This window comes from Aquila chrysaetos, chromosome 13 (genome assembly GCF_900496995.4).
Source record: "Aquila chrysaetos chrysaetos chromosome 13, bAquChr1.4, whole genome shotgun sequence".
In the NCBI taxonomy this organism is placed as follows: domain Eukaryota; kingdom Metazoa; phylum Chordata; class Aves; order Accipitriformes; family Accipitridae; genus Aquila; species Aquila chrysaetos.
Window position 1 is genome coordinate 7,078,380 of NC_044016.1, and position 121,896 is coordinate 7,200,275.

The following is a 121,896-nucleotide window of genomic DNA, read 5'->3' on the forward strand; positions in this document are numbered from 1 at the left end:
CTCGGCAGTCGGGCTTGCCTCAGGCTCCATCCTCCTCCACCTCTTGCTGCTCCTCACTCAGTTTGGGCTTTCCTGGGCTGCAGGAGCCCTTCCCTGCTCTCGGCTGACAGAGATGCCCACCAAACCCCTCCACCCACTGGGGGCGAGCCCCCCCCCAGCGCTTCGACTGCCGTCACCATCTTGCATCCTACATCCACACGCTGCTTGGCAGGAGGTGAATTTTTACAATTCATTAAGATTTTGAAGAGGAGCCGCTGCACAAGCAAACGTTGATTTCCTGGTGCTGTTCGGAGCGGTGGTACTCCCACTCACCTGGGGGTGCTGGCGGACAGCCAGAGTGCTTGGTTGTCCTCCTCAAGCTGAATGGCACCAGGAGCACAGCTGCACACATGTGGGGATAGGAGCAAATGGCAGAACCAAGGGTTAAGTAGTACCCGTCAACACTGACAGACACTATTTCATTTGCCTCTTCCTCCTTGGAAGGCCGGTATGTAACTATGTGTATTGCCCCCATCCCTGTTGAAGGCAGACTTCGCATCCAGCACTTTGCGTTTGAGTCGGTACAAAACAGGAACAGCGCTAGCTCGCTAGGGACATTATCTTTTGCTATTTTGATTTCAAAAATTAAAGCTATCCAACCAGTGACATAAAAAAAGATCCTCCTATTACGGATAATAGGAATTGCTGCATTATTGCTTTGTCCTGCCACTTGTAGTAGCCAACAGCTTATTGCCTCAGAAGAACCATCTCTATCACATAATTGTGCCTGTGTTGTATTTGCTTGGCTTAAGAGAGCTATTACTAACCTGAACTCCCTCTTTGGGCTGGCTGGGGAGGTGAAAACTCACCTGGTCAGGAAACGACGCTTGGGTGAAAAGGCTCTGTAGTTTCCCAATTTTCCTGTTTAAAAGGAGCAGCAAAGGTATCTCAGAGATAAAACACTCTCTTAGCTGAAAATTGGCCATATACTTTTCCTTTCTTAATGGAAGAGCTGTATTTCACTATGTGATGCCCATTTTCTCCAGGGGAGAGTAAAAATACAAAGAACTACACTTCCTACACCGCTCTTTGAACTGATACACGATGCACTGATTTGAGCTAAAATCCCTCTTGAACAGCCTGAAGTTTTAACTCGGAGGAGACAGCATCAGGTAGCTGAGACACTTGAAAGCAACTCCAGCTGTGTGTATACCTTTACCAATATTGACTATTAACTTTGAAGTATCGGGATGCACTATTTCCACACGCTGTTAGTAGGAGCCCACGTATCTTTGGGTATAGGTTTGCATTGAGCCCAGGTACGTTTTGTCACAACCGTGTCTTCTCTCGTCCCTGGTTTTCTTCACCTCACTGCGTCCCAGGAGCGTGCCGCACACCTTAATCTGCTTCACAAACACCACCTCTGCAACCTCCTCGGCTAGCGGACATCCTCCCCTACCTCTGAGGAAGGGGAGGCCTGCAATGCCCAGCTGAGGGTAAATGGGCAATAGCCCTAACTCAGTGCACTGTGAATGGAGCCAGGAAACAGGGAGCTATACCACAGCTGTTTCAGCCACGAGACAGCGTCTCCGATTCAGTGATTTGTGGCAGTGAATTTCACAGATTGACTAAATCCAGCTGGGTGCTGCTTCCTAACAGGCAAATTGCTTCAGCCGGCAGGCCTGGGCGTACTGCCTTTCCCCAACAGCAGCTGATGGGCGAGAGCGCCCTGTAATATACCTTCTCACTCCCACAAACTGTGAATGATGCGGCACTGGCATCGGCATCGATAAACCGTATCTCAGATCCGGCACTGGCATCAGCATCGATAAATCGATACGGTTATATCTCATATCCAACGTTATGCCTACCTGATGAAGCACAGGGCACCTTCAAGATGCTCCCTCAGATCTGCCCACCATGAACCCCCTTTTTGAAGTGAAAACGACCAGAAACTACCAGGAGCGCAAGCCTTAACTTCGCGTTTCCCTGCCCTTGGAAGTGGTTGGGCACCCCCGGAGCGGGGCAGCGAGACACACACACACCCCCCCACGCACGCCGCCCCCCCCCCCCCCCCCGGCTGCCACCCGGCGGGACACCCGCGCCGTGCCGCGCCGAGCCGAGCGCGGAGCGGCGCCGCAGCCCTGCCCGCGGCTGCCATGCGTGTGCGCCGCGGCGGGGCTGCCCGGGCTGCCGCTGGGCGCCGGCGGTCCCGCAGCGCAGGGCTCCCCGCGGCGGCGCTCCGCTCCGCGGCCGCGGACGGGCGGGCCGGGCAGGTGCGCGCCGCGGCTCCCCGCTGCCCCCCTCCCAGGTAGGGCCAGCGTGTGCCGGGGGAGAGTGTGTGTGTGTGTGTGTGCGTGTGTGTGCGCGCCTGTGTGTGCGCGCCCGCCCGGCCCCGGCAGGCTGCCGAGCCGCAGCGGCGGAGGCGGCGGCAGCGGCCGCGGAGGTGCCCGCCGGCGCTGGCGGGGGGGACCCCCGCAGGTAGCAGCGGCGGCGCTGCGGGGGGGGTGCGGCGGGGCAACGCGGGGCCGGGGGAGCTGCGGCGGGGCGGGCGGGCGGGGTGGGTGCGTGCCCCGGGGGGGGGGGGGCGGTGCGGGGGCAGCCGCGCCGCGGGTTTGCGGGGGCGGCGGGGGGTGTGTGTGTGTGGGGGGGGGCGACCCGCGGAGCCGGCGCTGAGCCCCGGGCACCGGCGAGGCGGAGCGGCTCTCTCGTTGCAGGCGGCGGCGAACCGGATGCCTTTGGCGGGCAGAAGATGTGTCATGGGAAGCAGGCGAGCGGCGGCGGTGCCCTCCCGGCGGCGCGGCGGCGGGCGCTGGCCGCGGCGCTGTGGCTGCAGCTGGCGCTGAGCCTCGGCCCGGGGCCGGCGGCGGGCGGTGAGTGAGGGGCCCCGGGCCCCGGCCCCCTCCTCCGCCCGAGCCACCCCCTCCCCTGCCGCCCCCTCAGCCCCGGCCCCGGGGGGGGGGGGGGGGGGGAGCGGGGAAAATTCCTCCCCCTGCGCCCGGCGCCCTCCGAGGGGAGCGAAGCGCCGCTCCGTCCTGCCACCCCCCCCCTTCCCCCCCAAACCCGCCCGCGCAGCCTCCGGCACCCCGCGGGGGGACCCCCGGGAGGAGGGAGCCTCACCCCGGCCCCTGCTAGGGAGCGGTAGCTCTACGTAAGTACAGCATGATTTTCAAAACAGCGTAATGTGCTTTAATTAAGGGGGGGAAAGAAAAAAAAAAAGCCTTCCCCCACCGCGGTCCACTCAGACAGACGTCTCTCGGGTGACTCTTAGCGCTAAATCCCCGCGCAGCTGGGGAAAGCAGAAATTTGGGGAGGAAGCAGGCGATTTGGGGCTGAAAATGCAACGTCCTTCAGCGCTCTCCTCGTGGAGGAGCGACCCAGCCTTATTTGGCCTTTTTCATTTTAATTACATTTTTACACTATCTTTTTAAATTATTGAGCCTGTGAGATATTTTCAGCAGGTACATTTAATTACAAAATTGCTTTCAATTGATTCCATAATTAGACTTGGATTGCTGGAAAAGTCTTAAAGTAAACTGCTTTGCTGCGAAATTAACTTAGCTGTGATAATGAGAGCAGCTTCGCATTTCTACTCCGGCGTGGTATGATACATTTGTGTTGGGGGAATAAGCCATTTTATGATTGAATCGCATCACTAATGGCAGACAGGGTCCAATATAAAAATTGCCTGGGCTTCTTCTCGTGCCAAAGACTTTTGCCAAAATTTTCCAACTCGAATGCCTAAGCCCAAGCAGCTCCGATCCAGATGTGTTTTCTGTCACTGAACATAGACTTACAGAAATACAGCTGAAGAGGGCCTCAAAAGGTCATCTTGTCCATCCTCCTCCTGATGTGATTCAGGCCTGATTTTCTGTCTGGAGACGATAATGCCATTTTCCTATACAAATCCCATGACTGCAAATGTGATTCCAGCTAAACAAGCTTTTAAACTGTTGCAGTCTCTACGAATCCCTGTTTAGAAATCAATGGCTTTTTTTCTGCAACTGCGTTACCCTTGGTTTCCTGGCCAGCTCACGTTTCAGCGTGGTGATGCCGTTCTGCCTGTCCTGTGCCTTCCTCGCAATTGGAGTTGTGTGAGCTCCTGTCCTTCTCTAACCTCCTCCTTATGGCTCCATTCATAAAAATGAGGCTGTTCCAATGCCCCCTCCTCCCTGAGGCTGTGTATATCCCGCAGTTTGATTGTCGGCATTTATTTAGCTGATTAGTGCAAGAGGTTCTTCAAAATATGGTTTATGTCTCCCTTGAATGTAGTAGTTTTTGTCATAGCCTGCAATAAATTCTTGTGTGATGTTGATCATTATTAACACCGCTGCCTTTCACCTTGGTAGTGTAACTAATTCTATACCAAATTCCATTTGTAAGGCATTTTTGGATCTTTCAAGAATTTTTTTTCTTTTGGTCCAGAGTCTAGGAAAAGGCTATTCACTGAAAAAGTGTATTCACTGAATGATTGTGCATGGGTAAAATAACCAGTGAAAAATATTTGTTGCTGTTCTTAAATTATTATTGCTATTATTTTCCAGCGTGGTTGTGCTTGGAAGTTAGGCACTATATAAATACCAGTGAATGTACAGATCTTTCATGTAGTAGAATATATGGTTGTTGGGTTTTTTTCCACCCTGAGTCATTCAAGCGGTAAAAATAATGAGCTTTGTAATTAGAACAGAGGACTGTAAATTAGGATCCCTCCTATTTTACGTTCTGTTGTATCTGCGAGTGAGCTTACTGTGCTTACACAGCTTGCTGCGAAGGCTCAGCTTTTGACTCCCCAGCCTGTGACGCAGAGTTTGAGAACTTGTAAGCAGCTGTTGACATCGACCAAAGTTGTGGTTTCCTGGGACCTTTGAAAATTTTATTTCTGTAGGACTCTCGTTTTATGGATTTGCGTATCCAGACAGAAGGCGCCCGGCATTACTGACTGCTTTGGAAAATGTAGCCCCAATCTCTTTCTATCTTCTCATTATCTGTTAAATAAGGATAATCATACTTCACTCAGAGATTTGAAAAGAGCTTTGATGACATTTAATGAAAATACTATGGAGGTGGAAAGAATTTGTTTCAAAAGCATTAGAAAAACAGCAGTGACAATATGCTGAAATAAAAACTCTCTCACATATTAAAAAATGAAAATGAATAGTTTAGGGTTATTTTTTTCTATAGAGCAATCCACAGCTTACATTTTGGATCCCATTTATGGCCTCCTCCCTTCCTTAGCTGATACCAGGATTTGGCTCCTGTAATAATCCTGTCATGACTTGTGTGACTCCTTCTATTTTATACCTGACTAAGCTCTATTGATTGTCACGTTCTACCATTTCACCCCAAATCAATACTACTTATAACTCTTTTTTCTTGTCAATAACCCTACAGAGAATAACTCTGTTTATTACATTCTGACTTTCTCAAAAGTGGATCTAGCAGAAAATTTGCTGTAGAAGTGAACTCAAATGAACAAACCTTTCAACTATCAGTATACCTCATTCCTCCCTGATGTATTTAACTCTGCTGATACCAAATCTCTCATACTTCAGCTTGTGGCTTTCATCTAATCATCTTTGTTTATCTTTCTTTTCACTATGATTCCATAGTGTAGGAAAAAAAATAAAATAAAGAAAATAAGAAAGTAGGAGCAGGGTGGGAAGGCTAGTAAGAGGAAGAATGAAATGCACAAGTGGATGGAGCCGATGACAGGTTATTTCGAGGTTTTAAGGCATTGTACAGAGTTCACTGTTAAACCTGTAGTATGGAGATAATAGCTGTAAGAATATATTTTTACATATATTTCAAATTCCTGGAATTATATTGAAATTGTGGGGGAGGTGGGGAAATCTAAGCAGGGAGAGGGAGGAAAAAAACTTCAGTAAGCTTCTGGTTTTGAAGTTTGCTATGTGGCCTTAGAATTTTGTCATTGTACCCAGACGTCTCCTGGGTGCGTGTCTGCTTTATTGTCCTAGGTCAGCTGGGCAAGCTCTGTTCTTCCGCAGTGTCTTCTGCATGGCCCCACGGAGAAGCTCAGGGCTGCAACACACATCTCCGAAGGCTTGGATGGGGCTGTGGGCTGTCACCTTGTCTTACCTCCTGGCTTCAAGCGGGGTCAGGTGTACTCGTGTTCTTCTTGCAAGGTGTTCGTTTAATCTTCTTAAAAAGACTCCACCTCTCCTTGAAGCATCCTCTGCCAGTGCCTCATCAGCCTTTACACTAGAAAGTTTTTCCTAAGGTCTAACGTGAAGCGTCCTTGCTGCTGTTTAAGCCTGCTATTTCCCTCCTCAGCTTTCCGGCTGTCTTTCATGTTCTGTTCCACCTCTTTGGTCTTCTGCTGCAGAAATGCAGAGTCCAGTTCCCCCAAAGACTGGATGGCTCCGGTTTCTCCAAACTTTTCCTAAGTCTACATCATACTTTCTAGATTGCTGGTCATTCAGACCATGAGCTTTCTCCCATGGAGCCATGTCCCTGTGGAATACGCTGCCCAGCAGCCTTGCCAGCGCTGAACAGAGCTGAGGGATAGCTGCCCGTGCCTTAGAGGCTCCGCTCCTGTTCAGACATCGCAGGTACCTTTGCTGTCATTGTATGATGCCGCTGGTTTATATTCAGCTTCTGATCCCCTGTAGCTCCCAGGCTTGTTCCTGCAGGGCTGCTGCCTGGACAGTTGTTCCCATCCCGTATTGCTGCTTTTTTTGGCTTTGCAATCAGTCTCCTGGCTTTCCCTGGTCGCATGTCCTGCAGGCAACATCCCTTCACATCGGTGGGTGCTTTTAAGATGGGAAGTACTATACATGATGCACGATGGTAAAGAAATCTGGCATATTGTGAAGGCTTCAGACATTTTATTGAATGTTAGTGATACCATGCAGACTAACGGTGGGGTTTTTTCAAGACCAAAGCTGAATTTTTACTGCTCTGTGATTTTATTGCATTTGATTGAAGTCTTGGTTATGCCTTGATTATAGTATCTAACCACTGCCTTTGGATGTAGTGGCTACCAAAACTACATCCCTCAGGTTTCTGAGGATAGTGGGCTTGTTTCCTTGGGGTCATACAAGTATTTGTGTGTGCTGATGATGGAAGCCCACCATCAGGCTTACTTTGTCAACCTGCCGTTGGTTTTGGCAAGAGAAGCCAGCCAAAGGTTTCCTCTAACTGCCTTGCATACCCTTTTGAGATTACAAAGAAGGTTTTCTGAAAACTCAGAATGTTTTCTGATACCCTCTCGTTAAGTCTGTAGTTAATGTATTTTACTCACTCCCTCTCAGTGCATCTGCTTTGCTTGTCAAGCAAAATAGACATTTCAGCCTTGAGTTCTCTGTACATCTGATAAAATCATCGGTTATTTTGCAGGATTGTTTTTAACCTCCAGCTTATTGGAGAAGCTCAGTATTTTGGAAGGAACAGATTTTTCCCACCGTGACACGGTCTTACTCTCAATCCCAGATCTGCTTCATACAACCTCCGTTCCCCTCTCTGCAGACTTAAGTTAGCAGTTAAGTACCATTTTGTAGCTGTTCTGATTGCAAGCGGCAAGGCCAGCGACATCGTAGGATGGCAGCTCATCGTTTGTCTTCGTGGCAACTTCTTCTGCCTCCAGCCCTGCGAGAGGCAGGCATATTTGATAGATTAATCTTAAATTGGTTTCTTAGCACCCTGCAAGAAGGAGGTTCATCCCTGATTTACCGTGGGATTTGGAGACTGAGGTTTACTTCGCTTCTCTGTTTTTCTCCCTTACTCCCAGAATTACAGTAGGGTATCTTTGATCTCTGTATTAGGGATGATTACAACTTTAGAAGAATGAATTAATTATGCTTTGCTTGATTTTCTCATCTGTAAAGTAGATAAGCAATGTATGTCATGGGCATGTTATGAGGTAGTTTGAGAACCTCCCAAAGAAAATGTTACAGGAGTGAGAAATAAGGATTTTAACAGAGTATAAACTAGAGTTTACCAAAGTAGGAGGTTCTTTAACATTCATGATTTTTGTTGGTGGTGGTGTGTGGATTAATAAATAGTTAAATATTCTTACCAGAATTAGGAAGATGTTATCTTTTTTTACTTTTACAGCTTCTTACGGATTTTTTCTACAGCGCTGGCTGATCACATACTCCCTTTTTTTCCAAATATTGTCTACCTCTGATTGCTATTCTTTTTTATTACGAGAAAATACACGTTATTAAAAGTAGAAAACCTTGCATGCATGCTCTGCATTTCAGTGGGGTTTTAGGCATGAAAAGGACAACAAAATGTGGCCCGAATTAATTTGCTATATGCCAGTGCAAATGTGAATGAAAAACTGGGCTGCACTTAGTGGTGAACATAACTTAGTCAGAAAATGAGCTCGAGGAATAAAGCGGTGTAGTGTGTACAATTTGATTCAGTAAGTGTAAAAATTTGCTTTGCTAACATATTAAGGGGACCGAAGGTACATGTATCTTACCAAATTCAGCAATTTAACTGTGAAACCAACATCTCCTCACTTGGCTTTACATTTTCTCAGCTACTTTCTTTGACGTGGCACAAGCACAGCATTATGAAACCAATTACAGGCTGTACATCTACTAGATTTCACAGTGGAGCGGTTCGTAGCAGCCGTTTTTAACGTCCATGCTTACCTTCTGACTATCTTACCCCATTGCTTCTTCAACACCGAGTTTGGCTGCCTGTTCTTCAGAGGGGGCTCCCGATGGCTTTTCCTGAACAGCTGGGCTGCGAATGGGATTTATCCGAACTGGGTGTTTCTTTCTCCACTTACTGAAAACCGTGGAAGAGGTTGTTGGTGCCATCTGTGCTCACTGAGCTCCTGCGGGGAAAATGTGTCGGATGTGCTTTCATGCTCGTGATGGGTGACCCCTGAATCATATCAACTTTTAAATTGGGTAGTGTCCATCCTGGCTTGCTCTTCTGCTTGTTATTAAGAGATCATACAAAGCTTTTGCTCTGTAGGGGAGTTCCAGAACTTATCATTTCTGTATTAAACAAGCCTTGTTTTGGTCAGTATGACCAACTTTAGAAAGTAATATATGGGGCTTTTCTGCCAGTGCCACTACTTACTTTAGCTAAGGATATCATATTAAAAGAAGAAAAACTCCCATAATTTGACAAACATTCTTGCTTTGTGTTAGGTTAATAGTAACAATAGTGGTAAAAATGTGACTTTATTAATATAGGCCTTCTCATCCATAGAGTTCAAAGCACTTTATAAAGGAAAATAAGTTTTATTATGTCCCTTTGTAATGGGGAAATGACTATAGAAAGATTAAATGGCTTAAAGACTTGTTTCACATAAGAAACAGATCTTGCCATAGGCTGAGAAGAGATCCTCTGGATCTTTGTCCAGCACTTTCTTCTGTAAATAGCATTTAGGGAAATTCCTAATCCACATTTGTATGATATGGCTTTTAGAATAGGATTTTTTTGGCTGTAACTCTTCTAACTGAAATGAGCAGCAGATTTCCTATTCACATAAATTGCTACTTAAGCAAATCACAGAGGGAGTTTTTCTAGTGTGGTTTATTTGCCTTACTCCTTTATGTCTGAGATAGCACACAGCATTTTTCCAGACACTGAAAACATCTTCTTCTGAATAATCAAAAATAAGAAAATGTTATAAGTTAGGGTTGAGCACTGAAAAACGGTATTGTGCTGCTTCTCATAGTGCAAAGCACATATTAGTAGGAATTATATTTATGCCTTGCTTGATCATGTGGTTGGTGATCATAGTTTACATGAAAGGGCAACATTAGAAAAGCACTGCATGTGATTTTTAAATAGTTCTAACATACTTGAGCCATTAGAGAGGAGAAGAGCATTGCATGACCAGGTAGCTCCATGCAGACAGTGGAATGACTGCCATTGCCTTATACTGCCCATTGCAGTTTAGAAGTCAGTGGATGTATAATGCGCTTCTGTAAAAAATGAGTTCAGCTTACAACAGGTTGATCGTGAAAGCATAAGGTACAATGTAAAGGACATAGAAGGATGAAATAGATATAGTGGCTGGTACCTCTCTATTTCATTTGCTTACTGCAAGTGGTGAAGTGGGGCAAAATGCAGAGCTAGGAAGCACGACGGGGCTAAGGGTGCAGCAGAGTCTCTGTGTAAAGCCAAATTCTGCACTTGGTAAAAATTTATAAAATCTAAAAAAAAAAAAAAAGTTTGCTTGGAAACTGAAAAGAGGAGACAGGGCTTACAATAGACTGGAGAAGAAAATAGGTTGGGTTACTAAGGGTTAGATTATGTAGAAGTTGGGTTATCAAGGGTGTCGTGAGATACTGTCCTAAAAATAAACTCTCTTGTACACTGCTAAAGAAAAAGCGGGGTACAACATGCACATGAATCAGGGGAATCATTATATCATTGGACTCCCATTCCGGAGACCTAGAGAATACGCTAAAAAGAAGAGGTTGTCTTTGAAAATGCAAAGCCTTCAGATCCTCTTTTCTGGTACTGCAGAAAGGCAGCAGCACGCATAGTTGTTGATCTGTCAGGAGACTGGAGAGCACCATACAGATTCAAGAGACAGGCTCCCATACGTGCTGGGAGGGAGGAGAACATCCTCAGAAGTGGAAGCCTGTAAACGTGGCATCCTGTTCTCACTTCTGTCATTAGCACCAGTGAATGCATACGCTAAAAAAACTGTGGAACAAAAAATTCATTTCCCTCTTTCTGGAGGTGGGACAATAGACTTGAGAGCAGAGGCACAGAAATAGGACTGCAAAAGACCTCAGAAGCATCTGTAGTTCATCCTCCTGCCCAGAACAGGACCCACACAGATACCTCAGAGAAGTTATCGTTCAAGACTTTATGTTGGAAACTCTACAATCTCCCTGAGTATCGTATCTATCCCAGTGTTTCACTCTCTTAACCGCTAAAAAGGTTTTGCTGAAGTCCAATTTGAATCTTTTTTGCTGTAACATAGGACTTTCCGAGGATTTAAGTCTCTAGTGTGGGATTCCCAAGTGTTCATTCCTCCACTGTGCTGCCTGTTCGTGCAAATCCACCAGTGCTCTGCCTTTGGCCATCCCGACTGCTGCTACCACTTCCCTGCGTCAGGGTGGGCAGAATCCTGACCGCTCCAGCCCAGCAAACTGTCTGTGAAAAGTTAGATATTAGTTAACAGTCTGCAAGCTAAGGTTTAGCTGTAACTGCCCTATGTTCGTATGCTGCTACCAACATAGAAGGAGTCGTTGTGATTCTTCACGGTGGCAATTACATTTTTTCTAGTTTAGTTAAGGTCACAGCTAAGTTTGTATTTAACACGAGATCAGATATCTTGCCAGCAGCTATCAAAAAGGTCAGCTTTGCCTTGCTAGTTTGGAAGGGCTTGCAAGGATTTTCCAAAGTCACAATTGGAAAGAATCAAGAATAAATCTCAGAGCCCTCCTATAAAAGATGCTTATTTACACAGTCTGATCTCCTTGGGGATATTAGACCAACTCTTTGTACTTGATCGTGATGTAAACAATATGGTTATTGCCACGCTAAATTGCACCCAAGTGAATTTTGTGTTTTACTTCTGTAGACTGAGTGAAGTTGTATATACTGAATAGCCCTGTGGTAATAGATTAGATCCACACAAAAGCCAGTCAGTAGCTTAAGACTTCCATGTGTGTTTGCAAATAAACAATTTTAACTGGAATTTTTAGAAGCAGCTACTTACAGCTGTTGCCTCCAGTGCCTGAGTTCCCAGTAAAATTGGTGCTGATGGTGGGTATCCAGAAAGATTGTGTCATTCAGGAATCTGGAGTGGCACAGGGAGAGGGGGGCGTATTAGAGAGTGTGTGGGGAGGAGTTGCTTTTTTAGGCTAAAACGGAAGTTTGAGATTTAGAGCAACACTAAGAGCTGAATTAGCAGGAGGAGCACTGTAGTGGTGTGGGGATTGAAGTCAACAGGACTACTTGCTTGAGTAAATCTTTTGCTGTAAGAACTTCATGGCGTAGAGTATATCTTCTATCTATTTCTAATACTCTGTGTAAGCCTACCACGCTATTCCTGTGTTTGTGTAATAATGATTTGTATTCTGAAAGCCATGGGTACTTATGAGAGAGACAGTCATTTTTCTGTATCTCTCCACTTAGCTGACATTTTTAGGGATATTTTGTACACATCATATTACTCAGAGAAAACACAAATGATCCACTTAGAACTGAAAATAAATAATAAATAATTTGGTATCCTGTAAATTGGACTTATAAAATAGCTTGATTGCAATTACCAGCTTTGCAGTAATCTTGAAGGAATTAAGATAAAATGGCGTTATCATGAGCAGTAGTAAAAATGAGAATACACAGACATTTGTCTTGGTCTTGTAAAATGCAGAACATCCTTCTCTCCTCTGAAGGGGGACCACGACCCCTAAAAAGTACAGTCACAGCCATTCTGGGGGAGCACCACACTGCTATGACTGCACCACTAACTCCCGCTCTATCCCTCCTTTGCTTCAGAGATAATCATCCTGGGCAGTTCTTCCCATCGCTGACTCATACAAGCACATGCTCTCTTTCTTGCACTCCTTTTTCGCTCTCTTCTCTGAGACCTGAGGTTCTTCTGTGAGGCCAGGGAAGAAGTACGGAGGATACAGCCTCTCTTTTCGTTAAATGTGACTCCAGGTTAATACCACCTGCAGTTCCCCGGGTGAGCTGGAGTGTGTGACGTGGTTGTGACAGCACAGCCCTCTCAGCCCCCGTGGCTGTAGCTAGCCCAGCTGCAGTCATCTGGTGTCCCACCTCCCTCTGAGCTCCTCAGCAAGCCCTTCGGTCACAGCAGCAGGCAAGAGACAAAACAAGTAAGCACTACTGCTCTCTAGAAGCATCAATGGTGTAGATTTATCAGAAGCCACAAAACCCTTGTTTACGCACCTTATCGTGGTTACACCTCTCTTTCATATCTTGTGTGCCCCTATGCAGATTATACTGCTGCAGTCTGGTCTTTGGACAGCATTCCGATACCTCTCCCGGCGCAGTACCCACATTTTAAAACTCTCCCTCTCTCTCTGCTATATGATTCATGTCCCAAAGAGCGGGGTTGTTGTTTCAGGATTTAGCCCCTTCTGTTTTTGAAGAATGACACTCAGAAATGGTTGCCCAGATGGAAGAATCCGTCTTTCAAATCTAGCAGAGCCATTCACTGCTGATAGCCTGTGCGTCATCTGTCACTGTTGCCCTTATCCAGTGCATCTGTCTTAGAGAGCAGCACAAGAAAGGTACAGGCTAGGACTGATTTTGTCAAGACTAGGCTGGTTTGCAGAGGCTAGGATATTTTAGTCCAAAGGGAACATTCCAGTGAAAACATTCACCAAACAAAACATACAAATTATTGCAAAATGTGCATAGATGAAGCCCAACTCTATTATACCTATGGTCTCTTTGAAACTGGGTCATGATGGGACACACCACTGCACACCAGCTGTAAGAGGTGCAGTGGAAGAAGTTGCAGGAAAGGGCACATGGACTAGCAGGGGCATCCAGTTATAGAGGAGGGATGAAGGAGGGGTACGTAACTGTCTTTGTATGCATTCATGCACTAATGCACTTAAGCGTGCCCTTATTAATCTTACGAGGGGGGGAGAGAGAGAGGCAGATAGATAGATAGATAGATGTGTGCATATATGCTGGATAAGAAGTAAGAAACTAAAAAAACCCCCCAGCAATGAAATTGTAAGAAATATTGACAGTCATTTCAAGGTTCTTATGCTTGTTCTTAACATTTGCAAGGTTGCTTTTTACAGTGCAAAATGGATGAGCATTGCTTCTAATGCTTCTGTTTGGGTGCAAGAATGATACTGGATTCGTGTGAGGGGTGGAGAGCAGAAGAGTATTGGGTATATTTAGATTCTATTTCATTTTTATTTCATATACAGTAACATTACAGAGAAGGACTTCATTCCTCATTTCAAAGAGAAATCCATCAGATAAATTGCATTCATTGTGGGGAGAGGAATTTTGTCAAAACCAGGGTGAAACATGCCTTTTTGCAGTATCCTTGATATGATAGGAGGTGCGTTTCCTGGATGCTACTGATGGGTGCATTTTTTGACTCTGGGTTCTGCATGTGGTAGAGTTTTCTTGGTTCTTCCAACAGGCTGTCTGAGAAACCTTGTACTTAGAGCAAGTGGATCTATGCAGTTCAGAAAGTTAGCATGTTGGCCAGGCCAAGTTTATGGGGATCTAACTTGATAAAGCAGACTGAAAAAAATTGTATTTAAAATATTTTTTTAGAATGCTAACATTATTAGAATATAAAAAAATATAAGGGGGCACTCATTTAAAGTAGCTCAGGATTATGTCAGCTAAAGAGATTTTGCCGCAGTGCATTAGTATCGCAGGTAAGTGATTCATTACATTTGCTGTTCTGGCTTGTTTAAAGCTGTGATTTAAAAATGCAGACTTTCAGAGGAAGTAGTTATAAATCTGATCTGAACTCTGATAATTATTTTTTCCAAGGAAACAATATAACAGCTCCCAGTTGCAGCTGTGTGGTTATCTTAGCATTTGCTGTTTTATGGTCACTTTTTGCCATACTTAACACTCTGTTTAATTCTTCGGTTGTTTTGATGGAGAGGAAAAAGTCCTTTGAGAGTGTATCTATACATATATTGTTAGAAAAAAATATTTTCCATATGCCATTTTTTTCTGTCTTTGCAGTCAAGTGATTCTATTATCATAAAATCTGCTCTGAAGTACAAAACCAAAGCAGTACAGGATGCTGCAGCAGCGTTTCAGGAGCCAATGAGACTGGCAGCTTACTGTGAATGTTAACATGACACTGCTATTTGTTAGCTTGGAAGTACCATTTGCTGTTTTTTCCCTGATCCAAACGTCTTTGGAAATAGGATGTTGTAGGGATTTTCCTATTCATCAGCTTTCCATTTCTCCTGTGAATTTCCTTTCTCACTCCGAGGCAATCGTTCAGGCCATGGGGGCTCTGATCGCCAGCAACTCTGCCAAATTTCCTGCATGAGCAAATTTGGATCCTCTGTTTTACCTCCTACACTTGACCTTGGGAATGAAGGAGGTAGGGGTGAGTGGAAGTTGTATGAGATGAAGAGATTTGGCCTTATGAAACAGTTCTAAAACAATGTCTCACCTCAGTTTACATGCAGGGATGAAGAAAATCTCATATTTCTAGAACACAAGATGATGCTGATCCTTCTGGTTGGATATACAGCCTCTCCTTTCAGCGTCTGAAGACCACTTGTTCTTGCTCCCTTACAGCCTTGTCAGTCCATACTTATCTCCTCCTCTGACCTACTTTCAAAAGTACTTGCTGAAAATAAAATGAACAGGTGAATTGGTACCTTTTCTGGGAGATTCTCTGGGAACGACAAGGCACTTGAAAAATGTTTAATATGTTTCTTTTGTAATTTGGCTCCTGTGCAGCCTTCTACAGATCATCTGGTCTACCTGTCTAGATCAGCTAGCTTTTAAAGAAATTCTTCACAAACACTTTATAACCATTTGCCTTGATCTGAAATACCAAAAAAAGTCAGAAAAAAGAAGACAAGGATGTACTAGATGGGGAAAAAAGGGATCAAGGGATGTACCTGAATACAGAGGTTAGCTTCCCTTTTTTTCCTAGTTGTAATGGTAATTTCAGTCTTGATTCTCTTATTGAACTTGACTGTATTAATTTTGTTTATTCCTGAACTGTCCTGCTGAGTTTTGAAACCCAGGGCTGGTTGGTGCCCAATTCCTGAGTGCTCATGTCCTTACTATCATTTCATGATCTACGGTAGGAAGGGAATGATTCTGTACATATAAGCCTAATGACCTGAATTTGTAAAGCTAAATAGCAACACTGCTACTGGCATGACTCACTATTATTTTTAGCTCTGAAGGGGAGACAGTGGAGCAAAGGTTCATCTTTCCATACCAGCTGCGTCTTTTGTTGAACAATCTGATATTGCTGAGAGGTTTAACCTTCATGTTTCTGTTTTTAATCAGACTTCTTCAAGATATTGTGCATCTGTTCAGTTTCTTTTCATAATAGGCTCGTTCCCTGAGAGAATGGCTCTCTGCTCTTCTTGTACAGTATGGGTCCTTGCTTAGTATTTCTAAGGACAGAGACTTTGCGACTTGAACTGTTGCTAGAAAGAGCTGAAGTAGAAAAGGTAACTGATTTAACTGAAACAGCAACACAGAAGTCTTTGGATTGGGTTTGTGCTAGTCAAAGAATAAATATTTTCCCCATTTCCCTTCAGAATGCTAATTATTTTATGTTTATTGTCAGAGGTGAAACGCTTGGTAGTACTGATACAATAAAGGAAGAATCAGGTTTTCCTGCGGGATAACTGATCCAGATTCAGTCTGGAAAATCACACTGATTTCTGAAAGCTTTTGCTCCTAGTCTTGTAGAGTGCTGCAAAGCCTAGCAGGTTGCATGGTCTCTGTGTTCCTGCCAGGGTTACCTGTGAAATTAACTGGTCATTAAAATCCCCTGTGGCTCCCAAGCAGTTCCAGTTTCTAATATTGAATTTCTAAGTAAAGGTGAGTGGTGGTACTGTCAGGTTTGGAAGAAAAAACATGCTTACATCTTAAAAAAGCAGTTGAGTGACTTCGGAGGTTAAGAACTGCTTTAGAATTGGCTTAGGCACTGAACTAAGCTTAAAGTCCATAAACTTCAGTGAAACGAAGGCCCTGAGCTACTGTGAAGAAGGTACAGGACAGACCAGAGAGGTGCTGCTGCCTTTAGGATACTTGCTAAGAGTATGACCAAAGTGAAAACCTGCATTCAGATTACATGGGCTTTAGGTCTTAGACTGTAGCTCATAATGGTGATGCAGCATATTTTATAAGGAGATGACTGCTTGTACGTTAAGTTGAAAAAAAGATGGTTTTTTTTAATCACAGTGGGAAAGTGCACATACAGAAACCTTTTCTGGAAAAAAACTTACCAGTATTTAAATCTAATTTGAATTATTTCTTAAGAAGGACATATGATGGGAAATGTCAACTGAGTGATACTATGTTCTCTGTAATCAAGCCTCGTTCTACTACATATGGAAGATTTATCTGAGCCAAAAAGGGAAGTAAGGACAAAGAATAAGGAACATGGGAGAAGAATGTGCCTTGCATTATCAGGGGATTGCAAACTCAGATAAATTAAGACACAGACATTTTGTCAAAGAAGTCGGGTATGTAAGTTTAAAGCTTGCTCTAGGCAGTTTTAACTTAGCCAGCACTTACAGCAGCTGATAACCTAAAGTGACACTGACCTTGGCAGACTTACAAGGGTAAGCTTTGCACAGGGATGAATGATTCTTGATCAGTTGCTCAAGTATATGAGGCAGAGGCCAGCATTCCTTCAGTATTGATTATGGATGTTTGTTTTATCCCAGAACAAACATACTGATTGCAGATAGTGGAAGTAGAATCAGTCTCTCTGTATACTTGAGCTCTTCTGTATCCATTATATGATATCCTGGGGCGCAGTGATGCTGCTGAGCTTATGCCATGCCTCTCTCTCCTTGCTTTTTTGACTCATTCCTTTTTAAGGCTGTAATGCATGGAATAGGAAATACTGGTTTTGTTCAGTAACTACCTGCACAATCAGGCTTTTTTGCTGGGTTGTCTTTTTCCTGGCCTTGTTGCGTTCATGTCCAGGGGATGCTTCATGACCTTTGCTTGGCTTCATGACCTTTGCTTGTGGACTTGCAATTGCACAGGTAGTTTTCAAGTATCATTAGTGGCTGCTTTGAGGTTGTCGGTGTTTAGAGACACAGTGGAGGCAATTTAGCCACAACGTCACTATTTTTAATCCATCCTCTTGTACTGAATCACTGTACCTCTTGCTAAATCTGTCAGGGTCTGTGGGTGTTAAATGCTGCTAGGATGTAAATCCTTTTTCTTGTGAGGAGCTACCCAGACTCAGGAAATAAAGTGCCATGGTGGGAACAGAGGTTGGTTGTACCCTCCCCGTGCTAACTGTAATGGTTTCCGTTAGCAGAATTGGGCAGCTCTGGAGTCACGCCATAATCAAAGCCCTTTTCTGGAAGGTCATAAATTGTGACCCAGTGGACAGAGCTTTTTGGTTTCTTGGAGTAACAGAACGCTGTCAATGCCAAAAGTCCCACAGATATTCTCATTTTAGGCTTAATATATTAAAATGTCTGTGATAAAAAAAAAAAAAAACACAACAAAAAAACCGCCACCAAAAATTTTATCTGATACCTTAGGGAATGTGACAGCTGAAGTGTCCCTTCTAGGTCTTCTCTTGAGTGACTTGCTGGGTTCAGAGATACTTTTGCACATGCTACTTTGCCCATCTGTTCTCCCTGCTTTCTCAGATCCCCGGAGCAGGCAGAGAAGCAAAACTCAGAAGACTTCTGTTCTCTCTGCTCTTCAGAGAAAAGAAATTGTGTCAACTGCAATACACTGCTTGGACGGAAAAAACCCGAGCTGTCAGGAAAAAACCCCCAGATAGTATCCCTGACATGTAAGGCTGGTTGCAGAAAGGCTCCCAGCCACCTTGGTTTTAGCAGTGGTCATTGAGTTACAGACCTGGATGCTAACATTTTTGGACAGCTCTGTTTTTTGTTTGTTTGTTCCTCTGTTAGACATTTAAATAAAGGATGTAATACTGTGGTGAGAAATGGCTTAATTTATATCATTTTCTTTAACAGCATGGCCTTTAAGGCAATAACATGTTGTAAGACTCAAGCTCTTTGTGAGCTAAATCTCTGTTGACAGCACATGATTGATTCAATTTTGCAGATGGGACAGATTTCCTTGTTGTGTCTCAACCTGTCTTTTTATTACTTGCACACAGACCTAGCCACTGACAAACCAAAAATGTTAATATGGATGAATGCTCACACATATGCCTTACACATATGTGAACGCCCACTCCTTTATGTATTGCTTGAGGAAAAAACATACTTGTACACAATAATCCTGTTCTTTATAGGTGTGTAATATGGAATGCAAAGTTATGCAGCCAGAAATAGGAGCAGGGGTTTGAAAAGCTGACTTGTAAAAAAATCGAAAATGAATATTGAATGGTTGTATATTCAAGAGGGCTGAGTACAACAGGGATTTGTACTTGATCATCGATCCCTATTCCTTCAATAGGTCATCACTTGTTAGCTTCAAATCTGAAGTTGCTTTCACCTGAAGGCCTTCTCTTACTGTACTCTTATGGGATATCTATCTGTCTCATAGCCCCAGGTCACTTGACACTAATTCCTAATAATTGCTGTCAGTTCTGAAGGAAAAGCCAGTAGTGAACAGGCAAAGAGAGTGAGTTGTTCTCCGGTCCCTGAAAGTTTTACATTTAGCAGCCAGTTGTCACACAAGGCTGCTGCTGTGGCCGCTCCTATGTATTTTCTGATTGTTACCTGGTTCAGTGAAGACCACAGAAGTTATGCTTTGGATTGCATCAGAAGTGAAATGTCACAACTAAGTAGAGGAATTCAGTTTACAAATTGTCCTTGTAGGATCATACTTCTAGAGGTACTGTATAGACATTGAAAGCATTTTAAAATATAAAATTTAGCTCACATTTCAATTTTCTTTACCTTAATCTTAATGCCAATTTAGAAATCCATATTTCTGTTCAATGGACTTCAGTGGTAGTAGGCTAACGTTTACACAGCAAAATTTTTCTGCCTTACGTGATCCTGTAACTTATAAAACTGAGCAGGGGAGACCCTTGGTCTCTCTGGAGGCTATGTTGTGACTGCAGATTATCTGGACAACTGATAGTATGTTTCTTTTCAGTTCCAGAGTTTGTCCTCTTAAGCATTTATTTTCCCATTTAATGTAAAATCCTTGCCTGGGGCAGAGCCCTGACACATGAGGTGGCATCCCAAGATTAAATGTTATTAACATAAAAAGAACCACTGGAGACCATCAGTTTAGTCAAAGGACTTCATTGTCAGAGGCGGTCTACCCCAGATTTCTAGTAAAAGTCCATGAAAGTTGTGATTTTGTACCATCTTTTGAAACTGGATCCTGACCTAAGACACCTTATTCATATGGCACCGTTAGTGGGGAATGACTTCTGGCCACTGTACTGAAATCTCTTTAAAATGTGACCATCTGCCCAGTGTTCTGCAAAGGCAGGAAATATTAATTACAGAATATTCTGGCAGCTCTGGATTTATAACAGAGCTGAATTTGGCCCATTAAATTTACAAAATTGATGTTGATCAGAATTTATGTAGATTAAAAACTACGCAGCTAAATAGCACTTTGTTTTCTGAACTGTTTTATCTCTGTATAGGAATATTAGACAAAAGGAGTATATTTTAAAAACACATTCAGTACAAATTTGCATGAAAATGGTACTGTTGCTACAGGGTTTATTATGAACTGTTATATAAATAATCTGCTTTTAAACAGACTCTAAATATCTATTTATGCAATGTAGCAGTTAGAAAAGTTAGTATGTGTTTTAAGACTGACAGTAGCTTGCTGTGTTCAACATCTTAGGTTTGTACAGCAGAACATTTTTCACTTAACAACTTATTTAAAAAAACAAAGCAAATACCAAGAGGCGTACTGTGTGCACGCGCTGTATTTAAATACAAAGTTCAAGTTGCATAATGAGTCAGCTACAACCAGGAAAATACTAAATCTGACAGTTTGTTAGTAAATGTTCTCCTATGCCTATATGTTATGAAGGTTATTTGTCAATAGATAATGCTGTATATGCTACAAGTTGAATGAACTAAGACAAAAAGTTTCTAAATGGATGAATTTTAAGAACTGGAACTATACATCAGAGCTACAGTCTTACCCCCTTAGCCAAGCCCATGAGAGGACTCGTCTTCTCTTCAGTCACGCTCTTCAGTTCTGCTTACTCTGTCTGCAGAACTACTCACAGACTTGGGTGCCTGCTAAACAAGGGCAGTGCCTATATTGTCTTGCTCTTTTAACAGTAGTGGCTCTTAATGTCCTCTTGCTTTTGAGTCCAGCTCCTGACTCTTGGGTTTGTCCTCTGGATGCTGACTCTGAACTGAGAACCTCTACCACAGCCTCTGGGTGAGGTCATGTATCCCTTGCTGCCGAAAACAAATGCACCATACGAGTGGATTCACCTCTTGTTAGACCATTAATGAATCTTGCTCCAGACGTCAAGTTTAGCAGCAAAATTGCAGTTTTTCAGAAGGCAGTGAAATAATCTTAACGTTGCTCCAGGCTTGGGGTTTGTGGGGCTTTCATGCAATGTACTTCTGGAACGGAGTGGAATATTGTATTCTACCTACTCATTCTTCAGTTCTTCATGTAAATACACACTCCAGCGTTTGCTGGAGGCAGCAATTTCTTAAATCAAACAAGTTATATTTATTTAAGCATGGATCTTCTATCCACTCCACCAGAGCAGGTGACAGTTCCTAAGACTGATTATTCAGGATGAACACCTCTCCCTTATTCAAAGCCTACATGAGTGTGTCTTCTGTACGCGCAGGATCATTCTGAAGTGGTCACCACTCTTGCTCACAGATACGGTCCCTGCCGTGGCCTCGCCACGTGCCTTCTTCAGGCGGTGCTTGTGCCTACAGGTACCCTTGAAATCAGTAGCCATAGTGTTGGCTTTGTCTTCTTCTACAGCTTGTATGGCCACATCAGAAAGCTGCTGTGTGAAATAAAGGCAATGCCTCTCCGTAGTCTGCCTCAAATGAGCTGAGCCATTGCGAGTCCCCTGCATGTTGGACTTGTCATACAGAAGCAGCTGAGGTGTCTCTGTGCACCTCGGTTCACTGGGACACAGTGGTGAGAGACCCACCCGTATCCCACCTGCAGGGTGAGTTTATTGCAATGGTGGAAAGCTGTGGCTTCATATTTGAAAACTGGAGGAATAGCTAGCTGAAGTATTTGTTACCAAATTGTGTTTCTATTCAGTTTTGAAATGGATATATGATTTTTCAGTGATGTGTTAGCATTGCCAGCTGGGAAGACTCCTTAGGCAAAAGATCTGACTGTTTCGAAATTATAATGGTACAGAATAGTTATAACATGTAGAAGATGATAGTTTCATCCTTTGGGCGTGTGTCTGTGTAGGCTGAAGAAATTAGTGGAGCTGGTCTCCTGCCTCAGTTTCCTTAATGCCCTGTATGCATTTTATACAACATTTTGGTTTTATAAATTATCATTCACACATCTGGTTTCTTTCTGTTCTATTTCTGACTCAGGAAAGTACTGCCTTGTATAAAGGGTCTGGAGTTGATGAGATATTAAAGATTTAAATTGTGAAGTATCTGAAGTAAAGCACATTTTTCTTTAGAAACGTCCTCAAAACTTAAGGCTCAAGCTATTCTTTTTTTTTTTTAGTGCCTCTTGGAGACTAAGCCTCTCTATATCACTGTCTCCTAATTCTCCTGGAAGGAGGATCTGATCACTTGTAGCTTCCAGTCTGTCCTTGTAGTAGGTACAGTCCTTTAAGATGCATTGAGGTCAGTGATAATCAATCCTGCATTCATTTTCCAACAAAAGAATTAATCTGACTGATTTTCATTAGAATTTTGTGTTGAGAGGGAACTGCAGAAGTAATGTGAACCATGCACTTTGGCGTTCACATTTTTAACCTCAGTTTGCCCTTGTGCATCTGTCTAATCTGTAAACATGTCCAGTACTAGAGCTTTCTGTTCAAAAAAAGTCAAAAAAGCAATCACTGACCTTATATATTCCCCCTTTCATCTGCAGTGCATTAAGCAAGAGTGCAACATAGCTAAATTTCTGCTTGCTGCTTTTTCCACTTGTTCTCATTGAGAAAATTCCTATAGAAAAACCTAGATTGTGACATGAGTCTTTTGTTTCATTCTCCTAAGTTTTGAGGTTGCAATCATATTCGATACCGGAGATCTCTGCAGAAGAGGTGAAATTCTGACGCCCTTTGTCACCCGCATCCGTTGTAGTTGCAGGTCTTGTCTTCGGCATGTCGGTCCTAGGAACACTGAGAGATTGCAGCTGCTGTGGCCATAAAGGGGCAGTTGCAGGAGAGAGGGGGGAACTTTCTCACTTCGAGATTTGGAAGATAATTTGATTTTGGGTCCTGAAACAAATGTGGCATGCCGGGTCATTGGGAATGTGTTCTTTCCCTTAGGTATAAGCTCTGTAGCTTCTTTGTGTCCATGTATAGTGTGATATGGTAGTTGAGCCAGAAGATGAGAAAGATGTAGTGTGCTTTGCCCGTGACTTCAAGTCATAAGTGACTTAACAGTGGAAGAAGTATTTATAATTACAGAAGCCATGTGGATATCAAGTAAAGAATCCAGAAGACACTCCAGACTGCAACAGACTACCTACCGCTTGCCTTTGATTGAAAGCAATATTCACAATGTAGCAAATTCTTTAAAATATTTTCCTTTTCAAGGATTCACTTCTTCCTTGGCCAGACCTGGGAATCAAGATAACTCAGTGAAAGTTTCATCTGTGTGTTTGAAATGATGGATGTACAAAGTAGAGGATCGGTTGTGTTTCATAGGAGACATAAAACCTCACGGCGTTCACTGGAAATTTATCTTCTCTTGTACAGGAGAGAATTGAATCTTATCAAACTACACCAGGGAGATGTTTTCAAAGCAGAAGACTAGCTGTCTGTTCTGATCCTATGTGAATGTCTGAGAGGAATGTTTTAAGTCACAGTAGCGCAAGCTGAGCTCTCCACTTTAAGTCTCATGTTTGACTCATCAACGCTTCATAGTCAGCTGTAACAAATTCCACCGCCTGGCCTAGTCTAAAGTACCTTTTTTTGCTATTTGTGCATCTATATCCAAGTCTGGTGTTACGCAGGCACGCATTTTAAAGGGGAGTTCGTTCATTTTCAGATACTTACAAATCCCGTTAGTCAGCCTGGGGCCGACGGGATGGAAGGCAGCAATGCAGAGAAGGAGCTTGGGGTGCTGGTGGAGAGCCAGCTGACCGTGAGCCAGCAATGTGCCCTCACAGCAAAGGCGGCCAACGGCACCCCGGGCTGCGTTGGGGGGAGAGAGGGGCTGGGGCATGTTTCGTGGGAGGAGAGGCTGAGAGAGCTGAGACGATTCGGCCCGGAGCAGGGAAGGCTCAGGGGAGGTCTTGCTGATGTATAAAGATAACCTGAAGGGAGAGGGCAAAGAGGACAGAGCCAGGCTCTTTTCAGTGGTGCCCAGTGGCAGCACAAGAGGCAACGGGCACAAATGGAAACGTGGGAGGTTCTCTCTGAACATCAGGAAAACGCTGTTTCACTGGGAGGGTGACCGAGCACTGGTTGCCCAGAGAGGTGGTGGAATCTCCATCTGTAGAGATACTCAAAACCTGACTGAATATAGTCCTGGGCAGCCGGCTCTAGCTGGCCCTGCTTGAGCTGAGGCATTGCACTAGATGATCAGAAGGTCCCTTCCAATCTCAGCGGTTCTGTTATTCTGTGATATACCACATATCAACACACATCAGAGGAAGCCTCTTTATCCCACTTGCCTGTCAGTCCTGTTAAGGCTACGGGAAGTCTGTGAGACACGCTCCGTTACACAGACTTTATATAGTTGTGGAATGACTGAATATGGTGCGCAGGTCATGTCCAAAGCACACGGACTTGTGGCAAGTTGGGTGCAAGGCTGAGGTGTGTTCCTGACGTAAAGAAGCAGCTGAAGATCTGAGACCTGCTATTTGATTTTTTTAAGTGTATCCGACAAGATTTGTATGTGGACATTTTTGCTTATGTTCAAGAGCCTGAATGATTCCAGCCCGAAAATATGGCCTAAGAAATACTTAATTCTGGCAGCATGTAATCTACCTTTCCTCCCCTTTCTTTCATATCTCTTATAACTTTAGTCCAGAATGAATGTAGTACTTGATCAAGGTGAAATACTTTAGCAACCCTTTCAATACAGAGTTAAAGGTCTGTAGTGCAATGTAAGTAAAGGGAATGACCGTTAGAAAACGAAAAAAAAAAAATAGAGACATTCTGTATGGCAGTGCAATTGTGGTCCGTTATTACTATTGTCATCACTGTTACTGCTATTACGACTGACATAGTTGTTTTTAACATAGTCTGGCTACTATCCTCAGCTGAAATTAGGAAGAGTTTGTTGCATTGGTGTCTTTATGAACACACAACATGACCGTATGCTGCCTTGGCGCAAGTAGGACCAAACTGCTAAGGCACAGCTCACATTCTTCAGCGTCCTTGTGTTGCTGCTTTCATTATAGGAACAGATGGCTTAGCAGTAGAGTTCCCAGCTTGGTTAAAACAAAGATGCAGAAGGTCATATGAACTGGCTTTTATTGGAATATGCTGGCTGTTACAGTTAGGTGTTGTTTAACAATCAGTCCTAGATGTACTTCTCCTCCATTGCACAGACAGCATCGAAGGTCTCTCAAGTATGGGAAGCATATATGACACAGAAATGAATTGAATGGTTTTAAGAAGATGCAAAATGACTGATTTCATAGACATATATGCATTTTGAGACATTTCTTCCTGTATCTGATTCCGAACATGTAGAGACAACATTTTCATTGTATAGCAGTAAAATGACTGCTCTGTTGGCAGCATCTCATAGTTGCTTACATAAAAGCCACAATGGCCTTGAAACCTTGAATCTGGACAGAGGGATAAAGAAACAGTTATATTTTAAGCACCTGATTCAGTGACCTTAGTTCAACAGTAACAAAAGATTGCTGCCATCTAAATAGATATTAAATGACCTCACAAATGTAAAATGGATTTTTCGGTTGCTCAGGTGTCTGCATCACACATGATTTCCTCATGACCTTTCACAGTCTCCACAGAGATGCCAGTTTTGGATGAGATCTTGGAAGTTGAACTGTTCTTGGTTGTAGAAGTTAGCTGCTTGGGGCTGCAGAGGTGCTGCTGGGGCCATGAAAGAAATTTGCAGTCCTCCTCTACTAAGCATACTGTTATTTTACTTTCTAGCACTTTACATCCATGTCAAAGGAAAATCCTTTTTATGCTTTTTATTCATTTTTTATATTCACTGATGTTTGCTCACTGTGTTTTGGCCTTGTATATATGCTACTAGATGTAGGCTGATTTATGTCAGCTTGCTGTACTTGTTCTTGAAACTGTGAGGGGGGGGATGCTAGGAACAGATCTGCAAAGTGATTTTATCTCATTTTCTCCTTTATTGTTTTTGCATTAGATTGATCTGCATTCTTTTCTTTGTTCTGACATGTATTTCTTGGTCTCTTAATTTTCTGCATAAAACTTAAATAGTTACTCACTGATCCATATATATATCAAAAGCTGAAAGAGGTCAGTGAAGACTGATGATGAGAGGGAGAGGAAAGGTGCTTTTGAAAATATGTTTCTAGTTTGATTAGATTTTACTCCTGGTTCTAAATATAAAATCTTTGCTAACTTTTAGCTCCTGCAACCTTGTTAGGTTGTATTCCCAATCAATTGAATCTTCTGGCCAGCATGCCATTAAATGGACATTTTCTTGTTCATAGTTGTAGTAGAGACAATACAGTAGACTTTGTGAGGAAGGCCTTGTGTGACTGCAAGATGGTCCATTTTTTATAATTATCTTAATTGGTCTAGCAAAATATATTTCCTTTCCCTACAAATGTTGCCTTGGTGTATCCTGAAGGCAATTGCAGCTACAACAGTATTACTGCTGCTCTGAAAGTCGCAGCCGAATATGTCAGTGGGAGTCAAAATAAAAGGTGCAATAGAAATGTTATGAATTATTATTAAGATACATGAGAAAGCTCTGCAGGGAGGAACTGGAACATCTTGGGAAATGGTCTGCAGTCAGCCAGCTGGGAAAGCTGGAGCCAGAATGTTAATAGAAATGTTGTTTTTAAAAATCACCATGACATCAACATTTATATCAAGTGCCTTGTGCTGGAGCTGGTTATATAACTGTGATTATATTAGGTGTGATGAGCAGCTGTGTAGTTGAGAGGGGATGTGCTGTGTCGGGGAAGGTGGAGTTGGTAGTGATGCCTGTAGCTAAAGCTGCTTCACTAGGAATTAGGAATCCTTGTTTTCAGTGTCCTATAACTTTGTAACCGTTTAGCTGAAATTTTCCGTTCTTGTTTTATCTCTGGCTTCACAGCTTTGGATTTCAGGAAATATTAGAACAAGATTTTTAAAATACCTAATTGTGTCCAATGTGTTACTTTTTGCATTAATTAATTATCAGAGTTTGCAAATGCTCAAAAGGCATTTAGGTGCTTGTGGAAGTATCTCAGTATTGCTATGCTGCATGTTATCCTGCCCCATGCATTTGGAGCTTCAGGTTGCAGAAGAGAGGTGTAGCCTCCCCTTTGTAACCTACGGGAAGGAGTAACTGGGCTTGAGTCTGAGGCAGGAGCTACCGTTTTGCCCAGAAGAGTGTTGGTCAGAATGGAGCCACGTGAAGGAAAGCACCAGTTTGCCTTCTTAAAGTCATACTCAGTTAAAGTTAAAGACATGCTAGAAGAGGTTGAAAGGACATTGGACTGCAAAAACCCTCAGGTTACAAAATGCTGAAGTTAGGCTTGCTCATATGGCTGTTCTTCCAGTCCTTTTATATCTGAGCCCATTACAGACATTTGTGATCTTTCTCAAGACTATCACTTATTTTAACCCAGGTTGCCTGAGTAGAGTTATTTCAGATATGTGAAAGAAAGATACCTTCAAATGATCAGTGTTACTAGTATGGGTTCCAGTAGGATATTTACTTCAGTTATGGTAAAGAAAAATCCAGAACTGAAGTCCCCTAGCATAAAAGAGAAGCGTCTTAGGAGAGTATGGTAAGTACCATACATCATCTAGTAATCGGTCTGGTATTTGCTTGGCAACATTTTCCTTTATTAGTAGGAAGAGAAAAGGAAACATCCCAGTTCCAGCCTAAGTAAACTAAAACAGAAGGTCTTGTCATTGTGAAGTAAAGCCCTCTGGCAAAATTTCTTGGTTAGAAGGATGATAGTTAAGAATAACAACATATAAAGTCTTTATATGGTGAGCATCTTCTCAAAAACGGCATAAGCAATTCAGAAGTAGTTCAGGGACCAGAACAAGTGATGAATATTTCAATAAATGTACTGTTGGAGATAACCAGATACAAACATACTATATCCTTTTTCATCCTGTAAGCAATATATGCTTTAAGGCAGATTTCTTCTGAAGAACCACGGAAGGAATAGCATATAAAACACAGATGCTACTCTGTAGTAGCGTATTTTTAATATTCCATATTTTTACTGACATTTTGAAGGTCAGCTGTCTAGGAGACATGACAGGGATTGTGCAAGATGGTGAGAGGTCTGAGAAAGCTCTGCTGTCTTTTCTGAAGAACTCTGCTTTCATCCATCCACCCAGCAAGGCAGCTGTGATGCATATAAAACCTGTGTATGCACAGGCTTCATACATAGGACACAAGCTATATGTTTTCTTTTGCAAAATCTGGTAAAAAGTTTATGTCTAGATAGTGAAAATTTGATACTATTCTACTATCTTAGTGTATTTATATATTAATATCTGGTTGCAAAAGGCTAGCTCTCTTGAGTAATCTGAATTGCTTCTAGCTACTCACCGAGACCGAAGAGTTACTGCAGTTTTAGATGAGGCAACTGTTAATCAAAGTTTTTCTCATCCCAGTCTGATTCTTGTCCTTCCTCTGTATGCTTTCTATATTGAAAGGAGCTAGTTATGCCATAAATTACATCTTTTTACAAAACCTTACACTGAAACAGAATTTGGTCTTAAGGCAAAGCTGCTGCTTCTTGGAACTCAATTTCTCAACTATAATTATTTTCATTAATTTTTCTGTCACTTTCAATAGCTTTTTCTTCTCTAGAAAGATGTCATAGGCTCCCTCTGGTGGCTATGTTAACTTAATTTGGCTTTGGTTTTTTAAAAAGGAAAGATGAAAAAAACAGAGTACCCCTCAAGATTGAAAGCCCAAACCGAAAGAAACAATAATAATAATAATAACGCAGCTGTTGTACAGGAGCAGCAATGTAGATTCATACTGAAGAGGGCAAAGGTAATTTCTTGCAGGCATAGCTGAAGGATTTGCAGCACAATAAGAGCTTTAATTTAACACATTCTATGTTGCTATTGAGCAGTATGCTCAGATAGGAACAGGCCATGAGATCTGCTGAGTGAAAACACAGCCTCTCTTTTTGATTATCTAAAAAATTAGACCTGATATTTCACTTAGCATGGGAAACTGCTTTGACTTTTGACTTCTTTTTTTTTAAATAGAATTGTAATGTACAGAGATATTTTGAAATAAAGATGGAGTCTGTTGTGCTCAAAAACGCATCTCAGTTCCCATTAGTTACTTCTTTTGTGTTTATTTTTTCCCAGGCTTTCCAAGCATATGTAAAGTAATTCAGCAGTTCAGTTCTGCTGTTTGTTAGGAATCCATCTGGCAAGTAGTCTGGATGCAAGAAGTTAAAGCTAATGCATTTCATCTCGTGGGCAAAGAGCGTGCACAGTCTGTTGCTGCAGCTCAGCTGCCACGCACTACCTAGGTAAACCACAATAGCTTGATTGTACAGACACCAGCTTAAACAAGGCTCCAGGCAGCCTCTGCCAGCTTAAGAGCCAGGATTGACATCTCCCCCAGTTGCCAAAGCAAGGACTGGTTTTAAGTAGTGCCGTTCCATCTGTGCACAGAGAGCTTATGGTGTCCAGCTCATCCATTTTCTGTAGATCATGAACAAATACGTGGAAGGTCTCAGGGTGAAAGCTGCGCTCCCTGCTCTTCACACTCTGCCTCTCCCTTTCCAGTCTCTGGTACTGAAAGCTGCCCACAAACGTAGCAGTCATAATTTACAGCAAAATCCCTTTAAATGGCCCACTGGGTTATATATTTGGCAAATTTCCACTGGTTGGTGGAAGTTTGAAGAAGCCTAGTATCTACAGCATAAATACAACCGAAATGAAGAGATGATTGTGGGTTATTACTGGATTTATATACAGTCCTAATTCTTGTGAGGATTTTGCAGTTTTGCTGAAGTCTGTAACGGTAGATGAGGCAGATTAAAATACTTCAGAAGCTTACTCCCCAAACAGAAAATGTGTTGCACAATGTCATTACCAAAAAGAATATAACTCTTCATTACTGTTATAAATCACACTAAAACAATTTCCTCCCTCGTTTGGATATGCTGTATTGCAAAAGTAAGTGTGACAAGATGTGTTTTTTGGTGTCAGATTACGTTTACCTGATTACTGATTAAATAAAATTTTAAAAATGCTGAATTCATCCATATTTGGAGTATCTGTTCTTGTACTTCCTCCATACCATGTAGAACACCTGATAAAGTTGAGACAGCATCCCTTGCCACCTAGGAGAAAGCTGAGGTGTTTCAAGCCACAAATGCATACAAAGGCTTTGAGAAGTATCAGTTTCCTCAATTTTTCCATGGGATCCAGTCATTTTACCTCAATCTTCACTCCATTTCCAATTAGGCTTATGTGGTGTGCTGTATGCATACTTGTATCTGTGACATAGGAAACATGCTGAGTTTTAAGATGTACAAGGACGTATGTATATATAGTTATTTTCATTAAGGTAGCTGAGTTATAAGGCATTATGTCTAGTAAGGCATCAAGTAAGCTATAGAGTGGATTGTTTTATGAAGTGCTGGACATGCGAGAGGAACTCGGCTTTTGTATTTCCCTTAGAGAATAAGGCACAATTGATAACATACTGCCTAGTTGGCATTTTTTCTGAGAAAGTCCCTTTTCAACTGAGTTTAAGAAATCAAGCTCAAACTTGCAATATAAATGAATTAGCTAGGCAGGAAGAAGAGTGAAGTCCCTAGAAGAATCCTTCAACCCTCTGTTTCGATTTAATCTAAAGCCCAGGGTATGTTTATATATGTGAATGTGTTCATGGGGTGTGTAGGCTCTGTCCTTCATCACAGCTCCTTGCTGAGTGGCACGTGGAGTACGTGGAGTTGTGCTTAGGCAAGCCTAATCCTAGCATAGCAAAACATTCAGGTTGCTCCTCCAGGAGACTGCTTCGACAAGGGATAATAAGTGACATTGGTCCTTTTCTTAATGGCTGAGTAATATCTGGGCTAAGGGGGAAGTTGCCTGTCCCTTCTTAAGACAGCTACTAAACATGAGGTTGGCATTTATCCCTTTAAACTATTGTATATAAGTCCTTTAGCCTTTCATTTAATCTTAACTTTAACAAAACAATATAAAGTTATCGTTTCTATAACCGTGCCTAGTTTCAACATGATGCTGATAGGGCACAAGGTGCTGCATTTTATGAGAGCGGTAGGTCTAAATGCATGGAGGACAGCCATACTTTGTGAGTGGGAGAGATCTTCAGGTCAAGCCGTACGCTTCACACCATGTAGCGATATCTCAGTGTGGGAATTCGTAACTACCTGTGGAGGTCACTCCTGCCTGATGTGTGATGATTGATGCGCCTTTGGTGAGCAGCATGTGGGCTACGAAATGTCTTGAGTCAGAAATCAGGAGCAGAGATACTTCTTTTCATACCGGGAACAAGTATTTCTTAACAGTAAGACAGATCAGATCAATGCCAGCCTCTCTGTTTTTAGGTACAGTGACACATTCACAGAAAATTAATTGCAGGTGAAGAAATTCCAGAAGGTACCAGTGGGTTTTTTTCCAGGAACATAAACAATTAATTAAAAGATGTAAATTTTCAGGCCATGGTTAGGGCGGACTATGTAAGAGATGACCAAGTGTGGCAAGATGCTTTCTTGCCTTTGGATTTTATAGCCTAAACTCAAAAGGCCTCATGGAGAACAACCCTCAGAATGGAAAGCAGGTGGGCCTCGCAAAGGACAAATTAAATGTGGGGCTTTGAGAAGGGGTTTAAAGGCAACTGGACATGAATGGGGAAAAATGGGAGGATAAGGAGGTGTCATAAAAAGATAATTCAATCCTGAAAAAAAACAAAGCAGCTGGAAGTATATCCTGGGGAGGATATAGAAGAAAGGTAGGGCACAGGAAGAACCGAGCATAGGGGCGTATGGTGAGGAAGAACAAGATGAGGGGTTTGAACTTCACAAAGAACGGGGAGGAAGCCAGTGAGGGGAGCTGGGGCTGTGCCCTCCCCCACCAGGGCACAGTCCCACGGGGTCTCAGCAGAGCTGGTGATGGTAATGGGGCCCATCGACAGCCCCCGGCACAGCCAGGGGATGGACCGGGTCCAGGGCCCACCCAGTCAGAGCAGCAGGAGACGGGGCTACAGCATGGGTCCAAGGTCCACCCAGAAGACGGGGCCAGAGACGGGGCTGGAGACAGGCACAACTACAGCATAGCCCAGGCGAGCTCTGGGAGCCCAGGACTGAGCGACCTGGAGCTCCTGGGCCATGGGCAGGGGGTGTGCGTGGGGGTGCCGGGGGAGGCCAGTCCGTGCCATTAAGGCCTATCGTCGCCCTCAGGGTCCTGGCGGAGGTTGAGGCGAGAGCAGAGACATCACTGGGGATAGCGAGGAGACGTGGGATTTGAGGCAGTCCTAGAAAGGCGGTTTTGATACCAAACACTAGATGCCACGTCGTGGTGGGTGTCTCCCGTCGGGTAGAATGGGGAGGAAGAAAGGGAAAGATTTTAAGAGACGTTTTTGGAAAGGGGCACCCAACAGAGCCACCGAAGAAAGCTGGGTGAGGATAGAGGAGATATGGAAAGAAAGGGTCGTTATTGTTCTCGGGAGGAGAGTAAAAGTGGTAATGATGAAGAGCAAAGGGGCAAGATAGGGTAATGGTCAGGAAAATGGTGCAGGGACCATATCAATGTTCTTCTTCCGCCAGCATTATCAACAGCCAAGTTCAGAGTTCTATCGTGAAACTGTTTGAGTTATTGGAGGCAAAAAATACCCATGGATTTCATGCATAACAAAACAAGGCAATTAGTCTTGCCTAATCCAGCAAGGCCTGCAAGCATCGTCTGACCTTCCTAAAGCAGTTCATCTCTAGTCTGAAATGAGGCTCAAGACAGTGTCAGATTATGAAAAAAACTCTTTCTAAAGTGGTCAGAAACTGAAAGTGGCAGTATATTTAGGCACGTTCAGCTCACTTTTAACCTTAATGTAGTAAGGCATATTGGACAAGGTACTGGCTGACTGGGGTTTGGCTTTCTACTCACCGCTATGCCATTAGCCTGTGCTGTTTATGACCTACTGCTGTTTGGCTCGGTGCCCCTCATGTAAACTGATAATACATATGCTTGTCTTCATTGTAGGGTAATCTCTAGTCTGGTTATAGGAGTAAAAAATCATTTATAATCATAAGATTAGTGCTGGCATGCTGTAGTCACAATAGCAACTTAAAGGCCATGCCTACTTAATAAGCTGCTTAACTAACTCAGTATTTTGGGCTACGTTTATAGAAAGAGCCTGTAGATGTAAAGTGTAGATACAATAATTAGGAAGAACATAATTGTCTAAATAACCCAACTGCTCTTGCAAGTCAGGAAGCTTGATGTGTTGCTTGTATCGGTGGAGACTGCAATTCACTGAACACTGGAAGGCAGGCTCGAAAATCTGTGCAGTTATAAAAAGAAATGGCTGAGCCAAATATTTTGTAAAAACAAAGTAAGATTTGAAAAGAGAGACCCTGAATTAAATCAGGCAACCCATTATGTGCGTGGCTGAGTCTATGGTGTAAGGAGGGAGCCAGACTCCTGCATTTATTTAAGTCTGCTTACTATATAATTCAGGGTAGTGAGGTGAACTAAGGATGAAGCATTAGCTTCAGCATAGAATTTTTATTCTGATCACTGGAGCCTAAAGTTATTAAAAGAACAAACACAATTATGACATCCTAGGGGACTGGCACACATATAAATCTGGATAGGCTGCCTGTTTCTCGCAAAGCATGTGTATGGATCTGTGTACAGCCTGCTTTTTATTTTAACTCGGTTTGCTGCAGCTGTTGCTCTGAAAAGAACCATTTAACACTCTGGGGAAAGAGAAGCTGCAGAAATCCTCAAATTATTATCTATTAAGAAAAATAAGTTTTAAATAAATTGCTTGTTTATGTGGTTAAAACTCTTGTCCCTTGAATAAGAACAAAGAACCATCACTTTGCTAGTTCTAGACCTTTCCTAGCTCCCAGCTAATCAACTTACAGTGCCATAAAAATTTAATAACAGCTTATTCTTCCTCTTTCTCTAGTCCTTCAAAATGATGAGAATCTATTTTCATGATAGGTAGGGATGTGAATACTTTCTGAAGAACAAAAGCCCATAGTCTTTAAATTTAACCAATATATGTGATTTTCAGATTGGCTTTTATGAAAATATTTTGAGCATCAGGTAGCTAGCTCAGCATTACCTATTATCTCGGCACAAGAATGCCATAACTCTCAATCTTTCAACTGACTAATAGCGATGTGTATATATTATATAAAGTGTATTAGATTTCATCTGACAGTCTCAACTTCAGTGTTGTCAGTGCAGAGTACATTATGGAGTCTCTAGTTTTTAGAGGTGTCAGCAGAAAAAAAACCAGTCTGGTTCTTCTGGTCCAAAAGGATAGGCCATTAACTCTTGGGAAGACTCTCATAGGGTGTTGCCAGCTTCTGAAACTGTCCTGCCAGGCATCTTCCTGGCCCTGATGCCACGTTCTTGTTTCAGGCACTGCCCATCCTCTTAGCTCTGTTGTCTGTGAATGAGGGTTTCCCCCTCTCTTCCCTCTTGTCCCTCTCCCGCTCCCCGTGTTAGCCTACTGGGAACCCTCTTGGGCCTCTTGTTTTGTTCCCATCTCCTTCTCTCTTATCTTCTAGTGGTATCACCATCCAAACAGCTGTCAGTCAGCTTCCAGACTAACATATTTTTCTATGTCACTACATCCCATCTCTGTACCTTTGCCAAGTTGCTCCTGCTGTTCCTGCTCTGGTTTCTTCAGTTTCTCTTCTGTCCTTAGCTTCCTCCTCTTCTGCATAAATTCACTGCCATATCCATAATTGAAAGGGAGCGACTTCCAGTAGTGCCCTAAGACACTATCTGTAATACCCACAGATAAAAGAAAGAAAAAAAAGGAAAGAAAACCCCATGATCTAAGCAATCAGGGACTTGGTTCTCTCACTTCAATAATTCACAAGATTTTAGAATTTTTTTAAGGTAGAGAGATTAAAAGTCTTGGAGGTATGATATAAAATAAAGCATAGATGTATTAAAGAAAGATTGTGTCAGACTAATCTGTTAATCTCCTGAGACGACAGCTGGTTTCCCAGGGAAAGGAAATGCAGCAGATATCGTCTGTCTTGACTTTCGTAAACTGCCACCAGGGAAAGTATATATGAAGATTTGGATTAATAGAAGAATAGCAGAATTGATAGGAAACTGGCTAGAGAGGAAACAGATTGCGTTGAAAGGGGAAATATTGGGCCAGAGGGGACTTCAAACACTGATGATTTTTTTGATGATGCCACAAAAATTGAGAGTGTGCCAGTGAAATTTGTCATTGACATTTTTCTGGAAATTTTTTTTAGAGGGTTAAATATGATAGTTCTGTAGTGGCACAACGTTTTAATTATAAATGTTTTCCTCTCACTCACTAGCTCTTCTGTGTCTTTGCTCCTTGAGGTGCTTGTTCTGTTGCTGCAAGCAGCCTGCCATCGCTTTCCAGCCATTGGGAGGTCCTTGGGTAGGACTGCACCAGGGAATGGGCACTCGAGGATTTTTAGTGGAGACAGCCCTGCGACTGGGTTATCTCCTGTTACAGCCCCACTCCTGACCAGCTGTTTAAACAGAACAAATTTTAGGGGAGTTTTTACCCTGCATTGAGGAATTAAATTGAACACAATTATGAATCAAGAAGATAGGAAGAAAATATGCTTCTGCATCATCTTAACCTACTACTGATTTTTCCAGTCTTTTCAGTATGGACAGAATAACTCACAGGACAGAGCATTTTAAATGAGTAATTTAAGTAAAAAGCATTTTGGTATGATGACAATGCTTCATTATCAGTGCTCAGCTGGATTCCTGCTTCCTTTCTATCCAATTTTGTGCGTTTGTCTCATTCTTGGAAAATAACAAGCCAACTTTGTTTCACTTTTCTTCAGTGAATGCATTCTCATGAAGTGAAGCAACAGACTAAAACCTGTGCTTAATGCTAACAGTACTAGCAGAACATAGGAATGTAAAGTCACTTTTCAATACAGAAGGAAATCAGAAGTTCTCCTTGGGTACAGATTAGGACCAAAATCAGTCAGGGTAGTTTTTTCCAGTGGATATTATCTGCTTGCTTTCTAAAAGCTTTACTTGAGTAGAAGTGCTTTGCAGTGTGATCTGAAGCAAATGTGAAAGGCGCAATGGCAATCCTCATGTGGAAAATACCTGGTGAACCAGCAAAACCACCTTGTCTTCCTTTACATCTTCTAGAGCTGTAGGTAAATAATGTCCCAACTTTGCAAGGCTAACCAAATAAGTACCAGCAAGCAAAACATTCACAGAGGAAAAGGTGAATAAAAAATGTTTGGCTGTGATGAGGTCCCCATCTAAGAAGAAAGGTCATGGTTTCACGGATAGGTGCGTATAGAGAAAAATCACTGTAGGGCATAAGAACTGTCAGGGTATCCAGAAGCATCAGAGGATTTGTGATAAGGAATCAAGTGGAAAAGCTGGAAACAGTGTCTCTCTGCTCTCCTGCTTTAAGTATGTACTAGCTTTTTAAATCCCTTGTCTCTCAGTCTTCTCTAGTGTGCACTTTATTTAAAAGTTTAATATTATAATATTCACACATTAATCCTGATTGTCCCTATATCCAATTCTGCCTGTTCTTGGGAAGGTATAAAATCAAATTCTATAGCACAGCTGAAAAGCAAAAATTGTTGGATTATCATACTGTTGTGTGCAATAAAAATATAGCATTATCTAGGGAAGTCTGTAGTTGATTAGAGCATAAATATCAAACCCCCAACTCATACCTCTGAGTATTTGATTCCTGCATCTTATAGAAACAAGGATCTCTGCTGAACAGTGTGACATTTCATTACTTTGGATTTGCTATGATGAATAATATTATATGCTATTGGCCTAGAAGAAATATTACTATAGTAACTAGCTCATGATTCATTTTTTATGGGTTTTTGCTGTATTTCCTAAGGGATGCCTGTCTAGACTAAAAATTTTTAAACTAATTCTTGGTAACGGTAATTAATTTTTTCCAGAGTGCTAAAAATATGGGACAGATAAACAACAATACTTAGATACTGCTTTTTAAAAACACAGCAGGCCCATAACATTCTTGAAATTATGGGAGTATAGTTTTATTTTATTTGGTACTTTTTTATTAGTAGATTTCTGTGTTGTTATTAATCCTGTTTAGTGACCTAAGGCTGGATTCCCACATCGACAGTATTGCAACTCTAATGAAATCCTTAGACATATAATATATAAAATGTTGCATATGAGGATGAAAATAGAAGTGGGGTTGGTTGATTTAAATAAAAGTAATGAGCTCACTTATTCATTTAAATCAGTAAAAAGGAAATCTTTCCATAAGTGATATATTAATATTTCATATTTTGGATTTGCACATATTTAATTCCTTATGATGATTCTTATGGGTCACCAGTCAACAAGCACATGTTGGCAAATACCATCTTTATTACAGTGCCTTATCAGCATAGAGAATAGGAGGATATGTTAGGTATGTGTCCGTTTATTGAAGCATATATAGAGCTTAATGTGCATTTACTGCATCCTTGTCTTTATTATGGTAAAAGATGTCGTTTGATTTTTTTTTTAATTAGATTATTTCAAAAACTCATCATCTGTGTCAAATTGTGTTTGTCTGCAGTTAGAATTCATAGATAGTCAGGGTTCAGATAAGAAGTGTGGAACTACCTTAAGTGTAAAAAATATGCATAAAAACTAAGTTTATTTAAGCACATTTTGTATTTTAAGTTCACTTAGAAATGTGAATATTATCTGTAACAAGGAAATTGTAACTTTCTGTAATAAAAACGTAGAAGAACGGAGCTCTGTCAGCAGAACCACCGGCAGATTTACTTTCTGCCTTGTGTTTTTCATTAAGTGATGGGAGGTTCAGAGGATCACCCAGTAGCATAAGACATTTCATAAGGTTTCATAAATTGTGCAGTCAGACTTGTTGGATTACAAAAGGCTGGAAGCAACAAGTGCTTCTTGCATTATAAATGAAATGGCTTATTTACAAAGATGACATAGCGATAGTAATTGTAAGAAGTTATTATTGAAGGGAGAGGGCTGTGCTGTTTAAGATGTTAGTTAGAAGAAACTCATTTTCAAGAAGAAACAAATGCATCCTTTTAGTTTGCTGTGGGTTTACTGAAGTGCTCCGCTGATTGTATTTTAAACCGTCTTCCTTTTCCAGCAATTTTAAGTGGTTTTTCCTCATGCATTAGCCTAATGTCAAGGCAATAAAAGAATCCTGTATCGAGGTTCACATTCAAAATTAAAAATGGTGATCACCTCCATGGCTAGAAAATTCAGCTTGTTCCCTGGTGTATGACACTGGTCAAGCACCAGCTGGGGTGTGCTATATCATCCCTGAGTGTTGAACGGTAATTGGAGTAACTAATTGGAGGCATGACCCCTGAAATAAAGATGCTGTTATTACATCTGCAATCATCTATGCAGGGCCTTGATGTTGCAGCTTTTCCCCCTTTCTCCCTGGTGAGGTTCCCAGGCAGAAGCAGCTCCAGCGTGGCTCCTGGAAGACCCCTTTTGCCCACCATGGGCACTTTGTCCTGCTTACGCTCCTCACGTTCCCTCCCCTGTGCCTGCTCTGGAGGGAGCAGCAATCCTGAGGCTCTCCAGGGAGATGTCACTTTGATTTAGCACGGAAATGCCCAGGGACTTGTCACGCCTGAGTAGGGATTTTAAGGTTGAGCTGGCCATCGCTCTTAGGAGCATCTCTGAGTGACTGCTCCTTTGCGAGCGCACACTGAGAAGAGGAGAAAGAGAGGTGGTGAGCGTGGTGGGCAAGATTTGGGAGCATGGAGGTCTCAATAGGAGGATGTAAGGGCAGGTGGTGAGTTGGCTTGGGGTGGGTTGGGGTGAAGGAGGATGGAGAACAGAGGTGGGAGGCCAGGGTTGAGGGAGAAGAGGGCACGAAATGGGAAGATAAGAAAAATGGGGAATTGGAAATGAGGCAACCTTTCAGCCTTTTGAATGATCAGTTGCCTCTCTTGGAGCCTGTTGCCCTTTGTGCAGGGCTTGCATGTTCTTTTTTTATTGCAGATGGGTGATTTTGGTGCTCGTTAACCACATTACACACTGATTTTCTTATTTTTCTGCTATGACACTCTTGGGTTATATGAAGGAGAATGATGCTTAATGGTGTTCTTGATTTTATAGATCAGCTTGTGGCTTAAGCAAAGTACCCACCCCCTGGAGGTCTTATTTGCTGTTCTGTTTCTCCTACAAAGTAATTTGAACTTCTCCCTTTCTTCCAGTGGCTTGTTAGGCTGCCCTGGATAAGGCTCAGCCAAGTGAGGAGGGATATCCAGCAGTGCTGGGAGTTGGGAGTATGTTCTGCAAGGATAGTGAGGGAGGTTGTGATTCACATCTTAAACAGGGCAGGGCTTTACAAAGCTGCTGAAGTCTCAGGGAAGCTTAAGCATTAGTGACCCTTAAGGGATTAAAGAGAGTTTAGATTTTAGCAGGCATTTCACTAATGAAATCACAGGTTTTTGATTTCATTTCATTTCCAAGGCTAGATGCTAATCGAAGCACATCCTTCCTTTTCTTGTTAGAAGGGTATGTGGATAGTTCAATTAATGTCATCAACAGTGAGGAAGCATAAACAGCCAAAGGAACAAAATGCTGTGCCTGCGTGGCTTTCACAGAAACGGGGCAGAAACTCTTACAGGGATGAAAATGACTTTTCCTTTGTACAAGACAAGCAAGCCCTTGGCATGTTTGCACTTGTGGCCCTTCTGCTTTAGTCCTAATATGGCTTTTTACTGAGAGCTGGCCTGAGATAACCTGCTCCTGCAGTGTTTACATACTCCTTATAAAATGTGCATGCAGGCAGTCTGCTCCTGCCACAGGCTGCAAAGCCTCTGCCTCCCTCTACCACCAAGCGAGATAGAAAGGACTTGCTGATTTAGTGAACCCAAATGCAGGTGTTGCTGTATGAGAAGCCAATTCTCCATCATATTGAAGACAAATACTGAAAATACTCTATATCTTTAATATTATTACACATTATATGTCACTTTTTCTTCACTGTGTGTATGTAACAAACTGAAATGAGAGTGATGTCTCTGTTCAAGAATGAGTGCAGCCATTTCTGAGCTAACATGCATCAGCAGCGTGTCAGTGAAATGCTATATAGCAGTTTTAGAGGCAAAGAAGTCCATCAAAACTAGATTAGAAATCACCTTGCCAGCACCATGAATTACAAGGAGCTGTAAGATATGGAGGTGAGGGAAGAGCGAAACAAAAGAGGAAACTGAGAAAAAGGTTTGGAGAAATAGAGAATGACGGGAACAGATGAGGGATTCTTCTTCCTGCCTTTTTTCAGGCATGTCTGAAGTTCAGTTGTGGCTGTCATGGTTTCTTGTCATCACAAATATGTAATTTTCCCCTGGCTTCTGACATTTCAAGCTTTTCATCAGGGACGAGATGTATCATTATATGTTTGAGAACATATAATGCAGAATTCTAGAAATACAGTCTGTTCAAATGAACTATAATAGTTCATTTTACACCCCAAGGAGGTCATTGCTTATTTTTCAGTCTTCTGATTAATTTGACATCATTTTTATCTGACTGACAATACCAAGTAATTTAGGTAAAATAGGAACCCATATAAACTGCTTGTGTTTTATCCAGGTTAAGAGCATTGCCATTTTCTGATGACCTTCTGTTGGTCCAACAGCAGGAATATGGTAAATACCACAACCAAACTATATTTTGTATCAACTGCATGTTTTACTGGTGATTATGACCTTATGTTACTCATTAACCTTATCAGAAGGTATTATTGTTCATTATATTTTACACAATGTCCCTTAAAGGTGCCATGATACAAAAAGTCTGCAACTTAGACTAAATATTAAGGTATTTTGATTACTGAAATAGTCAGTTCCAGCAGTAATTGTGTGGTCTTTACTGTAGGGATTTAAAGTGATACAATAGCATCCCATAAAGTTGTTGCTAGTGATGCAGTGCTGATTATGATGATGGCTGCTGACCTTACTAAATTTTTACTACATAGGTAACATGAAAATTTACCGCTTTATTTGAAAAGTGTGTTGTATAGTTTTTACTAGTAGGTGCTGAAGATTCCCCCTTCCCTCTTTGTAACCATGAGAAAAAGTCCAGTAGTCAGAGTAAAATTTCATTCTTTTCCCCAAAGACTCATTGAAAGATTTATAAAGAAAATGAATCCATTCTAGTTCTAAGTTATTTTTTATCTTATTTGATATATGCTTTCCTGCAGGATAAAGCCTATCTATTATAACCAAAAGATTGGTTTTCCTATTTATGTAACTTTTATGGTTCTTTCCAAAGACTTATCTTGTGACCCTGGCTGAAAACTGTTTTGGCTGGTTTCATCAGGTTCTGAAGAGACCAAAGCAAAAGATGTCCCGTCTATAATGTGAGATTACTCCTGCCATTACAAAAATACTGTATCACAACTTTGAGTAGCTGCTCTTAAATGCATAGCTTCAAAAAAGGAAAGAAACTAAAGATCCTGAGAAAAAAAGGCTTAATTTACCAAGCTGCTATGAATACATGCATTTACTCATTTTTGATGGGCTGGAGCTTAACTAGATGAGATTATATGAAAAAGTTTATTATGTAAAGGGTCCAAGTCTGATATCATTCAGGACAACTGGAAGATGGCAGTTCTCAGGGATGTTTCAGCATTGTTGTTCTTGAATATTGTACCAGAAGTTTCATACTTAAATTGGAAAAGATTGATGGGCTTGGCTCTCAGCTATATAGGATGTTGAAATACTCAGCACACCTCTTGTGCAAGAGGGGAGCAACCCTGGTGAAAATCAGAGCAGTTCCTGGCTTCTTTAGATTGTAATGGCCCCTTCAAAACACCTGAGGTGCCCTCTGTGCACTGGGAGATCCTCAGCACAGCGGCCAGCCTCGCTATACCTCCCTCACACACGTCCTTGCCTCCTTCTCAGCCAAAGCTCAGGAGGAGGTGGCACAGCACTGCCTTCACTGCTTTGTGCCTGGATCATATACATCTTCAAAAAGAAGCTTGCCATACAAGTGACTTCCACTGATTTTAGTAGGCCAAGTCTACTGTTGATATCTATGGAGAAAAGATGGGGCTGGGGTTTTGTTTGCTTTGCCTTTTTGATCTTACCATGAGAAGTTACCATATTGCATGTGTAATCCACCTAACTGGCTGCTCCCTGAGGCTTTTTCCTTCTTCCTTGCCTCAGGAACAAGCAGTGGAAGTGCTGCATGGAAGCAGTGATCCTGTGCTGATTCCATATGTCATCTCTTACTCAGTAGCTGAATAACAGCTGGCTGCTGGCTTTGTAGAAACTAGAGGGTACAGAATTCAATTTTTCCATTCATGTTCCAGCTCTGTCTTGGGAATTCCTCTTGGGGATAGATTTCTCTGCTCACAAACTGCGCTCAAGAAAAAGAACCTCAGAGACCAACTTACTGCAAAATGATCCCTAGGAGGAATGAAAATCTTTGCTTGTGAAAGGTCACCAGAAAAGTGGCAGTAGGGTCACAGAATTAGGCTGCACCAGGGGAAAAAACATGCTTGCCCTCTGTGTTGGGTTTTGTGCTGACGGTCCCAAAATCTCTAACTTTGCATACTTGACTTAATGGAAACTGAGAAATGAGCCTGGCTCATTTTTTTACCAGGCAAATTGTATGTGACCTCAGCACCTTTCTTTTTTCTGTTGTTGCAGAGGCATAGTGCTAGGCAGTTGTGTACTTGTCCCTGACGCAGCTAGTAAGAAAGGACACATATTTCAAGGTGCGTTATAATATTCCTTGCCTGACTGACTGCAAATGCTGAGATTACTGAAGTAACAAAATTGAGCTAAATGTCATGTTATCCCTTTGTTTAATGGAAAATAATTAAGATCATCACTGACTTTTTATTGAAGGATGTGGGTTTGCTGCCTGAAGCATAAGAAGCTTCTTTTTAATCTCCAGTGGAAATGGACAGCCCTTCTTTATTATTAAGTATTGCCTACAGTGTGTAATCCCATGAACATAATGACTGTATTCCTCCTTGTTCGTCATGTTGACGAATGATAGAGAGTCTTGGGCAATTTGCACTGAAGTTCTTGAGCCATGCAGCAGATGAGCGGGTGTGAAGTTCAGAGATTTGTTTGACTTGGCTACTGCACTGACCCTTCGGTTCCCATGATAAACTTCACTGGATGGAGAAGTAAAACCGCGTAAGAGCAGATGCTCTGCTGCTCTTTTGCTGCTTCAGCAAAGAGAGGGGACGCTAGTAAAATCTCTTCAGGTGAAGAGCCCCGGCTATCAGAGCACTGCAGAGGGGCAGAGGCTGGGTTTAGGTGATGGCTCTCTCCAGCATGCGTGGCACGTAGGCGTAGGTATTCGGGCTGGGTTTTGGCCATCAGGTCACCTCCTGGAAATTGTAGCCTGGTTGGGGAGTTCAGCACAGTGACCCAGACTCATAAAATCAGCCATGTATGGAGTCAGGAAAATGCAATCCTTTCTGGTGACCCCACAGTTCGCCCTTCCTCTGCTAGCGGGGGCAGGTAATTGGATATACAACACACTGGCTCGGCATGTGCTTCTTCTGTTCTCCACTGGCAGCCTTCAGCCAGGGGACTGAAGGGAGAAATGCAGTGTTCAAATGCAAGAGCCCTTTATCACCTTCAGTGCTCTCCATTTGGCTGCCACAGCATCACACCGAGTCCTTTGGTGGAGGGAATGATTTGGCTTCAGGAAACAGATTTATTTTTAAAAGTCTTCTACAGTAATATCTTCCTTCTTTCTGACTGTACCACGGAGGCACTTCATCCTTATCATGCAGGAAGTAGCTGAGGCTCTCTGATACTGTTCTCTTAAAATCAAAACATTAAAGCTACAATGCGATGATTTTCGAATTTTCCAGGCATCCCTCCCACCGGCATCAATTGCCCCCCTGCTGTTCCTGTTGCAAAGCTATTTGCTCTTTCGGTATGCAGTACTTGTTCAGTGCTGCACTAAACCTTTGTTGCTTTGCAGTGAAAAATGCTTCAGTTTATGCAAATGACATTGAAATGAGTTTGATAAAGTGATAAACGGTCACATTTTATGATTGCAACTGTTGGGGTTTTGTTATTTTACAGTTAATTTTGTGGAAGTAAAGGGCTTTACAAACTCCCTTCTGGCGTCAATGCAGTAATACAGTGCTCCCATAACAGCGTTTTAAGAATTTGGTAGGGCCACCAAGACAACATGATGGGGGGATCACATACACCCAACATCACGGTGTCCCTTTTCCCTGTGGTAGTGCTCACTCCCCACTCAAAATCTCCCTGTACCTAACAGCTCATCTTCTGTGTTAGTTACTATGTCTTAAGTTAGGTTTCAAGCCCTCTCCTTTATTTCCTCTTCCTCTCTGCTTCTGACACATTATTCTTTCCAGTGACTGTACCAGACCTCCAAAATCCCATTGCCCGCAAGAGTAATTACAGATACATTACTGTGCAATCCCCACTGGTAGGTTGGTTCAAGTGCTTTATTTTTATCCAGGTCAGCTACTGAGCAGTGTGGTTGACTTTGCTTCCTTAGTACCTGCATGACAAGATGGGAGTATTTCTGTCACCTGAGTATTTCTGCTGTAGCAGAGGTTGGTCCTCTCCCTAGTCTGGGGTACATGGTACCCAAGTTGGGTTGCTAGTGGTCATTAAAGGATGATGTGAGGCCCCCCAGAAAATTAAATGTCAAATGGAAAAACCTAGACAAAGCACAGTTATGGCTGCACGAGGAGTAAATGAACAAAGTTTGATTGTATCTTTGTCTGACATAGGGTTTGATGACCTACATGCTTGTGCTGATCCTGGAGCTCCTGAACATGGATACAAGACACCCAGTGCAGGTGTTTTCTTTGAAAGTGTGGTAGTCCGGTTTCATTGCCAAGAAGGATACAGGCTTAATGGTACTTCAAAAAAACTTTGTGTGAGACACTTTAATGGCTCCCTGAGCTGGAAACCAAGTGATAAACCTGTGTGCCTACAAGAAGGTAAGTCAGTTTTCTTAACACAGTTCACCAGTGTCAGTTCTTCTCACTTGTCCATGTACCATGTCTGTGTGTCTCAGCACAAAACACAAAAGACTGGAGTCCATTTCACTGTGTCTTATTTGATACATCCTTTAGTTTCCCATCCATCCCATCCATAATCCCCATTTGTCAGTTAAATTTATACCATGAGAGGTTGTGTGTGTGTGCACGTGCGCATGTGTTGAAAGGAATGTAAAGAAATCTGAAGAAAAAAAGAGAATACATTTCTCCTTTTAACTAGTTACAAATTGATGCAGAGAGAAAAAACAACCTCCAGTATAAGTAAACTTTTTATAACTATTTATTAAAGCTGCCCACTTAATACTCCTTTCTGCAATATTTTACTAGGAATATATAATGGATTTCCAATGCTACTCCTCCTGCTAATCAGGAGTTTTAAACAATTATATTTTATGATGTGTGCATGACTGAAGTAGGAAAATCAAATACACATGTATTGCAGAAGTTTAAAGTCACAGTAGAAGTTTACTGTGAGATAATTCAGACTATTATGGCATAAACCAATTTATTGTATTGCATTTTTGAAATTGTATTTGATTTTAAATAATTAAGACATTACATTACTTTCTTCTTCTAGGAGTTAGATAGAGGCAGGATTAATTTGAATACCATAAGTGTAAATTTTGGCCAAAATACATCCAAGCAACACAAATGATTTATTTCACCAAATATATTAAAGATATAACTTGTTCTTTTTGATGAATTATTTTTGGTCAACAGAGCTATTAAAACCAGCAGACATGAAAAGTGTTAGTTAAATCAACTGTGTACATGTTAGTGTTGTGACTTCTCCACTGAAGTCATTAGCCTCGTTGTCTTCAAGGTGGAGCAAGATAACTTCTATTTCAGGATGCCTTCCATCATTTAAAATCAGATAAATATATGGACTTCATCAAAAGTAGTCGAAGACTTACATGGCTCATAAACGCACTTACTACATAGGATCATGCATCCCTCAGCGTGTGTAAGACCTGCAAGTCCTTGTTCAGGCTGATGGGTGGGTGGGTATGAGAATCCTATGCCGGGACAGGGGTGCGTGAAGGCATATGCCACAAGAGGAGCAAGCAGGGCCTGGGAGGACCACGCTCGGGAGATACACGTGAAGGGAACAACCCTAAACAGTGGTCTATGTGGAAGTCGTGCATTAGATACTGCAGAGTAGCCAGAGGCAGTTGGTAAGTAGTCCACGGTCTTTCAGGTAGCTGCCCTGTTGGCAGGAGAGGTCTTGGTAAAATACGGACTCCTGGACATGTGTGAGGCCACAGGCTATAGAGCCGTGAGGGGCACAGTCATGAGCTGTCTCATGGTATGCACTGTGACGACAGCTGATGTGTAGAATGTAAAGGCAGTGGGGGCCAATACCACCTGGTCAGAAGGGTGCCCTGGGTCAGCTTCAAAGAAACAACTTGATGCCTTTAAAAATAACGTATGTGTGAAAATCATGCCCTCTCCTGTTACAGCCAGCTTTTGGAAATGTCTTTGTCTCTTATCTCGTGGTTATTTAAGAAAAAATACATGTAGAGTGACAGCAGCATATGTCTAAACTGGATATTTGAACTACCAGAAAAAGCTATAATGCTTGGAAAATCTGTTTTCTTAACCACTACAGGTAGCTTCTAGGAATTTTGATGTTCATCTTTGAAATAGTACCTGTATCATCCCCTGCAGTTGTTAAAATAAGTATTAACGTGTTTTGTTGAATATTCAAACCTCTTCCCAGGCCCCCCCAGTCCAGTGGAAATCTGTGGAGGAAGTTTCTGATCACAATGTCATCAACAGCAAAACTGCCACTGATGTCAGTGTGATCAACACGCGAGCCAGGTGTTTTCAAAAAGGAAAGAAATTGGAAGATGAGAACGTGATGGATGATGTGACAACAGTTGCTTAACAGATAATCATTACTTTACAGCACAGAACACTTAAAAAGGATTGCTAGCCAGTGCTCTGATCAGGCAAAGCACTTAATCTTGAGCATAACTGTAATTATGTGATTACTCTTGTTAAAGTTTGGACTGAAGAGTAGGACCCCAATTTAGGATTTAGTAAAGCAAGTGCTTAAGTACTTACCTGATTAACGGTATAATAATACCCCAGGTATTATTAAAACAATCCTAGGGTTTAGCAATAGGAAAACAAAAATTAGATGACAGAATTAATTCTCCTTTCCAATGCACAGTAGAACCATTGATGCAGAAGAAATTCTAAGCAAAGGTTCAGCAGCAATCCATAAGACCTAAGCATTTGCTTAAGTGCTTTTTAGAGTGATCCTTTTGTGTACTGGGAGCAGAATCATGAGAGGGGCGTGATAGGGAGATGGGCATTGTAGGAATGTGGCACACCTGGACAACAGTTAAGGAGGAATTATAACCGGGTTTGTAATTCTCAGCTGTCTAATGACATACATAAAAGTCCTCATTGCAGAAATTCTGTAATGATATATAAAAAGAAATTTGAAATTTGTAGCAACTACTGGAAGAGTAAGAAGTTAATGTTTTACCATTCATCATTAGCTATCACAAGGCAAAATAAACTTTATATTGCATTTACCCATTTAAGGCAGGGGCTGACTGCCGTGTGCGCTATGGTATGCTATACACGCCTCTCATCCCAGTATATCTAAATGTCAAATATTGCCAGCTGAGCTTGAACAGTAAAAACACTCAATACTTTGGAGTTCATTTTAAGTTAATCTCAGGAGTTGGGCTTCAATTAAGGATGGTCACATATAATTTTATGTCTATATGTTATGTACGTTTAATTGTCATTATGTGTTTACTAGAACAATCTCTAATCACAAATGAATGCTATTTACCAAAGGAAGTAAAGCGACCTGTTTCAGAATGTAATTGATTTTAAAACTAATACATTTGCCTCGAGCTCTTCATCCAATCCATTTGATTTTATAGGTCTGTCATTTCTTGTTAAGAGGCAGGAGATTTTAAGTGTCAGTATGAGAATGAAGTTGCATGACTAGGTGCTCAATAAATGCCCTGTCAAAAACCTGTGTGCTTAGAGTTACGTTCTCGTGTTGATCTGCAGCATGTTGTGACTGTAACTTCCATCAATTCTCATGCGGTTATGCACATAAATACCAAAGCTCTAAGGTAGGAATTTTGTATTTACTGTTTAAGAGCAATATGTCATGTTGTTCACACTTTAATCTAATCTTCTCCCACTGTGATAATGTGGTTGCTGAGACTGTTGCTCTGCTTGGAACAAATGCTACCTCTTTCCTATGAGATTGAATCTAAATTTACAGTCTACATGGAGATGGCAACCAAGTGAAGAGCTGTGCCCTTCTCTCCCACTGCTTCTGCAGGCACATGCCTTCGAGATGTCCTCAGTGCCTCATCCTCCCACTGACAGGGATGATAGACCTGCAGTGAAAGTAGTGGACTGGTACATAGTTTGGCAGCAGTTTTCCTGAATGACATTTAGCACTCGTTTCTCTTTGCCTTTTTCCCCTGGCTCTGTGAGATGACTGAAATATTTTTATTTCTCCATCTCTTACCTGTCTTGCCCAGTGTTTCCTGATTCTTAAGCCTGGGTGCCAGCAGTATGTGATGTTTGTAACCGGTGCTTAGCACAATGGCCACAGATCTTAGGTGAAGTCTCTGTGCACTGTTGTAATACAAGCAAAGACAATAAAGAGAAAGTGTTTATTTAATATGCACTGAAATAGTGTTTGCCATCCACAGAACTATCCTACTAACACAGTACTATGGATTTAACACTAGTGAAAAAAACGAGACCAATATTGACCTTAAATGTTTGCTTTTAAGAGGACAGGGTCCAGATGAGCTGTCCCTGCATTCAACCCATTCTTCATGATGTTCCTTTCATCCTTCCTCCCTGTTCCTCTCCGTTCCAGCCTGTCAATGTTGTGGCTAGATGTGGTCAAGGCTAATTCAGAGACCGCTCCACAGTGAGGTACATAGGAGCACTGGACCTCTGCATTTGAGTTTACTTATAGACTAGTAAACAAAACAGTGCCAGAGCATGGGCCAGGGCACTGCTCTGCAACTGCACATGTTGTTGCAGTGTTAGATAGGTCCCTGACATGGTCAAGTAGTACTCCTCAAGCAATTCCTACAAGCAGTTCTGGATTAGCATGGACCAGGGACAATTTTTAGAGGGTAAGAGTTCACCTGCATAGACACAAGCCATGCCAAGCCAGCTGGTACCCATGGATGGTGTGGCTATCTCCATAGTGTCCAGGTCATCCCTTCCTTCAGAGTTGCCTTTATGGTCCAGGTGTTCTCGCGAGGAGGGAAGGTGGTCCTCCTTCCCCATGGGCTGGAAGAAACAGTTCTGATATAGATGATGCATGGTTTGCACATAAACTAAGGCACTATAACTATAGCGTTTAACAAATTTTACTCTTCAGACCAATCTTGGGATCGGGGACACAGTTGGTTTGCTAAAGCCAAGAACTCCTAATGTACAAAGCTGCATCTTCATGAAAGTTAGGTCAAGATGAGCCCTTGCACCTGGCAGGCTGTCGGACCTGCCAGCTGCACCCCACCTCTTTGTGCCTCTGCAAGATAAGAAATGTGTTCCTAACTAGGACGTTCTTTTGGCTGACCCATTTTAATATTCACACAGTAGATATGAGCAGATCATGTAAAACTGCCAGAAAGGAGTGTAAGTCATAGCCATTGCTGTTCGATGCTGGTTAAAGACCGTGTATTCCCTTAAATGGTTTAGCAGCTTCCATGGATATGCTGAAAAGTACTTAGAATAAAGCAGTTTATTTTCTAGGACAGGACATTTTAAAATCCAGTCACTTATTCTCAGCTTTTCCAAGCAGAATTTGTGCCAGCTAATCCAGTTGTTTGCGGAGAGGTGGCTACTGCAATTTATGCCTAAGTGCTAAAAAATACAAATTCAGCCAGTGGGAAAGCATTTGCTCGCAAGGCATCAGGAAAAAGAGCTGTAATACTGTGGTCCGTTGGTCTCGAGTTTAGCCAGGACTTGTAATAGGCCTGTTATCAAAGTCAGCCAGGATATCGCAGGCGAAGGATGGTACGGCGAGCAACTTATCACTGTTCTCTGCCAACATCTAGCCGATTCAAATGATTCGATCTATAGCTGTTACTTGGAATAATGAGGATGAAGTTGCTGTAATAGGCCATTGTTACAGAATCGATTTCCCCCGGTTTGAAAGTGAAATCTCATATTTTACTGTCCTGTATGTATACACACCTTTTTTATTTGTATAGCAACAGAAAGCTGTTATGCCAAGAGAGTGAGCTGTTCATTGATGTTATCTTCTGGCATCCATCTCCAACCTCCTCCTGCGTGGCCACGGGGCAGGATCCTCATCTATCTCATCCCATCCTCGGGGGTGCCCAGGGCAGCCTCTTCGTGACAGCGTTCAAGGCTTAGTGTCAGGCATTTCTTACGGGGCATGTCTCCTCTGCTGATTAACTTGCTAGAGAGAGAGAGAGAAAATTGTTCAGTCTTTGAAGGTGATGTCTGCACCTTCATCACAGTGCATTTTATAACCTTCTGTTAGGGTATGCATCCTCCCAGACTTGGGCATTTATTAATGGATAAATTCTAATAAAACATCTTGCTGCAGGTTCTCAGACCGCCTGGCAGACTGCCAGCCCTTCCTGTTACAGGCAGCAGGAGGTACCTGCAGCAGCAGCCAAGGAGCTAAAAGTAACAAGAGAAATGGGAGAATTTTTAACTAATAGTATGTCCAGGCCCCATACTAAAAGTTAGCTAAGTACAATGTATTTTAAAAAGCATCCCCATAATGGGAAGATACAAAGGGAAATGTATTTTAACTGGGGAAGCAACTCTATTCCACTTCATACTAGTAAAATTTAGTGATGGAGTCTCAGAACAATAGATCCCCTAGTTTGCTTAAGTAAATAAATACATTATGAAGTACGTTTGCTTATAGTAGTTTGCGTGTGCTATGCTAAATGACAGTTTATCTTGCTTCTAGTTGCACTTCTAAGCAAACAAGCAAGCTGTTGCTATCGCTTTACTTTGTACACGCTCACAATTAATTGCTAAATACAAATTTAGAGTTGCCTCTTCTCTTTAGCAAGAATTACCCGTGAAAACGGCAGAAGTTTTCTCTTTCATGCAAGTATCAAGGGACTTCTGAAACTTCAATTTTTTTTTTATAAATACTGCATTCCTAAATGAAGATAATTGTCTCTTGTGGTAGAAATGTTGGAAAACCCCCCCCCAGCATAAAACAGGCTTATAATATTTTTACTGTCTTGCTTTTATTTGAAATGCTTTGTGGGTTTTGATGCCTGGAAACTTTTATCACCATCTCTGTCATGGGTTGACTGCTGGCAGATGAACAGATAATTTTGATTGTATTTTCCCAATATTTAAGATTGTCCTCTCTTCTGTTTAATCTCACTTTACATTTATGAGGAGGATGAACTTTGAGTCACCTGGACTATTCTTTCGTATCTTCTTGGCTTGTCTCTTAATTATTCAGTATTAGCAGAGGGATTTTTACCCTGCCTCACCCTTTCCTTCCACTTTCCACAACATCTTTCATTTTTTAGTCTTCTGGGATTTATTTTATATTTTGGTGTCTTTGGCACTGGTATATACAGTGAGATGTAAGACTGTCCAATACATATATCACAGACAGGTAATAGAGCCCATGTCTGTATATCACCAAAGGTTTGCAGTCATTTCCCTTGTTGAGATCTTCTACAAGCACTTGAGATGCTGCTCAGGGCTTAAAAATCACACCTTCTGAAGGCATATGAATTCAGGCACATAAAATTATCTGGTTTAAAACAGAATCAATGAGATTAAAGTGAAGACATTCTCATAACGAACTCTGTGGAATGGAACTGGAACTGGATAAACCCTTGTAAATGTACCTGATTTTCATCTGTCTCTCTGCTAAAACTGCAGTTTTTCTGTGTTCCTCATGCCATATCTGTATTTTCTCTTTTCTTTCGTCCTGTCCTTAGTGCTGTCAAAGAGTCTGCCTTCACATGGGACTTGGGCATAGTCAGACTGTGCGGTGTAATTAGCACACATGATGAATGGAAGGACAAAATTAAAAACAGTCTTCCTGAATGCTCTTAATTTTGTTTGTTTAAAAAGGTCTGGGGGAATGATCCATTATTGTAGCACATCAGCTTCTACTACAGTGCTATAGACTTTGTAACCAATGGTTAACTAGGGAAAGGACATATTTACTGAAATGCATGTATTTTCCAAACAGTTTAAGCAGAGCACTTACATTAACTGATAACTTTTGCTTAAGAGCTTGATTATTGAATAGCTAGCCATGTTTTTTTAATTAAGTTACTATTTTTTTTTTTTCATGAAGTCACAGATTGCCTTGTTCCGCATGTTGAAGATGCAGAGATTCATAACAAGACATACAGGACTGGCGATAAGTTAATAATCAGCTGTCATGAAGGATTCCAGATCCGTTACCCTGACTTAGACAACATGGTTTCAATATGTCAAGACGATGGAACATGGGATAATCTGCCCATTTGTCAAGGTTTAGTACACCAGCACATCCTGTTTTATAGCTCATGCACCTTGTGATAGTTTGCCAATATTTTTTTCTACAGTTGTAAGGGTGTCAGTGATCTGACAAGCTCCACTGTACAGTATTTGAGTAGTGCTGTTGCTAAGATTTTTTTTGATTTCTCTTCCCTGTTGCTCACTGTGGGAAAGAAGATGCCACTTTCTGAACACAGCCGTACTTAAAATACTACTTTAAATAGTGCTTTTCGTTTGCTAGTCTAAAATCTGACACAAGATATGTTGCATTTTAAAAAAAATCAGGGTTAAATCAATCAGAAGTTCAGCAAAAGATCTGATGGGCAACTGACATTTTTGCACCAATTAATTTCTGGAAAGATTTAAGCTTCTAACTGCAGTTTACCTTTCTTTGCCTTGTACAGCAGGCAGGGGTAGAGGAGAGAAGCTGACATCCGTTGTTCTATCAGAGTTTTCAGCAGAGTTGTTGGTCGGGTTCACAGTCCATTAAACCCATAGGAATTGGCTGAAAATTCAGGATGTGCACAGGAATGATTTTGGCCAGAAAAGCCTTTAGCCATAGAACTAGTCATATTAGTAGTACAGGCTCCCAGCTTCGCTTAGACTGCAAGAAATGGCTGGGGGTAAGCCAGCTTTAGTGAATGGAAATTCAATAAGCCTGGGCTGCTATTACCTTTACATTTCTAACACGCATAGGTTAGTAGTACCATTGACTTGGTTTTAACCAGTTCACGTCTTGGTAACAAGTTTGACCAGCTGAACAGCATCGAGAGATTTTAATTGTCTGCGCTAAGGAGAAGACTGGGTTAGTATTAAGATTCCTCAAACCCATCTGTCATCTCCTAAAGCTGGCAGTTCTCTGTAGGCACTTAATTGCACCGTCGCATCAATTTGCAGAGTCGGGGCAGGCAGGCAGGGGAGCTGGGACACTTCTCGGGAGCGACGGTGACAAGGTGAGACACGAAAGCCAGGGCTTGGCGTTTCTGTTCTAAAGTGATGAGATTGATGGGCGGCAGAGTCAGAAGTTACAGGAGCTTAGTTTGTATGGGTCTCCACCGTTAGGACCCTTGGTTTGGGGCACATCAAACTGTCCCCCAAGGTCTTGCCTCAGACTATGGCACAGACGTATAGAAATTTAGGCACGTTACAGGGCTAGCTCAGTGTTTTAGACACACACGTTGTATCTGAATAGGGCTAACAGAAAAGGGGAGTTTTCACAAACCCATAAAAAAGTGGACACTAGTTTTGGGTATCTTATCAGCAATGACATCATGTGTGGCAGTATGAAGTATACATCTTTGAGAGTGGATGCACCTCACATCTAATTAAGGTAGATTAAGACTCTTGCAGTTAGGTGAGATGAATACTCAAAAGATTAATTTGCAGGTGCTGTATTTGCCAAAGATCCAGGTGGAAATTTTGTGACAGCCAGTATTAACTGGGTAAGCAAAAGTACCCTAAGTACCCCTTGGTTTGTTACTTTCTTCTGTTGCTGTATTTATACTATGAAACACTCAATTGCTGTTACTTAATATTTGATATTCACTGCTTTTCAAAATAAAAGTAGTGCCAATAAAAGTTAAGAAATGAACTGCACAAGAGCCAAGTGCTGTTAACTACCAGACAGGTAAAGAATAGGCAATTCAGATTCAACTGTCTGCCATATTTTGCCAAATTCTGTAAACCTGTTCCAAAATTGTCTCCAGCATTTTCTTTTTGCTATGTCAAGCACTAATAATATTAAAGGCACTTGTCTACTTGCACTAGGTAGGCTGTCAATTACATTTCTATGGCCCTTTGATTGCAACAAGCAGGGGAGTCTCATGACACCAAGATGCCTTTTTTTCTGCCAGAGCAGTGGGAAAGGATTGTAGAGCATACAAGGATCTCAAACTATTTTTGCCACAAGATAATAATGATAATTACTGATCTGGAATGATGTGAATTACTTAGCAAAAAAATGTCAAAATGAAGTTTTCAAGCAGCTTGAGGTGTTTGGAGACCTAGGGATTTTCACAAACACTTGGCTCTCATACAAATTCAAGTAAATCTCTGTCCTGCATTACAAGGAACCCAATGAGCATTAAAATTCTGAGCCAGCAGAACAAAATTTTCCCTGATACAGTTCAGGGAAGAGTAAGCTTGGTCTTGCTCAGGTGGTCTGTGCTCTTTCTGTCCCACTGGAGGCTGCCTATATCGTCCTGTTCAGTGGGCTGCTCAGTTTGCAGGAACCAGTGTGTTATGTGTGGGCCATACTTGATCAGAGGTACGAGCAGTAGCCAGTAGATGGATGCTTGAAGCTTTATTTAAGCAGGGAGACAACCAGCTAGTAAAACAGCTATCAGAACCATTGCTCTGGTAGTACAGGGTGCTGTAAAAAGCTTTCAAGCTTTTTCTGTTGTTTTCTTTTGCTTTCGTCCCTCTCCCTCAAAAGACCATTGCAAGGAAATAACCACTTGAAGTGCTGCCGAGACACTTAGATGCCAGTATCTTACAAGAAGTTCTCAGACTGATTTTAGTTTCCCCCTCAGGTTTAAAATTATGAGAGTCCTATGAACATCCTTCACAAATTCCTAGTAGTGGTAAGAGACATATTTATGGGTTGCCATAATACAGCTCCTATTGGTCTCATAACTTTATAGTATTATTTTTCATTCCCTGATTACTGATCTTCTTTACTCCACATTATTGCAAATTAAAAAATCAACAGTATTACGTATTACCCAGAGGGTCATTTCTAAGGCCATGAGGAATTATTTTTTTTCTCTAGTACAAATTCTTATCTAAATACGAGCTCAAAACAGACTGTGAATGACATGTTATAAAGTCATGTCATCTATTAAATTCACAGCTCGCTCTTGCACCAAATATGGTTGGTGACCATTTAACTGTCACCACTCAGTACCACCCATGGAACAAATCCCTCAGAAGTAATTCCAGAAGTAGAACGTAGTCTCTGACTACATTTACAGTTTCTGGTGATAACAGGTACCTTAACTTTTTGATAACCTAATCTGAGACCTCGTTCAGTGTTTATCATGGGACTGCTCATAGGAAGTCACGTCCCTTTAGACCTTCTCAAACTGGAATTTCAAAATCATTAATTCTGTCTGCAAATCTTTTACAGTTGTGTGCACTTTGTCACAGGAGCAGTTTTAGTATTAAAGATGGTTTACATGCCTGTCAGTTTTAAGAGGAGGAATAAAACTCATGGTTTATATAAATGACAATCTTTATTTCTTAAAGATTCTCCCTCAAAAAGAAATTGCCATCTGCTAAACCAGTGAATGTTTGTGAAATAAAATACTGTCATTTTCAGTAAACCTTTCCTGGATTTGCTGAGAGTGAATCCCACGCTAGCAAAGCATGTGGGCTAAACAATAAAAGGGTTTGAAACAGGATAATGAGGCATATGTATCTGAGGGAGATCATGCAGGCATGCCATTCATAATAGAGAAGATGAAAAATATTGCACTTCTCAATTTAGGAATTATAACCGAGATGTGTGAAGATGACTGAGATAAGCACCTTATAATAAAAGATACCTCCCTCTTCTTAATTTGCAGGTTGCCTGAGGCCATTGGTTCTTCCTCATAGTTACATTAACATATCTGAGTTCGAGTCCTCCTTCCCCGTAGGAACAGTGGTGTATTATCAATGCTTTCCTGGATATAAACTAGAAGGGGCAGAGTTCCTTCAATGCATGTATAACCTTATCTGGTCAGATAGCCCACCTAGGTGCCTTGATGTGGAAGGTAAATGTCTTATTGTTTGCTTATCTTTCAATTGTGCAAAACCAGCATGCTCTATATGATTTAAACTCTGGGCTCTAACCACGGTTCCGCTATATGTAAGGTTTCCACAGGCCACGCAGAGCCTGTCTGGTTTTTGTTGCATGCAACCTGTTGTGGTTCACTGCACCACTAGCTCTTGGTGTTCCCTAACTAACGTTTGCTCCCTCAGCGCGCGAAGTGCAAGAAGGGAAGCTCTTAATGATGATTGCTTTGCCCTTAAAATGTAAATTCTTTGCAGCTTTTCTAATAAAAATACTGAGGTAGTTGTGGAATCCACATTTGTGTGCAGATGGTCAGAGTTTCTATAGATACGGATGGATTTTCATGATAAACTAAAAAATACTCCACAGAAACTCTTAGTTTGGGCTGTGCTGGCTGCAAACATTATTCAGTGCTACATGATGCTGCACGCTTGAACATCTGTTGTCTCTTATAGTAGTTAAAGAAGGATTTGCAACTAAAGTGACTGAGCTAATTTATTGATTAGGAACATAAAAACCATTCAGTGTGAAACAGAGGTAGATCGTACCAAGCCAAAAGGAATAATCTGTGACTATAGTTGCAGTGCTGGAATGGAGGATATTGTACTGCATTTATTTTTGCATCCCAGACATTTAAAACAAAGATACTGAATGGATTGCTCTGTACACTGTCGAAACCTTGTGAACTACCTTCCTCCATCTTCATACTGCATCTTGAATGAAACATCCTAGGAAGTCACCAGAATCCAAATACATCCTCTGCATTTCATTCCCCTAAAAGGACTACATTTTTTGCTCTATTTCAAGCCTGTAAGGAAGCTAGCTATATGTAGAATTTAGCTAAAAGCAATTATAGGAATTCATATGTGATGCTTATGTCACTAAGCTAAATGCTAAGCATTCTGGAAGTGCAAAAATTTGCCAACAGCATCAACAAAGTGATATACTGCACAAAAATAATAAAACGATCCTTATTTTTAACTGACAATTCAAGTTCCAAAATTGAAAAATGCCTTTGCAATTTTGCAGTGCTGACTAACAAGATGATTTTTTTTTTTTTTTTTTTTTTTTTTTAATTTAGCACACCATAAAGGATTAATCCCAAATCAGCTCTATGTAAGCCATTTTTGGAGGGTTTGTTCGTTGTTGTTTATAGCATGGAAAACACATTAAAAAATTAGAAGGGCCCTGTTAGGCTTAATCCAAACAGTCTAACTGTTTTGATAAAAATGACAGTTCTCCAGTTAGGAAGATAAGAGCATTAAAATACAGAAACTGAAATATATGAAGCAGAAAAAGTTGTGCCTTACCCTCACTTAACATAAGTGAGCATTCCAGGTCTGATCAAAATATCCAAGAAAACTTGTGCTCATTGTTTATTGCTTGTATTATAAAGTCTCAGAGAGGCACTTTTTTCTTGATAATTTAAAGCATGAGCTAAGAACTGCTGCCCTGACAGTTCTACATTTTAAATAACATGTCAAAAGTTATCATCCTCAGTCAACTATGATGATTTGTGATGGTGGGATTAGTGTGCGCCAGACGCTGGGTCAAGGCCAACTGGGAGGCCTCCTCTGAGTTTTGATTTAGATCCAGCCTCCCTTTTAATCACTTTCTTATTGCTCTCTTTAAATGTTAAAACTTTCCGTGGTGATTTCATGTTGGCGTCCCATCTGTGCATGTATTGAGTGAACCACAGGAGACCAAAGTCTAGAGCATAATGCTTGCAAGAGCAAGTTCTCCTCAGCTTTGGGGCTGTCCCCACTTCTGTTGGGGCAGAAGAGAGAGCAGCAACACTAAAAGGTCACCGCTGACAACTCCCCTTGTGAACTCTGTTTTAGGGATGCTTCAGCTGGTATGCAGTGAACTTCAAAATTAAATCCACATAGGGTAAATCAACTTGAGATGCCCTCGTTTGAAAGTGTTTGTTCAAGTGATTTATGCAAGGAGTGCCACTCTCCAGGAATCTTGTTACAATCCACTACTCTCAGTTAGTGGACAAAACTCCTTCCCTGCATATTTTTTATTCTGCACCTTGCATACCAATGCCAAGCTCATTTTTCAGCATTCCTTTTATGTGCGAGGTATAATCTTGCCAAGCAGTATTTTTCACAGAGGAAATCTGCAAATAACAAATTAATTCCATTTATTTATTTCCATAATCAATTCAAAATTCATCCTAATGACATATCCTGCGCAGTGTCTTAATATGGTGATGATTAAAAGCAAATGGTTGTTAGGAAGCTATAGTAAACCATTCTAGAGCTTTTATTCTGCTATAAACAATGCTGATTACAGCCTTCTCATTTTGATATATGTTCTTCTTGAAGCCTTCACAGAAGGAATTTCTTAAATGTGTCTTAAATGCTATATGTCAATCTCAGGAATTTTTCCCTCTTTGTTAGGCCAAATAAATTCTGACTAAAGGGTTTGTAGCTCCATTTAAATAAATAGTTACACCAGGGACCACTCGGCTCCCATTGTACAGTCCAGACTTATTCTCAGTATTGCCAAGGACTGAGCTTCCACCAGCTCCTCTGGTGATAGGCTAATTTTTGCTGATAGGGAAGATTTTTCTGATAATTAAAATCACTGTTGCTTTAGTCACAGCAGTGCATAAAAATTGTGTTACCTGGTACTGAAGTGCAGCCAACACTGCAGAGTTATGCAGCGGCTTCTCAGAAACAGCTGTTTGCATCTGATCAGGGAAGTTGTTATAGCTCAGGCAAATAAGGATGCCTCTAGCTCGGATTGCCAAGTATTTACTGGTATAAGATCCTCTTCTTAAATGCTTGTACCTTTGCCAAATTTAAAACATTCAGATTGATTTTTGAGTGTCTGCCTCAAGCTGAATCATTTGGGAAGCTTCAGTTGAAATGGTTCAGCTATATCTGAGAATGACGGTAGGGGAAATGGTGTTGTTTTACCAGTGCTAGAAAATTTTACAGTCATTTAGAGGATAAGATGAAGCATCTTAACACTGAATTTTCTTCTCCTTTAAGTCCTCCATTTACATCTTTAACTTTCTTAATATCCTTTTTTCTAGTGGAATTCCATAATTATGCAGAAGGTTTTTAAACTTTCTTTTGTACTGAAACTCGCTAGACACTTCCAAGGATATATGAAAATCTAAGGAAATTTTTATTTATTTATTTATATGATTTTTAAATTACAAATTTGGGGTTAATCATCCATCTGTAGAAATTGATGTAAGTTAGTGATTGCCTTCTGTAAAATCAGGTATGCAAAAGATGGGTGGAAAAACCCTTAAATTGAAGATTACCACATGGGGTATAAACACTAATTGTAAAATCAGATGGCTTCCAGAAACACTGAAGGAGAGCAAACACTTGAAAACATACTGGTATGGAACTCTGTGAAATGAAACATATAGAACTAGGAAATGTTTATGATATGATACAATACTTTAAGGTGAATTGGAGAAATTTGGAGAAATTAAAAAAACAAAACAAAAAAGCCTGACTGTTAGTACTTTGGGAACGTGATCTGCGTATGATTACACACCTTGCCGTCTGGACTCCATATTTTAATCTTTCATGCCCTTTGGAAGACTTTCAAGAAGACGTAAGGAATAGTTGTTATAAAGAACTGGACGGGGGAAAGCAGACAAAGAGAGGAAAGGCTGGAAGGATTTGATAATAATGTTAATGCTAGAATATAAAGCAGTTGTCTGGATAGTGTAATTGGGAATTCCTGGCTTTGTATTTAAGAGTAAAAGGGAAAATAGGTTGATTTGCAAACAACAAACATGATCCTATTATCTGGAATGTCTTGTTTCAGCATCATCCCAGCTGAACAGAAAAGCTGGTCCTGCAGGAAATCAGATATATTGCAATATCAAAACTTCATTCTACATGCTAGGACCAACAGATTCTCTAGCTGAGGTTAAGCTTGAAAGAATGTAAAATAGGAAATATTTCAAATTTTTGTAGGTAGATTCAAAATTAAAATGAAAAAAACATGAGGAATAGACTTCAAAGGGGAGATTTGATGTGTAGAAGAGAGGAAAAACATAGAAGAAAACGGAAGGCATTTCAGAACTCTGGTATATAAAACTACCTCATTGTGAGAGGAGGTGAAAAGATACAATGCTAAGCAACCACCAGTTACAGAAAGGATCCTGAAAATTATAGAAACTGTGGAATAAAGACAGGAGAAGGAAGGAATTCAGAAAATTGCACAACAAAGCCCGAAGAAGTGCAAGGGAACCCAAAAAACCCCTACCTGGAGCACCAGGAAATTTCTGAAGAACAAAAGGGGCTTAGTCATATGAAAATTAAACCCAGCAAAGTATGCTACAAATAAAAAAATATTCTGGAAAGACAGGCAAAAATACAGGACAGAGCTTTAAAATTATTCTTCTCATAAACCTGAGGACAGACACTCAGAGAGAGGGTCTGATAATTCTGACATAGACCCTAGAAAGTAAAGAGCATGAAAGAGCACTGGAGGGGGGTGATATTACAGGTGAAATGCCATAGCCAATTAATATTTCAAAACAAAGTAGCTTAAACTTTCTAACCAATTACATGCAGGATACTTTGAAGGAAAGCTTCAAAAATCTTCATTCTTACATAACAATTGCTAATGTCATCAACAGTGATTGACACCAAGCTATACATTTGATAAACTATGCTCTCAAAATATTTTAAATTCTTGATGGAACATACAGCAATACACTGAGAAAAAAGATACCAGTCAGCCTGTAATCAGTTTACGTTCAGGCCTCAGAATAAAGTAAGCAATCCTAAGCCTGAGATATCATACATTGGTACGAATGGATTTCTCTCTGTGTTTCTTTGTTGACATTGAGAAGGCTTTAGATAAATTCCAACATGACAGACTGATACGTATCCTCAGGGAAGATAATGTTGATGCAGCAGATCTCTAGCAGATAAAAATCCTGTAGAGGGAACAGAGGGCAGCAATACAAGCAAGTTGTGAAACACTGTGGTATTAAGAAATTAAGAGGTAGATACCAGGATTCTGCTCTATGTTTAGACCTACTCAGCTTGCAGGAAGGAGGGAGAATAGATTAAATATTGCTCAACTGCCAGAGTTGACATCCAAGTTAACTGAGTTAATGCTAACATAAGACGCATTGATAGTCTTGTTTTTAATAGCTCTGACTAGAGTGGCATTTCAGAATATATTCACTGCCTACAGCAATACTTCTTGCAACTCAGGAACAACAACCAGCAGTAAATGCTCAAATAGCAGCAGCCAACAATACTGGTAAGCACCTTTACTTGGGCAACAGCTTTACATCGGTGACACCTTTAGCCTGATGGCCAAAGGATGAAATAGGCTGACAGTGTTTCATCCTGGGGGTGATTTAATCGTAGAACGCAAGTATGATGAAGAAGTTTAGAAGGATAGTTTTCTTTAAGAAAAGTCATTCAATAATTCTACGTGTTTCTGCACTGTAGACAGTTAAAGATCACCCAGGAGTGCAGAAATAATACACATCCAGCCACCCTGTATGAGTGTGGAAGTTGAACGCTTCAAGGAGCTGCTTATAGTGACTTGGAATATCTGGATTTTTGTGCTGTTGGAGAATGCTGAAATTCATCTCTACACCTTTACCCACAGCTGAAGAGGTGTGGAAAAGAATTGAATTCAGAAAGAGCACAGTGACATGAAATAGTAGGCAGACAAATCATGTTTTTCTATGGACATACTGCTTAATAATCATCCAATCTCTTAACTCCAGCAGGTGTATTGCAAAGTGAAACAGAAAGAAAACCAGACCACGTTTCGAGACAGAATGATACACAAAAGTGGGCTTTTTACAGCTCTCTTTATGAGGGTTGGGGGGGTTTAGACAACAGTCTCCAAGTTGAAGACATTGTTTGAAGAAGATAAAAACCACTGTATTTCTAAGTGACTGCTCCTTTTTTGCATTGCAGAAATCTTCTTTGATCTTGGCTGTGATCAAAATAGATGCCTTCTCCACTCTTCATAGTTTTTCAAGAAAGCAACAGAACAACAACTTGTAATCTGTTTCTTTTATGTCTTCTGTTTCTGCTTGATGCACAGGACCGTCACAATAAATCATTGTTTTACACCTGCTCTATCACCTGTGTACCTTTCAGAAACTCTTTAGCGTTTCCAGAATCAGCCAGACATCCCAGCTTTTTTATGGAGCCATAATTTCTGCCCTCAAGTTCCACATTAGCTGCCAGATGCATGTAGTGTTTTATCCACGGTGCTTTAAATATGCTGAGGATTAGGTGGGGGAAAGCACACAAAATTTCTCCCTGAGGACTGTTTTATAATATTAATCTTTAACTGTATCTGGCAGGGCTCCTCAGAAAGGAAAAGCACACTACATTGTCTACTTTGAAATCAAATATATCTGTGCTTTATGGACACGTTCATTAAATTTGGCTACGCAGTGCAATCACAGAACATCTTCTACAAATGGAGGGAACTGTAGCTACAGACTCTATGCATTAGGAAGTCTATTCGCTGCGTAGGTTTGTTCACTTCCAGACATAGAAACCAATATTTAAGGGGTGGCAGTGTCACCAGTCAGTGTAGATAGGCACTTGATAACTAAACATAAATAACAGAAACCAATACTCTTCCATGCCCTCCTAGTCTTGTAAGCTGGTTTGTGGTATTACAGTGCTAAGATCACCTGCTGGTTTTCCTCCCCCTTGTTTTTTTCCTAGTAGCACTCCATTGGGAATGGGACCTTTCCTTCTCCCAGGTGGTACAGCTTGATTTCCTCAGCCTTCAGCTAAACCCCAGAATACAGCTTGTCTATTCCAGCATTCCTTCTTTCCGTCAATCCCTGATGACTGGTGTAGGTGACACCACGCAGCTCAAGGGATTCTTGTTTATAAACAAAGAGGAAAAAGCTGTTAAAGAAAGGGAGATTAAAATAACATAAAACCACTGACATGTCCAGCTCACAGTGAGCACTGGCTTCTTCAGACATCCCTGTCAGGTGCTTTTATCTGTCTGATTTTCTTAGCCAGCTTCCCAACAGCTCACTCTCCCTCCTCCACCTCCCTTCTACTTCTAAGCACTTTGACCTTTTCCAGGTCTGGGGTTATCCTGTGATGCCTGTCAAATACCCAAACCTTGACTTATTCTGAAGCTTTCCGATTCCTTCATGTTAGGTGTCTATGCAGTCACCAGCATCTGCTTCTCAAAGTCCTAAAAAAAGACCATTACTGATCATAAAGTCAACTACTCATGAGAAAAGGAAGAAACAAAACTAGATGCCAGTGATGAAGAAAGCTAGAACAATCTGCTGTAAATGAGACCACAGTGCTCCAGGCACTCCCATGTGAATAATGAGTATGAATATTCCTTAAAGATAATTACAGGCCTTTTGCTAATTACGGGCCTCTTGCTAAAAGAACTCCTAGCTCTCTATTGCTGCAAACTCATCATCATTTTTTTGTAGTTTAAATGAAAATTGCACTTTTAAACTTATAATTTATAGGAGAAAGATCACCTGGGGTGTGTTTCATCCTGCATCCATTGTGAAATGCATTTCAAACTAAAGACTTTGGCATTAAGATGAATGTTTCACACGTTGCTGTGCTGGGAACGGCAGGATTGTTGAGGACGAGTGTGAATTTGGTGTGATGCTCCTGTAGGAGCTCAGCTGACTGGAACAGCAAAATGGGCTCCGTAATTTGTAACTCCAGTAATAAGGAAGCTCTGCGTATGATAAGTGATTGTAAATCACCTTCTGTTTCCATTTAGGAATCAGCTAATTTTAAACAACTATTAAAATAGGCTTGAAACTAGTTTTATGCTGTTTCATTTAGGCTCATACAGCTGGTGTCAGGGATAGCAATTTTCAGCAAGATGGTGTTTGTCAGAGCTAGACCAGAGAAGCAGCTTTTCATTAAAAACTTAATTATTCAATTCATTTCATACTTTGTAGAGGGTGAAAAGTGCTTCTCACTTTATGCACGTGGAAAGGCTTACCTCGCTATTGTAGCTGGTACAGAATTACCCAGGGGTGATTGTCTAGGGCCAGAGCAAGCAGCTTGGAGCCATGAGACCTGGGCTGTGTTCCTAGCTGCTTGAACACTGACTTGCTGAATGGCTGAGAAAAAGTTGCTTAACTGTTAGGTGTCTTTTCAGGAGAAAACATGTAAGTGGCATTGTGAAGGTTAAGTAGTTGAGAAAGGTTAAGATTGAAAAGAGTTTGGAAATTACTGGCTAAGAATACAATATTTTTAATAATTCTTGCTGTAGGCTTTCAAGAAATAAATTTGCTGGCAACTCCAGAGTTCAAAATAAGCATCTTCTATCTTTGTTACTTTAAGTCATGTCTATTGTCAGGCTTAATAGGAATTACATTATATATTGGTGCTCACTTAGTTGTTTCCACTAAACTTTCTCTTCTGGTATTACGATTGGTGCTGTTGTTTTGCTGTGGGAATGAGTAATCAGAAAAGTTCCTTGAAGCATGTCTTCACTTTCAAAACACAAATTCAATGGCCTCAAAGTTTTTCTCACTTATTCCAGCACAGCTGTAATATGCAGTGAGTCTCCCTTCACAATGCCAGCAGCATTTGTTATAGGAATGTGTCATTAGAGTATTGTTAAGCTGATGTTCACGATAAATGAAAAGTTACTCTAGTAATGCTTCCTGTTCTGATTACATTTCCGAAGAATGTCATTAGAAATAAATTCCTGTTAAGCAGCTGTTCTAGACTGAGATGTTTTGACATGGCTTATTTTAAAGCAACTGGGTTTGCTACTTCCTTCCTTTTAGAAACCTCTTAATTTCTTCTTCAAGCTCTCAACTGGGTATGAGTAGTTGAGTCGAACAGTTTTTCTTCCATCCTACTTGTAATACTGGACAATTTAATGGGAATTTTTGTTTTGCAATTTTAGAATTAAAATACTTTTGGGTTTTTGCATTACTATAAATGGAAATCTAAGTTAAAAAATAGAAAAAATAGAAGAATCCTTTTTTTAATATTTAAAGTGCAGAAGTAATTTCCTTTGCCTCTTCTTCTTCCTGTTGGTCATCCACTCCCCCTTCCCCTATGCTTTTCCCTATCTGATATTGCACTAGAAATACCAATTTTTGTCTACCAGTTTTTGTCTTGAGAACTTTTTGGCTAACAAATAAATCAGTAAATTCTCTAAACAGTATAGTGTCTTCAGAGTTTAAAAATTCACAACTAACAGCTACTTTGTTTTGAACACCATTGATTTATTTTCTTTTTGTTTGTTGTTTTTTACAAACTCATAACTATTGAGAAACATTTTCCTTTATGAAAGATGCTAATACCTGTGTTCCATCAACTGAATATAGGATATAGGCATTACATTCCCCTCCATAGTGATTATCTTATAATGTGTTGTTATGTGTATGTGAGAGGACGAGGAGCTTGAAATCAGGGCTCTGTACTGTGCAGTGCAAGTGTGATTCATGTGCTGGTAATACCTGTGGAAATGGCCAGGTCTGTCAGGTGAACTGGACAGGGGTTGTTGAGGTATATGAGAGAAAGGCTTCTTGGTTGAGTATTTATTTTATTCTGAAGGTCTGAAGGGTGATGACACTGAAGTAAGGAAGGAACCAAGTTTTATTAGCACAGTATTCATAAAGAAGCAGGAAAAGGAACAAATGTAATCTTCATCTTCTACGTTCCCATAAAAAAAAGAATTTTCAGATCCTGTGTACCCAAGCATGTGTTTGTATGAAGGCAATATATGGAAAAGGATCCTTACTAAGGCCCCAGAAGCCAGCCAGTAAAGCCTCAGGTGGGGACCAGGTCACCCTAGATGGGAAGACTCAGACCTGCTGGGATGTATCCTGCTGCGGTCTCATGGAGTAAATCATGGCTCAAATTAAACATTGGTTGGAATGCAGTAGCCAGACGACAGGTGTCCAGATTTCTGGTGTTAATTAATGTCCTGATACGTACAAGAACAACAAGTGAAGGTTAGGAGAAGCTCTTGTTCTCTTCCAGTTTGTGCACAAACCAGACAGTGCGCCCACCTCTCTGAATACTATCTAGTGAGATACACCGGTGTTTTCCCCGCACATTGGAAATGGCAGTTTTTTCTGTGTCTTTCTCATCATGAAGTTTCATCTTAATCTTTTCTCACTCTTTGCATAACAAGCAGGCATTCATGGTGTGTTTGGAAAAAGTGTTATTTTTTATTAGGTGCAAATGTCACTAACCCTGTCCATCCCTGTGTCAAACAGAAAATGGCTGGCCTTACACTGGGTTTTTCTGCTAACCCAGCTAACCAAGCAACTAAGGTCCTACATGAAAGGAAGACTAGTAGCTAGAGAAAAAAAACATACTATGCAAAAAATCAATGGTAGAAAATAAGCTTCTTGTTTATTCCTACCCCCTTTTTATAAGTCAGTAAGTGCCCTGTATTTCGAGACATTTTTGCTTTTATTTTTTGGCTCATGTACAAAAGCTGGGCAAAACCTGAATAATTTACCTCCCGCCTACTTTGACCAAAGACTAAACCGACTAGCCATTGAACTGATTGACTAAAAAGAAGATTTTGAGCACTGTAAATATCTGTAACTCCACTGTTACCTCTCTACCAGTGGCTTTTAAAAAGTGACGTGACATCTTTATTCTGTGCCATCAATGTTAATTGAGAATATGCTAATGCCAAAAAAATCTCTCCCTCTACAGTTCCAGTGTCAACAGTGCAGAATTACTGCAGCATCCTCCGGGCAAAGTTTAAAAAGCTTCTTGACCATAATGGGTAGGAAAAATTACTGGCTGAACCCCATTTATTCCTCCAGTGTCTGGGCAGTAAGCGCCCGCAGCCTGTGTCACCCTCGCTGTGACCCTGGTCCAAGGGATGCGGCTGTTGCACTGCGGAGGCTGCGATGGAGGAGGCACATCGTGGGGCAGACCTGCCTTTGCCTCTGCTCCAAGCCAGTGTTTGACAGGGTTTGTAACACAAGGCTCGACTCCCCAGGTTTTAAGCTATTCCTGAGAGTGCTAATCTTTCATTAAAATCAGTCAGAGCAGAAAGCCCACAGCTGATCTCAGAGGAGAGCCCTCAGCTCCAACAGCTCCTAAGAGCAGGCGGGGAAGTCCATCAAAATCAGATTGAGAATTCCTCCCTTCAACTTCCTTGAGTAATAAGTGTCTTGAGCATCCTGGAAGGGACTTATTTGCTATATAAACACATTTGTTCTTTCTTTTTGATGAACGATTCAGCTTTTCAGCTGAGAATGCTGAGCAGTAAAGTTCTGTAAGTCCCCGTACAGTCTGTGGCCAATTGCTCTACAAAGACAAAGCTGGAGACCCAGGATCACGTACTGCAGAACCACCAGCAGACACTGCCTGAATTATGTCCATCCCTCTGACAAGCTCCAAAGTTAAGGGCACACACATGTGGTCTTTCAATGTTGGTCATCAGAAGATATTACTGGGTTATCCATGCTGGATGTTGTAATTAGCACATTAAAGTCTCAAAAGGCTTATGAAGTGAAGATGCTGAAAGCTATTGGTAGTAAAGATTTGGTGTCATATTTAAGAACAACACCTAGGTCGTTTTTTAAGCTGTGAGAGTTTCCTGAAGTAGAATTCACTTGTTTCTATGCTTATCTATTGTTCATACTGCTGTCAGCTTTGACAGTGAAAATGTACTTGTCAAACACACTTTTATTTTAATCAGTTTGTGGCTATTTTCATTCTGTGAGTTTGATGCATTTGCCTGAAGTCCGTGGCCTGTAATTTCCAAATACAATTAGGGTCAATCACTGGGAATGCTAGAATTTTACCTTTCCTAGAAAACTTCAGTGGGCTTAGATTTGCCACCTGAGTTTTCCTCCATATTTGATCTGACACATTACTTTAATCTGTGTAACCAGTATCATATACTGGTACCCAGCATAAATAAGGGATCTGACCCTGTAAGATGACTAGCTCTTCACTAAAAATCTTCTGTCTTTGAGAGCCAAGAGTGTTCAGCGGCCCTCCAGACTTTCATAATCTTGCTTTTCTGTGATCAAAACTAAGGCCACTTCATGGCTGTCCTTCCACTGACTTTAAAGGATCTTGGGCCAGGATGACCATGGGAATGGAGCGAGTTGAGAAAGGGACTGGGTGTATGACTAACTGCTTAGAGCCCAAAGCGAGTTCATTTTTGGTTGTTTGTGCTGTATCTCATTTGACTTGATTTGGAAAAAGAGGCTCTGAACCTGAGCATTACTGATTGTACATGGAGGCCAGTTTGCCCATGCAGATGTTGAGGCATCCTCAAACTGGATGAACGTAAAGTTCACAGGAGGTGGGGAGGGATACCCCAAGTGAGTGAGAACCCCTGACTCTGACAGTCCAGTTGACGTAAGAATGAAGCACTGTTTCAATTGAGCTAAACACCCTCATTTTCAAACCCATTCAATTGCATCTGCTGGTTGTAAGAGTGTTTAATGCAAGAGCTGTTGGCAGCTACAGCTGCTTAAAACTTGACTCTAATTCATGACTAATGCTCGGCAGTGCATTAAAGAAATGTTTGCAGAAGTTTCCAGGCAGCACCAATGCATGAGCGTTTCCCTTGAAACATGGAGGGTGTCAGTGGAAGGGGTGGCACTCTTTTTTAGCACTGGGGACATATCCTACACAAAGACTGATGCTCTTCTTTTCAGGTTTTATAAAATACATCTCCATTTGTAAACAGACTGCCAGCTCCGTAGCTGGGTTGTCCCCACAGTGTATTGTTTTTAATCTGCCTGGAAATGTGTCATTCCTGAGCTGATCCACATTGCTGGGACACCATTAGGAGGTTAGGGATGATGCAGCAGGTACATTGCTGGAGAGGAAAATTTATTTCTCTGAGTGTTGCTCTTTGTGATAAGGTGTGCTCTACTTGCTTGTTGCAAGAAAGGTACTGGGCATCTACACATCTCTTGCAGCCTGCCGTAGCTTGGCAGAACTCAGTTGCAAAGAAGCTTAAATTGCTGTCTTCCTTTGTTCTCATGCTCTAAGTGTAGACAATAAAAATATACCAGATTTCCTTATGGCAGGCCAGAATTGTTGCTTTCACACTGATCATTTTCTTTTTAATAGAATAATGATCCATGATATGGACAAAAGGTGCTTTCCTACTATTTGTCTAACACCTTTGCCCTAGTCTTAAGAAAATTGTTTTCCATCTTGAGTTAACTTCCCAGTAAAGCATTCCTCTGTCTTGTGGGCCCAGAGACTTTGGAAAGTATGCAGAGTATTGAGGATGTGAATTTTTATGTGAATTACTTGCTCTGATTTCAAGTTATTATTAAGCCTTGCCAGTGAAAATGCAAACAAAACCATGTCTCCAGGGGATGGGGAATAGACATTACTGCACATTGTAATCAGCCTCTCTTAAAGATTCATTTAATATCTTGTGTATTTTTTTATGAAATGCATTATTCATGTAACAAGATTCACAGAGAGAAGCAGCTGAATTGTAATTTCTGGGAAGATTCTTCTTACGAGAGATGGCATTTTCATTATTTAAATCAATGCAGTAGGTCTTGCCTGCATGAGGGAGGCATGAAGTGAAGGGAACAGCCTGTAGATGGGGCACTGAGCCAGTTAGTTACTGGCTCTGATGGGAAATAAAACAAGCCATCCAGTAATTTAAGCCCTTTTTGGGTCAGTGCATAGCCATTTGAGACATTATTACACTTTGTAGGGTTTTTTTCCTCTGTGTTAGAAGCACTTAAGAAAATAGTAATCAACTAACACTTACTCAGTGGAAAAGTTTCCTCTCTTATGAAAATACTGCTTGCGAGCTGCTTTCCCCGCTGCTGTTTCCTAGAGAGTGCTCCCTTGGTTCTCCATTGAGGTCATCTGCCCAGCCATGTGAGAGGACATTTCCTATTTCAGGGCCTACAATAAAAGTTGCCCATGTTTACATTGCAATTTTCTCTTATTTACCTAACCTTATGTAAACAACTGTACTTAATTAATGCAGGGTCAGCCTCTGTTATATTGAAGACCTCACTCCACCAGCGGTCCCACTGAGATCAGTAGGGCTGTTCAGAGATAACAAAACACAAATAACACCAGTAGAGGTTAAGCTCAACTTAATAGTATTACAGTGGTACAGACTGTAAGTGCTTAAGCAACATTGTGTGCTGTGCATCTCTTGCAGCACGGTTGATGGCAGACTTATTTTTAAAAGTGAGTATTTAGGAATTTAATTAGTGCATATAGCCATTTAGTTATGTTAATGAAACAAAAAATAGGATGTTACAGCTGAATTTGAGACGCTTCGTAAGGAGAGGGATTCTCCTTATTTTCACTGTCCCCCTCCATCCCCATATAGCCATCTTATAGGCATATGTCTCCCCTTTTGTCTTCCTCTCGCTCTCCCCTTCCCCCAGAGGATGGGAAGCTTCCCAAATCCCATCTCTCAGGCCTTTAAACAAGGAGGTGACAGCAGAGCTCGCTGGTGTCAGTGAGAGCCGAAAGTGACCCCCCGGCACGTGTTGCCATGCGGGAGGTGTGTGTGCATCCATCCGCTGGTGCGGACGGGCGCCTGGCCTCCCAGCAGCAGCGGTCTGGTACCGCTGAGACAAACCCCAAACGGCGGGGAGCCTGAAAGGGAGCCTGAAGTGTGCCCTGTGCATTTTGACACGCTGAAGCTACCCAGTGGTGGGTTGCTGGCATTAATGTCTTTCTCCTTTTCTCTTTGTTTATTTGGCCAAGTTTGTCCACTACCTCCAATGGTGAGTCATGGAGACTACATCTGCCACCCGCGGCCTTGCGAGCGTTACAACCACGGGACGGTGGTGGAGTTTTACTGTGATCCTGGTTACACCCTCACCAACGACTACAAGTACATCACCTGCCAGTACGGAGAGTGGTTTCCCTCCTACCAAGTGTACTGTGTCAAGACAGGTAAGGGAGCAGCAATGGCATTACTCCTATCCTCTTATAATCCGTCTTTTGTAGAGCAAATTTGCTGGTCTCTAATGCCTGGTTCACTTCATCTGTTTCATGGTTAAGTAATGAACATTGATTTTAAGAGGCTATTAAATATAGTACATTTCCAAGATCCTGAATGATCTTAAACCATTTCAATTGTTAGCTCTTCAGATGTATTTTTTAACATCTTCTGAATATTTTTATATGTATATAAGCTAAGGTCGTGATTGCATGTATAAAAAAAAGTCAAGGGAAAAAAGCAAGGTCCAGACCCTGTGGCAGCTTAATGTTAAGGTTGCTTTTGGTATATGGCATTGGGTTCATGTGTGTTTTTACAAGATACGTATAAAAGATGTGTTTTCCTAACTAACTTGCACTTCTGAGTATTGTTGAAGTATTAATACAAAATAACAACAGTAATAATCAAGCACAACTCTTGTATTGCCTTTTTGTTACAGAACAAACCTGGCCAAATACACAGGAGACCCTCCTAACTACATGGAAAATAGTGGCGTTTACTGCTACCAGCGTTTTATTAGTACTGCTACTGGTTATTTTAGCCAGGATGTTCCAGACCAAATTTAAGACACATTTCCTTCCAAGGTTTGTACTGTTTTCTTTTTTTTTTTTTTTTTTTCAGTTTTCACATTCAGCACTCCTTGCTGAGGAGACGGAGTGGCTCACGAGCCTTGCAGACACCTTCTTCTTCTGCTCTGAGCAGAAGTCTCTGAACCACCGCTGTGGAAGGGCACCCCCAAAAAACCCGCAGTAGTCCCTTCTGCAGCTAAGATAAAAGGCAAAGTTTGCCAGATTCGCTTTGGGAGTAATTACAGCTCTGGTACTGAGAATTGCTGCTTCTGCATATAAAAATAGCTGACAATATTTTTAAATACTCATTTTCAGGTGCTGGGGGAATTAATTTTTTAACTACTGTAGACTTAGTAATGTAAGTTTTAAGAAAGAATTTCTTTTTTCTCTATGGACAAATTTGTATTAAAAGTTTGCTTTCCCTTCATGAGTATTATTTTCATCACGATTCATAAACATCTCCTACATCTTCCTTTATTTCCATAAAATACCGTGCAGCTATGAGCATTTGTCATTGATTCTCACAGCACTCCTCATGAAACAGGAAGGTGGGTATTACTGTTATTATTATCAACTTACAATTGGAAAAACAAAGGCAGGCATGCTGAGTTTCAGGCAAAGCTAGTACTACATCGGGGTTTAGACTTGTTTCTAGTTTTCAGTCTGCTCACTTTGCTGTGGACCTTGACTGTGTGACTTCTCTTCTCCTGCGCTTGCTTTTTCTCGTCTTTATTCTACCACATGCAGAAAGGAGAGTTGAAAAAGCTGTATGTCAGTAAATATGTCCCCATGCCAATGCAGCCGAAAGGACTTGGTGATCTTAATGTTAAATAAATACGTGTACATAAAAGTATACAGATTATATAAGTGATGTGTAAATTTATATACATACATATGTGTGCATATTTACTGTATATGGGGAATAGTATACGTATACATATATAACTAGGAAGATCTCTGGGGTAATGTGTTGCACTATGGGTAGCTTTATAGCCCATACTTATCTAGCTTATTGAAATGGCTTTCTGTCCTCTCCTTTTCAGATGTTTTCATGTCCTAAAGGTACCTGGGATCAATTCCCTCCTGCCAGGACTATACTGTGATTTAATTGGCTACTAAATGGATACTTTAGGGTTTAACAGACCTTCCCAATTAACAGAAATGTTTTGCATAAAAAAGAAGCCAGCTTAGTACTGGTTAAGGAAGCCTTCATCCTTTGAAAGTAAGACCTGAAGGATGCTGCAAATCTGGCCACCAAAGCCCTGTCATCCAGTAGTAGTCATCTCAGGGCCTATTTACATGGGCTGTAAACACTTTTGTGCTCTAGCACACATCTTTCCAGGGGTTCAGGCACTTTTGACTGGGAAACTACATCTGTGATCTTATATCCATGATACCTACTGTGCACAGCACAGCAAATGGTGCTCCTTATCTCTTCCAAGCACCTGCTTTCCTTCCCTTCTCAGAATTGTTCTTCACATACTGGTTTCATCTTCCCGATTGTAACAGATTCCACCTGACTGTCAATCTGAACAGAGTTTTGCAAACCCATGAAGCAAACATTTCTGTGAATGTTAATGACCCCGTAGCTTCATTTTGCATGACTAGAAAGTGCTGTGTTTACTTAAGTTCAGCGGTTGCTCCGAGGTGCTTCTGACATGCTCCTGCTCTCTGTGATAACTCATCTGTGTTTGACGTAGAGGCAACCAGGAGGGCTCCATGGGTGACCCCGACTTTGTGGTGGTGGATGGCGTTCCTGTGATGCTGCCTTCCTACGACGAAGCTGTAAGCAGCGGCTTGAATGCTCTGGCACCTGGATACTCAGCTACCACAGACCAGGGGCATATATTGCAGACAGAAGATCAGAATCCTCCTGCTTACCCCGGTCCCAGGATTACGGACATGCTGCCTAGCGAATCTGAGGCCTGTGACAGTAGGTCGGGCTCCTCTGAACTGCTCCAAAGTTTGTACCCGTCGCCAGCATGCCAAACGGCAGTGCTTCCCGGTTCAGATCGAACTGACATATCCCGTAGCACCGTCGGGGAGGCTGCATCCACGAGTCCGCGGATCGATATTGCAGATGGTAAGCCTTGCATAGGTGCAGTAAGTGAGTCGGTAAACGGGAGCCATCATTTGCTTGTATGGTCAGAGCAGGAATAAATCCAGCTGACTTGCTCGTACTTTCTCCGTGGTTTTGTCCACATCTTAATTTGGACATTTTTCAAACCGTACTACTCCATGGTCATAGAGCTTTGTGTCTGTGATATGTCCTTGCTAGCTGTGGTGCAAGGGATTTGAATCCCAGGCCAGAAGGTTCCCGTCCAGACCCAGTAACAGCAGTCTCATCAACAGGGATGTCAGCAAGCACCCGTGTACGGCAGCAAAGCCAACCATCATCTTGCCTGTATTGGTCTGTTCATCTGCTCCTCAACTCCTACACTCACAACTCCCTCACATGCCATGGCTTTCACAGCAAAGAAAAGGATTTTCTCCTTAAAATGTGAAGCAAATCATGTTTTCATACTCAGCCAAAATTAGCAGCCTTTATTAACAAACTCCTCATGTCTGTGCATACAGCAAACTGATCAGTCTGAGGCATGTATGTATTAAGCCATGGACATGGGAGTCACAGCATAAGGGGAACATATATGAGAAGGGAGATTGCCATATATTAGTGTCTGCATTTAAATCGAACGTGAGCATGCATTGATATCATTTCATTGAGTTCTAATGGAGCTGTATGGTGTGCTGCTCAGCATGTTAGGGAAACCATATAGCTTTCCTTGGAGACATTTAGAAGGAGTGGCTCTGATCCTGCTCTCCACAGTCCCTGAGAGTCACTAGGCAAAGAGCTGAAGCCCAGTGTCCTAAATTCAGTGTGGTGGTCTGGGTGGACGAAGACTTCCTGCTTCATAGGGTTGGGGATAACTTCTAATGGTATCACAGCGGGGAGAGGACAGCTAGAAGGAGGAGGGAGAAATTATGATAACGCCATTAAAAGTCCCTGCCTACTCTGAATGCTGTTTCAGTGATTAATGTAGTAGAAAGGATGTTTGCATTTAGGATTTTGTGGGTCTAACTTGTCTTAGAAAATCTGGATAGTTTTAGTAGGTTAATTTTCACACAGGTGTTAGAGCGTAAGTGGATCTAGAATTGGGGATACCATATGTCTTGTTCAGATTTTTGCAATGTCCATTTCTATTTTTGTAGAATGGCTAATACTAATACCCTGCAAAAGTATAAAGAGAAGCTACAATCAGCAATCAATGCTATTTCTTTTTATCCCCTAGAGATTCCTTTGATGGAAGAAGACCCTTAGCCTGCACAGAGACGTGTCTTCGTCACATTGCACTGTTCGGTGACACGAATCATGAAGATTTAGAGATAGAAAAGACTATCTGTGGATTTGGGGAGGGTATTTTCCTACTTGTCAATCTTCCACGCGGTGATGTCACCTGATGGGGTGTACATCTTAATCCACAGCGGGGATAACAGCATCAGCATTTGGAACAGCAGCAGTTTTATGAATGAATCCTGGGGATTTGATGAGAGCAGATGTAGAAAAAGAACTGTGGCTTTTTAGAAATGAAATGTATATCTGCATCGCAGAAAGTCATATGGTTCTGTAAGAAATGCTATTGGATTTTGATACTAACTGCCTCACAAAAGCATGTCAAAGTATGTAAATTTGCTTATAAAGACTGCTTTAAATGATCTATGGACCTCTAGTTTATGAAGAATCCTTACAAATTTAAAAAAATACTAGTACTGAAACATAAAAAAGGAGGAAAGATCCTCTTTGGCTTTCCTATGATAACCAGGAAGCTTTTGATTTAGTTGTTGGTGATTTTGTTTCAGACCATGTCTGCAGAAAATATAACAGAAATGATGGGATTCATATATACTTTGATGTATGATAGCAAATATATATAAATATATATATATATTTAAAAACTCTTAAAGAGAAAGAAAAGGAAAGACTCCCAGGTCACATCATGATCTGGAGATTTTTTTAAAGGTAAGGCAGAATTTATATCATATACAATATTCAAGGTAAAGTATCAATATTTGTATTTATGCAAGACTTCTGTGACTACATTGCATTTGATAAATCCTGCTATAATATGAGAGATCTAGAAAATGTTAAAATTATTAAATATGTGCTTAAGAAATGTTGAACTGCCCTGCTTCAACCTTTCTTAAGCTCTTATAAATATATATATACTGGAGTAATCTACAGTCATAGCCCAGAGCACTGCCTTGTCTCTGTACATTGTGGTAGTATTCTGAGCCATTATTGTAGAATACTTTTTAAAAAAATAATAAAGTTCAGTTGCGGTTCTTTTGACTTATCTGACTGCGTGTAGTTTGCCTTTTTTTCCCTTCCTCACTTCTTTCACCAGCTCCCACCTGAAGGCTGAGATGGCAGCAGCACACCTGCTCTGTGGCATTTTCAGCTTTATATTCATTATCCAGCTACAAATGGAGTATCCAGCTACAAATGGAGAGAGTGGTTTTGATTAAGCAGAGCACATGAAATGGATGCACCAGTGGCACAGCTTCTGTAAATGCTACATGGCTTCTGTAGAGGCTTTTCTCTCTTCTGCATGCTACGCCAGAGCATTGTGCTGAAGCCTGTATGGATGGTTCACCTTTGTGGTGTTACAGGCTATTTGTTATTTGTCAGGAAGATTCCTGGCTGTTTCATACACTTACTGAAAGCCACACAGATTTTCTCATCTTATTTTTGGTATTGCGCAAATGAAACATATGTTAAACTGGCAGTGTTTGAAGGAAGAACTCACCGTATGTTAATGATAGAGATTGCCATCATGTGGGCTAATCCAAACCAAAGGAAAAAATGAGACTGAGTTCTGATTTTATGTACAAAGTAAACCAGTAATATCTCTATTGCCTTAAACAGAGGATCACTACAAGTTGCTCCATTATTTTGTCATGATTGTTTAATTATTTATTTGTATTGTGGTAGCATCTAGTGGCCCTACTCATGAATCAGGCTAGTAGAATGATAGATGTGCTGCAACCATTCAAGAAAGTGTTTATTAGCATCCTGTCAGCAACTGTGTATGACAGCAAGAAGCAAATGGAGACAAAAAACTGTAATGGAGAGGCAATTATTACAATAATTCTACAGTATCATTGATGAGAACATAGTGTTTGGTATTGAAAGATAAGACTTATTCCACATTATCCTCCATTCTTGCTTACATAAGTTTTGCCTTTTTTTCTGCTGAAATTGTCTCAATTGCAATTGCATCTTCAGGTTTATCCCAGAGCCGTATCTATTGCATATTAGTACTTTCTTTGCTAACCCTTCCTTTCTAGGTCACATGCTTTCCAGAGGTGTTTGCACTACCAGCTGAAGTTCAGGATTGTCACCCCAGCAAACAAGACAAGAGTGCTGTAATACCAACCTTGAATTGAAGCACATTTCAAGCCTAGAGTCAGTTAAGTGATTTTTGTTTCATAATGTCATTGAAAAGTATTGAATTTACTTTAGATACCCTGTAAAATATTATGAAATCTGTCTTTGCCGGTCTTTTAACAGCTTGTGAAATTTCATTCCTTATTAAATTTCTGGACTTCCATTTATTCATTTCTGTTATGAAAGCTTCTGATTAATATTTGGAGCTCTACAGTTTTACAGATGTACACTGCTGTATGTATTGTATTGCAGTCACTTTGTTAAGGGAGCCAGACAGGGTAACTTCAGAAATGTAAATTTATGGCTTATTAGACCATTTTTATTTTAAAAAGTGCAGAACTGCAAATACACTGGAAAACGTTGATGTATTAATATTGCTCGATAGTCCTTTGATAGCACTGTACTAAATATAACATGCAAAGGTAAAAGAGAGGTTTTTACCATTTTTTGCTTATGATGTATAAGACTTCCTGCAAGGGTGTTTTGGGGGGATTACTTGTGTGATTGAGTTTGGGGGGTTTACATGCTTGAATATTTGGGGGGAAAGAGAGGACTGATTCTAACGCTTTTTTTTTTTTTTCCACATGGGGCTTGAATTCTCCTGAGAGGTCTGCCTGCCCCTGGATCCGCACCCGTGCCCCGACCCACAAGCTGATGCCCTGGGCTGAGGGCTGCCCCCCCACCCTGCCCAGCTCCCTGGCCACCCTGGAGAACCCCGCGGCTTCCTGGCCTAAGACCTCAGGTCAACCTCAAGCACTCCCCGAGCCCCGGCAGCCAAACCTTCAGGAGGGCGGATGCTCTTAGGGCCCCAAGAGACTAGAGAGCTGGTAAGATCATGACAGTATGTTTGCTGTGCAAATGAAACCAGATGGGAGGATGAGCACATCTTATGCAGATCACAAGCTGTTTTCACTCGAGCTAACTGGATGTGAATAAAAACAAACCCAGGAAAACCCTTCTTGGTGAGGGGAGAAGCAGCGTGTTAGTGAAGATGGACAACCCGTGTGCCTTCGGCAGAGGGAGGAAAGGGTATGTACTGAGAACTCCAGGAAAGAAAAACAAGAACTAGCTTCACCCTGCCAGTACTTCTAAAAATGAAAAAGGAGAAGGAGAAATGAGCAATGTGTCAGCCTTCAACATTGACTTATGAACAAGGGCTTGACCTGCAGAGTGTTGGGCAAAGAGTGGGGATCTAAGGTCTCGCAGCAGCTCTGCAGGGCGTGAATCGCAACCTGAGCATGAGTCAGCAGGACCTGGCTGTTGTGAAAATGTTAAATGTCAATACGAGGATGTTTATACAGAACTATAACTTATAAAACACATGAAGCAATCCTTCAGCTCCACTCAGTGCTTGTAAGGCCTCAGCTAGAGCAGTGTGTCAAACACTGAGCGACTTTTTTCCTCTTCAAGGGAAACATGAAGTAGCTGTAGGGAAGCCAAGCAGAGAGAATAAAGAATTATTAGAAGTTTGGAAGAGCCTGTCCTCACAGGTCACGTTAGAGATCGTGTAGTGTTCAGTGTGAACAACAGACCAAAGGGGACACAGAAATTTGGTTTTCTGTAAGAAGCATATTTTGCAAAAAAGGAATTTATCCATATAAGTAGGACAAGAATAGTAGGCTTAATTGCAGCTTGAGAGAATTAGGTTAGATATTGGGAAAAACATTCTAGCCACAGGAATGGTTACAAGCAGGGAGAGATGGTCTGAGGAAGCTGTCAAAAACCTCTGTTATGAGAGATTTTTAAAGACTGTTTTAAATAAATAGGGGCCAGGAAAACACTGAGGCGGGATGCACTACATGAGCTTTGGGGCCCCATCTCATTCTATTTCTGTGTGATTCCCAGCTTGTGAGAACTAAACTTGGCTGACACATGGTTTTCCCCATAGAGACTAATTCCAGACTGATGGTACTGGACAAACTGGTCAGCAGTCATCAAAATCACAGCCAGAAATATTCTCTATTCCAGCAACAGAAGCTTTTTGTGTAGTGTGCGCTGAACTCCAGTAAAATGCTGTGAATTAAACCCTGTTGCATTAAAGTGACATTGATTTCAAAATTTTGTTCTGTGACAAATCCAAATTTGGGATTTTCTGGTCTTCATGTCTATCTTAGGCAGTTAAATGAATGCAGCCCTTCTAATACTCCAGGCGCATTAGGTAAAGTAAATCCTCTTTTGGCAATTATCTGAAGACACCTATTGAGTTCAAGGAAAAACAGCAGCTCAGGCACTGGAGCGCAGAGACCATTGTCATGTTTATGCAAAACTTGCTTCCCATGCCCCAAAAGCTGTTTGTTCCTCTTTGTGCTATGCTGCAGATGGTAGCACAGCTTACCACATCAGCTCTCAGAGGAGGAGTAGCACAGATGAGAGAAGCACATCTCGAGCTCCTGTTCTTGGTCTCCCGTGGATTCCCTGGGAGGACTCAGAGGCAGGAAGAACTAGAAAGCAAGTAAACATCTGCCCCAAACCCAGGAGCATCTTCCATTGTTAAGGGCATGTCCAGTCCCTTCGACACAGTTCCCAAAGGAACTGCACTACGGCAGAGGGGAGATAGGCCCTGCTTTGCCTGTCACTCTCCCAGGCCAGGGTTTGCAGCCAGAATAGACAGACAAATCCTTCTCCCCCAGAATAATGTATATAACTTACTTCATGCGTTATAGATTTCTCTTGTCACTACTATTATATATCAGCATACAGCCCATTCTTCCAGCCCTAGCTTTTCCAGGACAAAGGGCATTAACTTGAGATTAAATTATTTGCTGTCCAGGTGTCAGAGCAGACTTTTAATAATTCACATAGACCTCCATACAGAAATTGGATGGATAAGGCTGACTGGGATTCCTGAAGCAGCTTTCCTCAGCAAGACCAAGGGCCTGTCCTTCAGGGCAGGAGGAGCTGCTATGTGGGGACATTTTGTAACCCAGGGAAACTGAATTCACCTGATAAAATATATTAAACAGAAACTTTGAGAAGGAAGAAAAGACACTTAAATTTTAATAAAGTCCAGGGGACATTGATAAGTTCCCCATGCTCTCCAGTAAGAATAGGGGGAGCTGTTTTCTTAATACAGCTGGTTCAAAAGAAAGTCAAGAGGCAGGGAGGGAAGAGAAGCTTCCCAGTTTGGGGGTCCAGCAGCTCTTCTCCATCACCTCTGCGTTTCAGTGGTCAGACTCGTTCTGTTTGCAGTAAGGGCCTTGGTTTTGGTTTGGATCCACTTTTTCCATTTTACTGTGTTTACCTTCTGTTTCCCCTCTGCTTAGCCTTCTACTGTCTTTCTCTTTTTTCTGTAACTAATACTGTTGTTCCAGTTTCATCCTGCCACCTCGGTCATACTGGGAAGAGAAACAAGTTGTTTAATTGCAGTGCAGTACCCAGCAGGACACGTCCCCTCCCTCATACAAGGTTGCTCTTATTTGCCTTCTTCACTTATGTTCGCAGCAGAGAGGACAAGAAGGGACATGGAACTCCTCACTCTGCTGACAAATGGTCCATGAAAATAGTTAGAGAGCGACACTGAGGGGAGCCCACATTGCTAAACGCATGATATATCTATATGCCTTGGTCCCAAGCCTGTCAGCTCACGATCTTTCATTGGCCCAGAATTCACAGGTGCACGTGAATGCTCCTATACAAACACAGTAGCCAAGATTTGTAAGAATTAGCTAATATTTTAGGGTGTTTCATGGTAAGACATTTTAAAGAGACCCTTGTTTCTGAAACTGGTGAGCTCACAGCTTCAGAAAATGGGCACTGATACAGTCCAGTTAGGGAGCACAGGGTGCACAGCAGGTCACTTCATCTATCCGCTTCCTGGTGCCAGTATGAATTTCTTGTCCCCAGGATAACTGCTCGAACTAAAGAGTTGCCAGTTGCTGAGCTGTCACGTTCACATCTTCTCCTTTTTTTAACCTAATTAGGCTAGATTTATTTTTAACGCTCCTTATTACCACCCGCTTCTGACTTCCATCCATCTACTGCTGAGTACATGCTGCTCTTGCCAAAGCAAGTGTCTTTCAGCAGCTAGCTCAGCCCCCTGCAACTTTACCACCCTGCAGGAGATCACACTTGCCACCACTGTCCCTTCCATTAATTCCATGGCAGCACATGCCATTTGTCTGCCTTGTTCAGTGCTCTCGTGTTAATAACTGTGCAACTGGTTGTTATTTCTTTCATAACCATTACCATAGCTGCCTGTTGTTGATAATTCAGGGTTAATTACTTACTAAAAAGTTTAGCAGAACAATTTACCTTCGCTTAGCCTGTTCATTGATGAAGACTATAAATGCCTGCAGTCTATCACTGATAGAGACATTACTGGAGTTTGGTATAATTGGCTTTTACTGAAGTGCTGCAGCAAAAATGAGGGTTAGGCTAACTGGCAAAGTCAGCAGCCTGCTTGTACACCTGCTTGGTTTTCCATTCAATTTTGGGCAACTACTTGGCCGGAGAACTGCCACAGTAACTTACCAGGTTCACTTATGTATCCATTCACATTGCAGCAGTGTGCAGCGTAGATACAGCTACAGAAGTGCTGAAGCCTCGCGTTAAAAAGGACATCACGGCAGCTGTAAACAGTCCAGCATTTCAGTTACGTTTACAGCGCTGGGCTGATTTATCACAAATACATCTTACTGGAGATAGACATACCTACAACAAGACTTAAATGATAACGTTCCCTCTGTTTTATGGAAAAAGTGGGGGGGAAATTGCCAAGAAGAATCGTCATTAAAGGTAATGTCTCTCCAGTCAGTTTTCTGTGGTCTGGCAGCCTCCTGTTCGCTGAAATTTTGAATCTAGGAGTTGTTACAGACAGAAAGCTGTGGATATATGCACTGCTCTCGGTTTCCAGTGAAATAGATGGGAACTGGGACCCCTTTCGGCAATGAGCTCTTTCTGACCGTGCAGTTGGGAGTCCCCATCTCCTGATTCCCAGCAGTGGAAGAAAGGCCATGTGCTCCCACCCAAGGGAAGGTGGGGTTTAGCATTACACTCCTTTAGAGCAAAACTGGACTCTGGAAACTTCACCCAGCTCTCTGATTTTACTTGCATTACACTATTCGCAGTGAATTGAGGCTGACTGTGTGCATTGTGGTACTCTGCATTCATTTAAGCCTTCACAACATAGGGCTGTGCAACAGGTCGTCGATAGCCTTTGGCTGCTCTAGGCACTGACAAGCAAGTGAAAGCAAGACAGTTCCCCTCTTAGACACTTTTTAAATCCAGCATGGTGCTGTCTTCATCTTTGGATGCCTAAGTATCCTAAATATGCCTAAATATCTTCATATTAAATTATGAGCAAGAAAGTGATTAATTGTTCCCTGACCTTCAATTTCTTCACTGAGACTGTGTCACCAAACCATATTTTATGTCACTAGGAGACAGCAGATGTAAATCAAATATCTGCCTGCTGTAGAATATCTAACAAGGGAGGAAATTACTTCCATCCGTTAACGCAGACAGATTTTCTTGAGAGGATTTTCTGCCTTCCAAATTCAGTTTTAAAATGCAATTTCATCCTCACAGGTCTGCCTGTTGGTTTCCAGCACAAGGGGCATTGCCTCAGTTGGTTTGCAGCACTGGCAAGAACAACAACCTGCCACTCTCTCTCATCTTCTGAATGCTTTTTTTCACTACATAATTTAAAAACTATAAATAATTTATTAAAAAAACCCAACACCCAAGATAAATTTAGATTTTGGGTTTCTTCAGAAGGAAAGGTAGTGGGTATACTTGCTCAAGAAATTAAATTATAATTAGCTCAAAAGAAGACTGGACCCCATACACTTTATTTCTGTGGTCCAAGACCGAACACGCAGTAAGTAGAGAGGGGACTTTTTTCCCAAATAACCGGCAAGAAATGACAGCGGGCCTCAGGTCTCTGAGAACACCTGTGTTTGCAGCACACAACATCTGCACATCGTGTAGCCACATCTGTGGCTGCCACGAGAACTGGGAGGCCAGTTCTCCCTTTGCATGCAATGGGGAGAGAGCAGCGCTCTGACCCCTGCTGACTTGTGCCATCCACGTTGCTGCTCCTGCTTGCTCAGGTACGCTGGGCACTGCAGCCCCCACTGAACCTGGTATATTTACAGTCTGTGGCAGAATGGGCCTCCCCCTTTGGCAGTGCTTTGTAATTTCCTTTCCTCAGTTTGTCCTCTTAGGATTTTGCATCAGCAGCATTCAACGCTGTCAGATCATTGTTATCAGCATGTTCTTCAGGCCTAGCTGTATGAGGTAGTGAGTATTTTCAACTCACATCAGCTCCAAAGCAAGCACCATTGAAAACTAAAGAAATTTAAAAAACCTTAAACAAAAAAATCAAGCTTAGGAGTTGCCTCATTGCTGTGTTGTCCCTGTGCATTCATTTTTCTGTTCAGATTAGTCATGCACTTGCAGAACAGGAAGTTCACAACAGGGCAGCCAAATCTCATGTTCAGAATTAGGACCCTGGAAGGAAAAACCAGCATGTAAACTAGAAAAATATTAGCCCATAATTGCACTGAAATCTCAAAGCTTAATGCAAGATGTGTTCATAAGTGCTTTTGCTGGAAGAGACAGCCTCTGCCATGGAATTACATATTTAAGCTCTGTGGAAAAGATTTGTTTACTGAGTGACAAAGGCATACACCCTAGGTGGCTGGTCAGAGAGAGTGCTGTGTAATCATCACAGGCTGCAACACAAAAAGAACAGTTTGAAGACCTTTGACATTTGATTAGTATGTTTCTCTTTTACAGAGTGAAGAGAGTTTGGACCTTAAAAGGAAAATGAGCCAAGGCTTTAATTAGTGGGGCCACAGAGAAAGAAATGAAGAATGACTGGAGAGAGCAGTAAGTATATGCTGAAAGCTTACAGGGAAACTGATGCCAAGCAGATTGCGATAGATTTTAAATTCCAATTGTAGATGGACTCATGTGCAGATGCCAAACACAACTGTTTCTATATAATTCTAAGAAGGTAGGAAATGCAAAAAAATTCAAAAGCACAAATTTGTGATGGCTGGGAAATGCTCTACTTGAGCAACTGCTTTACCCCTTGGCATGGTCATAGAGAATTGATTCTGCTCTCTTAAAAACAACAGCTGTTCACTGCTGAAGGCTGTTTATGGATTTGCACCATATACACCAGTGCAAAAGAGACACAAGTTTATGCTATTGTAGCCCATCTGTACTGGGCCTTGACCCACACAGCTCCATCAGTCCAAATACTGGTGCATTGGCCAGGAAAACAAGTAGCCAAGACACAAAATTCTCTCAAGTGTACAAAGTAAACGAAAAATATCAGCAATCTGTGGGGTTACTGAAAATGGCAAGCATGCTATTTTCAGGCAAACATGATTTGTGAGGTGATGGTTGCTTCACAGGCAGTGAGTCACAGAAGAAGCTTAGCCTCTGCAGCATCTCTCTCTTCCTTAGGCAGCACTTTCCTTGGCAGGAACAGGTGGAGATAAGGACAGTGTTTTAGGGCTTGTGCTGATAGCACAAAATAAGCAGAAACTGCTGTCAAGTCAGAACAGGTAGGAAAAATACAGGAAGAGGCCATACAAAAGTGAAACACACTTCATGTCAGAAAGGTTGGACTTCCAGGTGTGGATGAAGCCAGAAGTGATGTGGCATCTCGCTCCAAGAGCCTTCTCCAGTTACTCCTGGCCAGCAGCTGCTGTCAGCGTAAAAGCAGGAGTGCAAGCAGCAGTGGTGGGAGCTTGGCTAAACCAGGCACCGAGTGAGGTGGAATGAGATGCAGCACAATTGCTGTATTTTTCTATCCTGGCAGGTGAGACCCCAGTCAATGTGGGGCAGGAGGCTGAGGGGCAGGTCACCTCTCTGGAGAGGGCTGCAGTGGCAGGACACCGCCGGGAAGCACGGCCTCCGGCACGGCTCCGTGGTGGGCAGGTCCCGCTATCTGCACCGCTCTGGGGCCTCTCCTGCCCTGGGCATAGGTGCCAGACACAGCAGCAGCAGAGGGGCTGCCAGCCAGCTTGGGAACTCGCACGGCCACCCAGTAGTTTCTCCTCTTGAATCTGGGTAGATTACTTCCTCCTGATTCTTGGTAAAAATGTGATCCAGTATTGAGACTTCAGGTTATTATCCTGATGCCTGCAGGCATCTTTCCATGTGAAAAAAATGTTAAGGACTTTTTCTCCAGGATACTACGTGCTTTGCTAATAAACCACTTTGGAGATCCTTAAAAGAATAATGTTCCTGGGGGCGGAAGAAGTGATGTGCTGGTTTTACCCTCTCCTCACCCTTTGTGTTTTTGAGTGGCACAACATGACATGTTGCAATTCATCTGTCATTTTCACATTTGGAGAAGTGGTCAGAATGGAGCAATCCAGCCATCCCAGCTGAATACACTGTTGTTAACTGACAGATGTCTTGAGTCCAACAGGAGTTGCGAGGCTGTTGTGGAGGTGCTGACTTTTAAATTCCAATTGCATGCAGAACCTTGGCATATTGTCAGCATGTACAATTTTCAATTTCACGGGACATTTCTTTGAGTGTTACCAGTGGATTTTGTTTTACCTTCATCCTCCCTTTTTGTTAACACTGCAGGAATTATTTCTTGGGGCCCTCTCCTGTCTCACCTGATACTGCATGCACTAAGTGATTCCTGGGGGGTTTCTGCGGGCAGAGACCTGAGCTTGCACGAGTGCATGCGTAGGTACACTCACATACAAATGCCGGACAACTCGGTAACATGAAAGCTATCACAGGCCATTTTACTACAGTCCTAACGATTGAAAGGTATTTAGGTTAGTATAAAACCAGGTTTCAGCTCCGGTCAGCTTTTCTTTGCAGAATACGGGGAACAGCTGCCAGGCTGGCGGGCGCTGCCTGAACAAAGGTCTCCTTCTACTCTGAGTGGCCTCGGGGGGAAGCTGCTGCTGCATCTGGCTGGCCTGGCAGCAGAGCCCAAAATAGGGATTTGCCCTGTACAGCTGTGGAGGTCAGACAATCCAGGGCTGTATTTTATATATGTATATTTTAAGTGTGGGAGTACATTTTTCTCCTACAACCTACTCAGACCATGGAGAGAAGCAGAGCGGGCTGAATCAGTTCCTCAGACACTACCCTTTTGCATATTTTTACCTTATTTTTAAGTATCCAAAGCAGGGTAAGCACAGCTCTGAGCTTTTTTACCAAGATCTGACCACTCTAATTTCAAGAGATGAAACTTCGGTTTCAATGTGTTAAAATGAAAATATCGGCATTTTCAAGCTAAAATGTAACATGTTGAATTATTATTACGTCGAGACTGATACAGCACTCTCATCAATTGATCAAACTTTGCTTAGTTAGACTACTGAACTTGCTTTTCTCTTCTTTGGTCAAATTAGCACAGTCATATTTGTAATTGAACTCAGTGGTAGCCAAGGCTATAAAGGCATATAAATGCAAATACCTGCCTCTCCAAAGTCTTCAGTCTCGCTAATAATGAAGCTCACAGAAGCACATTCAGATCAAAATCGATGCTAGCTAAACCAGGAAAAAATTCACTTACAGAGGCTCATTTTGGATCCTTCTACATGCATAAAGGAAGAGTAATTATCTCTGTACATGTAGAAATTTATCTTTTCTTATTATATCCATTCTGTGGACAAACTGTTGAGTTCACTGCTTGGATAAAAGCTTTCTAAAACACTTCAATAATTCCCCAAACACTCAACACAACCCACACTGGCTTTTTCTTTTTTTTTTTTTTTTTTAAAGCTGGAGGTTTATTAAGAAGATCACAGATTTTCCTATGTTTGTTGTGAAATCCAGGTGGGAAAAAAAATCAAATAATTCTTGGTATTTAATATGATAATTCTAACTGAGACTCATAAGGTAAAGGAACTTAATGTCATTACCTATGCAAGATATGAAAATGTGTGTCTCCAGAAATAATGACCTTATTACAGCGTTGATCTTGTGTGGGTGGAAGCTTGCTTTAGAAGAAGCCTGTGGGAAATGATCATGTATTTCACCTGCCTGTTGTACATTATAGGTGAGCCCAGAGGTACAATAAGATACACATTTGGTAAGTGTCTTACATGTAAGAAATCAGTAATTTAATGCATTAATCACTAGAGTGCAATTATAGACCTTAATTTATAAGATATTAGTCATTTGCCATAGATAACCTTCAGTGGCTATTAGAATTTCATAGTCTGAGTTCATTACAACTGGCAAATGTCGTTTGCCCAATCAGCACACACAAGGGCCTGTTCTTTGGCTGGAAGCGCATTTTTTCAGTACTAAATCCACTCCATTAAATACAAGAGAGAGCACCTGTTTGGGTCTTATTTCAATAAAGAATATATCCTAGCTGCATTTTAAGGGGGCTTATAAAGATTGCATGTTATTAATGTATTTTATTACCATGTTTAAAACTGAGTGAGATACACTGGAAATATTACAAGCACATCAGCAGAAGACATCACAGCTGGTGATAAACCGTGGCAATAAAAAGCCTATTAACCTGTTGCAGTCTTTGTCAAAATATGAGACTGTCCTGGTTTTGGCTGGGATAGAGTTAATTTTCTTCCTAGTAGCCAGTATAGTGCCGTGTTTTGGATTTAGTATGAGAAGAATGTTGATAACACACTGATGTTTTCAGTTGTTGCTAAGTAGTGTTTAGACTAAGTCAAGGATTTTTCAGCTTCTCATGCCCAGCCAGCAAGAAGGCTGGAGGGGCACAAGAAGTTGGGAGGGGACACAGCCAGGGCAGCTGACCCAAACTGGCCAAAGGGGTATTCCATACCATGTGACATCATGCCCAGTATATAAACTGGGGGGACTTGGCCTGGGGGGGTGGATTGCTGCTCGGGAACTGACTGGGCATCAGTCAACGAGTGGTGAGCAATTGCACTCTGCATCACTTGTTTTGTATATTCTAATTCTTTTATTATTATTATTATTATTATTATTGTTGTCATTTTATTATTGTCATCATTATTTTCTTCCCTTTCTGTCCTATTAAACTGTCTTTATCTCAACCCACAAGTTGTTTTTTTTTTTTTATTCTCTCCCCCATCCCACTGGGTGGGGGGAGTGAGCGAGCAGCTGGGTGGTGCTTAGTTGCTGGCTGGGGTTAAACCACAACAGAGACAAATGACTATTTGTTGCAAAATGTGTTAAACCATTTACTGACCTTTTATAAATAAACCTTTATATATGATATTTTCTTGAAATTAGTAATATGCTTAAAATTAGGTATCTCAGTGCTAAATTTCAAGAAGCTGCATAAATCCAGGACACAGTAAAATTCTCTAAGTAATTGTTCCTAATTTTTGGTGTTTTCATGTGTATAGTGGAGAGGACATCTTTTCTTTTTCCCTCTTCCCTAATCCCTTATGGTACCTGCTAGATATCTAGCTCACTGTGTGTATGTGACTTGCATAAGACAATGGAGGAGCAAGAAACGTGTCTCTGCTTAACACAGACACCTTGACAGAAAGACAACTTTTGTTTTAGTTTCCATCGTCTCTTGCAAGTGACAGAACACCAGGAGATGGTTGTGTAGGTGTGCCTTTTGTCATCAAAATATAACATGCTCATCTGCATCATTTGGAATTACATTACTTCCTCTATGCAAGAAGGCATTGAAAGATGTCAGTACAGTGCTACAGAAAATACAGCTGCATTAACAGACAACGTAGCGGTTTCTTTTCTCTCTGAGTTACACAAGTACAGTAGCTGAATATACTGGCATCTTTTATCGACTCCTGTGATTTACACATTTTAAGCTTGGAGGTTTTTAATAACTGAATCAAAAAGATTTAATCCAGAAGCAAGTCTGCAGTTGTAATAATAGTGTGTGAGCACTGTTCAGTGATAAATCAAAGTCAATGCACCAAACTAAAAAAACATCCGGGTTGGATTTCCAACCGTAACTTGGCAAGAGCTTTTGCAAAAAACACTCCTGTAAATTTGTGACCACTTGTTAGCAGCAGTTGACTGTACAACAAGCAGCAGTAAATACCTCGCTGCCATGCTGAAATGTGCATTTTATATTAAACAAAAAGATGCTTGAAGACTATAGCCATGAAAAGATAGCAGTCCTGCTTACTTGCTGCTTCAGCCACTTCTGAAATCTTTATTCACAATCTGAAACTGGCTTAGCTGGCACCTAAACTGTCACTGGGTTCTAGGCCTTGGCTTCAGTAACTTCAGTATAAAGCATCTCAGCCTTTTGTGTATATGGGCAAACAGTTAAAGGCCCAAGCTGACGGGATCCACAAAAACCTAGGTGTTTCCCACCTGCATCAACATGCTACAACAACAGGATTGTAACTGAAGTATCCACATTAGACACGCATTGAGATGTATAAACTGGGGGCAAACACGTCTAAATCCTGATGGTAGTTCTTACTGTCACCACCTGGAAAGAGGTGCTGTGGTGATAAGCTCAGTAGAAATGAGACTTAGTACAGACTTACTGTCTTTTCCTAATAATTACAGCTGAGTAATCCTGAAAATATTCAGAACTTCAGGTATCCAGTTCCATCTATTCAAAGTAAGAGAGAGAAGCAGGACCAAAGGGAAAATAAGTATTCTGTATCTGAGCATACGTATCACAACCATTTCCTCACACTGTAAATTTGCACAAAACAACGGGTACTTCCAGATACTTCTCTAATATCCTATGTGACCTGACGGAATTCTGTAGGACTTTTCCTAAAATAGTTTATCTGGCTTTGTCCGATTCCCTGTGTTTTGTTTAAACACAGAATTTCAAATTTAGCAAATTACTTCTCTCCAGATGCACAGGGCCTGTTTTCAGTGGCCTTACAACTATCGTTTCAGTGCTAGAGTGTGTTGTAATCTCTCACCCAATTTAACATTAGTAGAATATATCACACGCAACCAGAGAGGTGCATTAATACCATTAAAATACATATATCACTTATAAGTACTTAATACAGGAGTGACATAAGTATCAGTAATTAAAGGTACATAACCCAGATTAGCATGAAGACAGGCACTTTGGTGTCATCTCTGGCCCAATCGGTTCCATACAAAACACAGCAGCTTAAGCAGGAAAGAGTGAGAATTTCCTATCTAGATATCCTCATGGTCTGGTGGGACGTCAGGGGACATCAGGGACAGAAGCAGAGTTCAGATCCTATTAGGAAGAGAAAGGCTCCAGAAGGAGCGATCTGACCATTGAGTGGAGGGATAGGAGAAGGGTCTACGACTTGCTGGGAGTTGTGAGCAAGAGCTGCCTTGGGCAGCTCAGAAGAGGCCACTTTTTCAAACCGCATCAATTTCCAGAAATTGTATTTAAATGCAAAATGAAAATTTAAATTACTATAATTTTTAAAAATAAAAATTACCCTGTCCTCTCTTTTACACCCCCCCCCCCCTTTTCATTCCTGGACTCCTCTTTAAGAATTATAGTAACAGGCAAATAAATCACTTCAGCTACAGATCTATCCTTCAATCTTAACTTCTTTAGTAAGCCTAAGTATTCTACTTAGTATAAGGTAAAGTAGAAAATGGAATATAATGACCATTAGAGATAGGGTAAGAATGTGAGTAGCGGATCAGCCGCTTACAGTTAGCTTGGGCCAGATTAAGTGCGCACCAGAGGGTCAGCCATACTGGAGGTAAGAGACAGAGATGAACTGGCTCTTTCTACCTGCAAAAGACCAGAAGAAACAGCTCAAGCACCAAGCAGCCAGCAAACACAAATTTTCACATTGCTTAGACTGGGGTGAGTCGGTGTGATCGTCTTCTGCACACCAGAATGCTTACATTGAGCGAAGCCAGTAAAAGCTGGCTCCGTGCCCCGGCGGCACCCCTCCGCCTGGTTTCCCCTTCCCTGACCCCTTCTCGGTATGTAGCAGCTGGTCTTCAAAAGCCAGGGAGGATTTTCACCCTGCTGGGGAATTCACCTGCCCGTGTTTCTTCACTGCTGTCTCCACCTTTCTTCTTTTAGATTTTTTTTCCCGTTCCTTACCCGCATCACCACCGTTTTCCTCCATTCTTCACCCCCGCAGCACCCCACCTCAGCGCGGCGCTGGCCTTTCGTTACCGTCGCGTTCCACGAGTAAGCAAGCAGCTAGAAGTCCGAGTTCGTGTTTTCGGTCGCGGCGGGAGCTGACCGCCCTGAGGCAGGCTCCTTCAACCGGCAAGCGGCGATTTCCCCAGCCGCTCTCCGGGGCCGCCGGCCTGCCCCACACCGCGCAACGCCTCAGCCATTTCATACGGGCTGAGTTTTCGAAGACGCTTTCTCACAGCGGCCGGCTGGGGTGCGTGTGGAAGCGAGCAGGGTGACAGAGAGGCGGGTGTGCGCCTTCCCGCCGCCGGCCGTGGCGGCCCTGTCCCCCGCGGCCGTTGGGTTTCCGTTAACGGCCGCCCCGCCCCGGGGGTGGGGTGGCCGCAGGCCGGGGCGGCGGTGGCGGTGGCGCGCTGCGGGCCGGGCCGGGCCGGGCCGGGCCGGCGGAGGTGAGCGCGGGCGGCGTGAGGCGGCTGCCGGCCTCCGGCCCGGAGCGGGGGGTCCCGCTGCGGCCTGTCCCGAGGGGCGGCCAGGCCGGGCTGCGGGCGGGGAGCCGGCGGGGCGGGTGACAGAGCAGCAGGTGAGAACGGAGCGGCAGCCTTACGCAGGTCCTTCGCAGCCGACGCTTGTCCAAGGGTCAAGCTTCGCCTTCCCTTTTCGCCCTCTGCCTTTCCTCTCTGAGCCGCTAAGAAATAAGGCGTGTTATCCACCCCTAGGAGAATTTTTTGGCACCAGGGCTGCACTTCGCATTTTTCAAAGCAGTATGTTATTTGACATTTCCCCCCCCCAGGTTAGACAAGGATTGTTACACTCATTTTATGGGAAAAAATAGATACGTGGGGTATAAAGTTTCTAAAAGGTACAAAGGCATCGGAGGTAAGACTTGATGAGGCACAGCCTCACCTGCACCTGGTCTGGGAGAAGTCCAGCTTGCTGGATGTCAGCGGGGTTCCCCAGCCCTCACTTCAGTATTCAGGCATGAAGCATTCTGCTCTTGCAGATGCCCAGTAATGCCCGAGTCCGACAGGGCTGATGAGTCTGCATCTAATCCAGCTATGTGGCACAGGTGTTTTGATGTAGGCATGCTTCTAGCTCAGAGCCAGCCAAAAATGCAGCGGTGGGTGCTGCTTTGTTTTAAAATGGAGCCATCAACTGTTACTGTACACCTTTAATTCAGTGGCTGATGGCTAGGAGCATTCATCCAGGTCATGGGAGAGATCATTCAATTCCATCCTCTGCCTGAGGGCAAATGAGACGTCCATCTTCCTCCTAATTGGCAACAGGATCTTTTTGGCACTCTTCAGCTTCCTTTTGAAGCTGTGTCATTGTGCACAAACTTCTAGAAGTTGACTGAGATGGTAGAGGCAGGAACTAGAGTGGGGGCAAAAAGGGCCTCCAAGCTGTTCTCTGAGGATGGTTTCTGGGTTGAAAATGTGCATAGTCAGAATATGGAAACTGCCCAGAGCAGATCTCCTCCCTCCCCTCCCTTGGCCCCCGTACAAAGCATCCCCCAACCCCTCGTTAGCCTGAAACATGTCTTTGATTTAGTGAATCTTGTACATTATTCTCTCAGTTGGAAGAGCTGTAACCGAAGAGGAGGTGAGTGCCTCCGGTCCAAAATAACCAATGCTTCCACAGTTAATGGGTATTTGTGAGATAAAAGGGTTTGGTATTGCATTGTGCTGAAAACAGAATTGAGTGTAACTGTTTTACACAATAGATTAATGTGCTAAATGAAGACATTGCTAGCTTTCTCTCCAGAAGGAGCTGGGTCGGGACAGAATTTAAAATATAACCTGCTGGGGATTTCTGTTTTGTCAGTCCCTAGGCATCAGACTGCAGGTCTTCTATGGATTCAGAAATCAGGTGCCTATCTTTTTACATGCACTGCATGGAGTGTATGATTTCGTTTCCTGCTTCCACTCTAAATGCCTTTCATGCAGGTTAGCCTGTGTGACAGCTATTCTTCTTGGTTGGGTTGAGACCATCTTGTATGAGGATCATCAGTAGACAAGCACTTGACCTGGGATATATATGCAGGTGAGCCCTAGGACTCTACTACCATACTACATATTTCATATCAATGAAATAGCTAACTTGCCAACAGCCTTACACAGGAACTGTTTCAGAAAGGCTACTAGCTACTTTTCTACCTTTTTCACTTGTTAGGTCTCCTTTGCACAACAGGTTCTACAGTACAAAGTTATGTCAGCTATACTTGTCAGTGTAATTTTCACGTTCTTCTCCTCCACCAACAAGTTAAGAGCTAACTCAAATTTATTCTGATCTAAAGCCTATTTCAAAGAAATTCAGAAGGTATCCTTTCAATGTCTCCATTCCAGGAAAAAGTGGAGCGGGTTTCTAACTTCACTTAAATGCTGGGCAGATTGTCTGTCTGTCTTTCTTTTGTACTATATTTATGGTCCTTTTGTCACTGGACATTTGCAGCTTGTTATCTTTTGATAGCTTTTTAAAAACATATGTGCAAAAAACATATTTGCAAAAGCAAACATCTCTTTCTTACCAGTTCTGTTTGGCTCTACGTATTTTGGCACCAGTCTCCATACTCCTTTAATAGTTCCTTAATAAATAATGTGCCCAGATTGGGTTCCAGGAGTGCAGGTGTGGCAACCGTGCCATTTCCCTTCCGGCTAGCCATTTAGTCATCTTTGCTGACTTCAGCTACTGAACCATTACCACTGTTTTGTGCCTGACCACTATTTCACAGGCATGACAGTGCTGATGAGCTTTATAAAAAGGTTAGCTTTGCAGGTAAGGCTGTACAGAGCTCTGCTTGTGACCCTAGGAGTTACAGTCTGAATGCTGCTTCTCCACTTATTGCTGCTTTCTCAGGAATTTCTGTTCCATCTGTGAAAGCTGGCCTCCTGTAAGTTAAAAACTCAGCTGTCATTCTTAAGAGTCCTTTCCTATTACCACTTTGATCTTTTCCAGGTGAGATTTTTAATCCTGGCTGCTTCTATTTATCCTGCAAGCACAAAAAAGGACATTTTATCCCTAGGCTAAATCCACTTTGTGAAAAACACAGTCCAAAATGATAGCTAAGAGGGAAAGGAAACCAACAGGAAGGAAACGCTACTTCCCTGGGGTAGCTTCTGGTCTAGACCAGGCAGTTATCACATGACAGTTTTCAAAGAGAAAGAAAGTCAACACGGATTCAGGGTGTGAGGCAAGAATACCTGAGTGGTGACTATGACCGCCCACGGGTTGTTTGTGCAGCTTTGAACAAGCATCTCTGCTGGGAAACAACTGTAGCACCAAGTTGAAAAAAAAAAAAAAAACAAACCAGGAACCTTCACTGTCCTCACTGAAGCCTCGAGAAGTTCATTTCCTTAGGACCTGGAAGAGCATAAGAAACCTTGTCGGTCCTCTTCTCAAGCCTAGCTGAGGCTCTCTCTGCCTTCATCATCCCCTGTCAGACACAGGGGCAGAGAAGCCCGTGCTTCTGGGGGCTGGCAGATGGACCAGTGCTCAGCGCTGGGGCGCTTCACTGGAACAACTGGCCCAGCTGGCTGGTAGATACAGCAGCCTATTACCACTCAGCCATGCTGACAGGACAAAGCTGAGCTGTAAGATACAACGAAACGCATGTACAGCTTGTTGGCAGTTAGGGCTGAAATGGTCTCTCAGAGTTTAGCAGTGTGAGCAAACTGCTTGCGGCACGTGGCAGGGAAAAGAGCAGGCTGGCTCTGCTCAAGAGGGAGACGCTCAAAACAGTGCTAGCAGCTAAAAACAACTGCGCTGGGGCCAGGGGCTGGAGTCTGGGGCTACAGCACCCTCCCTGTGCCTATCCTGAGAAGATAGAAGACTCCTGTCCCCCTGAAAAATAGCCCAGAGCATGTTTTAGTCTATACTTCCAAGTTTATTTTCCTAGCCTTCTGGAGACTGCTTTCTTTTAAATAACTGTTATAATAATAATAGAGGAATTGCACTGTCTTTGTGTGTCCACATCATATAATCTGAGGGGATATAAAAACAAATAAATAAATACAAATAAATCTAGATGATGAACAGGAACACTAGATCATTACATCCCATAGGTAGCTTCTGATTACACAAAGCAGTGGCTGTTTTTTATAGTCCTTCTGCTCTGTCAGGTCAGTAAATGCCTTATTGTCTTAGGTTTTCCCCATCATTGATAGGAACTGTTACAATACTCACCTGCCTTATAAAATGCTTCCTGATTTTAAGTTGCAAAATGATGTATTTGAGTTAAGCACCCAGCATCTTAAGGGAGAGGCTGAGGGGGTGGGAAGGGGCACATTCATTAATTATCTAATGAATGAAGTTGTTTCTTTTTTAGATAGTAATTGGCTAGAGGGGCCCCATGAGGAAAAGCGTGTTTACACTGCACAGCTTTTTATGAGCACAAATGCATATATTATGATGGCTTAGAGCCTGGGCAAAAGCTTGGAACTTTATTTTTGTTTCAGTAAGTAGATTTGATCTAATCAGATAACAGCAGCAATACAAATTTTCACAATAGCAGTTGGCCTTTATCTGGCCAGTCTAAGAACAAAGGCTTACTGTTTGTGATATACCTTTCAAGGTCTTTTTTATGGCCTAGATAAATATTACAAACAAACTCCTTGTCAGTAGGCTTTCTGTTCCATTAAAAGAAAAAGGGTGCTCTTTGAAGGTGTTTGGGTTTATTTCTGAGAAATTTTACCACGAGCCAAATACAAACAGTCCTTCACAATCAGTGTGTATCACCAGCCTCTGGGAAAGATGCCCGTAATTGTTGCCAGGAGTGAAGAAAAGATTAATGATATTACGGTATTAGATGAGGATATTTTACTTGTTCTGCACTTTCTCCAAGAAGTAGGAATGAGTCTCAATTCCCTACAGAATTGTGACATGTGAATATATAGGGAAGACTTAACAGGGAGACTCTTTCATTTGGATGGCAGGAAGGGACCCAAGAATTGAAGAATGAGATTGAGACACTCTATCAAAATAGATTGAGTCTATTCAGGTGAATTTCAGCAGATTTTAGGCGGCCAAGTCCCCAAAATCTGATCCAAAATGCCCTTCCTTCAGTCATAAACCCACATGGCACCACCATTTCTGCTGCTGCTCCCAGTACATGTAAGCCATTGCACAGGAGCACCCCAGGGTGAGGAGCCTTGCACAGCGATGGCAGAGGTTGTAGACATCCATATGAAGAACATGTCCCCAAGCAGGCCTCCTCGGGGGAGCCTGCATGGAGCACTTCTAGCAGAGCTGCAACTTTGGGTCTAGTGCAGGGCATACTAGATGCCATGGACATTTTCTTTCAAACTTTAGCCAAGGAAAGGAGAGGTCTTTGATATTATGACCCAGTTAGACCATTAAAGGAAGTGGAAGACCTGAATAGTTAGCCTTCCTCAGTCTGAGAAGCTTCAGTCTGGGTCTCACTCAAGGAAACTGCTTTAACCACGAGGCTATAAGCACGTAAGTATGTTAGGCAACAGTACCTTTTATCTCTCCTGCAGAAGCTTGGCAGTGCAAACAAGAATGCAAGAGCTGTGAGGATTTTTGGCCGAGCAGGGGTTGGAAGATAAACTCCTTGAATAATTTTGGAATAGAACATTGCTTGCTTGATTTTGGTTGTTTAGTCCAAAATGCTAGTTTAGTTAAAATCCATAACCAGCCTTCATCTTTAGAGTCCAGTGTTGAGTACAGAATTAGCAACTGATGTTACTGTCCTCTACTTCCCTTTGTCAGTACATGCCTCCAGCATAATGTTGCATCCAATCAGTATTCCCCTTGTTTTGCAGAATTGGAGAACTATAGTTAACTCCTCAGTTCTTTTAGCATCTCCTTCTACTTTGAGGTGCCAGTTTCCAAAGTTACAGCCTCTAGCCTCAACAGCTTTGACCCATTCTCAGAAAACTTGAACATCATAGGTAACCAGCCCAGCTGTTCTAGATAGAGGAAGTCTCATCCCCATGACATGTAAACAATAGACAAGTTTCCATTGTTTGCGGTGGGGTTTGCTTGTTATTCTCCTCTTCTTTTTTTTGGTTTTTTTTTTCAAGTCTGCTTCATTCTGTTTGGGTGTTTCCACAGAAGGGTCAATGCAATCCAAGTAAGACAGGAGCTGCGCTAGCCATGTACAAGGAACAGAGCACATAATTGTGTGTGGACTGCGTTAGGTTTGTGCATGCTTTCTAGTCTTCATTCCAAGACATTGATCAGGGGTTACTTTTCAGACTGGGCGGCTAACAGCCAAAATTCCCCAGGCAGATAACCTAAGTCTTACCTTTACATCCAGACTAAATAGCAATGTGGAAAGAGGACAGATGCAGTAGGTCATACTAATGTAGGAGTTAAACCCCCTTTATATGCTGGTGCACTTGGTCCATGCCACAGCCGAAGTATAGTGAAAAGAGAAAGGGACTGAAGAAGAAAAGATGGAGATGGGAACTGAGATCATTCATTGACATATCAAGACTCAGGTCAGGAGTAGAGTCTCACAGAGGCTCCTGCAGCACTTCTGGGTTGGCTCAGCCGTCCCACACTGCTGAACTGTGAGAGACCATTTCAGCCCTAACTGCCAACAAGCTGTATGTGTGTTTCTTTGCATCTTACAGCTCAGCTTTGTCCTGTCAGCATGGCTGAGTGGTAATAGACTGTTGTATCTACCACAACCCCTTTCCTGGAGCTGTTCCAAGCACCTTATATGCCACATGGCCAAAGATCAGTTACAGATGTACAAAGATCAGGTATTTAAACTTTAATGCTATCAGAACATGAACATTTTCCTAAGATTTATTCTCAAAAGTAAACTGGGTTTGAAAGAGGAGGGAGGAGAGAAGAAAGGATTTCTTTCGACTTTTTGGGGATTCTTGTTCCAGAACTTGCAGACTGAATCAAGATCCCTTTGAAATCCCAGAGTCCTCCTAGCTGAGATTATCTATGCTGAGTCAGGCTTAACCTGAAACTAAGCAAAAATGTCCCCACTTACCCAAAGGTTCCAAACTCCTCCTGTTCATTGTTTCCCTTTCCCAGTGGCTCTCTCATGCCTATGTTCTTTGTACCTGCAGCTGATTTCTTTATTGATACTGTTTGTGAGTGCTGCACTTTGCCAGCTTCTGGCAGAAAGATCTGGGGTTAACTAACTCTCCTAGGAATCAGTTAATCCCTTGTCCCAAAAGGATTTAACAACTGACTGTTGTTTCTGGTCTGGGAAAGACATCCTGCGACCTTTGTCAGTAATGTTGGATGCCGTGTAGAGGCACAGTACACCAGAACAATTTCATAATAAAAGCATAACTACTTCAAGCAGAATTCAGAAGCTGTATATATACAGGAACCCCAACTCATTATATCACAACTGTAAACATGTCCATCCCTATCAGGCAGGACAGCTGCTCTGGTGAATGTAAGAGAGGGACAGAAGCTGGCAAGAATGTATTTATGTTAGTATCTAAAAATCAGAAGCAAAACATTTGAAATTATATGATTTTCTACACAGAAACATGTATTGCTGATTTAGATTATTTCAAATCTTAGAATTTGTCAGAAAGCAGAAGTGTGGCACCAGTCTGTCTAGAAACTTATTCATAAACACTGCTGCAAACTCAGTGTAGTTTAGGTTAGATTAATATAAAACAGTCTCTGTTCAGTTAGCTGGACTCTGGACATATAGAAGTTGGCTTAAATATATTTTCAAAACATTCACAAGAAAAGTTGTATGCTGCTGATGAACGTGTTCATATCAAATTTTAAGTTAAATCAGTGTAATTTTATACACAAGCCCATCTCACTATTGAAAAAAATAGCAAGGGACGATTAAGATGGTCTTTGTCTCTTCAGTGCCTCAAGTTTTTGGGTATAGAGGGGAGAAAAGACGACTATCTTCTATGCATTGATTTTACAGGCAAGAAATACACCCTGAAGTTGTTTAATCCTGTCTGTCTTTCTTCCCTTTCTCTGGGGAGCTTTTGTGCTACCTGTGATGACCAATGCTGTTTCACAGAAAGGCATCAGGGTAACAGCAGCACTCATGCAGACTCCAAGTGAGCTCTCACATCTTTCTGTCCAAACAGCAACACCCTTAGCTATGAAGCTAAAGGGAAAAAAAGCCTTCCAACTTGGCAGTAGGATTAATGTTTATCCCTTAATCCTTAATCCTAAAGCAGGCTTGCGGCAATTAAAGATGAGATTCTCACACACTCACCAAAAGATAATGCTACCTTTATTTTATATGTAAATATATATATATATGTGTGTGTATATATACACACACACACACACCCTATTCATCTGTGATTCAGTGACCTACAGAAAACAGCCTGGATGTTTTTGTGAAAATTAGCATGAGCAAAAAATTTACTTTTTTTTTTGGTGCAGGTAATGAAAAATTTACCAGTTTTACCTGTCTTCACCTTTTTATCCACCGACCACATCCCGAACACCTAAATGACCAGTATTCTTGGTCACTGGACTTCATCTTTGTGGAATTATTTCAAGGAGTCTGTGCTTGTGGTGGGCACACAATTCCTCTGGCTGACTGAGTCGTCATCTAGGAAAAATCTCCTTAGGAGGATATCATGGTCACTGCAATAGGTTATTGAAAAGATTTTTAAACTCTTTAAATCTTACTGATGATTGTATCAGACTGGTCTTCTCTAGAGTCCACCCAGATAGCCAGCGCCTCTGCTGCCTGGTTCCCCAAAACCTATGGCTGACAACTGAGAACCATTTAGGCCCGCTGCTCATTTTCATAAGCACATATGGTACCATGTCTGTTCACTTCCACTGGCGTGTGCTGGTTCACATTTGACCTAGGGTTATGTGGCGGAAGCACGGGAGGCTGCTGAAGAGAGTAAGCATGCTACTGAATGCTGCATAAAACCACTTCTGAGACCAAAATTTTCCTTTCAGACCACTCTTTTAAAAAGCAAGCAAATACTCTCGACCATCAGCAAGGACAAAAATAGGGTATGTAACCTGTTCTTTATTTATGTGGACTCCAGTGCATTTTTGTTGCGGGTGTGGAAGGGGGAATGGCAAGTGCTTTCTAACTCTCCATGGGAGAGTTGTTACTCTAACTTCTTTCCTGGCTTGTGTACATCAAAAAGGAGACAGTCTTAGTCCTCCCCTTCAGCTATACTTCAGGCCCTGCTTACTGACAGCCTCTGTGGATATCCTAAGGTGTACACAGCTGTGCTGAGATGGACAGGCACTACTACAACATCCACTCTCAGGTACTGCCAGTTCCCTTCCTTTCTTGCTGTGCTAGTGAAGGTTTCTAGGTATAGAAACCAAGCTAACAAAACTGAGTTTTAAAAAAAAGTTAAAATAGTGTAGGACAGTTCCGGATGACTGAAAGCATCTGCATCAGCCTTCCCTGATCCAGACACACATTTCCTGAGGAGGCTGAGACCAGAGCTAGAGTATTTGCATTCTGTATGCACTTGCTTGCTGCCTTTAGATCTAGGTAGAATATCCACCCTGCGTTGTAAAAGTTCTTTCCATTGCTCAGAAACATACCCTGCTTAGGACTTTCCATCCCAAAAGCATTTGCTGCATTTTTCCTCACCCTCCTACTGTTCCCCTTCCCTTTACTGCTTACCCCTTCTGACAGCAAGGCAGTAGAAGGAGACAAAATCTTACATGCTGAGCTCTGGTTCTCTGAATTTCATTGCTCCAGTTTTCAATAACAAATGAAGCATTTACACATCCCTTCATTTCCATGTCCATGCACAGGCATGTAACTGAATGGGATGATCATAATTTTGTGGGAAGAATATTCTTCCCAAAAGGTTTTAGGTGCTAACGTACAATGGTGAAGGGTTGTATAAAATGCTACATGGAGGAATTCTGTTAAATTAAAAATCTTTGCTGTCCTCATGACAGCAGTAAGAGGCATTACTTACTGCCAGCATCCTCCTCCTGCTCATGGAGGGCCAAGATTTGGGGGAAAAGGTAGTAACTTATGCAGAAAAAATTGAGGGAGCAAAGAGTTTACAAATGAAATCTTCCTTGTCACCAAACCAGAGCAGAGATGAAGTGTAACAACTGTTAAGAGATTGTTAGAGACTTCTTTAACTTACAAGAATGTGGAAAAGCAGGTAATTGTAAAAGCAAAGTTGGCTAGAAATATTTCACCATTTTCTTATTTTCCTAATAATAAAAATAAAACTTATGTTTTTAAATTTAAAAACAACATTTTCTAATTCTTCCACTCTAAACATTTTGAGCTTTTTCTTGTGGTAAGGTGATACACATGTCTATTAAATTTTGACTTCCAAAGTACTTTCTGTTTGTCACTTCTTTTGGTGATGCTGTGATTTTGCCCAAGCTTTAAAAACCAGCAATAGCATTTGGGCAAATACAAGGAATGGAAATGTAAACATCTGAAACATAAATGTAATTTAAAACTATTTGTGCTAAACATCTTATAGTGTGGTGTCAACACTATAACAGTTAACATATAATAAAAGGGAAACTTGGTGTTTTGTTTTCATGGTTCAAGCAAAGTAAAAAGTAAACAAGATCTTGAATGAACTGCTGTATGTTTAGTTGAGTCTTTTTTAATAACCTACAACATTTTGTAGTCACAAAGACAAACATAGTATAGCTTACTGTTTATAACGTCCCCTTTTAACAGCGCATGCTAGGTCAAAAAAAGCGGGTAGAAACGACAATTATTTTCTAGTACTAGGAATTATTCCCCATAGTTGCAGTTAAAATATCTTAGCAGAATTTTGATACTCACTGCCTGCAATTTGCTTTTCTTTGCAGCACATCCTAAATTCTTTAGTGAGACAAAATGTGAATGAAATTTGAATGCCAGGACTTCAGAATTCAGCACTCTATCCTATATTCATAGTCTCTTTTACTTTCAAGTAACCAGATCTTGTCCCAAACCCATGAAATTGTCTGAAAAAATGACAAGATTAGTATTTTAAGTTGCAAGGTATGTGTGTTTCCCACTTGGTCTTTGAGCCTCTAGGGTGGAAATCTGCAGACTCACCCTAGTAGTCACAGTTGTTACAAGTTAAGGTTTTAGTATAATCAGATGACTTTGAGAACATCACCAAAAACATTAGGTACAGTAAGACTGCATCAGTTAGGAGATTCAATGGTACCATAATACCCTTGTACTTCCTATTTAGCAGATTGTCTCTAAAAAATGGCCAGCTCTTTCACTTGGTATTTACAATGAGGCTATCATAGTGGTTTCTACTGACATACTTTTTCATTTCCCAGAAATCACTTTGTATGATGGCAACAAGCATAAGATGATTTTAGTTCAAGTGTAATATTCTGCATAGAATTTTGTACTTGTGCTTTAAAGCAGCAGTGTGCTTAAATCATAATAATTATTAGCGGGGTTTACCTTTTTTTAATTACTAGCTCAAAGTCCAACTTTCTTCCTCTCTGAAGTAAATCTACTTTGCAGACATTAGATGGCCATTGGGGGTTTGGTTCCACAAGGATTTACACTTACCAATTTTTAAGCAGATTGTGCTGGAGGTCACAAAAATTCTTCCATTGGGTTGTCATTTCATTTCAATAAATGCTTTTCTAAAAGCAGAGGCAGACGGTTGCAGTCTTAGAAGTTTTTTTTAAACTACAGTACACAAACAACCACTTTAGGGCTAATAATTTGCTCTGTTCCTTACCATGCTCAATAAAAACAGACCTTCCTTGTTTTGAAGAGGGTTCTGTCTCAGATAAAGAGAGAGGCAGGCAGACAGATGGCATAATGCAAGGAAAATCCAGCATGGGAATAAATTAATAAATGGATTAATCAGTGAGCTGCATGAATTATGTTATGCACCTGTTTATATAACTTAGGAATTTAAAGTTCAGGAAATGTAGTTTTTCATAAAATGTGAAATCTTGCAGCACAGTTTCAGGCTACTGTGTTTTTTCTTTTCCTTCACTATTAGCCTTGTTCCTGCCTATACTTTCAGAACTATTTTACAACCCTTTTAAGAACAATTTCAGATTGCAGGGTTAATCTGAGGCTCAAGGAGCCCCAAAAGAGGTCCCCCTTTTAAAAATTCATGGCTGTTAAGCACTTCTGTGTGACAGCAACTTGAATTCCAAATAGCGTCATTGCCCTCACAAGGAGAGCGCTCAGGGGAAGAGCAGCATTGGCCTGCTCTGTTGAGATGACTGGATGACTGCACTTTACTTTGGTAATCCAAACTGTTTAAACCCCTTTGGATAACTGATTACGGAATTAAGCTAATACACCAACATTATCAGTTCCATGACACAAATTAAATAGCTAGGCCAAGATTTTCACACTTACTTAGTGGGGTTTTGGTGCTGCCCTTAAGGTACTTAAAGGAGGGTTACTTTTCAGGTCATAGGAGTTGCTTGCATCTGTTTGGGACCCATCTTCTGACCAGCCAGCCTATCAGATGATGCCTGTTAGACTTCAGAGAAAGGATAAATCCCAAATCACTAGTAATTTTTAGTGTGACATTAGTCTTTTATTCTACAACTGTTAAAAATGTGCTCTACAACTTACTGCATAGATAGCCAACTACAGAATTAATGCTTACTATTTTCACTTTTTTCACATAGATTCATGATGTTACATCAACAGCTAGTACTCGCCTTTGGAATATCACTAGCTAGTGATATATGTGCATTTAGAAGCTGTTATTCAGAAGCCCAAGTCTCCCTATATTATTCCTGCAACCTCACAGATATTCCACTTGTGCCAAAGGATACAGTGAAGCTTTTGCTAACTTTCAACTATATCAGACAAGTGACTGCAACTTCATTTCCACTGCTGAAGCGCTTATTGTTGTTGGAAATCGGAATGCAGTATGTCTATCCTGTTACCATAGGAAAAGGAGCTTTCAGGAACCTGCCAAACCTTCGTGTCTTAGACCTGGGATTCAACAGGATTCTTCAGCTGGATCTTGATGCTTTTGTGGGCTTGCCAAGTCTGACTGTACTCCGTCTGTTTCACAACGACCTTGGAGATTCCATCCTGGAAGAACGTTACTTCCAAGATTTGAGCTCGTTAGAAGAATTGGATCTTTCAGGGAACCAAATCACAAAACTTCAGCCTCATCCCTTATTTTATAATCTAACATTCTTGAAAACTGTGAACCTGAAATTCAACAAAATCTCCAACTTGTGTGAAAGCAATCTTACCAGCTTCCGAGGAAAACACTTTTTATTTTTTAGCCTCAGTTCTAATAATTTGTACAAGACAGATGAAATGGCCTGGGCCAAATGCCCAAATCCTTTCAGAAATATTACGTTTAACTCACTAGACCTTGGTGAAAATGGCTGGAGCACAAAGAAAGTCCAATATTTCTGTACAGCCATTAAAGGGACTCAAATTGGTTCTTTAATATTTAGGTCTCATACAATGGGTTCAGGATTTGGCTTTAATAACTTAAGAAATCCAGATAACGATATGTTTGCAGGACTAGCAAGAAGCGGTCTTCGTTTGCTTGATATTTCAAATGGTTACATTTTCTCTCTCAATTCTTTAACCTTTCAAAGCCTTGGTGATCTCGAATTGCTGAACCTTTTCAAAAACAAGATAAATCAAATCCAAAGGCAAGCATTTTTTGGCTTGGGAAACCTAAAAACTCTCAATCTTTCAAGTAATCTTTTAGGCGAGTTGTACGATTATACTTTTGAGGGTCTACATAGTGTAATGTATATTGATTTACAGCAAAATCACATTGGGATGATTGGTGAAAAATCATTCAGTAACTTAGTAAGTCTGAAAATAATTGATCTCCGAGACAATGCCATTAAAAGACTCCCTTCCTTTCCACATCTGACCTCTGCCTTTTTAGGTGACAATAAGCTAATGTCTGTAGTTGGCACAGCAATAGCAGCAACACACCTTGAATTAGAAAGAAATTGGTTGGCAAACCTGGGTGACCTGTATATTCTTTTCCAAGCACCAGATGTGCAGTATATCTTCTTAAAACAGAATCGCTTCTCTTACTGTGTGAAAAGTGATAATGTTATAGAAAACAGTCAGTTAATCTATATGGATCTAGGCGAAAATATGTTACAGCTTGTGTGGGAGAGAGATTTATGTCTGGATGTGTTCAGGGCACTGTCCAAACTTCAGGTTTTACATCTGAATAACAACTACCTTAGTGCTCTTCCACAGGAGATTTTTAGAGGTCTAACATCTCTAAAAAGACTTAATCTAGCTTCCAACCTATTGTCTCATCTTTCTCCTGGGCTTTTTCCACAAAGCCTAACAAACCTAAACTTGTCTGGAAACCAGCTTTTTTCGCCTGAGCCTGAAGTCTTTATGATTTTGAGTATTCTGGATATAACACATAATAAGTATGTCTGTGACTGTACTTTAAAGAGCCTACTAGTGTGGCTAAATGAAACCAATGTCACCCTAGCTGGCTCACAATCTGACAGGTACTGTGTATACCCACCTGCATTTGCAGGGGTACCACTGTCATCTCTGACATATGATGGCTGCAATGAAGATGAACTCCAGCAGACACTCAGGTTCTCAGTATTCATCTTCACCTCCATCACTCTTCTAATGTTTCTGATGGCAGTCATCATTTTTACTCGCTGTCGGGGGATTTGTTTTGTCTTGTATAAAACGATCACAAAAAAAATGATAGACAGCCATCCACAAGTGGCAGATAAAAGCAAATACAGATATGATGCGTATTTGTGCTACAGCAAAAATGACTTTGAATGGGTCCAGAATTCTTTGCTAAAGCGCCTGGATTCACAGTATTTTGATAAAAACAGATTTACCTTGTGCTTTGAGGAAAGAGATTTCTTGCCTGGGGAAGAACATATCAACAATATTCGTGACGCCATTTGGAACAGCAGGAAAACAATCTGCATTGTGACCAGGCAGTTTCTCAAAGATGGGTGGTGCGTGGAAGCCTTTAATTTTGCCCAGAGCAGGTACTTCTGTGATCTGAAAGATGTCCTAATTATGGTAGTGGTTGGGTCACTTTCTCAATATCAACTGAGGAAATACAAACCAATTCGAAACTTTCTACAAAGGAGTCGATATTTGCAGTGGCCTGAAGATTATCAAGATGTAGACTGGTTTTTACATAATCTTTCTTGCCAAATTCTGAAAGAAAAAAAAGTGCAAAGGAAAGCCAGTGGTATAGAGCTGCAGACTGTAGCAACACTCTCGCACTGATAGTGTATCAGTTGCTTGTCTCTTACCTCTCTAATTGTTTTACCCCTGTTTGTTCAGGTATGTGTCTTCAGGGGGTAGTTCAGGATCATTTTAATAAAAGTCTGACTCAGTGTTCACTGTTACAGAACCTGCACCTATTATGTCGATGGTGACATAGTCCTTGAGTGTACTATTCATCTCGGTTTATACATTTATTCCACAAAAGCTTACCAAAATAATTTCAGTATGGCCTCAGTGAGTTTTTCACTGTAGTGAGGAAGCAGGAATAGGAGGTTTTATAAGGCTGTCTGTCTTGACCTTAGCTGCAAACAAATAATACCATCTTAACTATTTTGATAGAGATTAAAAAGTACCCATGTGAATGCCATTGTTTGAATGTAGATGTGTCTGTGGCTAATCTAATTTACTCTCAGTGCACCAGTATACAGGATTTCTATTGATAAAATTACTCCAGCAAAATATTACTTCCTTCTCAATTAGTGTAGTCATTCAGGAACAGAAAAGGGCTAAACCTTGGAAAATTTTCCAGGCAGCACGGGGGAGCAGATTAAAAAAGGGATTGACTGTGCTGATGAGCCCTGGGTGTCGCTGTTGGCTCAGGTAACAGCTAGGGCTGCCTCAACTCCTCCTGCCTCCCATCCACTGCACCTGCTGGCATTAGGGACAAAATGCTGCTGCAGAGGGAGGTCTGAAAAAGAACCAGCAGCCCTGGCTTCCCAGAGCCCCCGTGGGCTGTCAGAAAAACCACCACCTGCATTTCAACTCTCTGCATTTCTTACATTTCTGTGAAAACATCTCACCTTTTTCCTTTTTTTCCCCAACCAGTCCAAATATTTATAGGCATACTTTAAAGTCAGAGGTTATACCAGGGATTATTTCACATAAAAACCACTGACAGCCAAAGCAGGAATGAATCTGTACAATGAAGATCATGTGCAGATCTAGGCTGTTAGCCTATGGATCTGTACATGGTGTAAGAGATGGGAATTTTAAAAGCATACCTAAGAAATTGTATTTGAATGAATGTCAAAAACCATTTTTGGTCAAGTGTTAATTGAGACCCCTCTTCAGTTAGGACCTTAGTGTATACTTACAAGACACTCCTATCATTTCAGATACTTAAAACTTACTTCTGCTAAACTATGTATGCAGGAATGACAAGTAGATGCAGAGATTACTGAGATGGCTTTAACCAAGGCTTCTCCATTTTGTTTGAAACGCTTCTGTCTATTTCATGGTTATGCCACTGGTGAGAGGTGGCTACATAAAACTTGCATTTACTTCAGTCTTTGGAAAGGTCTGACTTTTTACATAAAGGTTTCAATAAAACCTTTGGATGAAATTTCATTGTCTGCCTCCGTGTTTATATACCATTTTGGAAACTTAAAAAGATCAAACCTACGTCAAGAGCAGCTGGGAAAACTTCTTTCTACCACTGAGGCAGCTTAGAAACATAGAAGTAGCCCAGCCCCCATCTGCCCCTTGCAAATACTATTGCAAGGGGTCTACAAAAGGCAGTAAAAGGATTTTTGGAGAACACGCTACTGAACCATTCCTGATTGTGGAGTGGTTTACAGGCATATGAATAACTGTGGTGTCAAATTTTAAAGAGATTCAAAATAACTTTCTCTTTTACTCACTGTGAAACCGCTCCAAACCTGAGACTGTCAGAACAAATGCAGTTGGTACAGTCTGTCCCATACAGTGAAAAATTGACTTCAAATAGATCATAGGACCCTGATCACCACCTCTGTAGAGTCACCTATTCTTAAATGACAAAGCCTGGGGAACTGTTGAGAAAGGGCTTGTGCAGACTCCTCTGCTCAGCAGGAACCACAAAAGCATCCTGTACAAAAATGGAGAATGACTATGCTTGATGAATTAAGGCCATAAATTGAGCCTCAACCTCATAACTATTGATCAGATTCCCTTCAGGCTCGCTGGGAATGTTACTGCTCTATTAGAATTTTATGGCTCCTCAGTTAAGGATACTCTCTCATCAGTTTTACTCACCTTCCTCAGTGAAAGACATTAACTTGTTGGAGAGTGTCCAGAATAGGGTGTGAAGTGTGGCACTGGCTCTAAAGCAAGCTATTAAGATGGAAGCTGGTGAATTTATTTGCAGTAGCAGCACAGGGAATATTCAGAGGACAGTGACTCAGTGCCACATGGTATCAGCTCAGATATTTAATAGTAGAAGCCTTCCCCCACCATTGCAACATATATTACAAACATTAACTGGTCAAGCAGGCAGTGTTGTTCAATAGCAGCAGTTAGCCAGCCTGTCAGAGTCCAAAGATTGCATGGGCTCCTACTCAAAATCAAGCCACTCAGGACCAGAACCCAGATTCTACAAATATACTGCTGTGGAGGGTAACAGAAGCCAACAATGACATGCCCGCATATTATTTCACATTTTACATGATTACTATTTCACATCCAGTGAAATCAGGCTTCTTCTCCCCCTCCCATCTGACATGCACACTAGTCTCAGCAAAGTGTTGTCCAATTATATTTGCTAATCCCTCCTCAGAGAGACTGTTCAACCTGCTGGTAGATCTATCACCTTGTTAATTTACAGTTAGTATCCATCACTGCTCCCACCCCAATAGCTGTACTACCTGTGTGGAGGACACTAGAATAGATAAGACTACAGAGAGTTCAATCTCTTGAGTGGGACACTCCTACATATGTTGCTCAGGATCACTCTGCCTTTCATTTTCTTGTGTCACATCATTAACTCAGCTCATTTGCTGACTTCTGGGTCTTTTTCAGCATGACAGATCTCCTACTTCTCACTGCCAGAGACCATCTGGGTTTCAGATTATTGGATCCCACCTTCTCAATTTCATGTGGTGCTGATTATTTTACAATGGCTTTACCGTGTTCTTTTCTTGCTGGAACTGTGAATAGCAGCAGTCCAGTTAAATCACAAACCAAGGCCCATACCTGGCAAAATACTTACAGACAAAGAGCAATACACAACTGAGTAGCAGGAGTGAGTGGTGAAGATGCTGCAAATGGAGCAGAAGCAGCCCATGCAAATCTCTGGGAAAGCAGCAACTTAGGAAGGGTACACACAGTGGTCTAAGCATCTTGCCATCAGAAAGGGACTTGGGTTCCATAAGAAGTGGAAACTTGAAGTGAGCGAAGACAGACAAGGAACAAGATACATCTTTAGGGTCTGACTCTACATACATGACCAAACATAAATGCCCTAGTACAGTAAGCAGATTTAACTTAAAATAGGACCAACACTAGCAAATATTTGCAAGGTTTCTTTGCACTATACAGTACTACAAACAGCAAGCATGCAGTTCTGTAAAATAAGGCTTCCCAAATTAGAAGACTGGTGTAAAAAACCCCAAAAGATTAGAAAAAAATTATAAATGTCTGGTATTTGACCCTGTGAGACCACATTTTTGCACTTTCTCCATGATCACAAGAAGGTGGATATTCATGCAGGCCATGAATGCAAGAGCCAAGGCTTTAAGAAATAATCCAGATATTTCAGGACTTCTGCTTAACTGTGAAGTATGTCTAAATTAGTCAGGCTTGAATAAGGAAGAGCTTTAGGAAGATGGTGAAGAAAAGACAGGCTGGCCTTTCCAGCTTCCCAGCCCATTCTGGGCAGTGGTCTTAAATCACATATATCCTCTTTGAGTCTTGCAAGATTTTTTAGTTGTTGCTGATAAATAGGATCAGCAAAACTACAGCCTTGACTGCAGTGAAATAACCTGAAGGAGAAGTGACAATACGAAGATTTCCCATACAGACAAATTTACATCAGTACTCTTTACAAGGCCTCTTCTGGTGGTTATTACCTGGCTGCTTGTCAGTCTCTGAGAAAGTATCAAACGCCTGTGGGATGCCCAACAGCTCGTTCTGCTGTTGGGTACAAGCACTTTTTCATACATAGATCTTAGTTACCTGTTTTCTGTTTCGTCCCTCACAAAGATGAGCTGAGCATCTTGGTCTTCAGTCTTACTGTGCTGCTCCTGGCAGCCGTCAAAGATTCCATACTTGGAACAGAACTGCAGGTGCTTCACCACTATTTCCTTCAACTAAACAAAAGCTGCAAAAGCAAAGTTTAGAAGCTGAGATTTACCCAGAATGCCACTGTAAGCACTGACTTGAACCACAGAGAATGCTGGATGCCAACCAGGTACCAGAAATTTTAAATTCAGCCTTGTTAGTCAACCTTGCATCACATCTAGGCATTATTGTTGGGCCAATCCAACTCCTGCATGATTCCTTCTTGCTGTTTGTCAGATTGACAGGAGGCTTCTCTTCCCTTTCTAACCTTAACTTTGCTTTCTGCATTGTGTATATACAGCATAGTGTGTGCCAGAAGTAAGTCTACATTTCCTTTCCCAATATGCAAAAGTCAGTATAGAGGTATGACATGAGTAATTTCATAGCGCAAAGACGTATCTATTCATAGCAGACTCTGTTTGTTTCAGACATGCGGTTTTCCTTCCTTTTAGATAGCCTATTGTTTGTCTTTTCCAATTGTATTAAAAATAAAATCTTTGAAAACTGCAAGTAAGAGAGAAAAATGTATTTCTTCTGAAACTAACAATTCTCCAAACAGGAAGGTTAGCTTTTTCCTGTTTAGACATTATGTTCAAAGAAAGGAAGTGGGGATTTTCAATGATAATAATAATTATATGGTATGTAAACATCAGTAAGTATCAAAGGAGGCTTCACTCTTTATTTAGTGCGTCCCAAATGCTACATTGCTGTTTAGAGTATCTTTATCTTTGCCAGTTCACCAGCTCTTGCAACAACAGCTTTATGAGCAGTCATTGCACTAGGTCAATCACCTGTATGCAAGCTTTGACAGTAGAACAGCAGCATTATGAGGCTGCCTCAAGCCTGCACAGAGAGGAGTGGAGCAGAGAATCCTCATACAAAACAACAGTTTGATGTGGCAGAGGGGTTTTTGCATCACGATTACACATACCAGGCTGTGTAACCTTTTCGTGTTGCCACCCAAAGCTAAGTACTTCAAGCCATGAGGCCTGTTGATGCTGTTCCTAAAAACTGAACTGGCAATGTAATTTCAGCATTCTGATTAGATGCAATATCAAAACATTGATATTTGGTACATGTGGTACCTTGCAATAGTGAAACTAGAAGTGCTTTATAAAGATAAGTGCATTTTATTATCTTCTTTTTAAAGATGGAGGAACTGAGGCAGAGAGAATGAAGTTACCTACCTTTTTTCATGGGCTGCACGTGGAAGAGAACTAAGGTTTGACAAAGGATAAGTTATTAGGTCTGTTTGCTCTGTTTTGTAGGAGTTTTACAACATGTATTTTTATTACCTTGGAAACTAAAGTCTTCTATTTATCTGCAGAACTAATTAACAGTGTAGGGTCTCCACTTAATGTGCCACCAGTTTGCCTGTGTGGGGCAGAACTAGTTTTACAAGGAGGAGAAGGTAGCTGAAGATTCACTGAGAGTTGCCAACTTGAGCACCAGTGATTTGGGGACAATCTGAGCCTATTAAGGATAGGAGCAAGAATTCACTGGGCATTTCAGTGGGAGTTGCTAACACTTTTCTGATATTTCAGCTAACACATAGGCTGGTATTTCTGATGAGGGCTTGCAAATTAAGAACAATAGGAAAAGCAGTGGAGGACATATGGCCTAGTCGAGGTGAAGATGCACTTGTGGGAATGCCAGCAATGGAGTAGGGACAACAGGGAGAAGACAAAGTATTTTTAAACACATGAACTCTCTTGAGAACTCTAAGATACTAAAATTTCATCAATGATCAGAAAAAAACTTTGGAATGAGCCATTTGGATATGTTGCTTCAAAGCAATGAAGCCTAAGAATTTAATGTGAATAAGGAAAAAAAAAAAAGGTGAGACAATTAATGGTAGGAAGAAGTACGAGAAATGAACAAACATATACCAGCTATAACCTCCTTTTCCTGAAGATCTGATGTTCTGGAATTTACTCCCACAACTTCTCATCAGAAAGGAAAACCCCAGGCCCATGCACCCAGCCTTCCCTTTGGGATGGTGAGAAATGCCAGGGTGAATCACTTATTTTGTTCTAAGAGTTCTAAGAGTGTTAGCACCTGCAGCTCTCCTGACAGAAACATTCAACACTCCTGAAGAGCAGGCCTTGAATTTCTCACTCTTTTCCTAGGGAGAATAGCCTTCAAGCTGCAAAGTGAATGCATTCCAACTGCTCCTGTTGGAAGCATCTTGCAATTCTCAGCATCAGCTTCTTTAATTTCAAACTTTAACTGCTCTGTAACTCCTTTTTGTAACCTCCCTAGTTCCACATTGTCAAGCATCCCTGGACCATCTTATATTGCAGATGGCTGTCCATCCACGCAGGAAAGGACCGTCCTGTGCTGTAAGGACTGACAACAGCTGACACATACGCTGCATGGCAGGAATGTGTGTGTGATTAAATACAAGTTAGGAAAAATCTACAAACCATTTACCTAGGTATGTCTGCCATACTCACTACCCAGATTTCTGAGAAAACTCACAGATTAATCACAGCCCTTCCTTATGTGTCTGAAGTCTGGACTGCACTTTTCCTGCCAGAGGCATAACTTTTTAAGATGTCAGCTCAGCCTTCAGCTGTAGCAGCCATTGCTGCCCCTGACAGACCTCATGGCACAAGGGGAAATATAAGCTCATGTGGAACAAAGAGAAATCCAGAACACACAGCACCTTTACAAAAATCCCTCAGTACTCTTCAGGGACACATCCAGCAAGAGGAAAATGTAGGCTGTAGGTTAATACAAAGCTAGTGGTATTTCACTCAGTTCTGTCTTTACAATTCTTTATCAGGAGTAATTTGGAATGTGACTTGATGGAGAACAGACTTGAGCTGGGAACAACAGAGCTTGGTTAGTTTAAATAATGAAGGAATTTCTCCTTTTTTGTTCCTAAAACTTGAGACATGCTTTAGAAAAGCCCATTCAGTCTTCTGCCATGTTTTCCATTTTTGTGCAATTCTCCTAGCCTAGGTTCTGGCTGAAGATGGAAACAAATCACTTCATGAAAGAAAAGACAGGTTGCAGAAGATCTGTAGTCTGATTTGAAAGAGCTGAAGAACCCAGAGAAGCAAAAGAACTACCAACAACAATGGCTGCAAGAAAATTATATCTGAAGCTAGCAGAATTTTCCAAAGTGTGGAACACACACAAAGAAGTGTGAAGAAAGAGGAGCTGCATTACTACAGAGGGCACTGTCTGTGCCAACTCACTATCTATTCATATTGCAGATGCAGGGACTAAATGAAAGGTAAAGAATGGTATGAGAGACCAATAACCTGAAATAAAGAAGACAAATTCAACTGTTAAAGAAACTTGTGCAAATCACCCTCTTCATGCCTCACTTCTTCATCTTTTTCATGGGAAGACTAGCAAAGCCCTCTATCCTAAGGGTGCTGTAATTGTAAATACATTAAAATTGAGAGACATTTAAAGACCACGCTGATGGAGCAATGTAAAGACAGAAGACAGATAAGGGCTTAACTTCTTTTAACTTATTCCCCTCTTGAGAGAGGAATCCATAGGCTTGTCCTATGGCCACAGAAGTACACTGGCACTTGTCTTCACACCCAGAAGAACTTTTACTGAGGACAGACGTTATTTCAGTTTTTTGCTAAAACTGGAAAATCTTTCCTATTTAGCATGACTTCTGAAAAGAAAATAATGTAGTTCACTAGAAAGTGGGAACTCACTCCCCCTGGGTGTTCTTCCTTTCGAGTATTTGCTCATACTTCTGTGGTCATTTTTGCTAACAGTGTCCTTTTCATCAGTGTTCTTCTCTGAAGAGACTCATTCATTTGGGTATACACACATCTGCCCCCTTGACACTTCAGAAATCCACAGTTCCATTCATACCCCAGCACACACATCAGAAGGCTGTTTAAAAAGCCCCAGGAAGTTTGCTCAGACGTGCTATTTTAGGAGACTTGGACTGGGTCTTGGAATTTTACAATATTTACAGGATTTGGCACCATGACTTTTTCCACACCAGGACATGTGTGCCGTCAGAACGCGTACCGTACACCTCGTGAGAGAGGAATAAGCTACCTGCAAGCTAAGAGATAAAGAGGAAGGCCTATAAAATGCTTGAGTGTAGCTGTAGTAAATAATTTGGGGAAGACTGATCCAGTTGGCCAACAGCCTGAACCTGAAGAGAGAGGCAGTCCAGGCTGCAGCTGGCCAACCGCAATGCACACGCTGGGAACCCATCCGCTGCTCCACTACCTGTACTGTGCCCTGCGAGGAGGAAGGGCCAGCATATACCGAAAATGTTAGCCTGGCCGAGGATGGGTTATAACATAATTTGATGTTAGCTGAAGGGACAGAACTAAACTATCTTATTCGTGTTACAGCATTATAAAGCACATAGCTACAAAGCCTGACACTTCCTCTGCACAACTCCAGTACGTCAGCATACTTGTTATGGTCCTAAATTGTTAGAAGATAAAAGGGCTGCCCAGCCATACGAAGCCTGACAAAGAAGAACAAATAAGATGCTGCCGTTTTCTACAAGCTCCAACATACCTGCTGGCAGCTGCCAAAGGCACCAGAGAGGCACCTTTTTAGCAGAGGTGCCCAGTGACAGTCCATCCTGCTGATACTGTGGTGGCTGCCAGACTTAAGAAGCTACTTAAATCAAAATTTTAAACAACAGAATGAGGAGGTGGCAGTGGCCACTCTACCAGCTTTATCCTTCTCATTCATCAGGCAACCTGGGACACCTGCTCAAACACCACCGACTTCAGGGAGCAGCACCAGGGACACTATTCTTAGTAAACAATAATTTCTGCCACTCAGTTACTCTCCACCGGCTTCTTGCAGGGTCCAAGGTTTAGGAAGGATCCCATGACTCACCTCAGGTTTGCATGTACTCAGTATTTGCAGGCCATTAGGAAAGAAGCCTGGCACTATAACTTAGGGATCTATCAGGAATATCTGCAGAAAAATATTTTACAAAGTAGGTAGCTGCAAGTAACCACTATGGCCGGGCTGTTCTGCCTTCTCAATTTTCAGAGAAAGGTGGTGTTTCTCATATGTCTGTTCTCCCATGGGAGCAGCCTGTTTATCAAGAACTGGCCCATACCTCACATACACGAGACACAGCAAAGGGTGATGAAATCCACCAAACAGACCTACATCTTGCAGAAGCACAACAGCAGCTCTTCTCAGCAAAGCCTCATCCTTCTTTCTGCCATGCTGTAGATTCTGCAGCTTCTCAGATGACCTCAGAATACAGTTTTTAACTTAATAACTTACTGCTCTCTGACCTCGGCTTTACCCCTTTGAAGGAAGAAGCTTAGCAGGAGACACTCTGGAGAGATATAGTTTGTACTTCACATATAGAAGCAGCAGCAGCTTTTCTTTCAGTGACCCTTTGGTAGCCCTTACACTCAGGTTGGAGATCTCCCCGTATCCTGTTGACTGTATTTCACTGGCATGACAAAGCAGCACATCCTGCCTGAACCTATGAACCTTTGGCCAGACCCTCATCTTTAGAGCTCCAGCATACATGTATTAATAATGCCTCATGAGCAATCACCATGTGCTTGATGCCTTAGTCACCGAAATTTAGCTTTGCAAAACATCATTCTGTTCCCCTGGGACATGTATCTGAAGCCAGAATCTTCACTGAAAGCTGCTACGCCACCAAAACACCAGCCACAGCAAAACCAGCAGAGATTTTAGACAGAAGCTGTTGGATTTATTCTGACTTCCTGCAAAGGCTAGAGATGTATCAAGCCTCAGTTCTCAAAGTAGCATCTGGGATCAATGCAAACCTGTGTTACAAGTGGCTCAAGGTGCGAGACTCAGACTTGCCTCCCACAGAGATCCAGCCAGCTGCATGGATTTTTGACAGACTGATAACTGTTTATGCAGTAATAAATATTTTCATACTCCATCTATTTATACTTTCATGTCACTTCAGAATTTTATTTTTTTTTAAATCAAAGACACCAAGAAGGCTATATAATTCTGTGTGTTACTTCACAGTTTGATAGAGCAAACATGACCTAGGAGGGTAAGAGTCTGAGAAGTGAGATGTGATTGCTTTTGCAGGAAGGTTAATTAAATAAAATTCCTCAAGATCTAATCCCTCCTGCCTAGCTCCCACTTGCCTTTTGTGACTACTCTGCATGTTTCAATCTACCCACTGAAAACTTGTTGAAGGGGATAATAGTTGCAGCCCACCTGCCCTATATCCACTGACTTTGAGGAAGATGGGAAAAGCATCTTTGAACAATTTTTTCTTCAGTACTAATACACTTACTAGAAATAAACCTAATCAGTAAGATGGTGACTGATTAATGGGTGTTTTGGCTTTGATGAGTCATCTGAGATGAGAGCCTCAGAAATATCTAGATGGCTGTAAGCTGGATGAACTGGGGAGGAGAAGTCTTACACAATTATGTTGTGGTAAAAGGACAACCAGGGACCACAAGGCAGAAGAAAACAAAAGGGCTTGAAAATCAGAGAAAACTAGAGAAAAACAAAAAATGCAGAGAAAAACAAATGGGCTTTTTACATTTTAAGCAATCTAAGATCTGACCCAGTTTTATCAATAGAAACATACCCAGGGAGTTCCATAAATCTTTTAGTTTAAAAAGAGGCATTTTTACTACATCTTGAGTAGATTAATCCCACAGCAAGAAGTATAATCTTTGTTTTCCAAAATCTTAGCCCTTCTTCAGAAATTTTTAAAACAGTATAAGAACTCGATGGAGAGAATCAGATGATCTCAGCCCTGGACCAGCTTCTGACTTACAGCATCCAAAATTATCAAGATTATTCTCCTGCAGCTGTGGGCTTTGTGACAAGCGAGGTTCAGTCAAAACAGGAATTCACTTGGTAATAGAAGCTTATCAATATATATTTTAAATAATTCCCATTTTTTTATGCCTCCAGGAACTTCTTCAAAAGGTGCCTTAGCAAATAGGTACTTTTGTTTTGTCAGTAAATCAGAGCATCAAGCACAGAGGAAAATCAGCTACCCAGGAACTGCTCTCAGCAGGAGTCATGAGCAACATCTGCCCGGGTACATTACCTTCTCTATTAGCCTTCTGAAATTAGATTTGACTTTGCGAGAAGGAGTGTGCAGGTACCCTTGTCAGCTCCAGAGGCATGAGACAGGAATGGCACTTTAATGACCCACTTAAAAGTAATGAAACAGCCATTTATCCTAATTGGAGGAACACTAATTATACCAGAAAGTGGCGCACTCTTAGATGGCAGAGTGCAAATGCTATCTAATCAAACTTAATGAATAGGTAAAGTATCCCGACAGAGCATCTGTGCATCACTCGCACATTCCTGCAAACAGAAAAATTAGCCTGTAGGGAACTGATCTGAAAATGGAGGTTTTAAAATGGAAGGTTAATTATGGTAGTTGAATACATGTGCTTTATCTAAAAACAAGTTCACATCATAAGCCTCAGGGGACGTTTTCCTTCTGAAAGAAATGAAGGTAGTTGAAGGGAGGCTGGAACATGGGGGAACACCCAGTGTGGAGGGCCTGTGGTGGTTACTGGGAACATGTGAGGGACTCCCAGTCTTCATTTATGGGATAGAAGGAGGAGGTTCAAGACAGCCTTTAAGTAAAGCCTCTGCTGATGCTCACCACTGCTGCTAAGCCACAGGGGTAAATCTTATGCTGAAACGCCTTTGTTTTCTCTCTAATTGGCTCCCAGGGAGCAGAAGAGAGAGGCCTTTGGCACTGCTGCTGGGAGGCAAAGGTCAATTCCAGTATCTTCCCAGCCAGACAGTCTGGAGTGCAACAGAAGCAAAGTGTATGGCCCTGGGCTGGCAAGAAGCACCTCACATCCTTTAGCCTCAGTCCTTAAGGACAACAACGGGGCTGCACATGCCAGGCTCTGAATGAGATCCCATTTGCTCTGCATTAGCCAGGAGAAGGGTGGTTGGGATGCAAGGGCTGGGAAGGGACATGAAACAAGGATCAGTGAACAGGTCCTGCAGAGCACACCGGAGCCCTAGCACTCCTGGAAGAGGAGATTATTATTACAGGGGGAGTGTAGGGGTCTTGCCTTCAGCAATCACATGGATATACTAATGCATTTGTATGAAAGTAAGCTGGGCTTTCTATGAGCTGTTCACTGATGGGATCCCAACAGCTATGAAAAAAAGAATAAAAACTTTGCCACCTCTTTAAAAAAAACTCTAACGAGGAATAGCGGTGAATTGACAAAATTGAAACCTCTGCCAATGAAAAAAGCCATCAAAACTTGCTCCTGTGAGCAAGGTACAATGTTAAAGTCAGAAAACATTTACCCTCAAGCCACATTAGTCAGAGCCTTAAAATATTAGCAGAATTGGCTGCATAGAAGCCATGCGAACAGCACTAGTTTTATATACTGAAGATGCCAAGTAAACACACAAGTCTTGACCAAACAAGTACTGCACTGACAGCTCAGCTTAAAAAAAAAAAAAAAAAAAAGCTATGAGGGATGTAATAAAACTCCAAGCAAAATGTGTTCCCAGCCAAAAAAACAAAACAAACCTCAACAACTCAGGATAAAAAGACATTCACAGCCTCTGAATGCTTACTGAGATTAGACATAAAAGCCTCTTCAATTTATCTTGAGTTGTACTTTCCTCTTAATGTCAAAGGGTACTCTGCCGCATAGGGAGATGTTTATACCCTCTCATGGGAAGCCAGAGGCTTCAGATAAGGGAGTGTCTTTGGAAGAAGAGAGCTTTAAAGGCTTGGGAAGATAGCCTTTATTATCAGCCAACCCTCTATTAGGTTGGTGAGATTCCTGTTTGATTTGGCTGCAGTCTCTAGCCTCAAGTTCCTGCCCTAGCTTTTAAAATAGAACAAGATCTCCCTGCAGCTGAAAAAGGGCAAAGGGTGGAACGTGTAAATAGCAATTAAAGCAAAAATCTTGTTTTTGAAAAACCCTCCCTTAAAAGATACTCTGTGCCCTTCCCTAGTGGCCAAGGTTGGCAGGCTGACAAAGCCAAACATGCCACACAAACCAGTTCAAGTTAAATGTAACTTGCCCAGCTATTTCAAACTGTGGATGACAACACAATCCTGACATCACCCTTCCTTGCTCTCATGATTAGAGGCAATTCAGCCAGAAGAACAGACTTCTGGACTGGGGTTCATGAGTGCTGGGGGTTGTCCTGGTTCCCCCACCAACCTGCTAGGTAATTACCTTGGGACATCTCTGTTGCTTTACCTTTCTGAAGTATTTTTGAGACCTATAAATAAGAACAACTGAATTAGGTATTACTATATATTCTTACTATCAGTAGGTTTTGTTCCATATAGTTTGGTAAGACTACATAGAAAAATAAACCAGCTAAGCAAACCAAACTTGGTTTGGGGAATAAGAACCCCCCATATCCTTCCTTACCATCATGGAGCAGCCCTGTCAGGCTCATGCTTCAGATGAGCTAAGTGCACTCAGCTCCCATCTACCATTCATGTTTTGTGACCTTACCTCATCCGTTTCTCAGTTTTTCACTGTACTGTTATAAATCATGACTTTCTTGTCTCTCAGTGTTTCAATCAATATATAAAATGTCAGATCAGATAACTGGTACTCTCTCAATGCACATTAATGTAATTTCATAATGTGATTTCATTTTTCAGAGAAAGAATTAGAGAAGCTATTATTAGAACAGGAAGAACTGGGCAATTGATCAATGACACTTTAAAAACAAAATTCTTTGAGTTTTGAGTACCATATTTGGCTTTGGATTATACATGAGTGGCTTCTGCAACTTCCACTCCATTTGCACATGCTACAAACCAAAACTATTTCCAAAAGCTAAGCACATATACAACTAACCTAGGACAAGGTGGATTCACAGGATGGTTAAGTGCCAGTACCTTGGGAGGTCAGTTAAGCCATAGAAATTTTTCAGCATCTATAATTTCTTTTTATATAGCATTAGTATCATGTGGAAGAAGTCACACTCCAGCCCATTGTTTTCTATCTCATTTCCTAGCAATATCTGACATATGGGACGAATCTAAGCTAACATGTCTCTCCAAGTATGACAACACTCTATAGAGATCTTAAAGAGCTGCAAGGTGCAAGGTGTGAAATGGAATCAACTGCAGAAGTTGGGGGAATAATTAAAGAAGTCATACAGGAAAAAACCCACTCCAAAACTCATGCCATTGGTTTGAATCTGTGCTCCAACAGAAGACAAATCCAAAGACACAGCCAAAACCCAATCTCAGTCCTGCTGGCTCTGGAACCAGAACAGTGCAATGACAAGATGCAGTTCTGCCCACATCTCTGCACATTTCCTCTCCATTTGTTCACGGCCACATCATCCCATCTGTCTTAGGAGATGATGAGATTTTTTCAGTTGGGATTCTTGGTAGGTTGGCTTCAGTACCGACATAGTCCCTTTCAGGAGCAGATTAGAAATGTCTGGGTGAACTGTTGATAATTTATGCTACATAACAGCAGTCTGCAGTTTCAGAATACTTTGTAAACTTTCTTCAGTTCTCTGAATTATCAGCATTATCCTCCCCACTGCTCAGACTTGAAAACACAGAGAAACTAAATAGTACAAGTCATTGGAAAAGCCAGTTTCTGAGCCAGAATCACAATCCTTACGTTTCTTGCTTTAACCACCTCTTGGACCATCCACAATCTTTTGAAAGAATAATCAAATAGTTTAATTTTTGCTCAACTTAGTCATTGAACTCAGTTTTTGCCCAAGGACTGGGTGGACACACTGAACACCTCAGTGGGCAATACAAGCAATTTTCCGTGATAGTAGTTTCACTGTACTGTCTTGATGATGTGCCTCTTTTCAACCTGTAAAAGCTTTTGCTTCATAGGGAGGGAGGTTTGGTTTACATTTTAAAAAGTGATTGCATTGCACAGCTACTCTTACAATGCCCCTAATTTCCAAGTACCTTTGCTAAGTGAAATATCATAAACAGTTTTTGTGTGAAAAATGGAAATAAGCAAAGAAGCAGAACTAAGTATTACTGGGATAGACTAATTTGAGACTAGAAGAGAAGGAAATTGCAAACAGAAATTAAGGTATACAGCAAAGGAAACTGGCACAACACTGTATGAACATCTCGATGAGAATCAAAACCACCCAAATAACCTCAGTGAAACCACAGAGTGATCTCTGATTTTTTTAAGCACTGGTAGGCTGTGGGGATGCCAGAACTTGAAAGAAGATGTAACTTTTCCTAAGAGAAAAGAAGGAAAGAAGGTGAAGGATTCTGGAGATGCAGGCATCTCCACATAGAAAGTTCAGCAATATAGGAGAAAGAAAGGCATTTTTCTTCAAGGTCTACGGTGGTAAAATTAACAGGAATTCAGACTTCACTGGAGCTGGATTTCATCTGTGGTCTCTTTTTGCGGGGACTCATGCTGCCATGCCATTAGGCACACATGGCAGAACTGAG

At 41.6% G+C, this 121,896-nt stretch overlaps 2 protein-coding genes and 1 long non-coding RNA gene across 10 annotated transcripts; all 3 read left to right on the forward strand.

Annotated features, from left to right (window-relative positions):
• The first annotated feature begins 2,132 nt into the window (after window positions 1–2,132).
• SUSD4 (sushi domain containing 4) lies at window positions 2,133–76,240 on the forward strand. Of its 5 annotated transcripts, none has more exons than XM_030035031.1 (9): window positions 2,133–2,290; window positions 2,697–2,852; window positions 44,838–45,050; window positions 52,438–52,617; window positions 56,189–56,377; window positions 71,082–71,273; window positions 71,759–71,903; window positions 73,589–73,971; window positions 75,179–76,240. In XM_030035031.1, the coding sequence occupies exons 2-9, from the start codon at window positions 2,732–2,734 to the stop codon at window positions 75,205–75,207; spliced, it is 1,452 nt and encodes a 483-aa protein (XP_029890891.1). In that variant the 5' UTR covers window positions 2,133–2,290; window positions 2,697–2,731; the 3' UTR covers window positions 75,208–76,240. The 5 variants fall into 5 exon arrangements, with proteins under 5 accessions (XP_029890891.1, XP_029890892.1, XP_029890893.1 ...); XM_030035032.1 differs by lacking the exon at window positions 2,133–2,290 and adding an exon at window positions 2,347–2,472; XM_030035033.1 differs by lacking the exon at window positions 2,133–2,290 and adding an exon at window positions 2,347–2,460.
• Window positions 76,241–81,382: 5,142 nt separating this feature from the next.
• Window positions 81,383–87,028, forward strand: LOC121233745. Its single transcript, XR_005933825.1, has 2 exons — window positions 81,383–84,165; window positions 85,109–87,028. It is a non-coding gene; the product is annotated as an uncharacterized LOC121233745 (long non-coding RNA).
• Window positions 87,029–90,947: 3,919 nt separating this feature from the next.
• TLR5 (toll like receptor 5) lies at window positions 90,948–108,034 on the forward strand. Of its 4 annotated transcripts, none has more exons than XM_030035028.2 (2): window positions 90,948–91,033; window positions 103,871–108,034. In XM_030035028.2, the coding sequence occupies exon 2, from the start codon at window positions 103,875–103,877 to the stop codon at window positions 106,458–106,460; it is 2,586 nt and encodes an 861-aa protein (XP_029890888.1). In that variant the 5' UTR covers window positions 90,948–91,033; window positions 103,871–103,874; the 3' UTR covers window positions 106,461–108,034. The 4 variants fall into 4 exon arrangements, with proteins under 4 accessions (XP_029890888.1, XP_029890889.1, XP_040984312.1 ...); XM_030035029.2 differs by lacking the exon at window positions 90,948–91,033 and adding an exon at window positions 91,741–91,767; XM_041128378.1 differs by lacking the exon at window positions 90,948–91,033 and adding an exon at window positions 99,694–100,264.
• The last annotated feature ends 13,862 nt before the right edge of the window (window positions 108,035–121,896 follow it).

Excerpts from the sequence above, each read along its gene's own strand:
- SUSD4 (XM_030035031.1), top strand. The coding sequence starts at position 2,732 with ATGTGTCATGGGAAGCAGGCGAGCGGCGGCGGTGCCCTCCCGGCGGCG. Across the intron at positions 71,274-71,758 it reads AGTGTACTGTGTCAAGACAG|AACAAACCTGGCCAAATACA; the intron begins GTAAGGGAGCAG and ends TTTTTGTTACAG. Across the intron at positions 73,972-75,178 it reads GCGGATCGATATTGCAGATG|AGATTCCTTTGATGGAAGAA; the intron begins GTAAGCCTTGCA and ends TTTATCCCCTAG.
- TLR5 (XM_030035028.2), top strand. The coding sequence starts at position 103,875 with ATGATGTTACATCAACAGCTAGTACTCGCCTTTGGAATATCACTAGCT.